Below are 107005 nucleotides of genomic sequence, written 5' to 3'. Positions count from 1 at the left end.
CACACTAACAGTTCCCATCACCAGATTACACATATAGCCAGCAGCTCATTTTGGCCAAAAGATTATTTTAAATCTGCCACCACGACAAGGTAGACTCTTTTGGCCGGGCTCTACTCTAACCTATTAAACATTTGTCCAATACAATCTAGGTATATTTTTATTTTTCAATTTTTATAGTGACCAATATCAAATCTAAAAGGGACAAATACCACCGCACCATGTCCAAACCACATATTACCACCACATGACCAATAATACCACATACAAGGGACAAATACTACTACACCATGACCAGACCACATATTACCACCACATGGTGTACAATACTGATCATTTATTAAAAAAAAAATACTATCACCATAAGTGCCATTATACACAGGAGATCTGTACTTAGTATGCAGGGTCTGTGTACATACAGGTAATACAGTGATCAGTGTTGACATTATACACAGGAGCTCTGTATATAGTGTCTGTGTACAGGTAATAGTGATCACCGGTGACATTATACACAGGAGCTCTGTATATAGTATCAGTGTACAGGTAAACTGATTCATCAGTGACATCTCTAGGTGAAGTCCTTCATCTTTGCTGTTCATCTTTCATCCAGCACAAACTGCCATCACGTCTTCCAGCCAGGGCTCATCTCTGCAGGCAATAACAGTTATCTAGAGCACCGCTTGGAGAACACATTACTTAATTTTTTCCCAACTTCTACACTATACCAGATGAAGAAAAACAGGCGACAGTGTCGCTCTGCACAGTAACAAGACCGCCCTCCATTTAAAAACAGTATCCTCAATAAAATAAAATAAATCACTGCAGTAATAATAGCCCCTATTGTAAGAATATCCCCCCATCCTGGCCCCTTGTATCTCATTTCTGGCTCCACCCATACGTTCTCCCATTCTGCCCCATGATCCTGCCCCATCTCACATCCTGCCCCTGAGCCAGAGGGAAGCTAGCGGTGACTGAGGAACTGTGCCCAACAGGGCCCAGGGGGAAGCTGGTGGGGACTGTCTGGGGGCCCACGTCCAACAGAGCCCGGGAGCCCTGGGCCCTGTTGGATGCGGGCCCCCCAGTCACCACTCGCCTCGCCTTCCCTCATCAGCCACATGCAGCAGCGGCGCGCTATCAGTTAGTCCAGACGCAGCCACGGTGAGCCTCGTCTCACCGTTGCCGGAGAGACTCACTCACCATGCTCGCCTGCCAGCCTCCGCTTGTCCAGGTTCGTCAGCCGCCGTCCACCCGGGCCCCACCGTGGCAAGCACGCTGCTCCGGACCGGAAAGAGGAAGTGGAGCAGCGTCACCGTGTGATGTCAGCAGTCCAATGAAGCACCCGTGGCGGCCGCTGCAGATTAAAGCTACAGTGGCCTTTTCTGTTCGCCGGATACATTAACACTGTGGTGTATCTTTAAAACACCAGTGTTTTAATGCATCGGGCGTTCGGAAGACTGTGTAGGGGACCAGATTGTGGGGTAATATACTTCTTGGGGAGGGGTTTTTTTTTTGCATATGGGGCAACAAAGTGTGTGTGTTGAATGCTGTGGAGAATTTATTGTGGGGGCTCACACTGGAGCATCTTTGTGGGCAAATCTTACTGTCTGGGGGGCTGTGATGAAAGTGCAGTGGGAGATAACATGCCGAGTGAGGGGCTGTGGGATTGTCCACATCCCATTAAACTGACCAAGTCCCACAGGAGATACGTCCGCCCAATGGCAGGATCAAGCACTCATGTAAGATGGCCTCACCCCTTGGAGAGGACGTTCTCCATCTCAGAGGGAGGTGGCGTGCACATTACATGGTTTCACAACACCACACTCATTCACCAAGGGATCTGTGGTTTACAGGACAGACCCCTTAAACCTTTATGCTCATTTTAGTAAATTAATTTATTGTATAAAACGGACATTACTGAACAGAAAGTCCCGTCTGTCCTTTAGCCAGCACGGTATATACAGTAATATATTCACTAAAATATCTCAGCTAGTAAAATCTTAAAGTCGAAATTAATGAGGAAGACTTTTACAACAGAGGACGCCACAATATTTTTATTTGTTTATTTTATTATAAAAGTTTAGGTATTTATATTTTTTTCCCCCAAAACCAGCAGCGTCTTGGTCATGGGCAATAACTGGTAATACAACTTATCCCCCAATCACGTGACTAGGAATGAGCAGCAATACCAGACACCGCCCAGAGACAAAATGGCACTGTTGCTGGACCCTTTTAATGACTTTGACATCATCTTTCACTGCACAAAAGTTAGCAGGATGCCAATACCAACACAGGCACATGAACATTTACACACAGGTGGAAAAAAAAAAAAGACAAGGTTTGCATGATTATCTGATTATCGTCTTGCTCTTCCGTGCCCGGGGGTCTGGTACATGTTGGATTTAGGACTCTAAACCTATGTGCACAATGCCAATGTCAGCTACAACATAAGCCACATCCACAGCACTGTATTTGGAGCATTATTAACCCTATACTTCTGGCTAGAGGAGGATATCCCCTACATTGTAGCCCATGTGCACTTTTGGTGCAGCGACAGTCGCTGATGCCATATCTATGGTCAGTCCATAGAACACTCCCCAGCAAGGAAGAAGTGACAGCGACTGATCCTATATCTATGGCCAATGCACAGAACACTCCCCAGCAAGGAAGCAGCAATCACTGATCCTATATCAATGGTCAGTCCCCAGTAAGGGATCAAGAAAAAAAAAAAATATATAAATAAATCAGTGCCGTGGTGAGATTGGTCTCATTAAGAGTACTTTGAGTAAATCCTTCATATAAATGACCAGGACAACCCCACTTAAATAAAAGTTGGCAATGAGAAGAACAGTTTTCTATCTATTCAATCCGTGTGTCACTGCCTCCACAAGGTAAAGTCTCCCCACTAGTCACAGACAAGCAGCCGGACATCATCCATACAAGTTCATCTACTTGATTTTAGCATTGCAGCATAAAGCCATGTAATGGCTGAGAGGCTGGGCCACAAAAAGGTCCGTTTTGGCAATAAGAAACAATACTGCCACTCTGTGGCTAATGTGAAAAGTACAATGTTAGACCAAAAAAAAAAAAAAAAAAGGCAGTCTTCATGTCCTGGCACAAATTGGTCACAAGTCCTGTTACCGGAGCTGTAAATTTCCTCAGGAACCATCTTCAAATGTGGAAAACTGGACGGAAAGGCTTTCTCCAGGTTGGTGTCACCATCACCTGCGGCAGCTCTGATCGGATATCCTTTACTATTCGCTAGTTACATCCATTATGGTACGTTTCAAAACACGTAAATCTTGTCTCTCTGTACATCATCCAGATCATCGTCCAGACACAGCAGCACCTTTGAAAGAAAAAAAAATAAAAAAATCCGTGATAAGTCCTTGATGGACTCCTAACACTGACCAGTTCTCAGGTTTCTGGGTGATAGTACTTACAAGAAATGAACCAAACATGGCGATAGAGGAGAGGAAATGCCAAATATCATGGTCATCGAAGAACCCGAGTAAGATACAATCCCTGTTGTGCTCTCGAGACTCAGCTGGAGTTTTCTAGAGAAAAAACAAATACTTTTTTTTTTTAATAAATGTTCAGTCCTAAGATCCATGATCCGCGAGGCTCTAAGCTTTTCAACCACCCATGATACAGAAAATGAAGAGGTTGCTAACGGCTATGCAAGGGAACTGCAGGAGGTCCCCTTCTATAGAGCCCAGCTGCAGTTCCCCTGCACAGTGGACCCCTTCATTCTCAAAATTGGTGGCCTCACAGCGATCAGAATTCAAAGTGATAGTATATTGCTAAGGTATGCAATCACTGAGCTGGAAACCAGATTTTGCTACACATCTGAGAGCAGCATAATGTAGGAGCAGAGACGCTGATTCCAGTGATGTGTCATTTACTGAGCTGCCTGTTGTAGTTGTTATAAGATCATCTAACATGAACAAAACCTGATGACTGATACCTTTTTCAATTAGCTATTCTATGATGTAGGTGTCATTAGACGGTATTTTTCTTGCCATCCGTTAATCCCCAGACCAGATGGACAGTTGTTTGGGGGAATTTGGCCCTCAGCAGGATAGTGCAGAGGTCTGGCACAGTATTGTACAGGAGATGGCGGGAGATCTTCATATCTACAGATTTTGGTGGAAGGAGTACTCTATGATGGCTTAGCAGGTTTAATCCATATTCTCATTTTTGCTAGGCTTCTTATACAACACACACAGGCTAATCAGTCTGCTAAGCTGCTCACTCCCACACAATCTTCTTTATTACTTACCTGCCAAGTACTGAGTCCTTGGAAGAAGAAGAACAGAGCGAATCCCCAGACCACAGATGTGCAGGCGATACAAAGTAACGGAAGAGGAAGGATCTTTTCTCCACTGCGGAGCTAAATCGTACAGATGGGAAGACAACGTAATTATAGAGGATACAAAGAAAAGACAGATAAAGCCTCCAAATCCCTCACTGCTCACCTTCATGATGATGTAGAAAGCAAAGTAAAGCAGCAAGTTGCAGATCCCAATGGCAAGAAGGTAAGAGGCAAAATCATTAGGTCGCACGATTAAGCCATAGGCCGCCCTGCAGAGGGAATAAATATAAGACTGAATCTACAGTGTTTTAATTGAAGACCTAAAGTAAGATTTGTGGTGTACCGAACACCACCACTCATGAATATGAGGAGCAGTGGTTACTATGCCCCTGTCCCTGCTTCATCCACTTTGCCAGAGCTGGGCGAAAATGCCAAAAATTGCAAAATTTTAGCGAAGCCTTGAGTTTTGAAAGGTTTAAAAAGGTTGGCAAACCTTTTTTAACACCAGAATATTGGCGTAAAACCTTTGATGAATCAGGCTTGGACTTACTTGTCCTAGCCTTGAATTCAAAATGTAAGGTTTACATTTTTGCAAAAAAAGCTCTAGATACTCACAAAGACCAGTTTATGATGTTCCCCATGACGAGCAGCACCATGCGGTCCTGGAAAATTGGATGAGGGTTAGTGTCCCATGGAGAAAAAGCAAGGGGAAGAAAATTGGACAACAAGAAGGCAAGAAGTGCAAGGATACAAGTGAGTTACAGAAGGTTAAAGCCCCCGTACACATAAGATTAAAGTTAGTGCACCAGCCGATCATCTTATCTATAGGGGGCTTCCTGATTCTCCCCCAGCAGAGGTGGTCAGGGAAAATGAATATTTGGTTAGAATAAATTTAAGCACCTGATCCTTCTCTCAAGAATGAAGCTGCAGTCAGAGCTATCTGGCAGCAAACTCCTCCCCCTCCCCATAGAAAATACATGACTGTTCAAGCCGAGTCAGACATCACTTTTGGCTGCCAGCCATCCCTTGTCTGGGCACTATAAAAGTGTTTTTTAGATGTCGCTCACTTTGACTGGAGGAGGGCAGTACTGACCACATACTGCCGCTACATGTGCACAGACATGTATGTGCAGAAGTAAGGTCATCAGCACCGATCACCTCCTGGTGAAGAAGTGGGTGGCATCAGATAACCCCTTTAAGTTACAAAGAAAGAGAAAAGCATTGAAGAAAAATAAAAATGGTGAAATCAAATTGCCAATGCACATTGCCTCCGATTGCAGAGTTGATACACAATGCGACAGAATATATAATTTTTTTTTTTACTTGACTTTGATAATTTATATTAAGAAACGTATCACTTGTAGTTCTCTTTATCTCCGTAGATTCTCTTCTGCCCTGGCATTTTGGCCAAGAGAAATCAGAATATTGTAGAAAGGAGCAGCTGAGAAGATGAGCACAGACACCTGCTTACAAGACATGCAATTGTGAGACGTCCCGGCCACTTACCGTCATATCCCAGTCTATACAATACATATATAGACATGTAGAGAGAAAACAATGGATCTGATGAAACACATATCTACATGTAGACCCCACAGCATACAGATGAGGCACGGGCCGTTACTAACCATATACATCGGGGGGCTGCACTGCCTCACACAGTCCGTGTACAGAACCTGCAGGATCCGGCGCAGGATCCCCGAGTCTGGAGGTAAAAAGTGACACAGATCAGGAACGTGACAAGGCAAGCAATGGCGACTGCGCTGATCAGTATGGTGTTACCTAGTCTCCAGCGGCCCATGTAATAAAGCTGAGTGCTCAGCACCAGAGTAAACACGATATGAATCACCGAGAACACGATCCAAAAAATTGTATTTCCTTTCCCGAACACCTGAGGAAGAGAGAAACCATAGTAATGGAGTATACGGATAGGGAAGGCATTAAAAACGGGTTTTTGAGGGAAAAGTTCCACCTCAGCCAAACGGTTGTTGGTACCGTAGACGTATATAAGGGGTTGTCTAATTTATCATTCCCATTTGGCTGTTTTTGGACGAGCAATAAAGGTGAATAGAAGTAACTGAGCATGAACCGATATCTCTCCACTCTCGAAAGTTTGAGCCCTTTTCCCGTAACACAGGCAGGTCCAGACTATGGAACCCACACCCATCATAAATGTATGTCATATTGTGCATTAATAGGAGTATTCCCATATCCAAGATCCTATCCCATTATAGTAGGTATATTAGCAAATACTTCCAATTAGAAATGTTATATAGTTTTTCTGATTAGCCATGTTGCTTAGCCCATATACAGGGCATTGCAGTAGCTTAGAAATCCATGGTGGTCATAACCACGGATACCGAAGCTACTGCAATGCCCTGTACATGGGGTAAGCGACATAGCTAAACAAGAACTATAATACATTTCTAATTCGAGGTATTTGCTAATATTATACCCACTATATATCTAGATAGGATCTTGGAGAGGGGAATACCCCTTTAATATCCAACTGAAACATTTTTTGCTTTAAAGGTATATTCTGATCTTGGTTTTAGGTCACCATACCAGCACCTTTGGAATCAGGCATATGAGGACAATTCCGTTCCTGTTCGACATGGCTGTAGTCCACCCAAGAACCCACCAGTTAACAGAGACTAAAAGAATACCCCAAGGAAGTATGTGGTGGGAGGTGGTTTTAGGCCCTCCCCCCAACCTGTTACCCCAAAACGGTTAAACAGTTATATACTGTATGAACCCGACTACAGAAATGGTAATTGTAAAGACTGGATATACTATATTCAAATGACATAAGGAGTCATGGGGGTGGAGCTTCTTCTCTGAAGGAAGTTGGTCGATCCTCCTCATGGATTTATTGAAGTCCCACACGGTGATTAATTCATCAAAAGCCTCCGCCAGCAATATCTAGAGCAAGTAGAGGCCGGTACGCCTCGCTTCATCTGTGAGACATTCATCAAGCTAGAAGTACCAGCCCGTGTGACTTCAGACGGTGGCTCTGCCTACATGACTCTGTACAGGTCTTTTGTAAACAGAGTGCTATATTGTAAAGTACGTTTTCCAAGTTCCGCTGCATCAGCCAGAATATAGTAAAGCAGCCCATAACGGTCCTAGGTATCTGGTTAGGAGTTCTAATCCCCCTGACCAGTTCCATTTAGGGCGATGAACATGTTGCTACTCTTTTCAGATGCCCAAACACTGACATGATTGGGAATGGCCTCATTTGTCTTGTGCATCAATGAGCAGTAACTGCATCATCCTGGCGTTTACAATGGTAACATTCACCTGTATAAAGGGGCAACCACAACTATACAAGTCACTGACCACACCAAGGACGGAGAAGAAGATGACGATGGCCAAGCAGGCGTAGGCACTGTAAGCGCTGGCATTAATATCCGGGTGTCTCTTCTGATACAGCATCAGCATGCACAGTCCGGCAATCATATACATGAAGGAAGTATCTGTAATAAAGGCAAAAAAACAATGGATGTGAATAGTGGGGTGCGTGTAAAGACTGGCAAGTAAAAAGGAATGACGGAATACTAACCAAACTGGAAGTTGGTGTAATTGGGACACACGTGGTAACATGCGCTGAGCAGACCCTCCATCATCAGGGCAGTGCCCATGGCATAAAACAGGCCAAAGTGTTTTGGGATGCCGCACTCCTAAACAGAAGGAAGAGGATGGATAAGTGTATATCCCAGATGATTGCTTCCAACTACAATTAGACCCGGCCATACGCACTACACTGTTGGCCAAACCTGACGCTTTAGGCAGGAATGGGCGATTATGTAATGTGTATGGGCCCCAGTGATGCAACAAGTCCTTTTGTTGTCGCATAGACAATGTCTGCAGAATATTATTACTCGCCTTCAGCTGAATTAGTCAAAAAAGTGAGCGATGGCACATGGATGGCCAAAAGAGCAGCTGGGTGACAGGCATTAATGCACACGACCAAACTGATGGTGTCCATATACTGTCGACCCTAACATATACATGACCATTCAGCGCGGCTGCACATTCATGTGTTTTCAGGGTGGAGAGGGTAGGCTGCTGCCAAACACATCACAGGCAGGGGAATAGCTTATTTAAGGGGAAAAAAAAAAAATATGTCGATTAAATGCAACTGCCAAAACAATATCCGATGGGGGAGAGTCCAGGGTCCGCCATGCGCATCAGATGGTCAGTCCAGCTACAACTGCAGAAATGGACGACTTTAATCCACTGTCTAGGGGACCTTAAGAGGATTGTCCACTACTTATAGAAGTCTTAAATGGTGTAGGTCTCAGAGGAAAAAAAACACCAACTTATACGTTCACCTGCTACTGCAGAACCAGTATAGCAAGAATGTCAGGGCTTGGTATCCCACTAATCAAGTGACACTTATCAGCGCTGCAGCCAATCAGCGGCAGATAATGGGCTTATTCATTTACACCTGGATGACACTCAAACGTCTGGTAGGAGGTTTGAGTGCTGCAGCCAATCTGTGGCCATGGACTGGCTGCGGTGCTCACATGACAATGTGCAAAATGTGTGTACCAGCGTTTTAATTTTTTATTTTACCTGGGTGATTACAGAATTTAAGACTGCTATCAAGTTGACAAACCCTTTAAGTCAGGGATCCCCAAAGTGTAGCTCAGGAGCCACATGTGGCTCGCGGCTGACTGCTAGCTTGTTGCTTTAGCTCCAGGTCTAGCAAAGAGCTATGAAGAGCTCATCTCAAAATGGTGAATTTTGTGAGTAGTCCGCCACAGAAGAGCAGATCTGGATGCACATATACTGGTCTTAGGGGTTTAGAGATAATTTAAGGATGGTGTGCTGGATACAGGATGATACTACCAGTCAGAGGAGGTACTTGAAGCTGGATACAACAGTGTGATGGGAGAATACTGAAGAGGGGAATTGTGGGAACCCTTGGATCTTGGTATACTGGTTCTGTGGAAAAGCTTTGGCTGTCATTATACCCATAATAGGGGCTTTCGTTGCCACTAATGTGAGGGAGTGTGGGTGCTGGTTGTGGCTCGCGACCATCTCTCAATGCTAGACATGGCTCACGACCCTCTCTCAGAGCTGGATGTGGCTCTCAAGGTTGGGGACCACTGCTTTAAGTTACATAGCAAAATCATGTGCGCCAAGAAAGATAGCTTTCTGCAGTGAATCTGTTACTGGGAGAACTGACTAATGGAACCGTATTGGTTGTCACCAGTCTTCCCATGAGCTGTAAATACCCCCAGTAGACCAGAGCGGCTTATGTAGGAGTGCTCACGTGGCTTGTCCTTACCTCCACCTGCCCCTTGGTGTAGAAGCGGCTGCGGTTGTGACGGAGTTCTCTCTGTAGCACAATGATGAGGAAAAGCAATCCCAACAGTATGTAGCCCAGGTTACTGAGGATGTTGTTAAAAGCACTAGAAAAAGAGAAAAGGATATAAAAACACAAAAGGCACAAAAAATCCACACTAATATCAGTCATGGGGGCGATATTACCAGTGTGCTAAAAACAAAGAAGTGTTCAAGGGTCCTGGAAACTTCCAAAATGTTATTAGTTTTGCTATTGTTTGAGAGGTGGAGCCTCAGACTAGCCATAGACGATAGACTACCGTCAGACACGTGCTCGTTTGGAAGACCACCATCTCTCCCAACCTCTAGCTCAGATGTGTTCTGTATGGGAAGAGGGGAGAAACTAGAGCCCCAAGAATAGGGACTTGTACTAATGCACCTCCACTCTATTCAGGATGGGGCTACAACATTTCTTTGCATTTTAGGCAAAAAAAACCAAAACACTGACTTACCATTTAAAAAAACAAAAAAAAAAAAGCAAAAAAAATGTACAGATGCAAACGTTTGGGCAGCCTTAGAGATTTGGGTGGTCAGATAACTTTGACCAAGGTTTCAGACCTTAATTAGCCTGTTAGGGTTATGGCTCGTTCACCATCATAATTAGGAATGGCCAGGTGATGCAAATTTCCCAGCTTTATAAAAACTCAGCCTCCTCTAACCTTGTGCCAAAATACAGCAGTCATGTGTTCTTCTAAGCAGCTGCCTAGCACTCTGAGAATGAAAATGGTGGAAGCCCACAAAGCAGAAGGCTATAAGAAGCTAGCCAAGCGTTTTCAAGTTGCCCTTTCCTCAGTTCAAAATGTTAAGAAATGGCAGTTACCAGGAGCAGTGGAGGTCAAGATAAAGTCTAGATGACCAAGCAAAATTTAAGTGAGCTGCTCATAGGATTTCTAGACAGGCAAATCAGAACAAAAGACCCCCCCCTTGACTGCAAAAAAACACCAGAAAGATTTAGCAAACTCTGGAGTTGTGGTGCATTGTTTTACTGTTCAGAGACACCTGCAAAAATATGCCTTCATGGAAGGGTCAGAGGAAAGCCTCTCTTGCATCCTCATCATAAAATGCAGAGTAAGAAGTAAAGAAGTATGCAAAAGAACATCTTAACAAGCCTGATGCATTTTTGGAATCAAGTCTTGTGGACCGATGAGGTGAAATTGATCAAGGTGGCCAAAGAGTTCAAAGGTAGCAGCTGTCAAGGCAAACAGGATCATGGGGTGCATTGAAAGAGGTCACATGAAAGCATTATATTGCCTCTGTACAAATCCCTGGTTAGACCGCACATGGAATACTGTGTACAGTTTTGGGCACCGGTGCTCAGGAAGGATATAATGGAACTAAAGCGAGTACAAAGGAGGGCATCAAAATTAATAAAGGGGATGGGGGAACTACAATACCCAGAGAGATTAGCAAAATTATGATTAATCTGTAAAAAAAAAAAAAAAAAAAAAAGACAACTGAGGGCCGATCTAATAACCAAGTATATAAGGGGACAATACAAATACAGTGTCTTGCAAAAGTATTCGGCCCCCTGGAACTTTTCAACCTTTTCCCACATATCATTCTTCAAACAAAGATACCAAATCTAAATTGTTGGTGAAGAATCAACAAAAAGTGGGACACAATTGTGAGGTTGAACGAAATGTATTGGTTATTTTAAATTTTTGTGGAAATTCAAAGTCTGAAAAGTGGGGCGTGCAATATTATTCGGCCCCTTTACATTCAGTGCAGCAAACTCACTCCAGAAGTTCATTGTGGATCTCTGAATGATCCAGTGTTGTCCTAAATGACTAATGATGATAAATATAATCCACCAGTGTGTAATCAAGTCTCCGTATAAATGCACCTGCTCTCTGATAGTCTCAGTTCTGTTTGAAGCACAGAGAGCATCATGAAGACCAAGGAACACAAAAGGCAGGTCCGTGATACTGTTGTGGAGAAGTTTAAAGGCGGATTTGGAAACAAAATGATTTCCAAAACTTTAAACATCCCAAGGAGCATTGTGCAAGCGATCATATTGAAATGGAAGGAATCTACCAAGACCCGGCCGTCCCTCTAAACTTTCATCTCAAACAAGGAGAAGACTGATCAGAGATGAAGCCAAGAGGCCCATGATCACTCTTCTGGATGAACTGCAGAGATCTACAGCTGAGGTGGAACAGTCTGTCCATAGGGCAACAATCAGTCGTACACTACACAAATCTGGCCTTTATGGAAGAGTGGCAAGAAGAAAGCCATTTCCCAAAGATATCCATAAAAAGTGTTGTTTAAAGTTTGCAACAAGCCACCGGGGAGACACCAAACATGTGGAAGAAGGTGCTCTGGTCAGATGAAACCAAAATCAAATTTTTTATATGTTTGGTGTAAAGGCAACACAGCTCATCACTCTGAACACACCATCCCCACTGTCAAACACGGTGGTGGCTGCATCATGGTTTGTGCCTGCTTTTCTTCAGCATGGACACGGAAGATGGTTAAAATTGCTGGGAAGATGGATGGAGCCAAATACAGGACTATTCTTGAAGAAAACCTGTTGGAGTATGCAAAGACCTGAGACTGGGACAGAGATTTGTCTTCCAACAAGACAATGATCAAAAAAAGCAAAATCCACAATGGAATGGTTCACAAATAAAACGTACCCAGGAGTTAGAATGGCCAAGTCACAGTCCAGACCTGAATCCAATCAAGAATCTGTGGAAAGAGCTGAAAACTGCTGTTCACAAACAATCTCCATCAAACCTCACTGAGGTCGAGCTGTTTGCCAAAGAAGAATGGGCAAGAATTTCAGTCTCGAAGTACAAAACTGATAGAGACATACCCCAAGCGACTTGCAGCTGTAAAAAGGTAATAATATTGCACGCCCCACTTCAGATTTTGAATTTCCACAAAAATTTAAAATAGCCAATAAATTGTTGTTGATTCTTCACCAAAAATTTACATTTGGTATCTTTATGTTTGAAGCATGATATGTGGGAAAAAGTTGAAAAGTTCCAGGGGGCCAAATACTTTCGCAAGGCACTGTATCTCTCAAAGGAATGGTTTATACCAAGGAAGGTGATGGTCACAAGGGGGCATTCTCTGCATCTGGAGGAGAGAAGGTTTTTCCATCAACATAGAAGAGGATTCTTTAGGGTATGTTTCCACGGTCAGGAAACGCTGTGGATTGAATGCTGCGTACAGCCGCAGCGGCCAGATGTTACAGCATAGTCACAGTCTATGTATAGGATGCAGTGATTTCGCATGGTTCAAGAAACACATGCGGAATCACCGAGCGTACAAAAGTCGACAGCGCTTTGGACGGAGCTGCGTCCAAAGCGCTGCAAATACGGACCGTGGAGATATAACCTGTTAGGGCAGTGAGAATCTGGAATTCCTTGCCTGAGGAGGTGGTGATGGCAAACTCAGTGGAGGGGTTCAAGAGAGGCCTGGATGTCTTCCTGGAGAAAAACAATATTGTATCTTACAGTTATTAGGTTCTGTAGAAGGACGTAGATCTGGGGATTTATTCTGAAGGAATATAGGCTGAACTGGATGGACAAATGTCTTTTTTCGGCCTTGCGAACTAACTATGTATGTTTAGAGAAAAAAGGGCACAGAATTTCAGGAAAAGAACATCTTGCCAACAATTAAGCATGTGGGTGGATCAATCATGCTTTGGGGTTGTGTTGCAGCCAATGGCACGAGGAACATTTCATGGGTAGAGGGAAGAATGGAACCAATGAAATTTCAACAAATTCTTGATGCATACATAACACCATTTGTAAAAGCGCTGAAATTGAAAAGAGGATGGCTTCTACAAATGGATAATGATCCTAAACACACGTCGAAATCCACAATAGATGCCCTCAAGCTGAAGGTTTTACAGTCGCCTTCACAGTCCCCTGATCTGATCATCATTGAAAATCTGTGGCTAGAACTCAAAATAGCAGAAGATGCAAGATAACCCGGGAATATAACAGAATTGGAAGAAATATCCAAGGAACAATGGATGAAAATCCCTGAAACAAGAATTGAAAGACTCTTGTCGGGCTATAAAAAGTGTTTACAAGCTGGGATACTTTCAAAAGGGAGCGCTACTATGTACTAATCATGCAGGGTGCACAAACTTTTGCATTGGCTTATTTTCCTATTTGTAATTTTTAAAATGTGAAAGGTGAAAATACTTTATTTTCCCTAAAATACAAAAGGAAATGTGTCATCTGTAACTTTGTGACTTATAGAGATCATGCTCAACTTGCTTAACTGTTCACAATATCAGTAATTTTGACCAGGGGTGCCCAAACTTTTTCATGCCACTCTGTATCTTTTTACTTTACATAAAGCTGCATAAAAAGAAATAATCTGCATATTTACAATATTCTCCTACATCTTCAGGAGATTCTATATGACATACCTCAATGATCCGAGGGGATGGGCACATAGGAAGTTATAGTAGCAGATATCCTGGTTCCCCGTTACATTCACCACCTAGAGACAAGGGAACCAATGTTATATCCAGATATGAGAGCACATATAACGTCCACTCTACCCCTATTTTCTCACCGTCTGGTAGGTTATAACAAGCTGCACGACGGGCAAAGCGTAGAACACGGCGATCGTAGAGATGTTCCTGTGGAGGAGTCACGAGTAATCAGGCACGACCGTACATAAAGGGTTGGGATATGAAGGGCTAAACTGACGGCAGGGGTTGTGGTTGGAGGAAATGTGAAATATACTATCTGTATAAGTTCTCAGTTAACCGTCACTGACTAGAAAGCCAACAGATGCGGCAGGAAAAGGATTACAAAAAATCTGTTTGGGGATGAGTGCACATGAAGTGAGGGTGTTAGACGTGCAGTGCTCGCGTCTCCTCACCAGAAATAGATCTGGTACTTTTTTCTCATCACGCGTTTGTCTTTTCTCGCAAGATCAGCAACGCACAGATATTTCTGAAAAAAAAACAGGATAATTATGAGCGGAAACATCTTCTCTCAGCTGCAGAAAAACACAACCGGTTATAATCAGGGCTGTGGAGTCGGTAAGCCAAACCTGCGACTCCGACTCCTCAATTTCCCTTACACCGACTCCAACTCCGACTCCCACACATATTGCTTATATTTAAGTGAAAAATTTATTGTAGTACAATTTTTATGATCCAATAATCAAGATATTTAGATAGAACAGAATATATATTGGTGTACTACCCGGTTTTCATTCTTTTTGGTACAGATATGGATAAATGGATAGATAGAGCAGATTTCTAATCTGCTCTTGCTATTGAAAACATTATCTATGAGCTCAAAAACCTTTGAGGTGATGCAGTTTTTTAAAAAGATGATCAGCTTTTGCAGCTGAAAAACGTATCCTCAAAAAACACGAAAAACGCTGTGTGTGAATGTAGCCTTAGATCAGGAATATAACAGCCATTTATAGGACATTTCATAACTTTCCCAAACTCCTATGAAAAAATATTCAGCACATCCTGCATTGAATTACTGTACCCAATTTATTATATATTTTAGGAGTCGGAGTCGGTCCATTTTATACCGACTCCAACTCCGACTCCACCAAAATGAGCACCGACTCCGACTCCACAGCCCTGGTTATAATCTTACACCCACACAGACCTGGCTCCATCACTGAACCCTTTTCTTTTTTTCTATCCCATGGCCCCCCATTGTACATCATCTGGGCCCATCACAGCCCCCCATCCCTCCTCTGATGTACAACATGTCCGCCCCCCTCAATCCAGTGCACAGCATGTTGCCCGCCTCCCCAAGTGTACAACTTGTCTGGCCCCGTAACCAGCATCCCCAGATGTACAACATATCCAGCCCAGTTGCCAGCTCCCCCAGGCGTACAACGTATCCAGCCCCTTTGCCTAACCCCCCCATTTGATGCACCGTGTGTCCAACCCCATCACCAGTCCCCCAGGTGTACAAAGTGCCCGGCTCAGTCACTCATCCCTGCCGTCAAACGATGTCCCCAGCCCCACCCCCAGGTGCACAACATCCCCACCACAGTTCCCAGCTCCCCCACCACCCCCAAGTGTACAAGTCTGGCCCCAACACCAGACCACCCACCTCCACCCAAGGGTAACAAGGTGTCCATCCCAGTCCCCAGCACCCCCACAGGTGTACGTGTCCAGACCAATTGCCTAATTAGAAATGGCCACTAAGGCTTTACATACACAATAGAAAGTTTTGGGCCAAACCAACAACATCTGACTGAGCATACATGTGATTTTTTTTGAAAGGAAGAAGTAAGTGGACCACTGGCACAGGTGAAATCACAGACTGAAAAGGATTTTCCAGAACAAGCTACATCAAGAGAATTCAGAGGAGACTCCTTGGAGATGGTCTGATTCCTCTGCGCACAGTGAATGATCCTGGGAAAGAATCCGGTGCATGCACAGAGTCCGCACCATAGGACAGGCAGGGTGACATCAGTGCGAGGCACCATGGGTAATGCCCAAATCAGAAGTGAATGAAGTGATGAAATGGGCAGGGGGCGATGATGTGGAAAACGACAGGAGAGACAGGTAAAAAATATTTGAGGATGGTTTGCTGGATTGGCAAGAATTTTTAAAAAGTGGTTTAAAACCCCAAGACCATATAACCACCCCTCTCTCCCACATCACAATCTGCTTTACCTTCGTCCTAATGACATTTTTATCAGACTCTATGTCGGTCAGAGTGTCATAGTCGTCTTCTTCTACGGAGCTCAGAGACTCCAAGCGAGGACGAGGCACCAGATTCTCAAGAGATTTATCTGCAGGGAAGAAAACAGAAATTACAGCTGAAAACTGTAAGGAAACAACTGGAAGTCTCATGTGCCCGTTCCCAGCCACCGCTGAACTACTGTAGGGAATAGGAGATTGCCTGACAGAGGACGCTGTAGGGCAGAGGTTTCAAATTGCATTCCTCAAGGGCCGCAAACAGGTCATGTTTTCAGGATTTTTTTTAGCACTGCAAAACGTGCTGGAATTATCTGTGCAGGTGATTAAATGATCACCTGTGCAATACAAGGAATACCTGAAAACATGACCTGTTTATGGCCCTTGAGGAATGCAATTTGAGACCTCTGCTATAGGGTTATCAAACTCCTCACAAATGCCCCGAGTGCAGGCCAATGACGAGATGGGTCCTACCATGTATCCAACAGTGACTGCTTCTCTGGGAACGTTCATCTACATGATACGCTCCCACCACACTGTGTCGCCTGGGAACCCCATCACCAGGTGCCTCGCCTCTCTATACCCCCAACACACCATGTTCTGACACACTTACCACCCACCCTGTGATCACTTGAAAGTCATAATAGTGTAGAATACAGTACATTATATGGACACTGCTATCAGTATACAACAAAAAATTATAGTGCAGATCATCTAATTAGCATAAATTACAAATTTAATAGAAAGTCACCAGCAAAGTCAGCAACACTACAGTTGTGGCCAAAAGTATTAACACCCCTGCAATTCTGTCAGATAATACTCAGTTTCTTCCTGAAAATGATTGCAAACACAAATTCTTTGGTACTATCATTTAATTTGACTTAAATGAAAGAACACAAAAGAGAATGAAGCAAAACATTGATCATTTCACACAAAACTCCAAAAATGGGCCAGACAAAAGTACTGGCACCCTCAGCCTAATACTTGGTTGCACAACCTTTAGCCAAAATAACTGCGACCAACCGCTTCCGGTAACCATCAATGAGTTTCTTACAACGCTCTGCTGGAATTTTAGACCATTCTTTGGCAAACTGCTCCAGGTCCCTGATATTTGAAGGGTGCCTTCTCCAAACTGCCATTTTTAGATCTCTCCACAGGTGTTCTATGGGATTCAGGTCTGGACTCATTGCTGGCCACCTTAGAAGTCTCAAGTGCTTTCTCTCAAACCATTTTCTAGTGCTTTTTGAAGTGTGTTTTGGATCATTGTCCTGCTGGAAAACCCATGACCTCTGAGGGAGACCCAGCTTTCTCACACTGGGCCCTACATTATGCTGCAAAATTTGTTGGTAGTCTTCAGACTTCATAATGCCATGCACACGGTCAAGCAGTCCAGTGCCAGAGGCAGCAAAGCAACCCCAAAACATATGGGAACCTCCGCCATGTTTGACTGTAGGGACCATGTTCTTTTCTTTGAATGCCTCTTTTTTTCCTCCTGCAAACTCTATGTTGATGCCTTTGCCCAAAAAGCTCTACTTTTGTCTCATCTAACTAGAGCACATTCTTCCAAAACATTTTAGGCTTTTTCAGGTAAGTTTTGGCAAACTCCAGCCTGGCTTTTTTATGCCTCAGGGTAAGAAGTGGGGTCTTCCTGCATCTCCTACCATACAGTCCCTTTTCATTCAGATGCCGACGGATAGTACGGGTTGACACTGTTGTACCCTCGGACTGCAGGGCAGATTGAACTTGTTTGGATGTTAGTCGAGGTTCTTTATCCAACATCCGCACAATCTTGCGTTGAAATCTCTTGTCAATTTTTCTTTTCCGTCCATATCTAGGGAGGCTAGCCACAGTGCCATAGGCTTTAAACTTCTTGATGACACTGCGCACTGTAGACACAGGAACATTCATGTCTTTGGAGATGGACTTGTAGCCTTGAGATTGCTCATGCTTCCTCACAATTTGGTTTCTCAAGTCCTCAGACAGTTCTTTGGTCTTCTTTCTTTTCTCCATGTTCAATGTGGTACACACAAGGACACAGGACAGAGGTTAAGTCAACTTTAATCCATGTCAACCGGTTGCAAGTGTGATTTAGTTATTGCCAACACCTGTTAGGTGCCACAGGTAAGTTACAGGTGCTGTTAATTACACAAATTAGAGAAGCATCACATGATTTTTCGAACAGTGCCAATACTTTTGTCCACCCTCTTTTTTATGTTTGGTGTGGAGTTATATCCAATTTGGCTTTAGGACAATTATTTGTGTTTTTTCATTTAAGACAAATTAAATGAAGATAATAATACCAAAGAATTTGTGTTTGCAATCATTTTCAGGAAGAAACTGAGTATTATCTGACAAAATTGCAGGGGTGTCAATACTTTTGGCCACAACTGTATATACACAAGACTCAATGCTGCCGACAGCTACATTCATCATCTATGCCTGAGCAGGGGGAGAATAGAAGGGAAGGGAGGATCAAAGAGGTGAAAAAAAAAAGGGAAGGAGAGAGGGAAGGACGAGATGAAAAGGGAAGGCGAAGGGGGTGAGATGAAAAAGGGAAAGAGAAGGGAAAGGGGAGTGGGATGAAAAGGGAAGGATGAAGATGAAGGGAAGAAAATGTTTATATTTTACTAGTAACCCCCCCCCCCCCCAACCTTGGATGAATGTGATTGTGCGTATAAGAGCAGGATTGAACAATCTCTAATGGGAAGCAGAGGCAGCCACTTCTCAGCCATAATAATGATTCTAATACTTTATGTTCTTCATTATCTTCTACTTTACAAAATAAAAATCTTCTATAATATAAAATGTTCACTTACAGCGGATCTGTCCCCCTCCTGACAGGTCTTGTTTTATAAATACCTGCATTTGCAATGAAACACCAAATTTTCTGTTGGATCTTTTCTTAGAACTTTGTGTTGTTCCTCTATTATCCCTCCTGGAAATGTAGGAATAAATGGTCACCCAAGTGCCCTCAGGGCATATTCTTGCACATTATCACTCGGTCCAATTACAGGGGTCTGTCCCTACACTAACAAGGGATGGTGAACTCCAGTTGTTAATTTATTACCAAATTTCAAGGAGCAGTGAGAGGAACAGCAAAAACAGGTATTAGACCTACCAGTAATGGAGGTTTCCAGGAGTCCATCCTGACAGCACTAAGGAGGAGGATGTCCTCCTCCACCTTACAGGGACAGGAAAGCACACGAGAGGTTAAAAGGTCCCGTCCCACCCCATTTCCCTCAGTGATTTAACAAGTACCACAGCGTGGATAATGCAAGTAACACTTTAATGATACAATCATATTACAGCATATGACAAACATGGAGGGAACTACCCATGCTGTCAGGATGGACTCCTGGAAACATCATTACCGGTAGGTCTAATACCTATTTTCCAGGACGTCCACCTGACAGCACCATGGAGAGTACCAAAGCACATCCTCAGGGTGGGATTACCGCCGGGAGAACCTTTATCCCAAATGCTGTCTGTTGCCCAGATAATACATTCTGCAAGCACTACAAGCTTGATGTGCCAAGTCTGGCCCAGGTTGCTGCTCTACAGATTTGATCTACCGAGGCGCCCGCCCGTTTGGCCCACGAGGCCGATACTGCCCTTGTCGAGTGGACCTTTCAAGTATCTGGCGGGTTGGCGCCTTCTGCTTGGTAGGCGTCTGAGATTACTGAAGTAATCCATCTTGTGATGGATGCCTTAGGGCTTTTTTCCCCTTATTTTTACCACCAAAAAGGACGAACAGGTTTGGGTCAATACGCCAACTGTTGGTGGCCTCTAAATAGTCTATAACCGCGCGCCTCACATCCAGTGAGTGAAGACGCTGTTCCTTTTCATTACGGGGATTGTCACAGAAGGATGGTAACCATCTCCTGATTTATATTTTGGCAAGAGGCTACTTTTGGAATAAATGTTGGATCTAATCTCAAGATTATACGATCTCTGATCTGGAGATATGGGTCTCTGGTGGCAGGGCCTGGATTTCCCCTATTCTCTTGGCCGTGGTAATGGCTACAAGGAAGGCCGTTCTGCGAGTGAGTTCCCTACATAGGAATCTGAGTACCAGGCCAAGGTCCCACGCCAGAGTGAGCTGCCCAATTGTGGGGCGAAGACGTTGCGTGGCTCTTACAAATCTTACTACCCAGGGATGAGAAGCTAACGGGTAATCAAAGAAGGAGCTTAAGGCCAAAATCTGGACATTTAAAGTGCAGGGCTTAAGGCCTTTATTAAACCTTGACTGTAGAAAGTTTAGGATGCTAGGGAGGTCAGGGGTACCCGCCACAAGATCGGACCTGCCACCGTCCAGACAGAATCTCTTCCATACTTTCCGGTAGATTGCGGATGTCACCGGTTTCCTGCTGGCCTGTAGGGTAGATATGACCTGATCTGATAAGCCTTTTGCCTTCAGGATGTCCCTTTCAGGATCCACACCGAGAGGTGGAGTCTTGCTGGATTGGGATGGCAGATCGGGCCCTGGTGGATGACGTCTTTCTTCCGAGGTAGCTCGACTGGGTTTTCCACTGCCATGGCTCCTAGTAGGGGAAACCAGCTTCTCCTTGGCCAGTATGGAACGACAATTATCACCTTTGCGCGGTCCTCGCGGATCTTCCTGAGTACCGCTGTATGAGCGCCAGTGGTGGGAACGCGTAAGTGGGGTTCTTCCCAGGCTTGGCTCAGGGCATCTACGCCTTCCGGGTGGTCTGCCAGGTTCAGGGAGTAGAATCTGGAGACCTTTGAGTTCTTTCGGCTTGCTAACAGGTCTATACTGGGGGTCCCCCAACGCTGACACAGTTGACAGAAAATCTCCTTGTTCAGTTCCCACTCTGTCGGGCAGACATGCTGTCTGCTTAGGTAGTCCGCTACCACGTTCTGGGAACCTTGTAGGTGGATTGCTGTTACTGGGAGGACTGTTCCTTCTGCCCATGCGAATATTCTTCCTGCTAGGGCTTGGAGTGGTCGGTGCCTGGGGCCTCCCTGGTGCTTCAGGAACGACACTGCTGTTACGTTGTCAGATAATATTCGGACATGTCGATTCTTCAGGACCGACCGGTTCCGCCGCAGGGCCTCCCAGACCGCAGAGAGTTCCCTGAAGTTGGAGGATCTGCCTCTGATGTCTACTGGCCATCTTCCCTGGAAGATCTTCCCTTCTACATGGGCTCCCCATCCCCACGCACTGACATCAGTGGTGACTACCACATATGGAGAGGTTGTCCATAGTACGCACACCTGGAGATTCCTGGGCTGTGTCCACCACCATAGTGACTTTTTCACCAGTCCTGGCAGCCTTATGGGTCTGGCGAGTGAAGCCTGACTTCTGTCCCATTTTGCGAGGATCTCCCTTTGTAATGGTCTCGAATGGAACTGGGTCCATCTGACGCACAGAATGCAAGCGGTCATCAGGCCCAGAACCTAAATTGCCCCTATTATGGAGGAGTGATGCGTCAACAGGTCTCCGACTCTGTCCCGAATAGTCTTCTGCTTTTCTTTTGGTAGCAGGGATATTCTGTCCCCTGAGTCTAGGAGAACTCCGAGGAAGACCTTTATGGACTCTGGTATGAGGTCTGACTTCTGCCAGTTGATCACCCAGCCGAGGAACTCCATTACTGTAATTGCTCGGTTCCTGTCTCGAATGAGCGCTTCTTCGGATCCTGCCACCAGGAGGAAATCGTATGGTATGATCATGATGGCCTACCTGAGAGGTCAGGGTACTACCTCCGCCACCAGCTTTGTGAAGATTTGGGGGGCCGAAGCCGGCCCGAATGGAAGGCATTGGAACTTGAGTGGCAGGTCCGAGTTGGTAATTTGACCGCGAATCTTAACAGACTCTGGGATGAAGGATGGATAGGGACCTGATAGTACGCACTCTTCAGGTCGAGGGTGCACATGACCGCATCCCTGTCTATTATATGTATTGCGGACCGAATTGATTCCATCCGAAACCTCTTGTACCTGACCCAGGCAGTTAGAGGTTTTAAGTTTATAATAGTTCGGGCCTCGCCGGATGGTTTTGCAATGGATAACAGGGAGGAGTAGTGTCCCTTTCCCCTTTCTTTCAGAGGAACCGGTACTATAACCTCTGAACTGATCATTTACTGTAGGTCCGTCCACATGGCGGAGTCCGCCGGGACTACGGTGGGGGCAATATATCTGTCGGGGGAGGGGAGTAAAGCTCTATGCTGTAACCCTCCGCAACGGTTCTGAGGACCCACTGATTGTGGGTAACTCGGGGCCCAATTCACTGCGAAGTGGTGGAGTCACCCCCCGATACCTATGGCGTCATTGCCTTCTAGATCTGGAGCTTTTGATTCTCCCACCCTGGCTGTGGGAGCCTCTGTTGGACCTGGCTTGGCTCCTAAAGTCGGCCTGTCTCCTAGAGAAGGGACCTCTCCGGAAGGACTGAGGCCGCTTAGGTTTTTCTTCTGGGAACTCTATTTTTGAAGGACACTAGCTCTAAAACGTTATCTAGTGCAGGACCGAACACCCTTAGGCCTGAGAAGGGAATGGAGCATAACTTCGCCTTAGAAGCGTTATCCGCTGACCAGGATTTAAGCCAGACGGCTCTCAGAGCTGCATTAGACAGGGAGCTGTTTCTGGCTGTGAACCTTACGGATTCAGCTGATGTGTTTGACAGGAACGCCAAGGCCAATTTCATGAGTGGAAGGGATGCCAGGATCTGGGATCTAGGGGTCTTGTTGGTTAGGTGTTCCTCCAACTGCCCTATCCACAGAAACATAGACCTGGCCACCGAGGTGGCTGCTATGTTAGCCCTAATGAGGGCAGTCGAAGTCTCCCATGTCCTTGTTAATAGAACGTCAGCCTTCCTGTCCATCGGGTCTCAGAGACTTGATGAGTCCTCGGACGGGATGGCAGTTTTCTTGGTGACCTTGGCTACCAGAACATAGACTTTGTGCACTTCTTCCCATGCTTGTGTTTCCTCGGGGTCAAAAGGCAAGCGACCGACTTGGATGTGGCCTTGGCAGGGTCCCTAGTGCCAGGCGCACTTACCCCACCATTCGCCGGAGCCTCTGCGTCCACCCTGTAGCGATCTGTGCTTCCAGAGAGACGGTCAGCCCCTGAAGCGCACGCTGCGATTCAAACCGGCATGTGACTTCACTGGCAGTGACGCGCGTGCTCTCGCTTCCGCTTCCTCCCGGACTTTAGCCCCTTTTGCTCCTCTGACTGCGCTTTCCTCGTGACGCTGGCGCCCGCCCGGCCAGCTGCCTGCAGGGGACTGACCTTTGCCTGCTATGGCGGCAACCGACTGCAGCCAAGAGCCTCCCACCGGGAGGAGCGGCTCCCTCCAGGAGCATCGTCCTGCTTCTGGCCTTTGGGGCAGAGGGACTCCCCACCGGGAAGTTTTGGCCCGGGCGTCTTGACAGGGGGAAGGTTTGGACTGGCCGCCCGATCCCCCTGGGCCCTCCGGTAAGCTCTGAAGCACCGCTCGCGTGTCCCTCCATGAAGGGACAGGAATAACACTGAGGGAAATGGGGTGGGACGGGACCTTTTAACCTCTCGTGTGCTTTCCTGTCCCTGTAAGGAGGAGGAGGAGGACGTCCTCCATGGTGCTGTCAGGTGGACGTACTGGAAAGTAGAATTGCAAGAAAAGATTCTACAAAATTGGTCTATTATGGGGAATATATGTATTTACTAAAACAGACATATCGGGAGTAATGAGAGTTGCCCTTAAAACCCTTGAGGATTCCAATAACAGGTAGCCCAATGTTTTCATGGCACAAAAAAGAATAAAGGCTTCACACTCCGCAGAGCTCTGGGTTGGACTGCCACCAAGCGGCACACTTGGACTGCCTCTGATTGCTTTAGAGATTGAGATAATAGAATTGTCTATTAGGTTTGGAAGCTTTCTGTAATACCACATATTGAGTTCAGAGGCCGCTGGATAACACTCAGGGAGCGGCGCTTGAACTGCTCCTGGCCTTAGAAATGAGAAATGATGTGTTAGCTTCTTGATACAAAATCTTACCATAATAATATTAGTAAAAAAAAAAAAATATATGAAAGACTCGACTATCCCCCTTAGACCCAGAGAAAGATAATCCCAGTATAAATTGGATTTGCATCTAGATCACAGAACAGGAAAACCCGACAAAAAGTAGTCATGACAAGGAAAACATAGGGGCCAGTAACCAAGGAAGGTTACACAACAGAAATGTACGTAAGCTAGTTCACACGGACAGATTTCCAAGCTCTAACTGATGATACACCACACTGATTGGCGATCGTTTAAAGACTGGTGGAAACTATATGGGAACGAGAGATAATTAAGATGATACGGACCTCAAAGTTTGAGCTGCCAACCAACGATTTTTTTTTTTTAGGCAGACTCATTCATCGGCTGACCCTGGCGGTGTTTGCAATGGCCAATGAGCATTCGGGTAAAAAATCATAACTATGCGAAACGGCCTCTCACGTTTGCATTTTGAGGATAGAGGTGGTGATTATGTTGCACCCACAAATGCCTTACAGGTTGCTTGCAGAACCAGCAGCTATCGCACAAGCGCACCATTCCAGGAGAGCTGCACAATACCTGATGGCCATGCACATGATCTGGGAAGTGCTGTCCAGCACGTCATTCACTTGAACGAGAGCGGAGCTGTAATACCCAATGGAAGTGGTAAGTTTGTCATTTGGCACTACCCATCCAGATATGTTAGCTGGGACTGTAGAGCCTTAAGGTAATGTTTAGCTTTGTTGAGAGCGACAATGCAAGTGTAAGGCTGTGTGCCCACGTTGTGTTTTTTTTTTTTTAAGCATTTCCGCAGCGTTTGTGTCGGATCCGATGCTGCAGAAACGCTTAAAAGAAGCTTCCCATTAAATTGCATACATTTTTGGCTTTTTGTGCCAATGCATGCGTTTTTAAACATTTAGCGGCTAAAAATGCAGCATGCTCATTTTCCGCATAGCTGAGCGTTTTTAGCCATTTCCAATGTTCCCAGAAACCACGTGGAAAAAAAACGCATAAAAAACGTGTGGTTTTTGTGCAAAATTCGCGCAGAAATAAAACGTGTGGTTTCTGGGAAGGAGTCCGGTTTTCTAAGCGTTTAAAAACACTAACGTGGGCACATAGCCTAAGGAGACTTGTAGGCCATGCAATGCTCCTCTAGGAAATTAAATACACTAATTGGTAAATATTAACTTTTAGGTTTGCTTCATCCAAAAGTTGGCACTAGAGTTCAAGTTCAAGACTGTAATAGACTCAATGATTGTAATGTAAATGACACATTGACCACCATTGTCCCTATACAAGAACATTTATAGCTTTGTGCATGTTCTCACTATGAAGCGCTCCTTATGTGTTACCTGTGTAACTGTACGTGGCCTCTGCTGAAGACATCAGACTCTCTGTACCATCCGGACTTGCAACTGAACTGTTCTCCGCTGCACAAAAAAAGAAAGACTTTGTGACAAGATACAAGGAAAAACTATGGGGGAAACTACTAAGAAGTGTTTTATGAGCCAGTCGAAAGTTTGTCAGAGTGAAATTATACCAAACTTATTTAAGAGGGAATTTTTCTTGCACCTGTGTGCGCCAGAAATTGAAATCCATTTCATGGAGGTGTCCTCCTGGCCACTTAATTTTTCGCATCTCCTTTGTAGTATGCTCCACAAAGTAACATTTCTGGCGTACAAAATGCCATCATTTTTTGACAAATTTGATGGGACGGCCATTCAAAAGTAGATTCAAATTTGTGTGATACCACCAAAAGTTTAAAAATGTTTGCGCATCTTCACGTTGTGCAAAGATTTTGCAACCTTTCAAAGTTTTTTTTTAATTTTTTTAAAGCTTTGATGATAAATCGGCCTTATTGTGTGCACTCCAAACGGACTTTTTTTTTTTTTTTAAACAGAAGAACTGCTGCATTTATAACTTCAAAAATTCCACGTATTAAAAATACATGGTGGGAACAAGTCAAGCACTTTAGAGGCACAAAACCAAAACAGGTGAGGTAGTGATTGAAAGTTGAAATCATTGAGCAAAGTAGACGTTGGCAGTGCTGAACGGATTTCGATTAGAAGGAATAAAAAGGGATAGGTGATAACTTACAGATCAGGTCCAGCTGGTAAAGGTTTATCCAAGTTACAAAATGAAGCAGCAGATCAGACTTCCGATTGTTACTCCATTCATTCTCTATGGGGCTGCGAGCACTGCGCTCGACTTTCTGGCAGCCTCAGAGAAGGACTAGGGGCAGAGGTCAAGGGTCTGCTCTCCTGCTCCAATTTTGTAACACGAATAATAGTTCCCCAATCTGCCAAGTTGTGGGAGAGCCAGATGAGGAACACTCAGCCGTCAGCAAGGTTTCACCTACGGTACTTTTAATACATGGTTAAAAAAAAAAAAAAAAAAAATTAAGCCCTTGGGAAAGTTGCCAAGCAGGGCATAAATGTACCGAGTCAAAGTGCTTAATTTATGGCGAGTGGACAGATCCTCTTCAATATTCCTCATTTAACGCCATGTGCTTATCACCATCTGCAAATTGTTTTCATGGAGCATGGGCAGCCCTCTCTCTCAAGAGCCCAGCCTCCTCTCCCTTTCCTCCTCAGCCCAGCCTCCTCTCCCATTCCTCCCCAGCCCAGCCTCCTCTCCCTTTCCTCCCCAGCCCAGCCTCCTCTCCCTTTCCTCCCCAGCCCAGCCTCCTCACCCTACATATCAAGTTTACTTTTCCAGCCTATTTGCATTCAGACAGGAAATTTATGGATCACAAGCAAGTTTTAGTATTCAAGCGAGTGATATTACCATATCATTACCCTGAACACTACAAATTCTCACCCCTCCCTTCAGCATTGAGGTCTTCTTACCTATGGAGCCATAACTACAACCATCATATCTCTGATCTATGGACGACTTCCCTGAAAGAGACAAATCCGTGAAAGCAGAACAGCAAAGTACAACATTTACACGCAGGGAATGACAAGCAGAAAGATAGTATACAGGATACAAACACTGCCGCCTATGTTCACATGGAGAATAAATAGGGGGCAAAGAGACGAACCACAGCAGGATTTCTGGATTTTTATCCACCCAAGAAATGCTGCACAATTATCAGTGAATGCTACCAGAAATATTTCAGGATACACGATATGGTAACATGTAGGTGTGAACGCACGCCAAGTAAAAGTTTGATGCTGCGGATCGCAAGTGCGTCCGCATGTGTTAAATTCAGATTTTGATGAAGATTTGCTAAAGATTTTACTCTAGTAAAAACCGCACCACTGATATATTTTTTTCAGCACTTGGAAAATCCACAGTGGATGAGTTTTTTTATCCAATTTTTCTCCATCTGCAAAACCTCAATGAACAAAAAAACCAAACAAATCCTAAAACCAAATAGAAAGCAGCTCCAGTCATAACCATCCACATTTAAAGGGGTTGTCCAGGACTGTGATCAATCGATGGGGATCTGCCACCTGCCATCCTCGCAATTAGCTGTTATCAGGACTGAACTACTCCGTATATAGAGCCATAAGAGCACCGCTCTTTACACCACAGTGGCTGTTCCATGTACTGCAGCTACTACTGAAGTGAACGTGATCTGAGCTGCAGTAATGGTGCAAAACGCTGTGGTGTTCTGGATCTTTCCACTATGTCTAACCTGGCATCAGCTGATCGGAAGTGGTGTCGGGTGTTGGACCTCTGCCAGTCTCATATTTATGACAGCTCCTGAATATGGTCAACCTGAACAACCCCTGTAATATCTTTTATTTTTGCTCTTCTTGTAATTATGTAGCATTTTTAAGATCATAGATAAAAATCCAGCTGCAGAAAACAACTTTGGAAAGTTTTGGGAGTTCACAGCAAGCGATTCCTCCAGATACAAAGGCAGTCACCAGTAGTGACAAGCATGGACAGGGTTTAGTAAATGTCAGATCTACAGGGATCGATAGACAAGTACGGGTACGTCATATATTAGTCACAATGGTACTTCGGCTGGCATGGGAGTGTGCCGGATAATGGACGCTGCATGCAGGTTTCCCCACACACTGACGTGGATCCCCAAATCTCTTACCGAGCAGAGAGGCTGGAAACAGCAAGCAGTAGAAGCAAAAAATAAATAGTAATTAACATATAGAAGGAGATCCAATACAGAAGGTCAACAATCAGTGGCACGCCAGCTGTAATAAAACTACAACTCCCAGCATGTCCCAACAACCACATGCTGGGAGATGTAGTTGCAGCACGCATACTACAAGACTGAAATGTAATGAGCGCTCCTGCCCATTTCAATAAATATTTTAATTCCACAAGAATATCAATTCATGTATTTTTACTTTTGTTGTTCTCCTGTTATTCCTAACGGAAACGTAGGAATAGATGTACAACTGGGTGTTCCCATTTCGCTCGTCCTTTATGTCAGCACTGAATAAACAGCGCCAGAGAAGAGAAGGGGTAAAATCCAATTAACTCCTACATTACCAAAAGGAATAAATGAGGGATAGCTAAATGCAAAAAAAATTAAACAAAAAAAAAAAAGCAATTATTTGCTATATGACAAAGAACAGGGTACATACAACATGTCCGCACCAGAGATCCATGGCGGATTATAGGTTACCTGTCTCATCGTTCAAGGCTCCTACAGAGTGAAGCAGGCCGGCTTCTTTCTTACTCTTTCTGCTTGATGAAGACGACACATATTAGGAGAAAGTATCTTATAGTGACATGTGCAATGTACAAGCATATATGTGGTCAAGGCCAAAAAACCTCTGCAAAATGGGAGTAGGAATCCAGTTGCTTTCAGCATTTCCTCCTATTTACCCTACTCCTCCCACCCAGACTGATGGCAGCCCCCATATCACGTTCAGAATAGACGAGGGTGTATATACGGATACAGATATATGCACCATCATTATCTTTCTTTTCTTACCTCCACTGCTCCCAGCAGTATACAAAAAGTGCGAAGAGGTAGAAGGACAGGAACACCCCCAGACAGAACAGCATCCCCCCGACATATGTGGTCTCTGAGGGAAAAAGTACATGGGTAACAGGTCGGCATCTCCCACTTATCCCAGGGATACGTAGTTACAGTCTGGATGAAAGATTAGTGATCCCTTTAAAAGGGGTCCTCTGGGATTAAAGCAGGTAAGAAAGCTCACTGGTTTCGGTACTACGGGACTTAAAGGAAAGGTGAAAACTTGCAGAACAGGACATTTTTAATACCAGTCATAAAAATGGTGCAGGTCAGAGAACACCCGAGCGCAATTCCATTCATTCTCTATGAGAGAGCTCTGCCAGAAAAAGCAGAGCTCCGTACTCTCTGCACCCATACAACATGAATAGAGGGGCAGAATATATACCCCAGGGGGTAACTAATCATGAGCTCAGGGTACATACTGCTGATGGCGGGGCTGACCAAGACGTCCAGGGTCTTCTGTCGATCTCCGTGCTCCACGGGGGTATCTGAAAAATAATCTAAGCATTAGTGAAAAATCAAACATCCAAGGGAGAAGCGAGGAGTGAGCGTGCAATGTTTACCTGGATCTAATGGATAATAGGGTAGACCACCACCACACGCCTCATCCTCTGTCTTCACAACAACCACAACATAGAAGCCGCCTTTGTTGAAATCTTTTCTCTAGAATATATGAATGCAAAGAAGTGTCAGAAAAAGAGAAAAAAAACTAGAGATTTTTTGGTACTCCCCGTAAAAAATTTTTCTTGGAGCCTTCATTGGGGGGACACAGGTAACCATGGGGTGTATGTTGCTGTCACTAGGAGGCTGACACTAGGCAAAAAAAAGAAAATACAGTTGACTCTCTCCAGCAGTATACACCCACTGACAGGCACCAAGTACCTCAGTGTTAAAGCAGCAGGAGAAGCAACCAGAAACTCAACATATGTACCAACCCAATAACAAAAGGTATGTAGGCCCAAAAGCAGTACAAACAGTTAGGGAGGGTGTTGTGGCCCCCAATGAAGGCTCCGAGAGAGAAAGATTTTATGGTGAGTACCAAAAATCCCTCTATCGCTTCATTGGGGGGGGGGGGGGGGGGGGGGACACCGGTAACCATGTGATGTCCTAAAGCTGTCCCAAAGGCAGAAAACAGAAAGAATGCAAAGAGGACAGATTTAGGTCAGCCGGTGCATAAGCGCCACCTGCAGCACCTTCCTTCCCAGGCCTGCATCAGACAAAGAATGGGTATGAACGCAGTAAAACCTCGCAAAAGTGTGCAATGATGACCAGTTCGTGGCGTTACAAATCTGTAAAGCCGAAGCCTGGTGACGAACTGTCCAGGAAGCACCCACTGTCCGGGTGGCGTGAGCCTTTACCCCCGGAGAAGGCTGTTTGTCCTGAACGCGGTATGCCTCAAATATTGCCGAACTACTCCAATGGGCAATAGTGGACTTAGAAGCTGGGAAACCCTTACGACGACCCTCATAGACGACAAACAAGGCATCAGAGCGCCGAAAGTAAGCAGTCCTTGAGAGGTATACTCGGATAGCTCTGACCAGATCCAACTTGTGGAGGGACTTCTCCAGGGGATGAACCGGAGAGGGACATAGAAAGGGAAGAACAATTTCTTCATTGATGTGAAGAAACTACCTTAGGAAAGAAGGAAGGAACGGGTCTGAGAACTAACTTGTCCTGATGGAGAATCAGGAACGGAGAACGGCAGGACAATGCCGCTAACTCAAACTCTCCCGATGGACGTAACGGCAATTAAGAAGGCAACTTTCCATGACAGGAGAGAAGACAATGTCTTGAATGGGCTCAAAAGGAGCGCGCTGGAGTGTGCCAAGAACAAGATTAAGATCCCATGGATCTATAGGAGGACGATAAGGAGGTGCCAGGTGGGCGATTCCTTGAAGAAAAGTCTTTACCTGGGAAAGAGAAGCCAGATTTCACTGGAAAAGAATGGACAGAACGGAAATTTGACCCCTAAGGGTACTGAGTAAGGCTAGTTTCACATTTGCGTTTGGAGGTGAAGCGTTGGGCTGCGGACGCTCGCCGTGAAGCTCTGCCCCCTGCCGCGTCTCCTCCGGTCAGCTCCGCCTATGGGAGCATGCCGCTGCATGCGGCCTGCATACCCTATCTTTAGCATTGGGTACGCAGGCCGTGCGCAGCTATGCGTTTGCCGCCGCATGCGTCGTTTTGATGGTGCGGCGACCTGCGCCAAACGCAACGTGTTGCATTTTGGTGTGGTCACCGCACCGTCAAAATGACGCATGCGGTGGCAAACACATACCTGCGCACAGCCTGCGTACCCAATGCTAAAAATGGTGGCATGCACCCATAGGCGGAGCTGACCGGAGGAGGCGCGGCAGGGGGCAGAGCTTCACAGCGAGCGACCGCAGCCCAACGCGTCACCTCCAAACGCAAATGTGAAACTAGCCTAATAGACCAGAGTCAAGACCCGCTTGAGGGAAAGAAGGGAAAGAAAGAGACAAAATTGTTGTCATCACTCCACTGAAAGAAGGCTTTCCAGTATCTGTGATAGATACGAGAGGATGCTGGTTTTCTTGCCCTAATCATGATCTGAACGACCTGATGGGAAAAAAATGGCTCCTTCAGGACTGCGGGCTCAACGGCTATGCCGTTAAACTCAGACTGTGAACTCTGGTGGAAGAGGGGCCTTGTGAGAGAAGATTTGGTTGGTCTGGAAGCCTCCAGGTAGCGTCCATGAGAATGTTTACCAGCTCTGCGTACTAGGCCCTTCTTGGCCAGTCTGGGGCTACCAGGAATACAGGAGTTCCATAAGCCTTTATCTTTTTCACTACTCTCAGAATCAAGGGGAGAGGCGGAAGAAAATAAGGCAGCTGGAATTGGGTCCACGGGATTAATAGGGCATCGCAACTGATGGCTAGTGGATCCAGGGACCTGGCTACAGAGTGAGGAAGCTTGTGGTTCATCCGAGACGCCATCAGGTTGACATCCGGTGTGCCCCATCTCTGGCATATTTAGCTGAAAAACGCAGGATTGAGAGACCACTCGCCCGATGCGAGACCCTGAAGACTCAGAAAATCAGCTGCCCAATTTTCCACACCTGGAATGTGTACAGCTGATATGGCGGGAATGTGACGCTACACCTATCGCAGAATCCTTTTTATCTCTGCCATCACCTGTTTGCTGCGAGTCCTGCCTTGATGGTTTATGTAAGCCAGAGCAGTGACGTTGTCCGACTGTATGCAGACCGGCTGGCCTGCGAGTAGGGATTGCTAGCGACGAAGGGCAAGAAAAATTGCCCTGATCTCCAGAAGATTGTGTGATGAAGAAAGACCGCTCCCCAACCGAGGAGACTGGAGTCGATGGTGATGACCTGCCACAGGAGAGGGAGGAAGGACTTCCCGCGCAGGACTGAGGCGGATAGTGTCCACAGGTCAGGGATTGCCTCACTATGAGAGGCAGAAGCAAGGGACGGTCCAGGGACATGGTCCTCTTGATCCAAGCAGGCAACAGGGCCAGCTGAACAGGACGGGTATGAAACTTGGCAAAAGGCAGGGCTTCCATGGCAGCAATCATCTTCCCCAGAACCCTCATGAAGGACTGTAGGGGGAGAGGATTTGGTCGCTTCCTGAAGCATCCTGAATGTCTACAGAGCAAAGAAATTCTCCCAGTTCCATGGAGGCGATTACCGAACGTAGGGACTCCATTCTGAAATGACAGTTCAGTCACTTGAGGTCCAAAATCGGATGGAGCGATCAGTCTTTTTTTGGGACTACGAAAAGATTGGAGTAGAACCTGGAAAACAATTTGTTCCGGGGAACAGGTACGATTACTCCTGTGTGTAGTAGGGAAGAGATGGCCTGAAGAATCCCTGGCCCCCGAGACGGGAGTCTTGGTGGGAGAGACCAAAAAAAAAAAAAGTCGATTTTGTAACTAGACGTAATTATCTTTCTGATCCAGGCATGGCCGACCACCGACAAAATCCTAGTGTACAACTAGCTCACATTACTGCACTGCAGTAAATATGGTCTGAATCAGATCACATGTGTGATTTCACTCTCTCCTCCCCTTCTGGTTGTTTGCTTAGGGATAAGAGGATGACATTTATGAACACAGTGCTTAGCCATTTTGTTAGTGACAAGTTATACTGACAAGTAGACCGTCACCAAGGATTCTGTTGGTGCCGCTCGCTGTATCACTCACATGCTGACGCCCTCACACTCATTACTAAGCTGATAAGTAAATACACACAAACCTATGCACACATTGTCACCAGCCTATGTAAGAGTGTTAACAGTACGAATGTACATAGGCTGCAACCAGACAACTGTTAATTCTAAAGAAATAAAAGTGAAAAAAAAAAAAAATTGCATGGGCTCCGGCTTAATTTTAATAACCAGCAGAGGGAACGCCGATGGCTGGGGCAGATGTTTATAGCCTGGGAAGGGGGTAAAACCCATGGAGCTTTCCAGGCTATTAATATCAGCTCACAGCTGTATACTTAGCCTTTACAGGCTATTAAAATAGGGCATTCCCCCCCCCCCCCCCCGCAAAAAAAAAATGACATGGGATTACCCCTGTAATTAATAGCCAGCAAAGTCTATGCAGACAGCTACGAGCTGATATTAATAGCCTAGGATAAGGGCCATGGATATTGACCCCCCAGGCTAAAAACATCAGCTCTCAGCCACCCTAAAAAAGGTGCACCTATAAGATGCGCCAAATCTAGCGCTTCGCCTCTCTCTTCCCACTTGCCCTGTAGCAGTGGCAAGTGGGGTAATTTGTGGGGTTGATGTCACCTTTGTATTGTCCGCTGACATAAATCCCACTGGTTAGTAATGGAGAAGCGTCTATAAGACCCCTATCTATTACTAATCCTACAGTTATATGGTAAATAAAGACAGCCAAAATAAAGTTCTTTATTTGAAATAATGACAGACTCCTTTAATAATCTTAATTAAACCATACTTACTGAACGCCTAATCCGACGCCCTCGTCTCTTGCAACAAAAAGAAACTACAAATATTCCTCACCTGTCCACCGAGAAGATAATCCATAATGTCTCACGATGATCCTGATCACTTTGAGAGCAGTCACATCAGTTTATATGACTGCTCTCAAAGACAGCCGGCGATACACCGACAGGAGATAATCACTCCTGCAGTGTATCACTGTGCTGCTGTGAGAGTTCACCGGAGTTCATTAGCTAAGGTGATCTCCCTTATGGCAACACTGCTGCATGGGAAAGTTCTCACACAGCGGTGCTGTAAGGTCGGGGGTCACACTTGCGAGGAATACGGACGAGTGCTATGCGATAAAACATCACATAGCATTTGGACCAGTATTATTCTATGGGGCAGCTCCCATAAACCTTATTTTTCTCGGCCGCCTTCAATGTCCGAGTGAAATCGCAGCATGCTACGATTTGCACCGACACTCAGCGCACATCACTCGGATATTATCTGAGTGCTGTGCGCTATACGCAGACATTGGAAAGATAGAGAAATTAGTTTCTCTGCCTCCCCCGCAGCTGTACTTCGATCCTCTGTGCGAGAGGGTTGGAGCACAGTCGCATGACACTCTGCTCCCGCTCGCAGCAGAGCAGGAGCCGAGGGTCATTCGCATATTGCATCCAATGCTCTCGCATTGGATGCCATATGCAAGTGTGACCCCGGCCTAAGGGAGAGCACCGACCTGATGAACTCCGGTGAACTGTCACGGCTGCGGGAGGATTCTATGTTTTTTCTAGGAGACGAGGGCATCGGGGATTTGGTGTGGAGAGTATAATGTTTTTTTTTTATTTTTATGTGAATATGTATGCAATTTAACTTTTTTTTTTAAACTGTGAGCACAGGCATCGGCAGATACTACTCTCCCATCAGCGGAATCAGACAAAGCCCGATGGGAGCAGTAGTCTCATCGGCACGCGCCTGCTTTTTTACTGGAGTTGACCGCTGTGGGTCACACTCAGCTGCAGCATCACGCTGACATCTGCCAGCATGATCCCGCAGCGCTGTGACAGACAGTATGGGCGGTAGCAATACAGCGGGTGACAAGTCACAGATGTGGGGTCATGCTGACATGTGACAGCATGACCCCGCAGCGCACTGACCGGCGGTCTTAATGGCAGCTCCTGCCATCGCACGCAGTGAGCAGTGTGTGCAATGACAGGGGAAAATAAAGCTCACAGCATACGCTGCGGGTTACAACAAAATGGCCACGATCTCCTCCCACAGCTGTGACCTGGACAGCCCAGGAGGGCGTGCCCAGGTCACAGGTAAGAGGCAAGAGGAGCGGCCTCTTAGAGATCAGGTCGGAGTCCGACCGTTGGCTCCAATGCCCATGGCTGCTGTAAGTGAGGTGTCCAAGTGTCGTGCCCATACACTTAAGCCCCTACTAGTGAAAATGGCAGTCCCACTGGCAAACATAAAAGTCAATAAATAAAAACTATTAAAGTAGTTTAATTTTGTATTAATAATTGATTGTATAATCAATTATTAATACAAAAAGTAAAATCACGGCACCTTCTCTTTAAGAGATGCACCGTCCGGCAGAGACAAGACTGTCTTGGAAGACAGGCGGAAAACCGGTGAGTCCACATTAGGAGACACTGTCCATCTACCAACAAGGTCTGGGCTAAAGAAGGTCTAGTTGCTTCCATCCTGGGGAGCACTTTTCAGGTTGTTCCCAGTGTTTATGTTTGGCCATAATCGCCTCAAATTCCCTGATTAGGAAAAGTCAGGGAAGGACGTTTTACCCATTTGAAGGAAAAGGAGTGCTCCTGAGCAGGTGCCTCATCCTCCTTTAGGTTAAGAGTTTGGGTAATAGCCAAGATTAGACTATTGGCCATATCCTGCATCCTTGAGACCTGGTCCATATCAGACTCAGACTGGGAATCCGCATTCGACCCAAAAGCTACCTCCAAGGAGGGGACATGGGGGAGGGGGGCATCTTAGAGCATGCTGAGGTACCCTGGGAACTGGAGGAGGAACTGGAAAGAGCCCACTTCCTTTGCCTTGTTCCTAATCTGTCCCTGCGAAGTTTGCAGTCAGGTGTGTGCGAATCGCCGTGAGAGGCGTTCGGAGAACTGGTGGTGGTAGTAGACAAATGCGGAAGTCATTCCAGGTCCTGGACCAGGGACTGTGAAGCTTTTGTCAGGTCGGAGACTGACTGACATGGAAACAGCCCACTCCAGAGGGAGGGGAATGCAGGACTGGCAGAAAGGGGAGGAAAGGCCAGAAGACCACTTTCTTTTGCAAAGGGCACAGGTGTAGTGAATCACAGTGGGCTCAGAGGGGCAAGAAAAAACCTCTAGGGTTGGGCATAAGTTGAGCCATGGGGATACTGCTGTGGAGGATTAAAGACAAAAGATGCCAGCGATGACCGGCAGAAAGAACTGTGGAAGATGTGTCCCCCTTTGTGCAGAGCGTCCGCAGAGAATGCAGGATATGGCTGTGTCCCCCGTGTGCAGGTCGGTGCAGGTCTGCAGAGCGTGCAGGATATGCGGTATGGAGAGTCTGATGCAGCCTCGGCTTGTCACCACACCGCTGCAATGTGTCGGCTGGCAAACGGGAAAGCAAGAGCAAAAGCAAGCGTCCAATTGGCTGACACGCCGGGGGTGTGAACAGCCAGGAAGGAAAAGCTCCATGATAAGAGCAGAAAAGGCGTGCCGAAAAAGCACGCACTGCAAGGGTCGTGGCCAGAATGGAAAGAAGAGGAGGAAGACACCTCCTATTGGACAAAAAGAGCACGTGATTTAAATGCGCGACGGTGACTGGCTAAAGGAAGACAGGGAAGTGGTGCGGCCAGCAAAGGGAGGTAGATTGTCTGCAAGTGCTGAGCTCAGCAGTGGGAAAAAAAAATGGCCACAGCTGCTGAGTGATCCCTACCACTAATGCCGCCCTGTCCCCTTGCAATGAAGGGACAGTGTACCCCGTGATGATGCCTGCCGCTGCAGAGAGGAGGGAGACTTGCAGTGAGTCCCGATCCCTCTGCAGCAATGAGGATCACATCAGGAGCCCTCGTGTGCGAGAGAGTCGCTGGAATCATGGATCCTCCTTCCCGCCTTGACTCCAAACGGTGCAGAAAATGGCATCAAACCCTTACAAGAAGGGGGGCCACCGCTGGTGACCACCGTCTTCCTCCCAGCCCTCTCAGAGGAGACGGATGGCGACTGGAAAAGGCAAGAACCGGCCAAAGGGAATCACCTGAAACATCCCACTGCTCTCTCAGTCGCATAAGGGATGAACTTGAAAGATAAAGTGAAAAGATTAATAAAAACACACAAGATACTTGTAAAGGAAAATGCGGATCTGGGATCAGATCCAGGTCACCTCCTACACACTTTAGCTTAAACAGAGGTACTTGGTGACTGTCAGTGGGTGTATACTGCTGAGGAGAAGCTATTTTCCTCTTTTTGCCTACTGTCAGCCTACTAGCGACAGCAGCACACACCCATGGTTACCTGTGTCCCCCAATGTATCGTTAAAGAAAAAACAACATTTAGGGGACCAGTCACTATATGGTTGACATCGGCAAATTCCACTTAACTATAAATCTGTTTGAAGAACACCTTTTATGTGATTACAGAATATTGAGAATTTGGAAGGATCCTGCACATATTAGATTGGGGTGAGCACCAAAAGCAGCATTCTGGACATTGCTTCTCTATAGAGGTGTGAAAGGTGGTGCGCTGTAAAAGCATGTTAGCAGGGAAGGAGACATACCTGGACGGTGATGGCCGACTGCTTGGTCATTGTCTGATACATGCCAATGAAAGCCACGTTATTATCAAGGTCATAGACTGGACACTGAAAAAGAAAAGAAAGGAGAATGTCACTTTCTTGGCGAACAGCAAGATAATATTGTTTGTGTAGCTGGTCAATTAAGTATCAAAATCTAAGACTGCAGAACTTTTCTAACCCTAGGTGAAGGTCACGATGAGCACTCAATCCAAAGAGAAAAAAAAAAAAAAAAAAAAAGTGCTCCGTATGAACTTCCGGGCATGCTTCCTTCCCCTCAACGCTGATCCTTATCTCCTTTCACAGAACTTAATTCACACCAGACGGTGGACAGATTCCTCCAAAATCAGCAGATCCAGATGAAATATATTCATTGGGACCATTGGTCTAAAGATAAGGAGAGCGTATCCAATGATATATTATGTAATGGCCAATAATGCAATTTCAAAATGACAAAACTAAGACATGGAAATTTATAGGAAAAATACATTTTGCTTGTTTCACCAATGTCTGAGACCTGTTATGCTTTCATTTTTTGAGATCTGGGGCCTGGTGAGAACTTATTTTCTCTAGTCACCTTCCACGACAGCGTAAGAGGTTGTCACCACGCCCTAATGAGGGACAGGAAGCACAAAGAGGTTAGAGCCCCTCCCACCTCCTACTCGTCCGTGTCTTTCCTGTCCCCCATGTTTTTTCTGTATGCTGTGACCTCCTGGCCCACCTGCGCTCCCCGCTGGGAGTAAAACGGGCCCGTGATCCCCATAGGCAGAGGCCTCCCTGAGCTCTCGGGCTTCCTTTCCCTTGTGCACGCAGTTCAGGGCAACCCAGAGGTGACGTCATACAACGCAGTAGTCACTTCTGGGTTTTGCATTCCACACAGGGAACGCACACGCTTCCGGGAAGCATCCCGAACTTGCTGACGCCTGCTCAGCACTCTGGGGGGGGGGGGGGGGGAGGACGGAAAACCACATGGATGCTGGGAGCAGGGTTTATTCCTTCATAAACCTGCCGGAAGACACCTCCAGGTAAGGCTAACCCCTGCAGTATGGATGGTGTGCCTGCTTCCTGCCCTGCAGGGCCCAGCATTGCCCCAGCCTGGGTAAAGGGGGTTTTACACTAAGCGATATCGCTAGCAATATCGCTAAAACGTCACTGGTTTTGTGACGTTATAGCGATATTGCTAGCGATATCGCTATGTGTGATACTTACCAGCGACCGGCTCCCCCGCTGTCCATCGCTGATCGCGCGAGGATGTCTGGCTCCATTTCTCGTCGGGCGCTTCCTGCTGGGCTTCCTGCTGTGACGACGAGCGACGCGTGGAGGCGGGCGGGAGGACGTCAGGATCGCTGTGTGTGAATGGTAAGTATCGTGCGCTGCGTCGCTGCTGCATCGCTGTGAGATCTTTCTGTATGAAAGCTCACTAGCGATCATTTAGCGATGCACCAGCGATCCTGACCGGGTCATATCGCTGGTCGGATCGCTGGTGCATCGCTAAATGTAAAAGGGCCTTAAGTCTGCGGAGAAGGGTGGGTCATCTGCATTGTCCCTTATCAGGATGATCTCCTAATCATAGCCCCATCTGCTCAGACTCTCAGAACTCAGGCAGCTAGGTCTCTATAGACATTTTACAATCACTGGGGTGGCTCCCAAATCTGAAAAAAAAAAAAAAAAAAAATCAAAACTCCAACCCTCCACAACGGGAAGGTTCCTGGGAGTAATTTGGGATAACAGATGTCCTTTCTACCAGATAATCATCGCCTGACTGCGATAACCAAGATCTCCGAATTCAGGAACCAGAGGTCACCTACCCTTCAGCCATGTCTGTCCTAGGTTCCTTGACCTCTTGCATTCAATCAGTGCCCTGGGCTCAGGCCCACTCCAGGGTCCTACAGACTCATTCTCAGGAGCTGGAACAAGAATCCCAACTGAACAAGAGCGTTCAGACCCCAGGCTTCTTGGCTTGGTGGTTGAACCCCAAAAATCAATGCAAGGGTGTAGCCTGGTCTCAAAAACCTCTAGTCACGGTAACAACTGACGCCAGCAAGAAAGGCTGGGGTCCTGTAGTGTTCCATACTCCTTTCCAGGGAGACCAGAGACAGGTGCCAGGTCCTTCAACTTCAGAGAGCTGAAGGCAGTGGAGGAGGCCCTTCTTGCAGCAGACAACCTAGTGACAGGTTGCCGTCATAGTATATTCGGACAGCATCACTACCGTAGCCCACCTCAGACATCAGGGGAACACGAAGTTCAACAGCTTGAAGAACATATATTAAGCCAAATATTTTGTTGGGCCAAAAAACATCTCTCCCTGACAGCCATCCACCAAAAGGGTCCTCCAACCTCCATGGAGATTTCTTGAGTCGCCAGGACATACAGCCCGGAGAATGGAGCCTGAACCAGGGAATCTTTCAGATGCTGGTAGCAAGATGTGGTCTGCCAGAGATAGACTTATTTGCCTCAGGCCAAAATACACAAGTTGAAACCTATTTCTCCATCCACTCCCATGGACTTGTCCCTCGAGTTCAGGCATATACTATGCAGTGGAGCTGCCAGTTAGCCTATGCGCTTCCTCCGGTTCCGGTGAGGACTCTTCGGAAAATCTGGGAAGATCAGGTAACAACCATCCTAGTGGCTCCAATGTGGCCAAGGAGAAGATGTGTTATGATTAGGTCACCAAGGAGGATAGCCGGGAAATAAGCTAGGCAACCAGAACACCAGAAAGGTTGGTAACTTAGCAGATTGCAGACCCCTAAACCTAACAACACAACAAGAATTAGCCTTGGGACGTACCTACGATGCACTAGACGCCTCGGCACAGCCAAAGAGTTAACTAAGCCTAAAGCAAGAAAGGGGAAAGCTAAATTGCCCCAGAGCAGAACCCCAAAGGAATGGATAGCCACCAAACCTATATTGCCGGTAAGACAAGATGAGGCATAAACAGGCAGAAAATAGAGTAAGCAAATGATGGGGCCCAAACTGTCTAGATAGCACAAGACAGAAAAGATACTGTCTGCAATCACGCAAAAATCCTAAAAAAATCAAACACATCTGATATGCAAAAATACTGAGGCCACACGGCCTCTCCCCCACTAGATCAGCATTCTGGTGTGAGTTGGAAGCAAAACCAAAGACACTGCTATAAACAGTGGATTTGCAATACTGAACAGACTGACATAAGCTGTGGCATATGGAGCGGGGTTCAGCACTGGTCCCAGCAGGGAACAAATGCTGAACCCACACAGCAAAGCAGAGAAAGCGCAAAACTGGATCAAATGCAAAAAGATTCCAACAAACAAATAATTTATCTCAACAACACAGGACAAAGCAGGGAACAAGCGGACTTCAAGATGCACAGGAAGAAAAAGAAATCACCAGCAGCAACTGAGGGAACCTTGCTCACTTAAATCTTCCCAGTCTCTAACACCTGACTTCCACTCATCGTCTTCAGGTGATGGACTTCTGTCAACCCGACCAGTTTCACTACTCGCAGTAACCAGAGGGAGCCCAATCTCAGAAGTCAGATCAAGAGTGCTCACAACAGAGATGGTTCAACCGTACTGATCTCCAGGTAGACAGTCCAGTTCAACTGCCACTGGACGCCGACCTTCTCTCGCAGGGACCTCTGCATCATCCGGAACCTCAAAACTGAACTTAGCTGCTTGGTTACTGAGGCCTAGGTATTATGTGCACAAGGGCTTTCGGACAAAGTAATTTTCACCTTACAGAAGTCCAGAAAACCAGTCACCAATACCATTTATAACAAGGTGTGGAAAAAATTTTCATTCTAGCGCATTCCTAACGTACCAGATCCATTCCATCCCAACATTTTGCAAATATTGGACTTCCTACAACAGAGGGGGTGAGTTAGGCATCAGACCTAGTACCTTGAAGTTTCAGGTCTCGGCCCTGAGCTCTGTATTTGATCAGGACTTAGCTAACCATCGTTGGATTAAAAGGTTCATGGTGTCAGCCCTTAAGGGGGTTTTACACTAAGCGATATCGCTAGCAATATCGCTAAAACGTCACTGGTTTTGTGACGTTATAGCGATATTGCTAGCGATATCGCTATGTGTGATACTTACCAGCGACCGGCTCCCCCGCTGTCCATCGCTGATCGCGCGAGAATGTCCGGCTCCATTTCTCGTCGGGCGCTTCCTGCTGAGACTTCCTGCTGTGACGACGAGCGACGCTGGACGCGGGCGGGAGGACGCAGGATCGCTGTGTGTGAATGGTAAGTATCGTGCGCTGCGTCGCTGCTGCATCGCTGTGAGATCTTTCTGTATGAAAGCTCACTAGCGATCATTTAGCGATGCACCAGCGATCCTGACCGGGTCGGATCGCTGGTTGGATCGCTGGTGCATCGCTAAATGTAAAAGGGCCTTTAGACTACGTCCCAGGAATCAGACTGTTATCCCCTCTTGGGATCTAAATTTAGTCCTTAAAGGAATCACACAAACGCCATTTGAACCTCTATTCTCCTGTTCCCCCCCAGCTTCTATTGTTCAAGACAGTCTTCCTACTCGCTATAACTACGGCAAGACGAGTAGGGGAATTTACTGACATTATCTATAAGAGAACCTTATTTAATAATTAGAGACGATCGTATAATTCTTCATCTTGATCCGTCTTTACTGCCCAAGGTGGTGTCCGATTTCCACCTTTCAGAAGACATCATCCTCCTCTCCTTTTGCTAGAATCCAACAAATGCAAGGGAGGAGGAATTCCATACTCTCGATGTTCGGTGTACGATTTTGCACTACTTACAGCAAACCAAACCATGGGGAGTTGACCAGAATTTGTTCATCCATCGGGTCGAAATAAAGGGAAGAAGGTGGCGAAGAGTACCATAGCGAATTGGATCAAGAAGGCCACATTTGAAGCATATTTAGCCCAGAATATCGCACCCTCATCCAGGGTCAAGGCTCATTTTACAAAGTCTACCTCAGCCTCCTGGGTTGAACGATCAGGCACATCCACCAAGCAGATTTGCAGGACCGCTACATGGTCTTCCCTTCATACTTCTACCAGACACTATATATTAGACTTATTGTCCAATAGAGATTTAGCCTTTGGCCAAAAAGTGCTTCAGGGAGTTGTCCCCCCTAGTGGAAAATTAGTTGGTATTCCTCCCATGCTGTCATGGAAGGTGACTAGAGAAAATAGAAATCTATTTTTTACATGCAGAGCTAATTTTTTTTTTTTTTTTTTTTTTTTTTTTTATTGATACCATTTTGGCGTAGATATGATATTTTGATCACCTCTTATTGCAATGTTGCAGCAGCCAACAAAAACCTAATTCTGGCGTTTTGTTTTTACTTGTTACGTCGTTTACTGATCGGATTGTTTTGATATTTTGATAGATCTTCTGTTTCTAAACACAGCGAGACCAAAAAAAGGTGTATGTTTTAATTGTTTTATTTTCAATGGGGTTGATATGAACTTATATTTTTAAAAACTCTTTTCCGCAATTTTTATTTATTTCAATAGTCGCCTTAGGGGACTTGCAGCTGTGAACATCCGATCGCCTGTGCTAGACATACAGTGGCAGGGCTTCAGCACCACTGTGTAAAGCAAAAACCATGATCTCCTATGAACATCAGCCACAAGTCAGCATTCACAGGGGATTCAATATGACCGGGGTGGGAAGGGGGTGGGGGTCTTCTGCATATGTTGTAAGTAAAGGGGTTTAAAAAAAAGAAATTAACAAAATACATAAAAAAAAAAATATATATATATTTTTTTTTTCTTCTTCTTTTTTTGAGGACCTTCTGAATATCAGAGTGATATATTTCCAGGGTACGTACCTGAATATCTTGTATTGAGATGACAGAGCAAGGAAATGCAGACGGGGACGTGACTTTCACAATCACCGAGTCGACCTCCAGTGGGAAAACATACTTAAAGTACTGCAAAAAGACAATACAGAATAGGAGAAAGGTCAAACCCCTTAAAAAATGCAGCTGCACCGATTACTGAGGGGTACAGCTCCCAAACCGCTAATCTACTGGCACCGGATATCTGACATTGTCAGACATTTCTAATTAATAAAAACATTGATGAAAACGAAGGATGGTGTCAAGCAGGGTATACTAAAATGGTTTCCCATTCCCCCCTCCCAAATTTTTTTCCCCGACAGTAGTGACATCGCAATGATACCAGCGCCCAAAACACAAGCTAAAGTGTATTGGTCACCAGATTTCACAATACAAAATGTAATAAACAGTTCTCTTAGACCTGAGGAGGCTGGTGTACTTATTGTGGAATCCAGGTCAGGTTTGCTGTATAATCCTGATATTAAAAGGAGTCCAGCTATAAAAAGTTAATGAGTTCAAGCGTCAGTCTCCATCCAACCAGACTGACTGCTGCAGTTTGTACTGAGCAATGAGAGATCTCATTAAAGCAGAGAGGAGGGACATTGTGCAGCTGACAACAAGATTAGATGGGAGGATGTTCAGCGGCAGAAAGTAGGGACATTGAGGAGCTGTCAAAGCCAAGTGGAATGAGTTGGAGATATCAAATCAGGCACAGCAGGGACACTGAAGAGTTAATTATGATGGGTGGGTGGAGATTATGGTTAAAGTTTTAAAAATAATTCTACGACCATTCTGACATGGATTATCAAAGTAAGTACACCAATCACACACGTGCAATTCATCCCCCAGTCAATTTTATACCTGAGGCTGAGCAGGAGTTGCATTAAAACTGAACCGTTCTTCAGTCCTACAAATATAAAAAAACAAACTGATGAAGTTCACCCCAACAGATGTGACATAAGTCACGCGGGATGCGGAGCCTCACCGCAGCACAAAGCTGTCAACATGTGTAACACGCAGGAAGTAGGTCTCGTTCTTCTCAGATAACGTAGAGACATCCACGAAGAAGGACTCGGTCTTAGACTCTGCCCGAGTGGGAGGTTGGCACAGCGTGCGTCCGACATCCTGATATTGGTAGTTACGCTGGTACCTGAGTAAACAGAAATTGGGAGCATATATTAAGGCCGAAAATATACAGATGGGGACTGGAGGTATACTATGTGGCTCTAAGAAAAATGGTGGCCACTTACAATCCCCTGAGGGTCAGCGGTACTTGGAAAGACACAACTGCCTCCTTCTGCCGGACAACGAAGAGCAGCGGTGGTCCTTTCTGGTCAGACAGCACCTTAACGGACACTCGGACTCCTTCAGTCTAAAGGCAAAACGCAGAAAACATGCTATCACACTACTAAATAAATTATTGCGCCTGACACCTTGTGCACCATGGTCATGATCATGGGGTATTCTGGGTCATGGAGAAGTCCCCCTCTTCTAGTGCCTCTGTCGTTTCAGGCGACTTCAGACTAAGGCTGTGTGCACACGCTGCGGATTTTGCTGCGGTTCCGCAGCGGTTTTGGCCGCTGCAGACCCGCAGCAGTTTTTGCTGCGGTGTACAGTACCATGATTCCCTATGGGAATCAAAAACCGCAATGCAGACGGTGCGGAATTTTCCGCGCGGATTATCTGCGGTTTTCAATCCGCAGAAACAATTGACATGTCAATTCTTTCTGCGGATTCTCCTGCGGTTTGCCATCTCCTCCATTGAGGAGATGAAAAACCGCAGGGCAAAACCGCAGAGCAATCCGCAGGTAAAACCGCAGGTCTTTTGACCTGCGGTTTCACCTGCGGATTTTACAAAATCCGCACCTAATCCGCAGCGTGTGCACACAGCCTTAGCGGTCATGTGCACACCATTTTTGTTCATTATAGGACTATATCCTGCAGACGTCAACAGGTATTCCCTCTAATTTGAGGTGGTGAGTGAAGACCTACTGCCATGTCTCCCATACATGGCGCACACAGACAGGAGGGATTCCTGCTCTCCTGTCTGTTCAGAAAAGCAGCAGCATAGAGGACATTTTACATCAGCACCGAGATGTGTAACTGTGAATCTGGATCTGGGGTGAGAGAAAAAAAAAAAAAAAAAAACACTTACTAGAAAGCAGGAGCACTCATTGTGTCTCTGCTCCTCTATCCATATTTATCAATTTAGACACTGTAATCTGATCCCTCAGTGATTTGGCAGTGCATCATGCTTTGACAGATGAATTTTGGGAGGAGAAAAGACTCAAGTGAAGAAAAAAAAAAAACACATGCAATAGTTAAGTGTTGAAATAAGAAAATTTAAATTATATATCAAAATAAAACCCCAAAATGTGCATAATGGCATGATATAATTATAATTATACCACGTTATGAAGATGAATGTGAATTCTTCCAAGTAGATTATAGAAAAAAAATTTTATATTAAAAACAGGGATTTTTGTGTGCTCACCGTAAAATCCTTTTCTCTGATCCACTCATTGGGGGACACAGGACCTTGGGTGTTATGCTGCTGCAGCCACTAGGAGGCTGACACTAAGAAAAACACAAAGAATAGCTCCTCCTCTGCAGTATACACCCATACACTGACTCCAGCTCAAACCAGTTCAGTGACAAAACAGTAGATCATAAACATCATTTTAATCTTGTAGATTGTGAGCCCTCGCGGGCAGGGTCCTCTCTCCTCCTGTACCAGTTGTGACTTGTATTGTTTAAGATTACATGTGAGGAGGGGTGTATATAATAAAAGTACAGTAAAGTGCCATGGAATAAATGAAATAATAATAATTATTAATAATAAACAAACACGAGAATAAAAAGGTCAAACCAAAGAACATACTCAAGCCGTCAGGCCAACAGGGTGGGTACTTTGTCCCCCAATGAATGGCTCGGAAAAAGGATTTTACAGTGAGTACACAAAAATCCCTGCTTCTGTTTTGCCTCATTGGGGGACACAGGACCTTGAGACGTCCTAAAGCAGTCCCTGGGTGGGAAACCAACAGGACAGACAACATCCTGACCCGCTGAGGCAAGCGGCATAGACGGTCGAGAGAGAATGGATTTCTGTACCAGGCCGACAGGGGAAACAGGCGACAAAGTTCCCGAGCACCCTGATGGGCAATGACAGTGTCTCGAGGGAAAAATACCAACCGCCGGGAGGAGTGCAGGGTCATTCCTAAAAGGGATATCTGCTGAGCCAGGATCAGAGAAAATTTGTTTATGTTTATCAGCTAGCCCAGTCGAAAAAATGTGTCCAAAGAGATACGAACGTCTGTGCGCAGGCTGGAAAAGATGGCCCCTTGATCAGGAGGTATGGCATAACGACCACTCCCCGAGAGTGCAGGACGGACATGACAACCGCCATGACCCTTGTGAACGCCCTGGAAGCGGTGGCAAGACCGAAGGGCAAAGCCGTAAACTGAAAACGTTCCTCAGATGGCAAAGCCCAAGAACCTTTGGTGAGTCGGGAAAAACAGAATATGAAGGTAAGCATCCTGTATGTCGCTGGATGCTAGGGACTTCCCCTCCTACATTGAAGTGATAACAAGAGCTGAGGGACTCCATCCTGAAGGATGCCGACAAGCTTGGTGAGTAACTTCAGGTCCAGGATGGGCCGTATTGTTCCGTTAGTCTTCGGCACGAATAAGTTCGAGTAGACCCCCAAGACACTTGTCGCTTTCTGGGACCAAAATGATGACCCTGGCTTAGCATAACAAAGCAATGGCTCGGTAGGAAGGCTGAGCCCGGGGGCGTGGCCTAGCGCGGATGTGAGCGGACGCTAGGCAGAGGAGCTCTGTCATCAGCTTTATGAAAAATCCTTCATCAGGCCGCTTTAACACTGACCTGGGCACATCTATTGGCACAGTGAGTGCCTAAGAGTCGGGAAGAGACGCCGGGAGTGTAGAGGAGCGCCGAGACGGGGAGGAGGAGGCAGAATGATATCGGGGAGGATGGCAGCGTGACTGCACAAGATGGCGCCGGGAAGGTGGAGGAGGCGCGGAGACAATCTGAAAGCTATGGTAAACGGTCACAGATCCTCCAGAAGCTGCAGCGCTTTGCAAGGGAGGAGGAGGGGGACACCGAAGAAGGTATAGTGCTGGAGGGAGAAGGGGTGAGCGATGAAGCCGCAGGAGATGCTGATAACAGGAGAAGAGGGGGAGGGGAAGTCGCTGCCCCTGAGTGTATGTCTGAGGAGGAAGACAGTGGAGCTGAGGATGAGACCCCTGAGAGAGAGCCAACCTTGAAAGATGTCTTTATGGTGGTGTCGTTCTGCAAAAAGACACTGACTAGATTGAATAGCCGGGTTGATAAGATTAAAGAAGAAATCACTGGCATTAAGGAGGCACTGAACAAAGCAGATACCAGGATGGGTGCTGTGGAAGAGAGGGTGAGCACCACTGAGGACTCTGTAAACAAAATGCAGAAAACTCAGACCCAGCATGCCCAAAAGATATCAGAAGTGCACTTAAAGCAGGACGATTTAGAAAATAGATCAAGGAGGAACAATCTTAGATTTGTGGGCTTTCCGGAAAAAGCAGAGGGCAACGACCCCACCGACTTTATTGAGCAATGGATCTTATCCAAGATTGATAGAGACATGCTTTCCAGGGTGTTCGCGGTGGAGAAAGCACATCGTGTCCCCCTACGACCCCTCCCACCGGGTAGTGCTCCCCGTACTATGCTGGCCAGGATACTGAATTGCAGGGACAGAGAGACTATACTCCGGGAGGCCAGGAAGCTGCAGGACCTCACGTTTAATGGAAGCCGTATTGAAATATATCCGGACTATTCAGCAGAGGTCCAGAAAATGCGGATGAAATTTGGCGAGGTCAAGAGAGGAATGAGAGCGCTGGGAGTGAAGTATTCTATGATGTATCCTGCTAAACTGAGAGTAGCAGCGTTGGGGTCTGTTCAGTTCTTCCCGACCCCAGAAGAAGCCGTCAAATGAATGGAGAACAATCGTTCCAAGCTGGGAGCAGAGAGAGACGGTGACGGATGAAGTAGTGACTCTCGGACATATATCCTTTTTTCTTTTTTGATGTGGTGCCCTGAGGTACCTGGTTTTTCAGAACTATTTTTAGGGATATTGATCCCCGGGTGTTCTTTTTTGATGATTATTGCAATATCCTTGTTAGAAAATGTTATGCGGCCTGATGAGTATTGATGAGCATTTTTGTTTTTGATGGAGGGAGTGATGGACGCCAAAGGAAGGAGACTCAGTGGCTTTATATGGGTTTGAAATAATTGGGTGCTGGCTGTACCCTCTCTCGTTGAAAAGAGAGAATCAGCTAGATTGGGATGGAGGGGAGGGGGGGGGGGGGGGAGACAAGGGGGGCCTTGTTATGGGGAAGTTCATATACTGCAATATAATATAGTGACCACAGGAGATCGGTTATATTTTATATTTTTAGGACATAATGAGTGGTGATGCAAAAATTCTAAGTTGGAACGTACGGGGAGTATCAGATCCAAATAAAAGAGCGGCAGTTATGGCTGAAATTAGAAAGCATAACCCAGCTATCACATGTCTATTAGAAACTCACTTGATTAAAGGAAAGGAAAGTTGGTTGGGGAAAAAATGGATTACTCGGGCCTATCACTCTATGTATTCGGCTTACGCAAGGGGAGTATCTGTACTGATACACTCTCATACTCATTATGAAGAAATTGATTCTTACATAGATAAGGACGGACAGTTTGTTTCTCTGCACTGTCGAATTTTTGGAATATGCATAATTGTGGTGGCCCTCTATATTCCACCCCCATATTCGAAAAAGAAACTGCAGGAGATTTTTGAGTGGATTGGGGGGAGAGGGGATTGCCCAGTACTAATATTAGGAGACGTTAATAATGTTATGAATGAGTATTGGGATCGGGCGGGTAACGGGGGAAATTGCTCTAGGAAAGACAGAATGACTCCATTTGGGACATATGTTAGCGAAATGGATATGATAGATTTATGGAGAGTACGTAATGAGGGGAAGAAATGCTTTTCGTGTTATTCGACTTCGTATCACACTTTATCACGAATTGACTTAGCACTGGGTAATAGGGGCATGGACAGAATGGTTGGGACGGTGGAATACTTACAGAGACTTCTCTCCGATCACAGGGCAGTTGTGGTTAGTCTGAGAGTGGGAAGGGGAAAAGGGAAGAGAGTAGGGGGGACAATTCATCCGGAATGGCTCAAATGTTTAAACATGGGAACTATTAAAAATGATATTGTTGAGTTCTTTCAGTTAAACGAAGGTACTGCGGATCCACTTATAGTATGGGACGCCATGAAAGCTTACTTGCGGGGACTATTCATACGAGATATCTCGAGGCAGAAGACACGAACGAGGCAGGTAAACCAAGAGGCAGCAGATAGGCTCAGCAGGGCAGAGGAAGAAATGATAGTTAGACCCAATGCCGACACCCAAAACGCATTAAAAGAAGCACAAGAGGAAGTAAATAAGTTATATCTACAAGGGATAGATAAGAAAAGGGCATTCCAAAAAGCATTGTTCTATGAAGAAGGGGAAAAGGTGGGACACTTATCAGTGATTACTGCAGCGCAGAAAAAACCCTCACAAATATATGAAATTGTCACTAAAGATGGGGCAGTCCATAAGGACACCACCGGGATATTGGAATGTTTTAAAGGAATATTATGTAGAATTGTATACTTCGGAATTGAGGGCCTCGGATCTGGAGATGGATAGATACTTACAAGAGATAGAGTTACCCAAGTTAGATGATATTGATAAACAAAACTTGGAAGAATTATTTACTGTGGAAGAGGTAGAGAAGGCTATCCTATTATTAACAAATGACAGGTCACCTGGATCTGACGGGATCCCGGGAGAAGTGTACAAAGAATTAATAGGAATTGTAGCGCCTAAACTTAAGCATGTACTTGAGGTGGCAGCAGAGAAGGGGGTATTGCCAAGATCTATGAGGGAGGCTGTAATCGTGGTGATTCCTAAGGAAGGGAAAGATGCCTCATCCGTAGAATCCTATAGACCAATCTCGTTATTGACATCAGATGTTAAAATACTAGCCAAAATGTTGGCGATAAGAATGTCTAGAGTTGTTCCAAAATTGATACATCCAGACCAATCAGGGTTCTTACAAAATAGATCCACCGCCATTAACCTGCGAAGACTGTTTAAATATTCAAATCCCAGCAGATAATAGGGGGGAAAGGGTGGTGGCCTCACTGGACGCACGGAAGGCATTTGATAGGGTAGAGTGGAAGTATCTATGGGCAGTATTGAAATGTATGGGATTTGGGCATAGATTTATTTCCTGGGTTAAGTTACTGTATGTAGACCCGAAAGGATATATTAGGATTAATGGGGAGACCTCGGAGGCATTTGGGTTGTTCAGAGGAACTCGTCAGGGATGTCCATTGTCACCGTTATTGTTTGCTGTAGCGATGGAACCGTTAGCGATTAAAATTCGTAACTCCAAAGAAATACAAGGCTTTAGATATGGGGAATTGGAGGAAAAGATCGCCCTATACGCGGATGATATACTCCTGTTCTTAAAAGACGGCGGAGAAGCACTGACTGAGGTCATGGGCCTTATAGGGAAATTTGGATACTTTTCCGGATTGAGAATTAATTGGGACAAGTCATGTATCATGGGGGTTGATAGAGAGTTGGGAAGTCGAGATGTGGGGGGGGCATTTGGGCACTTGAAAGTAGTTAAGGAGTTTAAATACCTCGGAATATGGGTATCTATGCCTGTATCTAGATTTCTCGAACTAAACTTGGACCCATTACTAGTTAAATTCAAAGTTAAGATGACAGCATGGTGTAAACTAGTACTATCAATAGTGGGGAGGACGAATCTAATTAAAATGATTATGATGCCTCAGTTGATGTATGTCCTCCATAATGCCCCGGTTTGGATCTCAAAGAAAAAATTTTACAAAATTAATACCATTTTTAGAGAATTGATCTGGGGGAAAAAACAAGCAAAAATTAAATTGGAAATACTGCAAAGGGGGAAGGAAGAGGGTGGGTTGGCGGCGCCAAATCCATGGATATACTTTGTAGCAACGCAGGGGCAGCACTTTAGGGGCTGGCGAGAGGAGGGGAACCTGAGCGTTATGGGGAAAATTTTGGCCCAACTGACCAACAAGAGAACATTGGTACAGAGCCTAGAAGCAGGAAGCTTTGGGAGATTAGGGAAGGACATGCCCACATTTGGACTAATGCACAAAATATGGCAACATATCAAAATTCTTAGAAGAGTTGAGGAATTGACGATACACACACCTATCTGGGATAATGTGAACCTTTCGGAACTATATAAACTGAAGGACTTTATTGATTGGGAGAGGAGAGGTTTGCAATATGTGTGGCAACTATTGGAGGGGTCCGAGATCAAGCCTTTTACTGTCCTAAAAGAACAGTTTGGACTTCCATGTAGTGGGGAATTTCGATATTTCGGTCTCAGGCATGCATTTCAAGCGCAGAAACAGACAACGAATATGACGGTACAGAGGGATGTGGTATTGGACTATGTGTGTGCATCCGGGGGTACGAGAGGTGTTATCTCTACCATCTATAGAGATTTATTATACTCTTACTTGGCTGGGTTTCCTCTAACAGTAAAATCTAAATGGGAGAGAGAAGTGGGGGAAATAGTAGATGAAACATGGGAGTCTATTTTAGAGTATATACCTAAACTCTCTTTGAGTGAGCCAGGTAGGATATCGCAATTATATATTGTACATAGAACATATAAGACCCCAGAACTTATGAGGAAAATGGGCTTGAGGGACAATGCGGAGTGTCCAAGATGTGGGTATGAACCTGCGGGAATGCTTCATATGCTCTGGTCTTGTCCAAGACTCTCCTCATACTGGGAGGAGGTTATAGGGCTTGTTGAGAAGATATACCGTTGTGATATAGGAAGGGATCCAATAACGTGTGTGTTGGGGTACGTGGAGGAGGTGTCGGTGGGGAATGCCTATAAGTCCATCATAGCAAAACTCTTATATATCGCCCGTAAGTTGATAGCACAAAAATGGATCGATGCTGAACCCCCAACGATTGGGGAGTTTGTCACTCGTGTGAATAACGTGATTCGATTGGAAGAGAGAATTTATAGAAGGCGACATACAGAAGCACACTTTGAAAAACTCTGGGCCATGTGGTTACAGTGGAGACAATCACATTGAGAAATTCTGTATTGCAGTTGGGAAGGGGGGGGGGGGGAGGGAGGAGGTTGGGTCGGTTTTTCTTCTTTCCTTCTTTTTTTTCATGACGGGGAGGAAATTGAATGTCGTGTATTTTTCTATATGCAATGGAGATGATTTGAAAGCTTTGACTAAATGTAATTATAACGACATTTGAATATAATAAAAAATCTTTGGTTTAAAAAAAGGAAGGCTGAGCCCGCGCAAATGTTTAGAGGACAATAAGGAAAGAATCATGCTGGAGGCCGGAGGAAGCTGTCTTCTATCCGGAGGACATCAGGTGACTGACCTATTCGTCGTGAAGGACAGAGCACTAGATATGACGATATAAAAGAGTAAATGTCTGCCTATGAAAGGACCGTAAAACGTGCCTGATGTTGATGACGAGAAGGATGCCTAGTCCTTTGCTGGGGAGGGAATGTACTTTTTTCTCCTGTGGCGTCATAGATAAGCTGATGTGATTTCTCGCCGAATAAACGCCCTCTCAGGTAGGGCAGAGACGTCAAAGACTTTTGGACGCAGAGTCCGCTCACCATCCTGAGTCAGTGTCAGTCGGATGTAGATGGTAGTTGCGGCTGTAAGTACAGCACAGAGCCGAGTGTCAGAACGCATGCAACAAATATTCTCCGGCCAAGGCGAACTGATTGGCTAGCTTTTGCTGCTTCCAGAGGAAGGTCACTGTCCTGTATGGTCCTGCTCAAGGTATCAGCCCAAGAGACCAAAGCTTTAAATACCCACAACGTGGCAAAAGAGGGGAGCATGCTGAGCCCAAAACCTCAAAGAACTGAACGCGTCAGGTTCTCTGCCGGTCCGTGGGGTCTTTAATGAGGAACCCTCTGGTAAGGACCCAAGGGTTTTCGAGGCCAAGCGGGAGGCAGGTGGATCAATTGGAGGGAATTCTTCCCATTTCTTCCGCAATCCGGAGAAAGCGGTATCTTGCCTCTATAGGCTTCTGACTTCCAAAGCGTTCGTCTGGTCACTCTCAGACCTGGCGAACTATGTCTTAGCCTTCCAACTATCCACTCAGAGGTCAGAGGAGGGGAGAAGAACCATCCCTCTTCCTGCCATCGTCGCTGTTCATCAGGGGCGATGAGGAAGGGGCTGCCCGGACACGGTAAATGCCTCTGGACATTCAAAGGACTAACTGCCCAAGGATGGGTCAGGCTGTTGGTCCAGTGCAGGGAAAAAAAAGGCGGTATGAGCCTCAATGCAGAGAGGGTACGTGGAGGCGACACTCCCCATGTTCCCATCGGTTGCCGGTGTGGCGAGAACGGTATCCTGAAGGGATCGGTCGCCCTGAAATATCACAGCTTGCCCATAACAAAAAAACGATGCAGGAGGGGGTACGTGGAGGCGACATTCAGCGTTCCCGCCTGTTGGAGGTGTGGGGAGAGTGGAGCCCTTTAGGGATCTGTCGCCCCTGTGTGATGTGAGGTGGAGGAATCCTCCGACAGTCTGGCAAAGGCCCCGGTCGACAGAAGATGGACTGTGTCACGTACCAGCTTCTCAGCACGCGGACTTGTGGTTGAGCCTGCAAGGGTTAATCTATCTCCTCTCACTCAGTCCAGCATTCAACCTCTGTTATATGCTGCAATGGGAGCATAAGTCACACCCCAACACAGACCACGCACCAAGCTTCATACATGCTGCCACCACTCATCGAACACACGGGCGATGAGTCCCGGAAATATTACTACTACTGTCTGCCAATCACCAGGATCATACACTCTAAGGCTATGGATTCTTTAAAGCACACAAGGTTCAAAAGTTTTAAGCTTTAAAAGGTACACTGCTTACAATAAAAGGATATAAAAATATGGAAATAAAAAGTGACATGCAAAAACAGTGGTAAAATAAAAGTGAAAAACGTACAGAAAGTGTCTAAACTTTGCAGTCTGGCATTCTGCTCCCAGGGGGGAGCCTGAAGTCTGAACATCTTTCTTTGTGTTAAGGCCTAGTTTATAGATTTAACCTGGATATCAGATTTCTAGACCAGCTGCTCATGTTAATATTTTAATTGCTGGCTTGTGACTGGATGATGGCTACTCTACCAATGAATACATTATTGTTTTTATCTACACGCTCTTCATATGACCTTTATTTCTAATAGTAAATGAAATTTCATGTTGCCATTTGGCTTCTCACTGCAGAGGCACCAGAAGGTGTGAAATGTTTCCACATTGTGTTCCTCAGGAAAACTGTCGTTTTCTCAGGATAACATTTGTGAAGAGCTGCAGCTTAAAACAGATGCTAAGTTACTGCTGATCATACATCCATACAATTACATATTCCACTACAGACTCTCTGCCAGTGACAACAGCGACAAAGCCCGCTCAGAGGGGCTATGCACCCTTGGTTTGGTAGTGGCGAAGGGCTCCTGAGCGTGTACAGTCCCTGCAGGGTGGGATATTATGTCCCTGCGGTAACAAAGTCTGGCAGGTAGTACCTGAACTCAAATACATCGTATGTACCTTGTTACCGTTTTTAGGGAATGACAATGCACCACAGAATTCCCCCCTGACATCTTATGCTGTTAATATCTTTCAACAGGGTGTAAAGGAACTGCAGGGAAGGGCCAATGTGGGCTGATATCTGCTACAGGGTCAGGGCTCTTACCCAGGTCCTGCTGCCCGTGAGTGCTGCAGATCCGTTGTGTCCCTTTAAAAATGCCCTGGCATCTGCCAGGATTGAGGATTCTTCCCATTTCTTCCGTAAGCCGGCCGGGTGTATAAAGATGGCCCCTGGGAGTTGGAGAGATGGAAGTCTCGCAGTGAGTGAGAAGCGCCAGTTCAGGGAGCGGGGCTACGGGTATGATGTCGTCTCGTGGGCAGTGCCTCGGGACTGCTCCATGCATAGGCCCAAGCCGGGGCCTAAATTTATGCTACCTGCAGGAGCGGTACCTGGGGGAGGGGGACAGCAGGGGGCGCCGAAAATCCTGCTGTAGGGGTCCAGAACCATTGTGGAATCTCTTACCGGCAGTGCGCGTCCCAGCATGGAGCCGCCACGGGAGACTGCATCAGCATGGGCGGTGTTGCATTTCAGGGCCACAGAGATCCGGAGGATGAAGCGCTTCGCCTGCAGGTGCTGCAATGTGAACAGTGCAGGGGACCCTCCCATCCACCATCCCATTGTCCGCGAAGTGGAGAGGGACCGTCCGCCTCCTATCAACACTGTTTGTCAGTGGTGATGCAGTGGGGGCCGCATGGATGCCATAATCGCCTCAGGACATCCTAGGGGGTTCACTCCCCCAGGATGGAACAGGGCTGTTGAAATGAGCCTAGCTGCAGAAGGGGGTACATGGAGGCGACACTGCATGTTCCCATCTGTTGTTGGTGTGGGAAGATCGTGAAGGGACCCATCGCCCCTGAAGAGAGCTCAGGCATACCTTTCAACGGTGCAGGAGGGGGTACATGAGGCGACACTCCACGTTCCTGTTGTTGATTTGGTGAGATCGGAACCCTGAAGGGATCCATCGCCCCTTGTAATCCATGAAAAAGGAATAAGAATAAAAAATAAAAAGTAAAAAATGAAAATAAAAATTGTGTTCTGAAGACCAGACCCATGTGCCTCCTACAGACACTAAGCATGAACTGGTTTGATCGGGAGCCAGTGTGTGAGTGTATACGGCAGAGGAGGATCTAATCATTTTGTGTTTTTCTTAGTGAGTGCCTCCCATAAAATGGGAAACATAAGGCAACATAATCAAGGAACTTTTAATACACTAGCCGCAAAAAAAAAAAAAAAAAAAAAAAACCCTTGCCGAAATACCTTATGTAATCAATATATCAAAAGGAAAAAAAAAAAACAAAAAAAAACAAATACCGTATATGTATTGTTAAAACATACAAAGTTGACACGGTTTTTCAATATTAAATTACACAAATGTAATATGACATACATATAATACGGCTCTTTAAACTCAGCTTAACATTTATCTACATTGCTCTCAAAAAGCTTCATGATTGAGACAAAAAAATGTTTTTTTCTCTCTGTGCAGAAATAATCCTCTTTAAAAAGCCGCCGGAACAGCATGGTAAATGAGATGTTATAATCTTTTGCAAGCCATGTCTAAAGTAGAGTATGCAATCATGAAGCTTTTTGAGAGCAATGTAGATAAATGTTAAACTGAGTTTAAAGAGCAGTATTATATTGATGTCATATTTGTGTAATTTAACATTAATATTGAAAAACAGTGTCAATTTTGTATGTTTTAATAATACATATATTTATTGCATAAGGTATTTCAGCACTTTTTTTTGCGGCTAGAATAATAGTTCCTTGATTATGTTGCCTTGAAAGAATGTTTACCATTTTATAGGAGGCATTTATATTCATTTATAAATGCTTGTATTGTGTTTTCACCTGTAAGGTGTTGAAATAAGGATTTTAAAAAAATTGCAACTGAAACACCATAATTATATAAAAATGTAAATAATTTTTTTAATATAATTTTTTTATAATATTCTACTTGGAAGAATTCACATTCATCTTTATAACATAGTATAATTATATCATGTCATTATATACATTTTGGGGTTTTATTTTGATATACAGTTTAAATTTTCTTATTTCAGCATTTCACTATTAGATGTGTTTTTCATAATTTTGGTGCGATTTTATATATAACAATTTTTTCACTTGCACTGTGGAAAATTTCATGGACACTAATACTTTTCAGTTTTGTAATGTTGTTTTAGTATTTGTTACATCACTTGCCATACGTAACACCTAATTGTTAAGTGAATTAAGGACATGTGTTATACTTTGGAAAAGAATATATAAATGACTGCATGTTATTTGACCATTAGTCATGAGTAAGACGGCTTAGTGCAGTCGAAACGCATAGACTGGGTCAAGTCGACCATGAAAATTCTCTTTTGTATGCACTATATATTTTTTTTTTTTTTTTAAATAAAAAGAAAAGAAAAATCCATTCCTGTTGAGCCGGACTCCCAATTTTTTCTATTATCCTTGATGGGAGGCCAGGGCGAGGCCGGTGTCTGAGCCCCAGGTGGAGGAGGAGTATAGAGCAACTGGGTTAGCTGGTATCAAGTTTAGGTTATAATATAAGGAACTATTACAATAAATCAATAGTACAAGATAGATTCCCATCTTTAGCAGAGTTGCTGCAAGTGATGCAGAAGGCTCCGGATGAACACGTCTATAAGAAACATAACACTGCCTAGAAGAAAATGCGATATTTACCCAGAAGCATTGCTGAAATGCTTCTCTATTATGTAGAGAAATAGTCTGTCACCAAAAGGACAAACACATCACAGCAATATAATATCAGCTTCCTTCACATTTATCATTTACTTGCAAATCTACAAATAAGATCTTCTGCAGCAGCTGCCAAGTCAAAATCAATAAAAGGTTAATAAAGATGCAAAAAAAACAAGGAAGACAGAAAGTGTATTTCCTGGAGAGAGAACAATACGGCCAGTGCACCTGGAAATTCCCACGTCAGCCACAGGTCGTCCTGGATCCAGGGACTGCGTTAGGGGAAGACAACTGGGCAATTGTCCAGGGCCCTTACTCCCTTGGGGGCTGACACTGATTACAGCATTAAAATAATTTTAAAAAAATAAAAAATTACACATTTGGTGTCGCTGCATTCGTCAAGGTCCAATCTAACAAAATATAAAAGTAAACTAATCTGATTGGTAAATGGCATAACGAGAAAAAAAAAAAAAAACACCAGAATTACAATTTTTTTTTTTTTTTTTGGGGGGGGGGGGGGGGGCAGCCACAGCATTGCAATAAAATGCAATAGGAGGCAATCAAAACATATCTACCCCAATATGGTATCAGTAAAACCATTAGCTTGGTGCGCAAAAAAATAAGCTCTCACCGCCCCAGATCCCAAGAATGAAAATGAGCACCGTTTCACTTTTTCAAACCAAAATTGGCTGGAATTAAGATCGGACGCCGTGTCGTGTTTGGAGAGCCCCTGTGTGCCTAAACATTGGAGCTCCCCCACAAATGACCCCATCTGGGAAACTAGACCCCCTAAGGAACTTATCTAGATGTGTGGTGAGCACTTTGAACCCCCAAGTGCTTCACAGAAGTTTAAAACGCAGAGCCGTGAAAATAAAAAAAATCTTTTCCCTCAAAAAATGATTTTTAGCCCACAATTTTTTATTTTCACAAGGGTAAAAGGAGAAATTGGACCCCAAGAGTTGTTGTCCAGTTTGCCCTGAGTATGCTGGTACCCCATATGTGGGAGTGAACCACTGTTTGGGCGCACGGCAGGGCTCGGAAGGGAAGAAGCGCCATTTGACTTTTTGAATTGAAAATTAGCTCCAATCGTTAGCGGACACCATGTCGCGTATGGAGAGCCCCTGTGTGCCTAAACATTGGAGCTCCCCCACAAGTGACCCCATTTTGGAAACTAGACCCCCCTACGGAACTTCTCTAGATGTATGGTGAGCACTTTGAACCCCCAAGTGCGTCACAAAAGTTTATAACGCAGAGCCGTGAAAATAAATCATTTTTTTTCCACAAAAACAAATTTAGCCCCCAATTTTTTATTTTCCCAAGGGTAACAGGAGAAATTAGACCCCCAAAGTTGATGATCAATTTTTCCTGAGTACGCCGACACCCCATATATGGGGGTAAACCAATGTTTGGGCACACGTCGGGGCTCGGAATGGAGGGAGCACTTTTTGAACGCAAAATTGGCTTGAATCAATGGTGGCGCCATGTCGCGTTTGGAGACCCCCTGATGTGCCTAAATAGTGGAAACCCCTCAATTCTAATTCAACCCTAACCCCAACACACCCCTAACCCTAATCCCAACTCTAACCCCAACCCACCCCTAGTCATAACCCTAATTCCAACACTAACCCTAATGGAAAAAAAAAAATATTTTCTTTATTATTTGTCCCTATCTATGGGGGTAATAAAGGGGGAGTATTTACTTTTTTTCATTTTTATCACTGTGATAGGGTTTATCACAGATCAAAATGTACCTGAAATGAATGAATGAATGAATGAATCTGCGGCCAGCAGATTCGGCGGGTGCACTGCGCAGGCGCTCGCCATTTTGCAAGATGGCGGCGCCCATGAAGGATCCAGAAGGGGTCCTGTACCTGCGGGTCGGGTGACCTTTCAGTGACCCCAGTCACCAGACCCGCAAGAGGGCAATCAATTCATGACTTCACATAGGCGTCATAGGTCGGATTGGCACCGACTTTCATGACGCCTACGTGGCGTCAAAGGTTGGGAAGGGGTTAAGCTCAATGAGAATAAGTGTGTGCTAGAAGTGTGAAGATTAATTTAAGAATTAAAACCAGAAGGATGAATACAGACTGTGCCCTGCTACCTGCCACCATCGCACTCTAACAAGCATCTCTATTCTTCCGACAGGTATGTCCATCCACCCAGCTCTCCTGCTCTCCTGCTGTCTGTCTATGAAGGACACACAGTGCGTCACCCAGCTTTGCACATAGACTTGCCTCTGCACCTAGCATTCACATGGTATGCCTTTCAGCTAACCCCAGCTTACCCCAGTGTTATTTATGACTTTGTTTACTCTGGCTTGATCATATACATCTGGTCCACTCTTAATTGTCTGGCCAAGATGAGCAGAGACCACTCCTCTCTGCTTCACACCTGACTGCACTTAGTTGTACATATATTGCAGAGTACAAGTCTGCATAGACTTCAGTCTGCATTGTGATTGCTATAAGTGTGTGCTAGAAGTGTGAAGATTAATTTAAGAATTAAAACCAGAAGTGAACCAGAAGGGAACTGAAGGTAACTGGACACAGTCACTGTAAACAATGTTTCTGTTTGTTTTCACTTTCACCCCAATAATCCTTCACTTTCTGCTAATTCCCCTAATCCCAACTCCTAGTAAGGAACTGTTCATCTCTTCTTCAATCCTCCCCATCCACCTCACCTCCGCCTCAAAACTGTTCCTTAACATACAATCCTCTGTCTCCAAACACAGACAGCCCCCTCATGCCCTCTCCTGCTCCCACCTGCTAACACTTTCTCTGCTCCTTCTCACTGCTGGTGATATCTCTCCAAATCCTGGTCCTCCTCACCACATTCCCACAGTCATTTCTACCTCCCATCCACGCTCTATCACAACCTTCCGTAACCTCTCCAACCTTATACCCATTCACCCAGCCCCCGCTTCCCCAGTCCCACTAACAGGAGCTCTGTGGAACGCTCGCTCTGTCTGCAACAAGCTTTCCTACATCCATGATCTTTTTGTTACTACCAAACTCTCCTTCCTCGCCATCACCGAAACCTGGCTCACCCCTTCTGACACAGCCTCTCCTGCTGCACTTTCGTATGGCGGCTTCCACCTTTCTCACACCCCCCGCCCCAGCAGCAAACATGGTGGAGGAGTTGGTTTTCTCCTGTCAGATACCTGCTCCTTCACCCCAATCCCACTGCCACCCTCTGTTACCCTCCCTTCCTTTGAGGTGCACTCTGTGCGCATCTACTCCCCCTCCAACCTCCAACTGGCTGTCATCTACCGCCCCCCAGGGCCAGCCACCACATTCTTTGACCACTTCACCACCTGGTTACTTCATTTCCTTTCCGCGGACATCCCTACTATCATCATGGGCGACTTCAACATCCCCATTGACACTTCCCTCTCAGCTGCCACTAAACTTCTATCTCTCACTTCCTCCTTCGGCCTCACTCAATGGTCTTCTGCAGCCACTCACAAAGATGGCCACACACTAGACCTCATCTTCACCCGCCTCTGCGCCCTATCTAGCCTCTCTAACTCACCTCTTCCTCTCTCTGACCACAACCTGCTCACATTCTCTTCCCTCTTCACTCCATGTCTACAATCCCCACCCCACAAACTTTCACACCCTCGCAGGAATCTTAAACACCTTGACCTACACTCATTCTCCGAATCCCTCCTCCCTCTTACAGATATAAGTTCCTTACACAATGCGGATGACGCTGCCGCTCTATATAACACCACAATAGCTGTAGCTTTGGAATCCGCTGCCCCACTTACACATACCAAAACTCGCAAAATCAACAGACAGCCCTGGCACACCAGCCTGACCAAAGAGCTGAGGCGAGCTTCCAGGGCTGCTGAGCGCAGATGGAAAAGATCCCACTCCAACGAGCATTTCATCGCATTCAAACAGTCCCTCACTACTTTCAAGACCACACTCGCCACAGCTAAACAAACCTACTTCTCATCTCTCATATCCTCCCTGTCTCACAACCCTAAACAGTTATTCAACACCTTCAATTCTCTCCTCCGCCCCCCAGCACCTCCTCCCTCCCCACTCATCTCAGCTGAAGACTTTGCCTCATTTTTCAAGCAGAAAATTGATAACATCAGGGACAGTTTTGGTCAACAACCCCCAGAGCCCTTCCTCCCGACTTCCCAGCCCTCCACCTTCAAAACCAACTTCTCCACCATTACAGAAGATCGACTCTCCACTCTACTCTCAAGATCACATCTCACCACCTGTGCACTCGACCCGATCCCATCCCACTTCATCCCAAACCTCACCACAGTCTTCATCCCAACCCTAACCCATCTCTTCAACCTATCACTAACAACTGGTGTTTTCCCCTCAAGCTTTAAACATGCCTCCATCACACCTATCCTCAAAAAGCCCTCTCTTGACCCATCCTCTGTATCTAGCTATCGCCCTATATCACTTCTCCCATACGCCTCCAAGCTACTGGAACAACACGTCTACCTTGAACTGTCCTCCCATCTCTCTTCTTGCTCCCTCTTCGACCGCTTACAATCTGGCTTCCGGTCACACCACTCCACTGAAACTGCCCTTACTAAGGTCACCAATGACCTCTTAACTGCCAAGAGCAAGCGACACTACTCTGTCCTCCTCCTCCTGGACCTGTCGGCTGCCTTTGACACAGTGGACCATTCCCTATTATTACAGACCCTCTCATCCCTCGGCATCACAGACTTGGCCCTCTCCTGGATCTCATCATACCTAACAGACCGGACATTCAGCGTCTCCCACTCACACACCACCTCCTCACCTCGCCCCCTATCTGTCGGAGTCCCACAAGGTTCAGTCCTAGGGCCCCTGCTGTTCTCTATTTACACCTTTGGCCTGGGACAGCTCATAGAATCTCATGGCTTTCAGTATCATCTTTATGCTGATGACACACAGATCTACATCTCTGGACCAGATATCACCTCCCTACTAACCAGAATCCCTCAATGTCTGTCCACTATTTCATCCTTCTTCTCCACTAGATATCTGAAACTCAACATGGACAAAACAGAATTCATCATCTTTCCCCCATCTCACGTGACCCCCCCTACGAACCTATCAATTACAGTAAATGACTGCCCACTCTCCCCAGTCCCACAAGCTCGCTGCCTCGGAGTAATCCTTGATGCTGATCTCTCCTTCAAACCACATATCCAAACCCTTTCCACTTCCTGCCGACTTCAACTCAAAAATATTTCACGCATCCGTTCATTCCTCACCCAAGAATCTGCAAAAACCCTAGTCCATGCCCTCATCATCTCTCGCCTTGACTACTGCAACCTCATGCTCTGCGGCCTCCCCTCAAACACTCTCGCACCCCTCCAATCTATTCTAAACTCTGCTGCCCGACTAATCCACCTGTCCCCCCGCTATTCCCCAGCTTCTCCCCTCTGTCAATCCCTTCACTGGCTCCCAATTGCCCAGAGACTCCATTACAAAACCCTAACCATGACATACAAAGCCATCCACAACTTGTCTCCTCCATACATCTGTGACCTCGTCTCCCGGTACTTTCCTGCACGCAACCTCCGATCCTCACAAGATCTCCTTCTCTACTCCCCTCTTATCTCCTCTTCCCACAATCGCATACAAGATTTCTCTCGCGCATCACCCCTACTCTGGAACTCTCTACCACAACATATCAGACTCTCACCTACCATCGAAACCTTCAAAAAGAGCCTGAAGACCCACCTCTTCCGACAAGCCTATAACCTGCAGTAACCACCGATCGACCAAACCGCTGCACGACCAGCTCTACCCTCGCCTACTGTATTATCACCCATCCCTTGAAGATTGTGAGCCCTCGCGGGCAGGGTCCTCTCTCCTCCTGTACCAGTTATGACTTGTATTGTTTAAGATTATTGTACTTGTTTTTATGTATACCCCCCTCACATGTAAAGCGCCATGGAATAAATGGCGCTATAACAATAAATAATAATAATAATAATAATAATAATAATAATAATAATAATGAGAAGACAAGCTCCTACTATTGGTGACTGCAGGTGGAAGCCAATGCAGGGGATTTGGCTCTCTGCATTAGAGAAGGAAAGATTTTGAGGAAAACTGCTTTAAGCTTCGAGGCGTTTTTGTTTTTTTTTTAAACCTGTATGGTCATCAGATATTCCCCCCAATATTGTGAAATATAAATTCAGACATTTCCCAGCAAATCTTTACTCTACCAGCAGATGTAAATGTTCTTAAGGTACAGAACATGTCCAGCAGCACGACAGACCGGTTTATTCAGCGCTGAATGAAAGTCATTATCTAATAGTAATCCCGAGCTATAATCCTCGGCGCAATCTGCCATATAACAGCAGAATCCCACAGCAGCTACATTCCCCAAATGCAGCATATCCCCTCATCACTAGTCATCACCGACCCACAGAGTCTGTGGCACTATGTATGTACTATCCATGGGGTTCTGACCGCTGGTCGGCAGGAGTAGCACTTTTGTCCATCTGAATGGCTCAGGAGTCCACATGCTCAACTCTTACTCCTATCATCTCTATAGGACTGACGGAAAGTGCAGCGCCGGCTTCCTGGGAATAAATGTGGCCCTTTTGGTGACCAGAGGTCCAAATATAAACACATGGGCTTTCTGCTGTGTGTTTAGTATTTGTTCTTATTTTCTCAATACTGATCTCCTTTTCATCAGATTCACAATTTGTAGATAGTCTCACAAAACTTAATCTTAGGGTTCCCATGTCTAGCCCTATTGCATCATGACCCTTTTCTAAATGTGACTGTTTTGCAACATGTTCCTTTCTTTTTTTTCCCCTGAAAACAGTCTGTAGAGACTCATCTATCCATCCACACAAAAGTGTAAGTGGGGGACATCGATGCCGATGCGACACACCCTGACTTGTCTGGGCGGAGGCTTCTGACAAGTTGGGGGGGGGGGGCTTCTTTAAGCAATCGGTGTGATCATGGCCATAGAAAGATACCGGGCAGGTCCTGACCAGAGCAGCCACAGTGCACACTGCTTTTCGATGGTTGCTCTTACCTTGTTTCTCAGCATGGTGTGATTGAAGGCATATATGTTCTGCAGGTCACTATTGACCGTGTCATTATAATCCTGATTGAAGTCGGCGTCCTTCTGAACGATGTCTTTGGTGGGAGAGTCCCGGAGCCCCTCCACCGTCCATACCAGGAGCAGGATGCAGACGGCGGGCAGCATTTTCCAGCAGCAGCAGGTGGAGGAGTGCGGAGTCCCGGCCGTCCTGTGCACCTTCCAACATCAGCAGAACTTTACACCACACCTTACGCAATCACAAGACTGCATGTCTGAGTCACCAGCAGACGTCCTGTACAGTATACGGAAAGATCAGATACACGGAAATTATACACTGCAGGAGACCCCCAAACTATCGTCTGATTGCTTACGGCCCCCACCATCCATCATTTTTTTTCTACCCTTTCTTCCATACGCGATAACTTCCTTTCTCCAAGATCGTATCCCAATATGTAGTAGGAATATTTATTATTAATAAAGATAATATACCTCAAATTATAAATATAGTATAGTTCTTCTGATTCGCCATGTCGCTTACCCCATGTGCAGGGCAATGCAGTAGCTTAGGTATCCATGGTTGCGACCATTCATAATCAAAGTTAGCTGCTACTGGTCGTAATAATGGGATACCCAAGCTACTGCAATGTCCTACACATGGGGTAAACAGCAGAGTGAATCAGGAGAACTATCCTACATTCCTAATTGGAGGTATTTGCTAATATTATACCTACTACATATTGAGATCGGATCTTGGAGATGAGAATACCCCTTTAAAGTTTAATTTATCCATTCTTCATTGAGCAGTAAAAATTACAAAATACAGCAACATGATTTTCTGGGTCGGAACTATTGCGGCGATACCAAAATAGCAAGTTTTTTCCTACCTGTATGTTTCAAGAAAAAAAAAAAAAATGTTTTAAGTCACCATTTTCTGACACTTGTCACTTTTGTTTTCCCATTTATAGATCTCGATGGGGACCGGTTTCTTTTTTTGTGTGAATAGCAGATTTTTTTTCATCCAATTCTGGGGTACATACAATGTTTTGATCACTTTTTATAACTTTTTTTATTAAATGTTTAACTTTACTTTTTCGTTCCCCTGGAAAATTTGAATCTGTGATTGTCGGATCACTTGTACCTAATGCTGAAACAGCTGCAGCACGATGCAGGAGAATGGAGTCGGTTATATTGCACGCAACACTGTGACAACAACAAGCAAATTGCAAAAAATCCCACTGGTTCTGACAACTTTTTGCAACTTGCTGGTCGCATTACTTCGCCAGTTGCAACGTTACCCCCCCCCCATTCACTTGCATTACGACGTAGCAGCGGCAAAAAGCAATTTTGGGCCATACGACCCTTCTGCTGCCAAAGGCGCCATGAAGCCCTAAAGTCAATGTCCCAGCAACCAAAACCCCAATAATTCCCCTCCTATTAGAAGCCACGGAGGCCTGACTTGTGAAACTCTGATACAACTGCGCTAGAGCTGCAGGTTTGTTACAGTGTATACAAACAAGAGCGTGCTCTGCAGAATGAGATTTACTGGAATAGTGACAGCCATAAAAAAATAAATGTTTGGAGGTTGGATATATTTATAATCGTACTGACGTGGAGAATCAGGTTTCCAGGTCATTTTTACTGCTCAATAAATGCCGTAGAAGCAAAGCCGCCTAAAAAAAAAAAAAATGGCGGAATTACATTTTTATTTTCACCATTTCACTGCACTTTCGCCCAGCTTTCAGTACATTATTTGGTACAATAAAAGAGGTACATTCAAAAGTACAACTTGTCCTAAAAAAAAAAAAAAAAAACCCCGTATCAAACCCAACAGAATTTCCGCCGCAAAGCGATTGCCGATTCCACGGATCACGAGTGGAGATCAGTGAATGTTCAGAGATTTTAACTCTCCGGAAAATTCAATTTGCATAAAATCAATTTGTTGTAAACAGAAACAGCCGGGAAAGGGTTAAGTAATAAAAAAACACCTTCGGTCAGATTTGCACTTCTGTGTCTCACGATCCAAGTCTGGGCTGCAACGTACGGACCTACCGCGGGTCTCTGACCCAAAGCAGAGAGCCTGAAAGGCCGGTGCGTTGCTGCCTGACCACAGGTGTGTGAATCTGGCCCTAGTGTCGCCGTTCCTCAGTCTCCGTGCCTTGGGCAGCGCCGCCCTTCACCAGGCCTTGTACAGTCCCATCACGGGTGTCACAATATGCGGGCTTAGAGAAGAGTGGGTGAGCTGGAGGCGCAGATCCAGAAGATCGGAGCCTATTGGAGAAGGGAGAGGTGTTGCCTCCAACCTTCTGGCATCCGCCACTCTTCGGTTCGCCGTGATGTCATCAGTGCAGCATAGCCTGGTGTGATGCCATTAATGCAGTGTGATGTCATTAGTGTGGCAAAGCCTGGCGTGATACTGTCGGTGTGATTTCCTCAGCGCAGCATGATGTCACTGGCATGGCATAGCCTGGCATGATGTGATGCCAATGGTACATATCACCAGGCTGGCTAATCAGGAGAGCGTCGGATGGTAGGAGGTCGGGGGCCGGCTCTCCCAGATCCCCGGGGGGCCGGCTCTCCCAGATCCCCGGGGGGCCGGCTCTCCCAGATCCCCGGGGGGCCGGCTCTCCCAGATCCCCGGGGAGGCCGGGGGCCGGCTCTCCCAGATCCCCTGGGGTCGGCTCTCCCAGATCCCCGGGGAGGTCGGGGGTCGGCTCTCCCAGATCCCCGGGGAGGTCGGGGGTCGGCTCTCCCAGATCCCCGGGGAGGTCGGGGGTCGGCTCTCCCAGATCCCCTGGGGTCGGCCGGCTCTCCCAGATCCCCTGGGGTCGGCCGGCTCTCCCAGATCCCCTGGGGTCGGCCGGCTCTCCCAGATCCCCTGGGGTCGGCCGGCTCTCCCAGATCCCCTGGGGTCGGCCGGCTCTCCCAGATCCCCTGGGGTCGGCCGGCTCTCCCAGATCCCCTGGGGTCGGCCGGCTCTCCCAGATCCCCTGGGGTCGGCCGGCTCTCCCAGATCCCCTGGGGTCGGCTCTCCCAGATCCTGTCCATTGACTACAGATCACTGATCAGGTCCTGCAGGCAATCCTCATCGCTGTACCATCCTTTATTACCCGTCTCACCCTCAGTTCTCACAATATTCACACAAATTAATAATATTGGATTCTAAGAAACCTGAATTTTTACAGAAATTCATAAATAAAAAAAATTGGATTCGTGCCAAACAGACTACCGCGGGGAGCCGGATGGCAATTATCAGTCACACAAGCGGTAAACAAGCAGAAGGCACAAGACAACACAAAGCGGTGGCGACACCGAGCACTCACATCCGTCCTCCCCATCCGGCCCCGCTCCGCCTCCTCTCCCCGGTGTCAGCGCTCTCCGTCCTTTCCCCAGAACCGAGGCGCACACACAGGAGCCGGAAGATCACAATAACAGGAGAGGCGGGGCCAGGGTGGTGACGTCACCCGCCTCTGAGGGGAGACGTCACGTGACGAGCTGCAGGCTGGAGAGTCACATGTGCCAAGATAAGCGGAGGGGGACACGTGACCTGAGGCCGCATCTGCCAGAGCTGGAGCCAGTACTGTCTGCCCACAGTGTAGTGTACGCGAGGAGCAGCTCCCCTTCTCTCTATAGACTATCATTTACTTGTTATATATTATCAGTATTTGGGGGCAGAAGGTGACACTACATGCCCCTTCTCTCCTGCACGATATTATGTATTATTTAATTATACTTATGTATTGCAATATTATGTCATTCATTATGTATTTACTATATTATACATTTATGTATTTGTTTCTTACATTTATTTCCTATTTATATATTTTTTTAATTATATTGTTTATATATTATGTATTATACCAGTATTTATTTACATATTATTTTGTTATATTTATTTTGTTTTATATTTATGTATTTTACTTCTTTTTATATTTATATACTGATTATATTTATATGTATTATTTGTTCTATTTAGTCAGATGTTATATTTATGTATTATATTTATTTCATCTATTTATTATGTATATATTGTTAAATAGAATATATTAATAGAACAAAATACATAAGAAATAACTACATAAATATAATATATAAATATGAAAATATATAAATAAATCAATATAACAAATGCATAAATGTATTGTTAGTTACATATTTTATATAGTGATATTTATATATTTGTTATATCGTTATATATGCATTTTGTTATATTTATAATGCCTTTTTTCATCATTACATTATGTAGTTACTGTGTTTATTATAGCATAGACATAGCCACACGGGATGAAAACGCTGCCGGCTTTCTGGCCACATCGGTAGACGGTAGCGGGCGAGACGATGAGTTTTCCCTAATCCGGATGACGTCAATTTCTGCAGCGGAAAACTCAACAATTTGCTGCTGGTTTTCCTCATTGACATCAATAGATAAGTGAGAATCTGCAGGAATTTCCTGGGTGTTGCAGATTTCGCTGATTACCTGCAGGAAGAGATGAGGAATAAGGCCGGGATCACACATGCGAGGAATACAGCTGAGTCTCGCATGTTAATACCCGGCACTCAGACAGAAGCATGAGGCTCCATGTATTGCTATGCGGCCGCACGCTCCGCTCGAGTGCCGGGTGTTAACATGCGACACTCGGCCGTATTCTTCGCATGTGTGATCCCGGCCTAAGACTTCAGGGCTCTTGTCCACCATACAGTCCCAATTTATAATACCTACTTCTAAACTTAAATATAACGAGAAACGGGGGAGTGGTTAGTGCGACGTAAAGTCAAGGTCGTCCTAAAAAAAAAAAAAAAAAAACTATAAAAACACAGAACAAATACATTTGTGTCTCAGACATGTATAAAAAGTTGCACTTTGCTCACAATTCCACATGAATGTGTGACATTTCCCACGTTGGTCTACCGTTCTTTTTTGGTATTGGAAAATGAATTAACTGGCTTAGGCCGGTTTCACATTAGCGCTTTTTAAGCGCACGCACGGCCGGGGGTAGCTCCGCCCCCGAGCCGGCTCTCTGCCCGGCATGCCCGCCCCTCGCTTGTAGCGCCGCCTACTAGCGGACAGCGGTGCCTGCGATCGGCGCACCCTATCTTTAGCATAGGGTGCGCAGGCCGTGCGCTAGTTGCGCTTTGACCTGCGCTGCGCACTTTTGACGGTGCGCCGTGCGCGCCAAAATCAAACTTTTCGGATTTTGGCGCGCACGGCGCACCGTCAAAAGTGCGCAGCGCAGGTCAAAGCGCAACTAGCGCATGGCCTGCGCACGATCTGCGCACCCTATGCTAAAGATAGGGTGCGCCGATCGCAGGCGCCGCTGTCCGCTAGTAGGCGGCGCTACAAGCGAGGGGCGGGCACGCCGGGCAGAGCGCCGGCTCGGGGGCGGAGCTACCCCCGGCCGTGCGTGCTCTTAAAAAGCGCTAATGTGAAACCGGCCTTAAAAAGGCAATTTCTGGGAAAAAAAAATACATATATATTTTGCAACATTCCACAATGGATATGACACTCTTATCTGACAGTAGGTATTGTACTATGAGGCTAAAAAAAAATGACGAAATTTGGTCCATATTTATGAATATAGCTTCTTCATGCATCAGTTTTTTTAAATCAGTGAGCGGTCCGTTATTTTTTGGATAGATGACAGACTCGTTTCTATGAATCTGTCTTTTCACGTGTTCTTTACTGATAATCCGCTAAAGAAAAACAAATAGAGACACATCCTACTTTGATCCTTCTTGCAGACTGGACTCGACAGAGCAAGACAATGGCCCCATGAGGAAAAAAAAACAGAGAATACATGTCATCTGTGTCCTGTCCGTATTTTACTGTTTACGGAGAATTTTTTTTTTCACGTTAGAAAAATGGATGCAACACGGATTGAAAAAACATAGTTTAGCCTGAGGTGATTGGCTTAAAAAAATAAAATACAAAAAAATAAAATTACACGATTTCATGATATTGTTGGGAGACGTTTATGCTATGTGTGTCTACTTGTGGCCACTTAGTGGTTGTGATGTGCATTGCATGCTGAGAAAGGTAATGCCAACATGACGCAATAAGCCCTCCTTTCATGATCTTCAGAAGCGTAAGTACTCTCCTGCTTCCCGGGAAATAGTGCGCTCACAACGACTGACAGTTCCCGTAGGCGGCATGGTTGTGCCGCTTGCCTTATCGGGGCGTTCATATTGTGCAGAGACTGTAGCAGCATTGGAGGAGCACTGAAGCCAGACGAATCTAGTGATTAAACCAATCAAAGATGAAGCCAGGTTGTTACCCTTCCGTCAACTGGCCCTTGTCTCTGAATGGACTGTCATCTTCCTATGCTTGTCGTTGCATCGTGTGTTTGTGCGCGCGCCACAGGTGGGGTAGTTCAGTGGTCCCCAACCTTTTTTGCACCAGGGACCGGCTTCAAGCAAGACCATTCTTCCATGACCCGGCAGGGTGGGGCTTTGGTCATAAGGGGGCGGGGCTATGGACAGGGTTGTAGTTTAGTAGTGCATACTTATCATTTAATTATAACATTTATTATGTGAATGTGACTCAACTCACCATAGGTTTTGCATGAGTGGGAGCACCGGGCTTGTTTCCCTGTATCAGTGGGAGCACTGGGCTTGTTTTCCTGCAACAAGACGGTCCCATCTAGGGGTAATGAGAGACAGCGACACCCTTGTATGCATGGCTCTGCTCCCACCCTTGTATGCATGGCTCCGCTCCCACCCTTGTATGCATGGCTCCGCTCCCACCCTTGTATGCATGGCTGGGCTCCCACCCTTGTATGCATGGCTGGGCTCCCACCCTTGTATGCATGGCTGGGCTCCCCCGTCCTCCCCCATCATACTTACCCTCACACCGTCGCTGTACTTCCCTGCATCGCTATCCTGACGCATCAGCTTCTTCCTGTGCGGAGCGGTCATGTAGTACCGCTCATTAAGGTCATGAATATGGACGCCACGCCTATGGGAGTGGAGTTGTATCCATATTCATGACTTTAATGAGCAGTAATACGTGACCGCTCAGCACTGGATGAAGCTGCCGCGCCCGACAGGGATGCAGGAACTGAGGGTGAAAATCTTTGTCTTCTGGAAGCCGGCGATTGCAGCTGTCACTACAGTGCTACAGCCGTCGGCTCGTGTCCAGGATTCTGAGCCATGGCTCTGCGGACCGGCAACAGAACTGCAACGGCCCGGTCCTGGTCCGCGGACCAGTGGTTGGGGACCCCTGGGGTAATTGACCCTGAGAGCTATTAAGTAACAGCTGCCATTATCCCGGCGTGTCAGCAGAAGGGTGATTCTGTAATGTGCACCATCTTGGGGTTTTTTGCAGGGACTGTTCTACGTGTTATCTGCCTGCTTTGTGGTTCAATAAAGCATTGCTGCATTGTTTTACCCTCACCCTGTGTTGTCTGAGTAACGTTATGCCCACGTTAAAAGGAAAGCGGGCATTGGGCGGGACGATCCCTGGTCCATGCAGTTTCGACCAGTGGATCAGGGCACCCGCCAACCCCTGGTGTCCTCACACCCGACCACCACTGATAGACTGCAGAAGTGGCCATTAATATAGGCAAGAAGCTGTAATGGTATGTTCACATGTGGCATTTTTGCAGGGGTTTTTTTCTGCACCAAAACCCAGATTGGAGGTAAGAAAACTACTGGACAAGCGTTTTTACTTACCTTCTTTTACCAATGAAAAGTCCTGCAAAAATATGCATGGGGAAAAAAAATGCAGCGAGTACATGAGATTTCAGACATCTCAGTGGTTATAATGGTACAGTAAAATGCTGCATATTTTATGCATCAAATACGCCGAGTAAAAAAAAAAAAAAGCATGAACATACCCAACACTTATTTTTTTGAGAACAGAGAGGATTATTGAGGCGTTAAATTGTAAGTTGCTTTTTTTTTTTTTTTTTTAACAATCACTTTGCAATATTACCCTTTAACCTTCGGATGGGTGACAATTAGTGATGAGCGAGCGTGTTCGTACACGGTGTTATCTGAGTGTCTTCAGCATGCTCGAAAAATATGTTTGGGTCCCCGCGGCTGCGTGTTTTGCAGCTGTTCGACAGCCACAACACATGCAGGGATTTCCTGTTTGTTCACATTTCCTGCTTGTTTGGATTACCTGTTTCCCCGCAGCTGCAGGACATGCAGGTGCGGGGACGCAAACATGTTTTTCAAGCACGATGAAGATGCTCGGTTAGCACCTAAGCATGCTCGGATAACACCGTATCACTGAGCACTAGTGATAATGTACATTGTAGGCCATGATGAGATAAGTACACAGTCCTTTTCCGCTCTCGGAGATCAGAGACCCCACTAAATAATCACGGTGCATTTGTCTCCTTTAATCTTTCCCTTCTTTATTAGAAGATGTGTGTATGACGTGATCCCTCTACAGTAGTACATGTCTCTCTCGCCTCTCCAGAACGGAGCAAGTCCTGCATTTTTTTCATTTCTGGATTGGCCACTATTAAGTGTCGGATATAAAGACCGAGAACTATGTTTCCACTGTCTTTTTTTTTTTATAACTCGGCTCCATATGCACAACAACAACAAGACGGGACGATGGGTTCATTACGCCGTACATAGAAGCAGAAGCTCTAGAGTTGGGATCTACGAAATGAGATTTAAAGCTGTACAGACACATCTTAAACACATAAGGGCATCTCCACCCCTTAGCCAACACAATCTTGGCCCTAATTCTGTGCCCGTACGGTGAAGTCCCGCTCTATGCTTCTTCCCTAAGCCGCATGCCATTACCCCTAATGCCCAAGTCTTCGTGGATCATAATCCAGCTTTGGTCCCTAGACCCAAGCTATCGAGCGTACAAGTTCATACAAGCGTTACATATAGATATATATATTCTCACATTTCCAAGTCTGTGCATATACTGCACAGAAAGAGGATGGTCAAAAAAAAAAAAAAAATAGCAAGGCATAACAAAAAAGTTGGAGTAATTGCAATATGGCGTAGGCAGCTCCGGCAGGGAAAGAGTTAACTCGCCTACACCAGGCAGGCTTTATAACCATGCCCAGGTGATTGTACGTATGGGTTAAACATCCGATGCCAGGGGACCCACTAGTCACCACATAACCCCACCATTTACTAAATAGACCAGTCAGATTCAATGCTATGCAAAAAGACAAAAAAAATACAGAACGGTCCAGTCATCCATCACTTTCGGAGTGGTGGGCTCCTACATATATACTACACACCACATCATCCCACCCCACTGAGGGCGTCACTCTGTACAGGATTTAGGGTCCACTCGGAGCTTATTGCCTTCTTGCTGCTCCTGGATTTTAGGATCCATCTAACATTGCACACCTCAGACTTGACCAGGGACATACATGTCCAGTAAATGGGGGACAACAACATTGAAAAGCTGGGAATCGGCAGATGGATACGAGTCCTGTGTTTATACACTGAGCATGTAGATATACAGCTGAGGCGATAGTAGTGAGCGGAGGGGAATGAGGGGGCAGCCAATGATGTAACACTGACGACAGGGTGAAGAGGAACCATGGGGGATCAGGCCAGAGTGACTTGCTTTTCCTCTGGGGTCTCCTCCAGGAGTTGCATAATCAGTTCGTGAAGTGGCCGGCAGACCTTGGTGTAACCGGCAGCCGTGAGATGGAGGAAATCAAACATGTCGTGTCGGGAGACGGCGCCATCCGAGTGGACAAATCCAAAATCTACATCTAGGAGCTGAACTCCGTGAAGACGTGGGAGCCAGGAACGCAGCAGCTGGTTCACCCGGGCGTTCTTCTCCCGGAGAGGATTAGGCTTCTCTCCACGGGGTAGTAATCCCTGCAGGAGAAAACGGACACATCATAAGCGATTAAATATTCCCTACTGTGGGTAGCGGTATCCAATCTGCTGTGAAACTACAACATCCAGCATTGTCTGCCAGATGCAGGTAATCAGGGCATGCTAGGAGCTGTAGTTCTTGTGGAAATAAGCATTGATCAGCCATTATTTTGGGACCCCTAATATTGTGTAGATGTGATGGGGTCCAATGGTAGTATCTGCATTTTGGACCCAGTCATCTAGCCATCACAATTTAGCCTTTGGCAGACTTACACAGAATTATTGCCCATTTTTCCTGCTCCCAACACAAAAACTTCGGAGTGTAAACTATTTCTTTGCTGCCGAATATATATTGCGCCCCTGATGAACGCCATTTTACCAAGATAATCAATGTACAATGGATACCGCTGACCTGTGTGTGGACGGTATTTCTGTAATGAGTAGGGATGAGCGGACCTGTTCAAGTTCAGAATAAGATACCTGACCCGCACCTTATACCAAAATTTGGTTCAGGTACCAGAACTGTACCCGAACTTGAACCAGAAGCCCACTGAAAACAAGGGGGATCAGGACTTTTGAGTTGAAAAATATTCTCTCTCTCTGCAACAGACTTTCCCCGGAACTCTGACTATTCCAATAGACTTCCAGGAAAGTCCATGATCGGAATTTACCACTAGACACTAACTGTCTGGTACGAACCCCAAACTTTTAAGTTTGGGTTCGCTCATCTCTGCTAATGAGTAACCTATCTACATATGTTCTGGACAAGTCATGGACAACACCTCCGATCGTCCACCTGAAAGTTTCCTACTAGTATTTTTAGCATGAATGGATGATTAAATTGCTGGTAAAGATATAAATTTGTTCCATAAATGTCCGATACAGGTCTCCGGTCGTTCTCTTGTATCCTATGTGAATGGAGACGAGAGCTCGTCTGGCTTTCAAACTCCAATAGAAGTGAGAGGAGAGAGCCGCACAGACTCTACTACCTCGTCATTCACAGCTGCCACAAAAGACAAGAGTGGGAACCCTGATCTACGGCCAGATTGGGGTGCATGTGTAAGGCGGCCAGGTTGGTAGTCGTGGAAACAGGCTGTACGGTTCCCACACCCTGGCGCCACACAGATGAAATGCAAAGTTCCTTTGGCTGTACGTGCAGCATAACACTTACAGTTAATGTCACTCCGGCTTCATGTTTCACAAAACACTGCAGAGTCACAGTCCTTTTCAAAAAGTTCAACTTTACTGATAACATGGGTACTCATCACTTTAGCAGCATGTTTCACACAGAGCCTCATATCCTGCGCTTTCCCTGCCATCCTGGCAGACTCCATTCCTTCTATATCCTCTCCTTCTGTTCTCCCGGCAATCCATGCCATCTCTGTGGACAATTCGTGTCCCAACCGTACTTCCTGCGTCACCAGCTCGCTTGTCAGCCCCTCTTCCGGTTCCAATTGGGAAAGGTGCCGGGAGTGTCATCTTAACGATTCCCGCTACGGTCGTAGACCACGGATCCTTCCTGGGGATGGTACTGCTGAGCTGGTGCCCACCTGCACTATTCTCCAGCCTGGGGCTCCTTTCTGTCATAGCAGCTTTATCCCCACGGCCTGTAACTGTCTCATCCACTGCATGCACCTTGCCCTGGGCAGGCTGCCCAGGCTTCTGCCTCTAATCAGGAAGTGCCCGTCCTATAACTCCCTGTGCTGTGCTGCTCTGTGACCCTCCCATTTACTTAACCCCCTATGCTGCCTATACCTTATGAACTTGTACTTCTATGCTAGGCTATCCTTTCTCTATGGTCCTAGTCTATCCCTAAGCTAAAGCACAATACATAAACACATGCATTATATTACAGTACATGACAATCTATTCTATTATTTCTAAACACTGTTTTTCAGTGATTACTTTGTATCTCTGTTCATACTGCACCCACACACACAAATGATACACCATTTGAAAGGAAAACATGCCCTCTTCAGCAAGAAAATAGCCAAACAAACCACACATCCACGATTTGATCACAAAATACAGTTCAAACATTAATTTTCATAAACCTGCAGTAAGGAAAAATGACCTGCAGGTGGCACCACACTACCCCAAAGCACACTACCACAAAGCTGCTTAACAGGCATCACAAACAAATCCAAACATTTGCTTTGGGGGCTTTCCAGCTTGCCCAACTGCTTGCCCAGACTATTTCAGCCAAATTGGAGGATTGCACACTTCACTGCAGGTGAGTCACATATGCAAACACATTTGTAAACATGCACTGCCTACTGAATTGCACACTTGCTCCGTTCATACTCACACAAACAAATGACACACCATTTGAAAGGTCAAATGACCTGCAGGTGGCAGCACACTACCGCAAAGCACACTATCACATACTCCACTACCTCTCCATTCATAGCTGGCACAAAAGACAAGAGTGGGGACCCCTGATCTACAGAGTAGGGTGCGTGCACCATAAACATCTAAGATCGGAATACTCAGATTTGTGAGCACTGTTTTTGCTTTCTGGCTTCCAAGATGCTATTTTCAACCACGGCAGCAGTCAGCCCGGCTCGGATGATGCATCCGATTATGGAAAAAACTGTTGTATGTAACAAGAAGGGTTATCGTGAACAATGCCCAGCCGTGGAGAAGAACGTGTGGAGAACCATTACATACCATCACAATAGTCTTTGCTTGCGGTTGCAAAGCGTTGATGAGTTTTATGATGGCTTCTATTCCACCCGCCACCTCTTCAGCTGTGTTTTCATGATTATTGGTGCCGATCCACAAAACAATAACCTGTTATATAAAGAAAATTAGTTAATGCATCCGTGAAAGTCACCGAGGACAACTTGTAGCGTAGAATTACCAAAAGTACTGGATTTGGCACCTCGATCCTCATGTTCTGCTAAACATTTACGAGATATTCTACCCCATGGTCACAAAATCCCTGAAGAATGATTCTCGTGTGTGGATTTTATACCCACAGCACATTCAGTATTACGACAGATTGTGGCCAATCGATTAATTAGAAATCCTCAGCCAATTTGCTGGTGGCAGATCGGCGCCATGTTTGGTGACAGCGCAGGTTTACGGACTGTTTGTTGCTCACCTTAGGTTTGATATTCTCTAGTTCTCCGTTCTGAAGCCTCCATAGCACGTGGCGCGTTGTGTCTCCACCGATACCGAAATTCAGTGCGTGAAGTGGAGAGAACAGTTCCCTCCAAATCTGCAACAAGAAAAAAAAAAAATTAATCTTTACCACCCCTATCGCAGGACAGTTGCCTCACCTCGTCAGCTGCAAGATTTAGATTCCTCATTGTGCGACCATTGCTCGCCTCAATGTTATGGCTGATGGGTGTATGTCCACCATTTGGCCTCTAGAAGACGGGCGTATTTCTAATTTTGCTCCTCTCCATTATGTCTCAGGAATCATTCGTCATTAACCCCTTCACGCCATGGTCATTAGTTTTTCCTCCCTTTCTTTCAAGAGGCAAAACCTTTTTATTTTTCTGTCAATATGGTGGTATGACGGCTTTTTTTTTTTTTTTTGCCGGATGAGTTGTACTATTGAATGACACCATTCAGTCTGCCACTTAGTGTACTGGAGAATGGGGGAAAAAAATCCAAGTGCTGTAAAATTGCAAAAAAATAAAGTAAAAGCAATTGCGCAATTTAATGTTTTTTTGTTTTTTTTTAATTTACCATGTTAAATATATGGTAAAAACAGCCTAGTAATATGATTCTTCGAGTCAGTATGAGTACGCAGATACCAAACATGTACAGTTTATTTTTTATTTAAAGGAGTTATCCACTACTAGGACAACCCCCTTTTGTTCTAAATGTTTGGCCCACATTAAATAACAAAGCCTATACTCCCCTCCCGTGCCGGCGCCGTTCCCGTGGAGTTGGCACCTGTGGTCTCAGGGCTCTCGTGTGGTTGTATGACATGTGGTGCCCGGCGCCTAATCAGTGCTGGTGTCACTGTCCCGCCTTCATACAAATTGAACATGAAGAGGAAGTCCAGGTTCATGTTCAATTAGTACGAAGGCGGAGACCGTGACGTCGGCGCTGATTGGGCACCGGGCACCACGTGTCACAACTGCATGAGAGCCCCGGGACCACGAGTGCCAACACGGCAGAAAAGGCACCTGCACAGGAGGAGAGTACAGTTTTTTTTTTATTTTATCAGGGCCAAGCAAGGGGTATGAGAAGGCGTTGTCCTAGTAGTGGACACACCCTTTAAATTGTGAAAAAAAAATGTCCAAAATTTGTATGAAAAAAACGTTTTTGCGTTTGTCGCCATGTCCTGAGACCTGTAGCGTCGCCATTTTTCGGGATCTGGGGCTTGGTGAGGGCTTATTTTTTTGCACCCTGAGCTGAAATTTTCATAAATACCATGTGGTAGATATGATGTTTTGATAACCTCTTACTGCAATGCTGTGACAGACAAAAAAACCCGTAATTCTGGCGGTTTGATTTTTTTCTTGTTACGCCGTTTACTGATTGGATTTACTTTATATTTTCATAGATCGGATGTTTCTGAACGCAATGATGCTAAATATGTGTATATTTTTTCGCCCCCAATGGTGCGCAATTTGAACTTGTGTTCTGTTATTATATTTAATAACTTTTATTTTTTGCTTTTTACTGTATTTAATAGTCCCTTTAGGAGACTTGAAGCTGCGATTGTCGACCCCCGCTAATCTGCAAAAGTGGCCCCAGTCTCCTGATCGAAAGTCGAACACTAGATTCAAAGTCTATGGGAGTAATGGAGATATCTAAGCGCTGGATCGTCTATGTCCATCAGTCAGGGTGGCTATGAATGGAGAGAGGCGACAGCCATTTTATTCAGATGACCGTTACAGGACTCTTGTTCTGGCGATCGGTGGAGGTCTGTCCACTGATGAGAAGTGATAACTTGCTAGAACTGAATTGCCCCATTAATATCCACTATTGATGCCCCATTGGTGGTGGACTGTCACCCTCGTACCTCATATTGCTGCAGCAGCTGCACCATGGAGTCGCCGACAAACAGAACATCCGGCTCCTTGTCCTTACAGTCTAACACAAACCTGTTATGCTGGAAAAGCCAGAAAAACAAACAGTTCATTAGTACTCTTCAATTTATAGGCAAGTGCGAGTGTGAATGCTGACAAAAGTTCTGACCCAATCTATTAGGACACTTTACATTCGAGGGTTGTCCTCATTATATTCATTGGGGACGGCAACGTGCTTGAGAACATTTTATGAAAAATCCTCCCTATTGAAGAATGGAGGTTTACTCCTCGTTGCCTAGCAACCGGTGACCGCTGCAGTCTATCAGTGTTGGCCAGTCGCCTAGTCAACGAGCGAAGCACTTTAGAGTTGGCAAGCGGTGCTTTGAAGCCAGCCGTATCACTAGATTTGGCTAGATTCAGTGCTTCTGAGCTCCTCGAATGCCCCCCCGAGGCAAAAAGAACAGTTTAGGTCAGTGATGGGGCAACTTTCAATCAATCAGGAGAAAGAAAGAAGTCTGGAAAAGTGGTGGAGTGATCGCTGTGCTGGTAATGGCAGCATCATGCACCTTCCTGCGTTCTCGAAAAGAAGGAAGTAATGGACTAGACTGCGTTAAAGGGGTTGTCTACTATTTTTACTTAATTTATAAGGCTACTTTCACACTTGCGTTGAGGCGCAGCGCACAGCCGCCGCTAAGCTCCGCCCCTGCCGCGCCCCCTCCGGTCAGCACCTCCTATGGGCGCATTACGCTGCATGCGACCTGCGTCCCCTATATTTAGCGTTGGGTACGCAGGCCATGCGCTGGTATGCTTTTGCCGGTGCATGCGCCTTTTTGGCGCTGCGCCAAACGCACCGTGTTGCGTTGCATTTTTGTGCGCTCGGCGCAGCGCCAAAAGGGCGCATGCGCTGGCAAAAGCATACCAGCGCACGGCCTGCGTACCTAACGCTAAATATAGGGGACGCAGGTCGCAAGCAGCGTCATGCACCCATAGGAGCTGACCGGAGGGGGCGCGGCAGGGGGCGGAGCTTAGCGGTGGCCGTGCCCTGCGCCTCATAACGCAAGTGTAAAAGTAGCCTAAGTGGGCTCATGGTGATCCTAAAGTTAAAAAAAACCACAACACATGCATACGAAACCTCCGTATTGATGAGTGAGTCTTCTGGCTTCTACCAAAGCTGGAAGAGAGAAATAATAGACTCTTCCTTCTGGCTCAGGAACAAGCGTAACCGCTGCAGCCAATCCCCTGGCATGCTCTTCCAGCTCAGATAGAATGAGGCCGCTCACTGACTATAGGAGGATTCCAAGACACTGGAGGGGGAAGGTGCAAAGGATGTGGGGATCTGGCAGGTGAGGTTTTTTTTTCTAATTTTTATGTTGACAGCTCCTTTAACGCGGTCCCATCCACTAGATTAAGGTCCATCACCTCCATGATGTCTATGTGCTCTGACGGCAAATTCAGAGACTTCAGCACATAAACCAAGAGTTTATCGTATCTACATGACACATCAGAGCGTCAGGTCTCATTATATCTGTGACTTACCTGAGAAAGCCAGCGATCATCGCCCTGGACATCCTCAGCCACATGAGGGACTGCAGCCAAGTTCGTTTCCCCCTGACTCATTATGTAGGAATCGGACTGTAAAGAATAGAAAGTCCCATTATATATGTACTGTATATTCTGGGGGATCACATTATCAATGTTTGGCTACATTAATATCAGCCTGGTGGGGCCGACTTTCGCCTCCCCTTTGATCAGCACTTGCGCTCTCCTCAGTGACTGCGCAGGCATCGCCCTACTCACCCGGGACACTAATGCAAAACCCAGAGCGGAAAAATGATAAAAAGTGAAAAGCAACAGATTTTGCCTTAGCATGCAGTTTTGCTGCAGTTGTTGAGGCGATCAGGCTGCATTCACACTTTGCTTTTTTTTTTTTTTCCTCTGGTGCAATAACTCCAAAGAGGCATCACTGGAACATTGCTGCACTTTCACTACAATCGTGGGGGAAAAAAATTCATTCCTACAGTTTTACTGCATGCACTTAAAAAACGCAGTCAATGAATGTTTTATTTTTGCAAACATGAAAAATACACCAGGTCAAATCTGTGGTTTCACAAACACGGTAATGATCAGCTACGGTTTGTAACCATACAATAACTGCTTATTGTCTACTAGATTATGGCCCGATGCTATCGCATCAGGAGGATGCGATAGCATCACACCTCTTTCCATGTTAACCCTCAACACACACACTCCTCTCACCTTTCACCATCTCCACTCACGTCCACTCACTCTTTCACTCCACATACGACCCTTTCGCTCACTCCGTCTCTCATACTCACGCCGTCATCGCCGCTGCTCCACGATCCCCGACATCTTCTTCCGCCGGCGCCATCCTGGATCCAGACGTTGTCCACGCCGGCGACATGTTCTTGCGGCGACGCCATCTTGACTATCGCGGGATTTCGCCGATCCAAAATGGCGTCGCCGCAAGAACATGTCGCCGGCGTGGAGGATGTCTGGATCCAGGATGGCGCCGGCGGAAGAAGATGTCGGGGATCGTGGAGCAGCGGCGATGACGGCGTGAGTATGAGAGACGGAGTGAGCGAAAGGGTCGTATGTGGAGTGAAAGAGTGAGTGGACGTGAGTGGAGATGGTGAAAGGTGAGAGGAGTGTGTGTGTTGAGGGTTAACATGGAAAGAGGTGTGCTGTGACGTCACCGGTTACAACTGGACGGAAGTTGTTACAACCGGAAGCTGCTTAGGGCATTTATTATTATAGATACTGGGCAAACAAAATATAGACATTTTTTCATGGGCCCCGGATATTAAATCCAGATTACGGCAGAGTCCAGACGTGTGATTTCTCAGAGCATTTATGCCCATATATCCACATGTCACAGACAGATGAAGGCGCTGCCAACTATTGAAAATAGCACGGCGTGACCTGTAAACCGGACAACATGCACAATGTGACCACCCCACACATATACGTGAAAGAACATGTGCTCCCGTGCACCAGCACAATAGCCTTCATTGGTCATTGTGCGATTCGCTGTGCGGGCGACACGCTGATCAAAAATACTCAGCTGAACTTAAAGGAGCCGATTCGTTAAAGCTAGTGTTGCGCACGCCACTTAATGAATTTGATGAATCTTCTCCGTGGTGCACACATCGTCAGAATTGCTTCCCCGGATCTGGGGTCCACATGGAATTCATCCATGTGCACTAACATGTAGGCTACAATTCACTCAATCATGTGAACTCTGCCTTAGAAATAACACCGGGGAGTGTTTTACACAGATCTGCAGGGGAGAGAGGGGAAAGCATGTATAATCTCAGGGAGGGCAGAGACAAAAAAAAAAATTCTACAGACCTAGAGGAAAGCATAAGAAGAAATAAGTGCAGCAAAGAAACAGAGCTGAAAAATGAGCTAATGAAGAAAACACGACCCTGGATACACACAAACCTTACATCCAGCCTATATCACAGAGAGAGACACGAACACAAGGCAAAAACCACTAACTTCTGTAACACTGCAGACTACATATCAGTGGGTCTGAAAAGTAATGAAGAAATGAAGATGGCAGACTGATACTTAAGGCTCGTTTAGACGTCGGTGTATGGCACCATGACGCACGGAGAGGCCGCAGTTCTCCAATCCTGGACCTTACAGCCTCATATATGCCTATGAGGCGGTCAAATTCTGATGCCATATTTGGACCATGATAAACGGATGTCTGAGTGAGGCTATAGTGCATCTGTACTACCAACATATGCAAAAATGACTGACTTCAGGGACCACATGAATGATGTGCATGGCGACATTGCTGCAGTATTAATTGCTGAAATTAAAGGTGTTTTTAAAATTGGGCAACAATTGGAGAAAAAAAAAATGACTCACCTATTTAATCATACAGCTTTGATGGACCCAACAGATCCTGACCTGATGCCACTATGTCCATCAATCATGTGACCGCTGTAGCCACTCACTGTCTTCAGCGGTCACAAAGCTGTTCACACAAAAGTTACAACTGAGGATAGTGATTGGCTGCGGCGGTCACGTGAACGGCATACATGCAGGTATTGCAGCATATCCATCAGGGGACTGAATAGCAGAGTAATGCTATTGCTAACATTTTATACCATTATTTAGCATAATTACAATTTGTAAAAATCCCAAAACAACCCCTTTAAAATAGAAAATAAAATTAGAAACAAGTTTACTCTCCCCAGTGCACTTCCAGGCTATTGTGCATGTGGCTCCACAGCTTGATCTGTCAGCACTGCCACATCGGATTGCTACAAAACAGGTATACACGTTGTTGTACCAGGACCTATAGAGCCGCATCACCAGCTTCACTGATAAAGTCCTCCCGAGAGGTTCCCTTTAAATGTGATGCAAAAGTGGATGCGGCGGCCAGGGTAATAATGCTGCACCTCCAGGAAACAGAACACCAACAATGCCGCTCTCCAGTGACGGAGAAGATGAATTATTCATTTTGTTGGACACACTGAATAGACAGGCACATCGTGAGGAACCTGACTCTCCCCTGTAGGCAACGTCTCTGCTAGATAAACCTGTCTTTGTAGCAAAAGTTGGGTCAGAACTTCCGGTTTGTGGTCTCTCCGCATGCAGAGCGAGACTCCTTGACCCTCATCGCTGTAAAAGCGCAAAATCTTGCGCACTGCCGTGTGACATCCCTCTTTGCACTGCACACACTTTACTCCTTACCGACAGATCTGAGCTCAGCGTCGGTCCCGCAGATAATAAATGCTTCGGCAGTACACGTGTGACCACTACTCTATCAACAGGGGCACGGGACCCCGATCAATGGGTGTGAACCCAAGCAATGAGACATCAATTACTCATACTGTGAATAGGTAACAAATGTTCTTGGTCCGCACTCTTTGGCCTCTGTTCCCATCAATATTCTGTCCAAAACAGATCCGTTTGCAAATAGACGCACAGGGGGTCCCATTTGATTATTATGGGGTCTATCTGGTTTCCATTTTGTGCGGGTTTTCAGTATGGAAGGAAAAGTGGCTACTCTTGCATAACTTTATCTTCTGTTACAAAAAAAAAGGGGGGGGGGGGATGACCGAAAACCTGACAGACCCCATAATAATCAATGGGCCCCTCTGTTTATTAGCAAATGGATCGTGAATTCTGTTTGCATCTTCCCAAAAACCGGAATGTGATAACAGAAGTATGAATGTCGCATTTAAGCAAGTGATGGTAAATCGCTAAGATATGCAATGCTGAATCATCGATCAGGATCCTAAGAATGAAGGGATCTGCAGCTGGCACCATCCTAATGATCACAGCTTTCCATCCTAATGCTTCCCGTACAGCAGGCGGGTCAGCCTCTGTTCTGGCCGGACTGAAAGCTGCAGCCCCTTCATTCTCAGATTTGCGGGGATCACTGAGGTCGTAGAAGGGTTATTCCCACCTTCCCCTGCAGGGGGGCACCACTACCCATCTCCCGGCTTGCCTGACAGTTCAGACGAAGCAGCGTTGCGTCAATGTTGGTCCAAACTGTGTGCTCTCCGATGCCGCAGGTGGAGACAACTTTGGTTCTGGGGCACCGAAGATGCCGGATCGCTGAAGAGCAATACTCTGCCTGCCTAGGAGACAGGCCAGTGCTAATCAGACCGCCGGTCACCTAGGTAACAAGCTGCAAACAATACAATTAAAAAATACCTCTGTTCTTGAGAACAGAGATTTTTAATAAATTGCAAAGTTGACCATTTTTGAAAACTCTTTACAATTTTACCCATGAAAGAAGATGAGAAAAACCTCTGCAAATTGAGCAGCAGCTCCCTGCACAGCAGGAAGGGGGCAGAGGAGGACTGGTGACAGCTGCAGCCCCTCCATTCTTAGGATGAAACCAAGACCATGGAGTTACACCATATCCTATCACTTTGTACAAGCAAAAAGCAGACAAGCTGTAGCTAAGCCTGCATGCACAGAGGAACATAACCATGCACTGGTTCACATGAGGGTCAGCAGCAAGAGCAACAATCGGGGCGTCTGCACTACAACCAGATCACGATGCCCGGACTGGAATTTTTGCTTTCTTGGCCTTTTTTTCCAAAGAATATGATAACACCAAAACTTTTTCTCTACTCATTGTTAGTGGTTGTGTGAAGCCATTTATTATCAAACTACTGTGTTTTCTCTTTTTACATCATAATGACAACCCAAAACATCCAAATGACCCTGATCAAAAGTTTACATACCCCATTTCTGAATACTGTGTATTGCCCCCTCTAACATCAATGACAGCTTGAAGTCTTTTGTGGTAGTTTTAGATGAGGTTCTTTATTTTCTCGGATGGTAAAGCTGCCCACACTTCTTGGCAAAAAGACTCCAGTTCCTGTATATTCCTGGGCTGTCTAGCATGAACTGCGCACTTGAGATCTCCCAAGAGTGGCTCAATGATATTAAGGTCAGGAGACTTTGATGGCCACTCCAGAACCTTCATTATGTTCTGCTGTAGCCAATGACAGGTCCAGTTGGCCTTGTGTTTTGGATCATTGTCATGTTAGAATGTCCAAGTACATCCCATATGCAGCTTCCGGGCTGATAGCATATTTGCCTCCAGTATTTGCTAATAACGTGCTGCTTTCATCTTTCCTTCAGCTTTGCCCAAGTTTCCTGTGCCTTTGTAGTGCACACATCCACAAAATATCAGCAATCCACCTCCGTGCTTAACTGTAGGAATGGTGTTCTTTTCATCATAGGTCTTGTTGACCTCTCTCCAAATGTAACATTTATGGTTATGGCTAAAAAGTTCAATTTCGGTCTCTTCACTCCAAATTGACTTGTTCCTTAAGCTTTGAGGCTTGTCTGTGCTGTTTTGCATATTGTAGGAGAGATATTTTGTGGCATTTGTGCAATAATGGCTTTCTTCTGGCGATTCTACCATGCAGTCCATTTTTCTTCAAGTGCCTCCTTATTGTGCATCTTGAAACAGCCACACCACTAGTTTTCAGAGAGTCCAGCATTTCAGCTAATGTTATTTCTGGGTATTTCTTTGCATCCCAAACAATTTTCCTGGCAGTTGTGGACAAAATTTTTGTTGGTCTACCTGACCGTGGTTTTGTTTTTACAGAGCCCCTGATTTTCTATTTGTTAATCACAGTTTGAACGCTGCTGACTGGCATTATCAATTCCTTTGATATCTTTTTGTATCCCTTTCCTGTTTTATACAGTTCAACTACCTTTTCCCGTAGATCTGTTGACAACTCTTTTGCATTCCACATTACTCAATCCAGAAATGTCAGTGGATGTATGAAAGATGCAAGAGTATGTCTGGATCCCACAATATCGCTCAGCTTTTTATGCAAACACACTAATTACAAGCAAACAGGTCACAGGTGAGGATGTTACCTTTAGTAGCCAGTCAAACCCATTTGGGTCAACTTCTGTGCATGTTATCAGGCCAAAATCACCAGGGTATGAAACTTTTGAGCACAACATATACAGTGCCTACAAGTAGTATTCAACCCCCTGCAGATTTAGCAGGTTTGATAAGATGCAAATAAGTTAGAGCCTTCAAACTTCACACAAGAGCAGGATTTATTAACAGATGCATAAATCTTACAAACCAAAAAGTTATGTTGCTCAGTTAAATTTTAATAAATTTTAAACATAAAAGTGTGGGTCAATTATTATTCAACCCCTAGGTTTAATATTTTGTGGAATAACCCTTGTTTGCAATTACAGCTAATAATCGTCTTTTATAAGACCTGATCAGGCCGGCACAGGTCTCTGGAGTTATCTTGGCCCACTCCTCCATGCAGATCTTCTTCAAGTTATCTAGGTTCTTTGGGTGTCTCATGTGGACTTTAATCTTGAGCTCCTTCCACAAGTTTTCAATTGGGTTAAGGTCAGGAGACTGACTAGGCCACTCCAACACCTTGATTTTTTGCCTCTTGAACCAGGCCTTGGTTTTCTTGGCTGTGTGCTTTGGGTCGTTGTCTTGTTGGAAGATGAAATGACGACCCATCTTAAGATCCTTGATGGAGGAGCGGAGGTTCTTGGCCAAAATCTCCAGGTAGGCCGTGCTATCCATCTTCCCATGGATGCGGACCAGATGGCCAGGCCCCTTGGCTGAGAAACAGCCCCACAGCATGATGCTGCCACCACCATGCTTGACTGTAGGGATGTATTCTTGGGGTCGTATGCAGTGCCATCCAGTCTCCAAACGTCACGTGTGTGGTTGGCACCAAAGATCTCGATCTTGGTCTCATCAGACCAGAGAACCTTGAACCAGTCTGTCTCGGAGTCCTCCAAGTGATCATGAGCAAACTGTAGACGAGCCTTGACATGACGCTTTCAAAGTAAAGGTACCTTACGGGCTCGTCTGGAACGGAGACCATTGCGGTGGAGTACGTTACTTATGGTATTGACTGAAACCAATGTCCCCACGGCCATGAGATCTTCCCAGAGCTCCTTCCTTGTTGTCCTTGGGTTAGCCTTGACTCTTCGGACAAGCCTGGCCTCGGCACGGGAGGAAACTTTCAAAGGCTGTCCAGGCCGTGGAAGGCTAACAGTAGTTCCATAAGCCTTCCACTTCCGGATGATGCTCCCAACAGTGGAGACAGGTAGGCCCAACTCCTTGGAAAGGGTTTTGTACCCCTTGCCAGCCTTGTGACCCTCCACGATCTTGTCTCTGATGGCCTTGGAATGCTCCTTTGTCTTTCCCATGTTGACCATGTACGAGTGCTGTTCACAAGTTTGGGGAGGGTCTTAAATAGTCAGAAAAGGCTGGAAAAAGAGATAATTAATCCAAACATGTGAAGCTCATTGTTCTTTGTGCCTGAAATACTTCTTAATACTTTAGGGGAACCAAACAGAATTCTGGTGGTTTGAGGGGTTGAATAATAAATGACCCTCTGAATAAACTTTTCACAATTTAAAAAAAAATTAAACAAAGAAATAACATTCTTTTTTGCTGCAGTGCATTTTACACTTCCAGGCTGATCTACAGTCCAAATGTCACAATGCCAAGTTAATTCCGAATGTGTAAATCTGCTAAATCTGCAGGGGGTTGAATACTACTTGCAGGCACTGTATCTGGCAAAAATTAAAAGACCACTGCACAGTTTTATAAAAATCAGCTTCTCTACATGTCTGACAGCCATTCCATCCCAGTGACAGTTGAATTCCAACCAGATTACACCTCATTCTACTTAATGTGCTTCTGATTAGGTGATCACCTGAACCAAATCTTATTTAATGAAGGAAAGTATAAAAAAAAAACACTGCTGTGGTGTTCACAATCCTCTTGCAATAGGGCAAGCTGAATGGCAAAACAAGTGCTAGTAATATCCCAAAAGTTATAGGAATGAAAAGACTTTTAACCATGCCAAAGAAGTTGAAAAGAAAAGTCTTGAGTGAGGAAAAGAAGGGCTCAATTCTGGCTTTACTAGCAGAGGGATACATGAGCGTCATGTTGCCTCCATCCTTAAAATTTCTAAGACGGCAGTCCATTACAACAAGGTCAAGCAGCAGACATCGGGGACACCAAAGCTACAGACCGGAAGAGGGCGAAAACGACTCTCCACTGGCCGGGATGACTGTCATCTTATTAGAATATCACCCAGCAACCGCAGGATGACATCAAGTGACTTACAAAAGGAATAGAAAATGGCAGCTGGGGTGAAGTGCATGGCAAGAACAGTTCGTAACAGGCTCCTAGAGGCAGGGCTCAAGTCATGTAAAGCTAGAAAAAAGCCTATCATCAATGAGAAGCGAAGGAGAGCCAGGTTGAATTTGCCAAAGACCATAGAAGACTGGACTAAGGTAATATTCTCTGATATGTCTAATTTTCAGCTTTGCCCAACACCTGGTCATCTAATGGTTAGACAGAGACCTGGAGAGGCGTACAAGCCACAGTGTCTTGCACCCACTGTGAAATGTGGTGGAGGATCGGTGATGATCTGGGGATACATCAGCAAGCCTGGAATTGGGCAGGCGGAGGATGTATGAATCAAGCCGCATAAAAGGTTATCCTGGAAAGACAATTGATTCCTTCTGCTCAGGCAATGTTCCCCAACACTGCGGACTGGTATTTCCAGCAGGACAATCACTGTGTGGATGAAGGAACACCACATCAAATCCCTGTCATGGCCAGCTCAATCTCCAGACCTGAACCCCATTGAAAACCTCTGGAATGTAATCAAGAGGAAGATGGATAGTCACAAGCCATCAAAGAACTGCTTAAATTTTTGTACCAGGAGTGGCATACGGTCACCCAAAAGCAGTGTGAAAGACTGGTGGCAAGCATGCCAAGACGCATGAGAGCTGTAATTAAAAATCATGGTAATTCCACAAAATATTGATTTCTGAACTCTTCCCGAGTTAAAACATTAGTATTGTTGTTTCTAAACGATAATGAACTTGTTTTCTTAGCATTATTTGAGGTCTGCAAGCACTGCATTTTTTTGTTATTTTGACCATTTCCCATATTCTGAAAATAAATACAAAATTTAGTGTTTGGAAATTCGGAGCCATGTTGTCAGTAGTTTATAGAATAAAGGAGCAATTTACATTTTACTCAAATATATACCTATAAAGAGAAAAATCAGACAAACTGAAAATTATATATATATATATATATATATATATATATATATATACACACACACACAGATATATGGATATGTGTGTGTGCTCCGATATGAGTCTGTATATATACTGTATACATATATGACAGTCTGTACAGGTGTGGTGTGTTTGTGTATATATGTAGACGAGCCTTGACATGACGCTTTGAAAGTAAAGGTACCTTACGGGCTCGTCTGGAACGGAGACCTTTGCGGTGGAGTACGTTACTTATGGTATTGACTGAAACCAATGTCCCCACTGCCATGAGATCTTCCCGGAGCTCCTTCCTTGTTGTCCTTGGGTTAGCCTTGACTCTTCGGACAAGCCTGGTCTCGGCACGGGAGGAAACTTTCAAAGGCTGTCCAGGCCGTGGAAGGCTAACAGTAGTTCCATAAGCCTTCCACTTCCGGATGATGCTCCCAACAGTGGAGACAGGTAGGCCCAACTCCTTGGAAAGGGTTTTGTACCCCTTGCCAGCCTTGTGACCCTCCACGATCTTGTCTCTGATGGCCTTGGAATGCTCCTTTGTCTTTCCCATGTTGACCATGTATGAGTGCTGTTCACAAGTTTGGGGAGGGTCTTAAATAGTCAGAAAAGGCTGGAAAAAGAAATAATTAATCCAAACATGTGAAGCTCATTGTTCTTTGTGCCTGAAATACTTCTTAATACTTTAGGGGAACCAAACAGACTTCTGGTGGTTTGAGGAGTTGAATAATAAATGACCCTCTGAATAAACTTTTCACAATTTAAAAAAAAATTAAACAAAGAAATAACATTCTTTTTTGCTGCAGTGCATTTCACACTTCCAGGCTGATCTACAGTCCAAATGTCACAATGCCAAGTTAATTCCGAATGTGTAAACCTGCTAAATCTGCAGGGGGTTGAATACTACTTGTAGGCACTGTATATATATATATATATATATATATATATATATATATATATATATATATATATATATATATATATATATAATGTGTGTGTGTGTATAGATATGACTGTGTTTATGTGTATGCATATACTCAATATGTATACAGTATGCATGTCTACATACATGTGTATATATAGATCTGTGTGTAAGTATGTATGCTTGCATGTACTGTGTAATATATATAAGTGTGTGAATAGATGTGTGTATTGATATGTGGGTGTGCGTGCTATATACGTATATATATGTGTTTGTTATATACGTGTATATATAGATGGGTGTGTTATATACGTGTATATATAGATGTGTGTTATGTGCGTTATATACGTATATATATAGATGTGTGTTATGTGCGTGTTATATACGTGTATATATAGATGGGTGTTATATACGTGTATATACAGATGGGTGTGTTATATACGTGTATATATAGATGGGTGTGTGTGCTATATACGTGTATATATAGATGTGTGTGTGTGTGTTATATACGTGTATATATAGATGTGTGTGTTATGTGGGTGTGTTATTTACGTGTATATATAGATGTGTGTGTTATATACGTATATATAGATGTGTGTGTTATGTGGGTGTGTTACTGTATTTTTCCGACCAAAAGACGCACCTTTTTCCCCAAAAATTTTGGGGGAAAGTGGGGGGGTGCGTCTTATGGTCGCAATATACTAACCTCCAATCAAGGATGGAGGCTGGTGCGGGTGCTGCGGGGCTCTGCGGTGTGGTGGTGGCAGCGAGCGGGTCTCTGCGGTGCGGTGGTGGCAGCGGGCTGTGCTCCGGTGCAGGGGCGGCGGCTCCGCCGGCATTTCCTCGTAGTCCGGAGGCCCCTGCACATTGACGCCGGGAAGATGGCCGCCGGTCCGGGGACGGCGCATGCGCGGGTTCAGATCTCGTCCCGAGATCTCGGGAGACGAGATTCAAATCTCGGCAACGAGATCTGGTCCCCCGAGATCTCGGGACGAGATCTGAACCCGCGCATGCGCTGTCCCCGGACCGGCGGCCATCTTCCCGGCGTCCATGTTCCCGGAGGCCACCGCAACATGGCGGCAGCTAGCAACGGATGTGCGGGGGCCTCCGGGCTGCGAGGAAATGCCGGCGGAGCCGCCGCCCCTGCACCGGAGCACAGCCCGCCGACACCCTCACCCCGCAAAGCCCAGCTGCCCCAGCACAGCACAGTCCACCTACCCCAGCACAGCCCACTTGCCCCAGCCCATTAGCCCCAGGACAGCTGCCCCAGCACAGCCCACCTACCCCAGCACAGAGCCACTACCACCGCACCAGCCTGGAGCACTGAATGACCTCTGACCGACCACTCCTCCCACCTGTGCCGCATCCCTTCCCAGGTAAGCTGAATTTGGACTGTAAGATGGACCCCATTTGACACATTATTTTTTTCCCTATTTTCCTTCTTAAAATTGGGGTGCGTCTTATAGTCCGAAAAATACGGTATATACGTATATATAGATGGGTGTGTTATATATGTGTATATATAGATGTGTGTGTTATGTGGGTGTGTTATATATGTGTATATATAGATGGGTGTGTTATATACGTATATATAGATGTGTGTGTTATGTGGGTGTGTTATATACGTATATATAGATGGGCGTGTTATATACGTGTATATGTAGATGTGTGTGTTATGTGGGTGTGTTATATACGTGTATATGTAGATGTGTGTTATGTGGGTGTGTTATATACGTATATATAGATGTGTGTTATATACATATATATAGATGGGTGTGTTATGTGGGTGTGTTATATACGTATATATAGATGGGCGTGTTATATACGTATATATAGATGTGTGTGTTATGTGGGTGTGTTATATACGTATATATAGATGGGTGTGTTATATACGTGTATATGTAGATGTGTGTGTTATGTGGGTGTGTTATATACGTATATATAGATGGATGTGTTATATACGTATATATAGATGTGTGTTATATACATATATATAGATGGGTGTGTTATGTGGGTGTGTTATATACGTATATATAGATGGGCGTGTTATATACGTATATATAGATGTGTGTGTTATGTGGGTGTGTTATATACGTATATATAGATGGGTGTGTTATATACGTGTATATGTAGATGTGTGTGTTATGTGGGTGTGTTATATACGTATATATAGATGGGCGTGTTATATACGTATATATAGATGTGTGTGTTATATACATATATATAGATGTGTGTGTTATGTGGGTGTGTTATATACGTATATATAGATGGGCGTGTTATATACGTATATATAGATGTGTGTGTTATGTGGGTGTGTTATATACGTATATATAGATGTGTGTGTTATGTGGGTGTGTTATATACGTATATATAGATGGGTGTGTTATATACGTGTATATATAGATGTGTGTGTTATGTGGGTGTGTTATATACGTATATATAGATGGGCGTGTTATATACGTATATATAGATGTGTGTGTTATGTGGGTGTGTTATATACGTATATATAGATGGGTGTGTTATATACGTGTATATGTAGATGTGTGTGTTATATACGTATATATAGATGGGTGTGTTATATACGTTGTGGCAGGGCTAAGGGTCGTGTAATCGATGGGAGATATGTGTCTCATAAATGGCTTGTCTCTATAATGTAAGGCAGAAGTAAAGCATAACAGATATTGTTATTGTTTTTGTTTGAAGGACCTGTGGTGAGGTCACAGTCATGTGACCAGTCAGCTGCTGGGATCGTGGGTGTGGCTACAGCCTTATAATGTGGCCTGCTCCTGAACCAAGGAGTTGTGTGTGGGGATGACTACACCTCCCATGTGTGCTGAGACTCCTGCTCTGAGTCTACAACTACGGACATTGTGTTATTTTGCCTGAGCTAAAAGGCTATTTGTTTGCTGTTACGTTGCCTTGTGCGTTTATGCCGTGAATAAACTGCAAGCACTGTGGAAGAACCTGTCTCACATTTGTCTCCCGCTGCACCTAAGCGAGTCACATCCACACAATTGGTGGTACACGTGCGGGCAGCGGTCCCAGCAGAGACTTGAGACAGTTGCTGCATGTCCTGGGTGAAGTTTGCAGCGGGGCAACAAGCATTGCCTGGAATCATGGAGGACCTCATGAAACACCTGGTCCAGTCCCAGGCACTGCAGCAGGAAACCAACAAGCTGTTGTTACAGCAGATCCAGCAAAGCCAGCAGGAGCAGCAGCAGCAGTTCCAGCAAAGCCAGCAGGAACAACGGCAGCAGATGCAGCTTCTGGCAACCGCCATCCAGGAGGGCAGGACGAGCGCCCCAACCCCAGGTCGGGCTGATGCCACCGACGTCGAGAAGGCGGTAAGACGCGCATTACAAAAAATGACCCCTGAGGATGATGTGGAGGCCTTCCTGACGGTGTTTGAGAGGGTGGCTGAGAGGGAAAAACTTCAGCCAGAGCGGTGGGCGGAGGTACTGGCCCCTTACCTAACGGGGGAGCCCCAGAAGGCGTACTTTGACCTGACGGTACAAGATGCCAGAGAGTATCCCAAATTAAAAGCGGAAATTCTCGCCCGCTTGGGGGTAACAATGACTACCAGGGCACAGAGAGTGCATCGTTGGGCCTATCACCGGGACAAACCCCCGCGCTCCCAAATGTTTGACCTGTTGCACCTGGTCCAGAAATGGCTGCAGCCAGAGTCGGCTTCCCCTGCACAGATGGTAGAGCGAGTTGTGATGGATCGGTTTGTGCATTCTCTGCCGAGACCTCTACAGACTTGGGTTGCCCAGGGTGATCCCCAAAATGCTGATGAACTGGTTGGGCTGGTCGAGAGATACCAGGGGATGGAAGGTTCCTTGGGGAAGCAGCCCATTCCATATTGGGGGTCCCAGCAGGGGGCGGAGTCACAAAAAGGGGTGGTGCGTCCAAGGTCAAAAGGGGCGGGGGAGGCGGTGCCCAAGGTCCCCTCGGGTGTTATTTGCTGGAAGTGTCATGGGCCAGGACATATAGCGGCCCGTTGTCCCCAGACCACCGAGCAGATGGACTGCAGCATGGGACGCCGTAGTTCATACTACGCATATCCAGCTTGCAGTGTGAACTCGCTACCTAACAAGGGGCCACAAGCGTGTCCCGTGAAGGTGAACGGTCGAGCAGTAATGGCGCTTCTGGACTCCGGGAGCTTGGTGACACTTGTGAGGGCCAGTTTTCCTCTAAACATACTCCCGGGTAAAAAGATTGGTGTTCGGTGCATACATGGCGATGCAAAGGACTACCCTATGGCTAGGGTGAAGATTGAAACGGCGCATGGCACCGAGTCGCATGAAGTTGGCGTTGTTCGAGACTTGTTGCATCCCATAATTATTGGCCGGGATTTCTGTCTGTTTTGGGATCTGTGGGGGATGGGTTCTGAGTGTGCTAGCAAGAGCAGGGAACCAATCCACCCCACTGAGGTATCGCCACCACCAGAGGCAGACGAGTTCCCTTTATGTGTCCTTGTTGGGGATGAAGAGGAAGGGTCCCCTGTACCTGACATCCCGGGGTTAGGGGTGGCCGGGGAGAATTTTGGGACTGCCCAACATAGGGACCCCACACTAAGGGAAGCCTTTAACAATGTCACCGTCATTAATGGGGTTGCACAAGAGCCGGGAGCAGACACAAGGTTTCCCCATTTTATGTTGAGTGGGGAATTGTTGTACCGGGTCACGAAAATAAGGGAAGAGGTGGCAGAGCAGTTAATAGTACCAGGCCCCTATAGACGAAAAGTGTTGGACATGGCCCATTCACACATCTTGGGGGGACACCTGGGGGTGGAAAAAACCCAGGAACGGATTGTACAGAGGTTCTATTGGCCTGGGTGTCACCGGGAAATAGTAAACTATTGCAGGTCCTGCCCGACATGTCAGTTAACTGCCCCCACATCTCATTTTCGGAACCCTCTTGTGCCACTGCCCATTATTGAGGTGCCATTTGAGAGAATTGCCATGGACTTGGTCGGTCCCTTAGTTAAATCAGCTCGGGGCCGTCAGTATATATTAGTCATCCTGGACTATGCCACACGCTATCCTGAGGCCATTCCCCTGAGAAACTCCTCTGCGAAGAGTATAGCCCGTGAGCTGGTCCATGTGTTTTCCCGGACGGGTTTGCCGAAGGAGATCCTGACCGACCAGGGGACACCTTTTATGAGCAAGGTGATGAGAGAATTGTGCAGAGTCTTGCAAATTTCCCAGCTGAGGACTTCAGTGTACCATCCACAGTCAGATGGCCTTGTTGAGAGGTTTAACAAGACCCTGAAGAGCATGCTGAGAAAAGTCATAGAGGAAGATGGTAGAGACTGGGATTGTCTCTTACCGTATTTACTGTTTTCTATCCGTGAAGTTCCCCAGGCCTCCACGGGGTTCTCCCCCTTCGAGCTTCTGTACGGCCGGCATCCGCGAGGTCTCCTAGATATAGCCAAGGAAACCTGGGAAGCCGAAGTCACGCCCCACAGAAGCGTCATTGAGCATGTGGCACTGATGCAGCAGAGGGTTGCAAAGGTGATGCCCATTGTTAAAGAACATCTCCGCCAGGCACAAGAGGCTCAGGCCAGGGTCTACAACCGGTCAGCCAGAGTGAGGCAGTTCAATCCGGGAGACCGAGTTCTCGTGCTAATCCCGACGGTGGAAAGTAAGTTCTTGGCCAAGTGGCAAGGGCCATATGAGGTGGTGGAGAAACTGGGAGACGTAAACTACAAGATCCACCAACCCGGAAGACGGAAGCCATACCAGGTTTACCATGTTAACCTTATCAAGCCGTGGCAAGATAGAGAGCCAGCGGTAACTCCGTGCTTGCTGGGCAACCTAGAAGGGGAGGTTGGAGCCGTTACCATAGCGGAGACTCTATCGAAGGCCCAGAAGCAGCAGTGCCGGGAGTTACTCCAGAAAAACCGGGACCTGTTCTCAGAGTTGCCGGGGTGCACGAAGGTGGTGGAGCACGAAATTCTGACCGAGCCACATGTGCGGGTGAACGTGAAACCATATCGTATTCCTGAGGCCCGGCGAGAGGTAATCTCCAAGGAGGTGCAGCGTATGTTGAAGCTCGGGGTCATTGAGGAATCCAAGAGCGGCTGGTCGAGCCCGATTGTCCTGGTCCCAAAACCTGATGGTGAATGGAGGTTCTGCAACGATTACCGGAAGCTGAATGAGGTCTCCAAGTTCGACGCTTATCCCATGCCACGCGTTGATGAGCTCATCGAGAGACTTGGACCTGCCAGGTACATAACCACTTTGGATCTGACCAAGGGATATTGGCAGATCCCCATGGCACAGGAAGCCAAGGAGAAGACGGCATTCTCCACACCAGACGGGTGCTTCCAGTATGTCCGGATGCCGTTTGGCCTACAGGGAGCTCCAGCAACCTTCCAGAGGGCGATGGATAGAATCCTTGCACCTCATAAGCTATACGCTGCTGCATACCTGGATGATATCGTCATCTTTACCCCGGACTGGGAGACTCACCTGGAAAAGGTCCAAGCAGTGTTTGACGCTCTAAGAGAGGCAGGGTTTACAATAAACCCGAAGAAGTGTGCCTTGGGGAGAGAAGAAGCCAAGTACCTCGGATATGTAGTGGGGCGTGGCGAGATCAAACCCCAAATCAATAAAGTGGAGGCAATTCAAACATGGCCGAGACCTCTGTCAAAGAAGCAAGTTAAAGCCTTCCTGGGGATTGTGGGATATTACAGGAGGTTTATCCCAAACTTCGCCACAATGGCTGCACCTCTAACTGATCTGCTTAAAGGGGCAAAGTCAGTGATGGTCAGCTGGTCCGAAGAAGCAGAGTCAGCCTTCCAAGAAATGAAGGGAGCGCTTTGTAAGCAACCCGTTTTGGTGGCCCCAGACTTTAAACGTGAATTTGTCCTCCAGACAGATGCCTCAGATGTCGGGGTAGGAGCTGTCCTTTCCCAAGAGATACGTGGGGAGGAGCATCCTGTTCTCTACTTGAGTAGGAAGTTGACTTCTTGTGAGAGAAATTACTCAGTTGTAGAGAAGGAGTGTTTGGCCATAAAATGGGCAGTGGACACATTACGGTACTACCTGGTGGGACGGAAGTTTAGGTTAATATCCGACCATGCCCCACTCAGGTGGATGAGGGAAACCAAGGGCAAGAATGCTAGGGTCACCCGCTGGTTCTTAGCCCTACAAGACTTCAGCTTCCATGTAGAGCATAGAGCCGGGAAGCTACATGGGAATGCCGATGCCCTCTCCAGAATCCCTTGCCTGGTAGGTGAAAGTGCCAAGCCCCACGGCTTTAGGCAGAGGGGGGAGGTATGTGGCAGGGCTAAGGGTCGTGTAATCGATGGGAGATATGTGTCTCATAAATGGCTTGTCTCTATAATGTAAGGCAGAAGTAAAGCATAACAGATATTGTTATTGTTTTTGTTTGAAGGACCTGTGGTGAGGTCACAGTCATGTGACCAGTCAGCTGCTGGGAACGTGGGTGTGGCTACAGCCTTATAATGTGGCCTGCTCCTGAACCAAGGAGTTGTGTGTGGGGAGGACTAAACCTCCCATGTGTGCTGAGACTCCTGCTCTGAGTCTACAACTACGGACATTGTGTTATTTTGCCTGAGCTAAAAGGCTATTTGTTTGCTGTTACGTTGCCTTGTGCGTTTATGCCGTGAATAAACTGCAAGCACTGTGGAAGAACCTGTCTCACATTTGTCTCCCGCTGCACCTAAGCGAGCCACATCCCCACAACGTGTATATGTAGATGTGTGTGTGTTATATACGTATATATAGATGGGCGTGTTATATACGTATATATAGATGTGTGTGTTATGTGGGTGTGTTATATACGTATATATAGATGGGTGTGTTATATACGTGTATATATAGATGTGTGTTATGTGGGTGTGTTATATACATGTATATATAGATGTGTGTGTTATGTGGGTGTGTTATATACGTATATATGGATGTGTGTTATATACGTATATATAGATGTGTGTTATGTGGGTGTGTTATATACGTATATATAGATGTGTGTTATGTGGGTGTGTTATATACGTATATATAGATGTGTGTTATGTGGGTGTGTTATATACGTATATATAGATGGGTGTGTTATATACGTATATATAGATGTGTGTTATGTGGGTGTGTTATATACATGTATATATAGATGGGTGTGTTATATACGTATATATAGATGTGTGTTATGTGGGTGTGTTATATACATGTATATATAGATGTGTGTGTTATGTGGGTGTGTTATATACGTATATATGGATGTGTGTTATGTGGGTGTGTTATATACGTATATATAGATGTGTGTTATGTGGGTGTGTTATATACGTATATATAGATGGGTGTGTTATATACGTATATATGGATGTGTGTTATATACGTATATATAGATGTGTGTGTTATGTGGGTGTGTTATATACGTATATATAGATGTGTGTTATGTGGGTGTGTTATATACGTATATATAGATGGGTGTGTTATATACGTATATATAGATGTGTGTTATGTGGGTGTGTTATATACGTATATATAGATGGGTGTGTTATATACGTATATATGGATGTGTGTTATATACGTATATATAGATGTGTGTGTTATGTGGGTGTGTTATATACGTATATATAGATGGGTGTGTTATATACGTGTATATATAGATGTGTGTTATGTGGGTGTGTTATATACGTATATATAGATGTGTGTTATGTGGGTGTGTTATATACGTATATATAGATGGGTGTGTTATATACGTATATATGGATGTGTGTTATATACGTATATATAGATGTGTGTTATGTGGGTGTGTTATATACGTATATATAGATGGGTGTGTTATATACGTATATATAGATGGGTGTGTTATATACGTGTATATATAGATGTGTGTTATGTGGGTGTGTTATATACGTATATATAGATGTGTGTTATGTGGGTGTGTTATATACGTATATATAGATGGGTGTGTTATATACGTATATATGGATGTGTGTTATATACGTATATATAGATGTGTGTTATGTGGGTGTGTTATATACGTATATATAGATGGGTGTGTTATATACGTATATATAGATGGGTGTGTTATATACGTGTATATATAGATGTGTGTTATGTGGGTGTGTTATATACGTATATATAGATGTGTGTTATGTGGGTGTGTTATATACGTATATATAGATGGGTGTGTTATATACGTATATATGGATGTGTGTTATGTGGGTGTGTTATATACGTATATATAGATGGGTGTGTTATATACGTATATATAGATGTGTGTTATGTGGGTGTGTTATATACGTATATATAGATGGGTGTGTTATATACGTGTATATATAGATGGGTGTGTTATATACGTGTATATGTAGATGGGTGTTATGTGGGTGTGTTATATACGTGTATATATAGATGGGTGTGTTATATACGTGTATATATAGATGGGTGTGTTATATACGTGTATATATAGATGGGTGTGTTATATACGTGTATATGTAGATGGCTGTTATGTGGGTGTGTTATATACGTGTATATATAGATGGGTGTGTTATATACGTGTATATGTAGATGTGTGTTATGTGGGTGTGTTATATACGTATATATAGATGGGTGTGTTATATACGTATATATAGATGTGTGTTATGTGGGTGTGTTATATACGTATATATAGATGGGTGTGTTATATACGTATATATAGATGTGTGTTATGTGGGTGTGTTATATACGTATATATAGATGGGTGTGTTATATACGTGTATATGTAGATGGGTGTTATGTGGGTGTGTTATATACGTATATATAGATGGGTGTGTTATATACGTATATATAGATGTGTGTTATGTGGGTGTGTTATATACGTATATATAGATGGGTGTGTTATATACGTATATATAGATGTGTGTTATGTGGGTGTGTTATATACGTATATATAGATGGGTGTGTTATATACGTGTATATGTAGATGGGTGTTATGTGGGTGTGTTATATACGTATATATAGATGGGTGTGTTATATACGTATATATAGATGTGTGTTATGTGGGTGTGTTATATACGTGTATATATAGATGGGTGTGTTATATACGTGTATATGTAGATGTGTGTTATGTGGGTGTGTTATATACGTATATATGGATGTGTGTTATGTGGGTGTGTTATATACATATATATAGATGGGTGTGTTATATACGTATATATAGATGTGTGTTATGTGGGTGTGTTATATACGTATATATAGATGGGTGTGTTATATACGTGTATATATAGATGGGTGTGTTATATACGTGTATATGTAGATGGCTGTTATGTGGGTGTGTTATATACGTGTATATATAGATGGGTGTGTTATATACGTGTATATGTAGATGTGTGTTATGTGGGTGTGTTATATACGTATATATAGATGGGTGTGTTATATACGTATATATAGATGTGTGTTATGTGGGTGTGTTATATACGTATATATAGATGGGTGTGTTATATACGTATATATAGATGTGTGTTATGTGGGTGTGTTATATACGTATATATAGATGGGTGTGTTATATACGTGTATATGTAGATGGGTGTTATGTGGGTGTGTTATATACGTATATATAGATGGGTGTGTTATATACGTATATATAGATGTGTGTTATGTGGGTGTGTTATATACGTATATATAGATGGGTGTGTTATATACGTATATATGGATGTGTGTTATATACGTATATATAGATGTGTGTGTTATGTGGGTGTGTTATATACGTATATATAGATGGGTGTGTTATATACGTGTATATATAGATGTGTGTTATGTGGGTGTGTTATATACGTATATATAGATGTGTGTTATGTGGGTGTGTTATATACGTATATATAGATGGGTGTGTTATATACGTATATATGGATGTGTGTTATATACGTATATATAGATGTGTGTTATGTGGGTGTGTTATATACGTATATATAGATGGGTGTGTTATATACGTATATATAGATGGGTGTGTTATATACGTGTATATATAGATGTGTGTTATGTGGGTGTGTTATATACGTATATATAGATGTGTGTTATGTGGGTGTGTTATATACGTATATATAGATGGGTGTGTTATATACGTATATATGGATGTGTGTTATATACGTATATATAGATGTGTGTTATGTGGGTGTGTTATATACGTATATATAGATGGGTGTGTTATATACGTATATATAGATGGGTGTGTTATATACGTGTATATATAGATGTGTGTTATGTGGGTGTGTTATATACGTATATATAGATGTGTGTTATGTGGGTGTGTTATATACGTATATATAGATGGGTGTGTTATATACGTATATATGGATGTGTGTTATGTGGGTGTGTTATATACGTATATATAGATGGGTGTGTTATATACGTATATATAGATGTGTGTTATGTGGGTGTGTTATATACGTATATATAGATGGGTGTGTTATATACGTGTATATATAGATGGGTGTGTTATATACGTGTATATGTAGATGGGTGTTATGTGGGTGTGTTATATACGTGTATATATAGATGGGTGTGTTATATACGTGTATATATAGATGGGTGTGTTATATACGTGTATATATAGATGGGTGTGTTATATACGTGTATATGTAGATGGCTGTTATGTGGGTGTGTTATATACGTGTATATATAGATGGGTGTGTTATATACGTGTATATGTAGATGTGTGTTATGTGGGTGTGTTATATACGTATATATAGATGGGTGTGTTATATACGTATATATAGATGTGTGTTATGTGGGTGTGTTATATACGTATATATAGATGGGTGTGTTATATACGTATATATAGATGTGTGTTATGTGGGTGTGTTATATACGTATATATAGATGGGTGTGTTATATACGTGTATATGTAGATGGGTGTTATGTGGGTGTGTTATATACGTATATATAGATGGGTGTGTTATATACGTATATATAGATGTGTGTTATGTGGGTGTGTTATATACGTATATATAGATGGGTGTGTTATATACGTATATATAGATGTGTGTTATGTGGGTGTGTTATATACGTATATATAGATGGGTGTGTTATATACGTGTATATGTAGATGGGTGTTATGTGGGTGTGTTATATACGTATATATAGATGGGTGTGTTATATACGTATATATAGATGTGTGTTATGTGGGTGTGTTATATACGTGTATATATAGATGGGTGTGTTATATACGTGTATATGTAGATGTGTGTTATGTGGGTGTGTTATATACGTATATATGGATGTGTGTTATGTGGGTGTGTTATATACATATATATAGATGGGTGTGTTATATACGTATATATAGATGTGTGTTATGTGGGTGTGTTATATACGTATATATAGATGGGTGTGTTATATACGTGTATATATAGATGGGTGTGTTATATACGTGTATATGTAGATGGCTGTTATGTGGGTGTGTTATATACGTGTATATATAGATGGGTGTGTTATATACGTGTATATGTAGATGTGTGTTATGTGGGTGTGTTATATACGTATATATAGATGGGTGTGTTATATACGTATATATAGATGTGTGTTATGTGGGTGTGTTATATACGTATATATAGATGGGTGTGTTATATACGTATATATAGATGTGTGTTATGTGGGTGTGTTATATACGTATATATAGATGGGTGTGTTATATACGTGTATATGTAGATGGGTGTTATGTGGGTGTGTTATATACGTATATATAGATGGGTGTGTTATATACGTATATATAGATGTGTGTTATGTGGGTGTGTTATATACGTATATATAGATGGGTGTGTTATATACGTATATATAGATGTGTGTTATGTGGGTGTGTTATATACGTATATATAGATGGGTGTGTTATATACGTGTATATGTAGATGGGTGTTATGTGGGTGTGTTATATACGTATATATAGATGGGTGTGTTATATACGTATATATAGATGTGTGTTATGTGGGTGTGTTATATACGTGTATATATAGATGGGTGTGTTATATACGTGTATATGTAGATGTGTGTTATGTGGGTGTGTTATATACGTATATATAGATGTGTGTTATGTGGGTGTGTTATATACGTATATATAGATGGGTGTGTTATATACGTGTATATGTAGATGTGTGTTATGTGGGTGTGTTATATACGTATATATAGATGTGTGTTATGTGGGTGTGTTATATACGTATATATAGATGGGTGTGTTATATACGTGTATATGTAGATGTGTGTTATGTGGGTGTGTTATATACGTATATATAGATGTGTGTTATGTGGGTGTGTTATATACGTATATATAGATGGGTGTGTTATATACGTGTATATATAGATGGGTGTGTTATATACGTGTATATGTAGATGGGTGTTATGTGGGTGTGTTATATACGTGTATATATAGATGGGTGTGTTATATACGTGTATATGTAGATGGGTGTTATGTGGGTGTGTTATATACGTGTATATATAGATGGGTGTGTTATATACGTGTATATATAGATGGGTGTGTTATATACGTGTATATGTAGATGTGTGTTATGTGGGTGTGTTATATACGTATATATAGATGTGTGTGTACATATATCTGCATGTATGCTTGGATGTATAGTGCATTATGTAGGTGTATGTACATATAGAGAAGAGAGCGCGGTGGAGACAGCAGAACAGTACGCATGTGCAGGCCACCCCGGATGTGCCCCCATCCACCATTTCTACAGTCCCTACCCCATTCCCTACTGCACACACGTTTTGGCAAAACGAATGTTTATTTGGTCCTGCCAATAAAGCTCCTTTGAACTAGGTGTAACATATAGCTGTGTGTATACAGTATCCTATAGATTTATTACATCTACTTGCTTGCATACCGTGTAATAAGTGCAGCTGTGCACATAATGTATATGTGTGTCTATACATGCAGACAGGGGTGAGGACGCCGCTCAGCCATCACTACACTACAGAGCCCGCTGGGCTCCCCCACCCCTACACACAATGGACGAGTCCGCAGCTCCCGTGCTGCCACCCGACCGTCCATCGCCGACACACGCATCTCATCCGCCACAGCAGAAAATGCTGATTCTGATGACGTCACTCACTCGGTTCTCCGGTAACTCCACCCCTTCCGGTCTAAGGGATCCCCGGTTCGACTCCTGCTGGCGCTACCGCCGCTGCACGTCACTTCCGCCTGCTTTCTTTAGGAATGGTTGGACCAATGACAGCTTCCGGAAGTGACGTAGGAGATAGTACAAGAGAGGACGGCGCAGAGTGATGTGAAAGAGGCGGGGACAAAGGATGCTAAAGCAAAGTCCACGGGGTGGAGACAAGCTCTACAGAGCGGGGAGCCTGCCGCAGATATCTGGGACCACTGTTCCCCCTAGTGGCCAGAATCAGCAGTATCAGAGTAGGTTGCTGCTTTTAACTCTTTCTGAGGCTTGTTTTTTTTGTTTTTTTTTTGCATGGCAACCTGCAGTCTTTTTTATGCCTTTTTGGGGCACGTCCGACTCTTTGATCACATTTTATTGCATTTGTTAATGGAACAACTGAAAACACTGCAATTGTAACGATTGTTTTTTTTTTCTTTTTGCATTGTTGCGTTTTATTGCATGGACTAATTTATTTGGTATTTTCTTAGCGCTGACTTTTCTGGACACGACGCCTCCAAATATGTATACATTTTTTAATTTTTTTTTTTTAAAGAATTTAAACCTTTCAATTATTTCAGGGGTTTTTATTTTTTATTTCATTGCTTTTCACATTATTTTTTAGGCTCAAAAGGGGAGTGGAGTCAGCAATGGTTGGATGGCTCGTAGTGTGTGCTGTGTTACTCCAGTACTGACGTGTATAGCAGTCCAAAATATCTCCATCAATGTATAAATCCGCTCAATGCACAGGTATTGCGTGAACTGCTACTGCGGGCATATATACAGCTGTAAGTGCTCCGTGAGCCGGGGTGCCACCCAAAGAAAATAGCCGCAATAGATGTAAAGATTGAAAGAAACGGCACTCACCAGTTAAAAAAAACTTCTTTATTCCAATACTTTAAAACATCGGCGATGGGAGCAGGAGTGGAATGGACGACAGCCGCTTCACACTGCAGTGGCGCTTCTACTGGTCACACATACCATATACATGCACCAGGGAAGAAGCAGTACAGTAAGCGGCTCCAGGTGCTGAAGACGGTTACCATCACTCTCCCCTGCTCTGCCGGCGATCAGCGCAAGCAGGAGAGAATGAGCGTTATATTAAAGTGAGAACAATAACAGCAGGCGGCGGCTGATGGAACTGATACTCCCATGACCCTACCCCTGCTGCTGCTAATAACAGTGACAGTAGGAGCTGCTGATGGGGGTATTCAGCCGTCATCTTCAGCAAGGCCGGTTATTAAGTATAGAGGAGTCCCCAAGCCATATTTTTAATTATTTAAATAAATAATTTAAAAAACACGTGTGGGGTCCCCCTATTTT

General features: G+C 45.1%; 2 protein-coding genes across 8 annotated transcripts; both read right to left on the bottom strand.

The window, feature by feature from the left end:
• Positions 1-2033: 2033 nt before the first annotated feature.
• SIDT2 (SID1 transmembrane family member 2) lies at positions 2034-68734 on the bottom strand. 6 transcript variants are annotated; one of them, XM_073585217.1, is made up of 29 exons: positions 68580-68734; positions 65251-65551; positions 45020-45141; positions 44755-44919; positions 44631-44676; positions 43761-43862; positions 37945-38028; positions 29809-29908; positions 29668-29733; positions 29201-29294; positions 28889-28950; positions 28346-28357; positions 27138-27188; positions 25641-25718; positions 24194-24256; positions 16290-16408; positions 14513-14586; positions 14201-14267; positions 14052-14125; positions 9606-9729; positions 7872-7989; positions 7649-7785; positions 6092-6200; positions 5938-6014; positions 4925-4971; positions 4473-4578; positions 4277-4387; positions 3438-3551; positions 2034-3343 (listed from the first exon to the last, which is right to left on the bottom strand). In XM_073585217.1, the coding sequence occupies exons 2-29, from the start codon at positions 65422-65424 to the stop codon at positions 3281-3283; spliced, it is 2559 nt and encodes an 852-aa protein (XP_073441318.1). In that variant the 5' UTR covers positions 65425-65551; positions 68580-68734; the 3' UTR covers positions 2034-3280. The 6 variants fall into 6 exon arrangements, with proteins under 6 accessions (XP_073441318.1, XP_073441319.1, XP_073441323.1 ...); XM_073585218.1 differs by having other exon boundaries at positions 28889-28947; XM_073585222.1 differs by lacking the exon at positions 24194-24256.
• Positions 68735-73587: 4853 nt separating this feature from the next.
• PAFAH1B2 (platelet activating factor acetylhydrolase 1b catalytic subunit 2) lies at positions 73588-105795 on the bottom strand. Of its 2 annotated transcripts, none has more exons than XM_073585216.1 (6): positions 105638-105795; positions 81594-81689; positions 80051-80140; positions 78170-78286; positions 77734-77856; positions 73588-75063 (listed from the first exon to the last, which is right to left on the bottom strand). In XM_073585216.1, exons 2-6 carry the CDS (start codon positions 81672-81674, stop codon positions 74785-74787), a joined length of 690 nt encoding a protein of 229 aa, XP_073441317.1. In that variant the 5' UTR covers positions 81675-81689; positions 105638-105795; the 3' UTR covers positions 73588-74784. The 2 variants fall into 2 exon arrangements, with proteins under 2 accessions (XP_073441317.1, XP_073441316.1); XM_073585215.1 differs by lacking the exon at positions 105638-105795 and adding an exon at positions 88410-88428.
• Positions 105796-107005: the final 1210 nt, after the last annotated feature.

Source organism: Dendrobates tinctorius, unplaced genomic scaffold, assembly GCF_039654945.1.
Source record: "Dendrobates tinctorius isolate UK_male_01 unplaced genomic scaffold, ASM3965494v1 ptg000086l, whole genome shotgun sequence".
Taxonomy (NCBI): Eukaryota; Metazoa; Chordata; class Amphibia; order Anura; family Dendrobatidae; genus Dendrobates; species Dendrobates tinctorius.
Note: the sequence above shows the minus strand (reverse complement) of the source record. Positions and strands in the feature narration are given on the sequence as shown.

Excerpts from the sequence above, each read along its gene's own strand:
- PAFAH1B2 (XM_073585216.1), bottom strand. The coding sequence starts at position 81,674 with ATGAGTCAGGGGGAAACGAACTTGGCTGCAGTCCCTCATGTGGCTGAG. Across the intron at positions 78,287-80,050 it reads AGCTGCTGCAGCAATATGAG|ATTTGGAGGGAACTGTTCTC; the intron begins GTACGAGGGTGA and ends TTCTTGTTGCAG. Across the intron at positions 75,064-77,733 it reads AAGCAAAGACTATTGTGATG|GGATTACTACCCCGTGGAGA; the intron begins GTATGTAATGGT and ends TTTCTCCTGCAG.
- SIDT2 (XM_073585217.1), bottom strand. The coding sequence starts at position 65,424 with ATGCTGCCCGCCGTCTGCATCCTGCTCCTGGTATGGACGGTGGAGGGG. Across the intron at positions 16,409-24,193 it reads GCCTCTGAACTCAATATGTG|ATAAATCTCTTGAGAATCTG; the intron begins GTATTACAGAAA and ends TCTTCCCTGCAG. Across the intron at positions 14,587-16,289 it reads AAAATGTCATTAGGACGAAG|AAATATCTGTGCGTTGCTGA; the intron begins GTAAAGCAGATT and ends TTTTTTTTTCAG.